The sequence below is a fragment of the Pollachius pollachius genome (genome assembly GCF_949987615.1).
Source record: "Pollachius pollachius genome assembly, chromosome: 7".
In the NCBI taxonomy this organism is placed as follows: Eukaryota; Metazoa; Chordata; class Actinopteri; order Gadiformes; family Gadidae; genus Pollachius; species Pollachius pollachius.
This window is the reverse complement of record NC_136940.1, coordinates 11,965,966-12,110,144: the sequence shown is the minus strand read 5'-3', so window position 1 is coordinate 12,110,144 and position 144,179 is coordinate 11,965,966. Positions and strand designations below refer to the sequence as shown.

Sequence of the window (144,179 nt, the reverse complement as noted above, 5' to 3'; positions counted from 1 at the left end):
GATTAAATAAGGTTCAGATTCTGTACCTCTTCATCTTTCTTCTTGATCTCTGCCTGCACCTCTTCCAGCTCCTCCTGGCCTTCATCCGGACTCATCTTCAGCCCCTCTCGGAGCATCCGTATGCCAAATATGGCAAACAGAGCTGTGGACACGTAGTATGTGTAGATCCTTGGGATGACGGTGGTAGCGTAGCCAAACAGCACTTTGAAAACCACAATATATCAACTGTTAATGAAAATGGTCAGAAAACACTGACATTTAATAATGCTTCTCACCTAGCACTCTTACCTGAGAGGCAGGTCATGACACCCAATGCCAGCATGGCCCCCACTAGCACAGTCAGCCGGTTATAACGCATGGCCATGATGGCTGCGATGAAGAATGTCTTGTCGCCCAGTTCAGACACGATGATGACAGAGAAGGATGCCACAAAGGCATGAATGAATCCCAGGTTGCCCTTGGTAGGATCATCTCCACTTACTGGAACTATAGGATGGGGACTTAGTGCTTTCTGCAGAATAAAGGAAGAAAAAAAACAAAGGAACACACACAGAAGTTGGTATTTGTGGAGGCTAAAATTGTTTAAGATAGACCTAGAAAAACGAGAACGTCTTAGAATATAGTATAGCCTCTTACGAAACATGACCCAGAACATAGCCCTGCATATGGAATCTTTGTACCGTCACCATGTCTACTTCATTTATATTTTGTCTGTACGATTCCCACGATTGGTTCCTGCATATAAATAAAATCATACACCGTATACAAATAAAATGTACGCGGAAATCTGTTTGGCATAGCCGTTTACCTAGCACTTCGTTAGCGGTCTAGCGCTAAGGAAACCGGACCTTCCGCTTTTAGACCACTCAAATAACTTAACGGTGAAATGCTTGAAGTACAGTGTGTACCTCTTGCTGAGACTGTTGGACTGGTTGCGGTTCCTCTGCGATGCCGTGGACCCCGAGCGACAACAACAACACGACAGCAGCGAGCCGCTGCACGAGGACCACATCAGCCGAGCCGTCTCTTCCGCCGACCGTCCGAGGCATTTCAACGAAGCAAAAAATCTATTTGTGGGTGTCCTACAGAAATGCAGCTAGTAGGTCAATTAAGATATGTTTCTCATGAATAACACGATGTACTTAGGAGGAAATTGGTTAACTTCATATTAGCTACCTAAACATGTATAGCGAAGAACCCCGTTTACAATCAGGGAGCACTTAAAGTAGAAAAAAACTTGCTGCTTCAAAAGCAAGCATTCCGCAACCCAGATTGGACGATAGAATGAAGGACGCGCCCACTGTCTGGTTCACGTAGCTTAAAGCTATTGGTTCCTCTGACTTTCAATACAACTCGTCATCGAGAAATAAATATGGCGAAGTATCAAAGTCACTAACTATCTTTATTTATAAAGTATCTGGTATACAATAGGACTACACACAATACGACTAAATAATATCAAATAGTCTTGCTCTTCAGCAGAAAATGGAAGGAATAGGAATTAAAATACGCTTGCAGATGTTGTTTATTAATAGCTAATTAGACTTATTTGATGGTTATTTACAAGATGTTTAACTTGTTTCCTCTCGGAGCACACTAATCTTCGTCGCACCACAGCGGGAACCATATCATTGATTTTTGGAAGCTATCAAAATTTCACTCATTTGATGGATTCACGTTATGAAAATAAAGTGCACTCATCCATTTATTTTAGGAATTGGTACAAATGTTTGATGATAACCATTGTACACATTTACATCAATGTTTTAATGCATTACATATATTAGTTCCTGTAAAGTTAATGTTGAGTGAGATAATTGTGGACCTATTGATATATTATCATGAGATTGTTTGTTATGGGGTGAGATTTTGACATAATTATTAATAGCAGTCAGCTGAACATGGGTCTTGCAAATGAACAATTTAATGAATGTGCAATGTTTCTTACAAATATTTATAAATTTCGGATACTGATACATTGAGAACATAACTTCTGTCTTTAAAGTTAAAAAACGAAGAACAAAAGCAACAAAAATGTGATGATGTGTCATAAGACAAACGGTAAGAATGCATAGCGATGCCTTGGGTAGCCTTCAAATTTCGTCATGTAAAACTCCTGGCAGAGCTGAGCAGCCAGAGCCTGGTTGAACAGGACATAGGAGACAACAGTCCACCAGGTTAGAGAGAGGCCTCCGAACACCAAGCCGAGTGATACGTAGATAAGCAGCTCTGCAAAGTAATGCGGACAGGACACCAGCTCGAACCAGCCTCCATGGGGAACGCCATGATCAAAGGTCTTCACTGTTCCTGAAATATAAAAATAAAATAAACATGAAGTAGACTGAAAGGCTAGTTCTCTCTAGCATTACTCTAGCATTTTGGTTTTCACATTATATAAAGTTAGAAATTAATCATCACATAAATTCCCATCCAACCCTTCTATGTTCAACTAATCTGCTGTTCTAGTGCTGTGTTGTGAGGACATCGTCTTTCATCAGATACACATTATCTTCTGATCAAATAATTGAGTGAATTATGCAAGTTAGTCGAGTTTAATTACGGACTCAGCCACTTACCTGAATTCCCAGTACGGAGCCTGGCCAACGTTACCAATGAGCTGTGTTGGAGCAGTGATGCACTAATGAAGAGAGCTGTTCCTGACAAATGGCCCAAATCCAGCTGGTGGAACAGAGAGCCAACACCTGGAAGGAGTAGGAGTTATATTTAGATCCCAATACAGGTTAGAATACTAAGCATTATTATGCACCGGTATACATTCTTTGTTGTATATTTACTGTTTTGGAAAAATGTATCCTAATAATAATCTACAATTATTTACAAAAATATATTACCTTGTTACTGTTTAATTTTAACTGAAAACTGTAGCCACAAAGTCTGATACTGAGAAAATGCAAATCTTCTGACTTATATTTTGTGTACATTGCTTTATTTGCATTGCATCCTTGCAGAAATGTCCACTTCCTCCAAATGTATTGCAAAATAACTTAATAATAATCCTTATATAATTCAATAATCCTCTCCATAATGGTCACTCCCCTCCTCTTGTTTTCTTTGTTGTCACTGGCCACAATGTGAAATTGTCCCTAATAAGAACCATGTACCCCCATTGTCTCAATTCAAATGCTGGGGTTAATGCTCCCAGTGTGTCATCCCATGATCATGTTCTAATATACAAAATAATAAGATGTCAATAAGTGTCCTCAAATCAATAATTCGTCATAATTTACAGAGATAACATTAAAAACATATATATAATCCATACCTTTTGCATCAAGGAAATTATTGGAACAAATGACTGTCAATCCAAGTATGATGTAATATCCAATGCCAAACATATATTGGGCAATATGTATGACCCCCTCCGAGTAAACACTAACAAATAGGCACTCTAGCAGTCTTCTGAGTGAATGGCTCCAGAGAAACAGTTGCACCAGCAAAGTAGATAATTGTGGAACTAGAAGACAGAACATTGGCATGAATATCAGACAGACAAGTGTCATATCTGTTGACTAAGTCTCATATAAAGCTAACGAATGTTGACTATTATAAGAAAACGCGTTGAGATGTACCTTGACTCTCATTCCATTGCATTCCACACAAAAAGCTCAATAAGTAAGTCAACCACTGCGGGTATGATTGGTTCTGAAGCTTCAGATGAAGGGACAGGACTAGAAGGAGGCCGTTCCAAACAACGGATACCGCATAGAAGTGCCAGAACCATCTGAAAATGGGAAAGTATTGGATTATCACTAACTTCAATTTTTCAATCCATCCACAAAACACTTGCATGTCAGTTGTCCTAATGACCTATATTGTATATATTTATTAGTTCAAATAACTAGCCACCGGTCACCTTTTTGGAACATCAAGTTTATGTAGCCAATAGTCCCGTTTACTTTGCTTTGTTTTGCCGTAACGGATGAGATCCTGGAAAAACAGAAATAGCGGATTTTGCTCATGTTTCGTCTGGAAACGAGGTGACAACTTGTGAATCAACAGAGCTAAAAGAAATCCTGATGCTAGGCATAACCATAACAAAACAATCACACACATCTATCATATATCTGGTACAACCTGGCGAGCCGTGTGCGCGTCACATAGTTGTGTGCAGCATGAAAAAGAGTCCGTTGAGAAACTAATGCTGCGTTCAAGCAAAGTTTTTATCAAACCAGCTCGAAAACAAACAACACAACATTACATTGTATTACACGCACAGCAAGACCGTGCAATGCATTTATTGGGGACAGGAATAAAGTAGAAATGTAATCAAGTGTGTAAAAGCATTTAGCAACGACATTAAAATAACCAACGGGGTAAAAATACAAAGAAAATAAATCTCTTCAAAGGGGCTGCCCGTTTGTTGAGAGCGTCATCACTGCTCTTGGTCTATTCTCAGAATTCCGAGAGATTAAAGATCCCATGTGTTGAGTGGATAAATGTATGAATGCATGTAGCTATATTTGTCCAGGAGGATGCGATGTTTCGCCAAATATGGCATGGAGTCACGTGTGACTGATGACGCCTTTTATAAGTGAGATGTTCCCCTTCTCGAGGCCCCCGGGAACAGTGCATACTTCAGCAATCCACCAGAGCTCAGCGGCGAAGCCTGGTATTGCAGCTGTTTAGCGGCCTGTGGACGGGTCCCTCAATTCACGGAGGTCCGGAAGTAGATATCGCCGTTCACTCCAATACAAGTGGGGAACAGGAATGTGTCTCCGCAAAAAATGTCTGGATATCAATCAAAGGCTCATAATTATCTTTATGACATGTACTAAAAAAAGTAAGTTTTCTCTTTTCAAAACGCGTTTTATTAGCCGTTGTCTTTATTTATTATGGGGTGGGCAGCCGAAAGGAGTCGTAGTGAAACTGATTTTGTTTCTTTAATAGGTCCATGTTTCGGCCCGGCATCCGAGAGGGCTCAGTGCCATGGACCTATTAAAGATTAAAGTTACCTATTAGCAGTGTGGGGCAAGTTACTTTAAATTAGTAACTTAGTTACAGTTACTTCTTTCAAAAGTAACTGTTACTTTAAGTTACTCGTTACTTTCAAAGTAACTAGTTACAAGGGAAAGTAACTTTTTTTTTTCTAAATGATCTTATTGTGTTAATGTGGCAAAGGACCTCCCTAACTGGATAGCTAGGGAGGCTGCCAGTCCTCTGGCTTGCTTACACGTAAGTCCTATCCTACCACAAGCGCAATGCGCCACATAGTGACCTGAACGTGCCATAGCAGTGTAGTAGTGTGAGTGCAAATAAATGAAATATTTCCATTGTTTCCAACTGTTTCCAACCCTCTACAAATACACACACATTATTTTGGGGTTGATGTGGCATAGTGTTCGAAAAAACAACTGTAAAATTTGATCATTGTACCCAGTATCACTACGATGAAGCAGTGGATCAACAAAACACAACATACAGTATGTTTTGAAACTTTTGATAGGCATATTTATCATAGCCATTGAAACACGTACAAAGTATAGTTTTGGCAGTGCAAAAATTAAACTGTGCCTCAGACCATTTAGCAACTGTAGGAATCAATAGTGCAAAACTGATACAATCGAAGTTTTCAATGTAAACACAGTGACGTTTATCCGTTCTTTGTAAGTTAACCTTAACTCAAAACAGCTGAACTCCACCAACTGGAGACCTCATCATCAATAATGATGGGCAAATTAAAAGTATTTTCAGCCTCACAAAGAGAAACTAAATAAATAAAAAGTACTTTCAGCCTCACAAACATAATTAATGTTTAACAAAAATATTTCCTCCACTCTGGCCGTTTAGATAAATAAAACTGATGAAATCAATAATGGTGGATAAAGTGCTTAAGTAGTCTATGTTAGTATGTCTATGTCTATTTCAGTCTTTGTCCATACATCTCCATCATTTGTTTAGCTGTGTCTGGCTTATAGACTGTGCAACAGGCTTTGTAAAATCAAGCTTTTGTTGTTTGGCTGGAGTGGCTTCTCCTTCAGCGTCGGCGGAGCTGACGTTAGCAGCAGCATCACCTGTGTTACCTTCAGGGTCTTTTTCAACTAGCTTGGTAGATGCCTGTTGTTTCTGAAGATGTTTCATCAGATTAGAATTGCTAGTTTTTGATGTGGCTAGAGTTTTCGAACCTCCGCAAAGATGACAGGTCACCAAAATATTCCTTATGTCTTTTACTGTCAGAAAGGAAAAATAATGTGCATATTTCCATGAGAAAAATACAACGCCTGGACCGTCGTCGACTGCCACCATTGTTTTAATTCATTTACTTGCGCGTCGCTGCGTCACGTGACTCACGTCCGCTTCACGTCCACCACGGAAACTGTAGTCCTAGGTTATGCACGTGAAGTAACGAGTAAAGAGCCTGTTTAAATCGCATTAACGATAACGCGTTACTGATTTTGACAAAGTAATTAGTTACAGTGCTCGTTACCGCAAAAGTAACGTAGTTACTGTAACGCGTTAGTCCCAACACTGCCTATTAGACCTGTTAACTTCTCGTGTCCGAGGTTGTTTTTTCCTTTTACTTAACATGAATGACGTTGATGTTTTTAAGGGAATGTGGTGACTTTTTTATCGCTTAAAGTCGCCGACGCCGAGGGATTTGTAGACTGGTTCAGCTCACGCTTGGACTCAATAACTCTGACCTCTGCTTGCGATCATTGCGATTCACCATTTATTGATCCATTCATTCAAAGGATCCAAAGACACAGACTGGCATATTCTATGTAATTCTTACTATTTTAGTCTGTTGTTGTTTTTATTGCTTGATTGTTGATTTGTATTTATCTTTGCCCTGTTTTGATGTTGTGCAAGTGTTTTAAATATTTTATTAATTATACATGTAAGGTGTCCTTAAGTGGTCTGAAAGGTGCCCATAAATAAAATGACTTTTATTATTATTATTAATTTAACATTATGGGTCCATCAAAAGCAATGTAGACCTGCCATTTACATCTTTAATCGTATTTACATACAGTAGGCCTGATTTCCTCTGTATTTTTTCAGTTTCAGTATTACTTGTTTTTTAAACCTGACACACCATCATATCTGTCTGATTTATGCAACCACACGTTCCAGAAACAGAAAAAATATATTAAAAAACGAGTGGTAATTATGATTTTTTATATATATACAAAAATGAAAATGTATATACAAGGTGTTTTTCTTTATTAGGTTAAAAATGGACAAACTAATCTGAAATAATAATATTTCAGATTAGTTTGGGGGGGGGGGTTAGTAACTTATACTTCCATGGTCGGTAAACAATGCTTCTGTGCTCGCTCAGACCATTAGACCTATCGCTTATGACGCTACAATGCTAACAATGCTAGAAAACAAGAATATTTCTACATCCGGCGGCACGTCATGCACTCTTCTTTAATAGGTCCATGCATGTACTAGGGCGTTGTTTCAGACCTCCATGATGCGTAAGCAAATCTCTCCTCGATGTTGCCCTGCGCCATTGAGCAGTTTTCATTGGAATGAATGGGCGGCCATTTTTTGGCCCGCTGTCCTTTCTTTAATATATCCATGCCTTTCTCTTCCCTTGGTACCAAGCAGTGCATACATCCAAAATACACAACAAAAATCTATTCTCATCTCTAAACAGTTGTATAGAGGAATGGAAAATGCTTTATTCAACAGACAGAGTAATAATTGGGGGGGATTTCAACCTGGTCCCTGATATTTGGTTAGACCACCTACCTTCAACGAGACAGTGCAACGCATTTGATGAAACAATTCTTGAACTGATGACAAAGGCCAATGTAGTAGATTACTGGAGAATGAAAAACCCAAGTAGAAAACAATTTACATGGTTCAATGCATCTAACAATGGTCAATGCTCAAGGCTGGATAACTGGTTAATCTCAAACAACCTGATAAATTATGTTTCATAATAGTCTTCTGGAAAATACTGACTTTTGCAAAGAAGTTAAAAATTTGGTTTTAGAAATTTCTGAAATGGAACTGTCACCTTTGAGCAAATGAGAGTGGTTTAATTTTAAAACTAAACAATCTACCATTAAAACAAGTAAGCATGTTTCTAAAATAAAAAGCCAAAACAACAGGAAATTATTAGTAAATAAACAAACTCTGTCAAATGGTGGATTTATCAGTAGCAGAACATGTCAAATTAAATAGCCTTCAAACTGAACTACATAATTTGTATTTGGAAAAAGCAAAAGGAACTTATATACACTCAAGAGCTCGCTGGTTGAAAGAAGGTGAAAATAATTCTTCCTATTTCTTTAATTTGGAGAAACAACGACAAAACAAGAAGAAAATTCAGAGTTGAAATGTTAATGGTGTTAATACAGACAGTCAAGATCAAATAAGTGAGGAAATAAGAGTTTTCTATAGTAACTTATACAAATCAAAGGAAGGAAGGAGGAAATCAAAGGAGGAAAACTGTTTTTTATTTTTGGGGAAAATTAAGGAATGTGTAAAAACGATGGATGAGGATTTCAAGCAGTTGATGGAGTATAAACTCAGAATTGAAGAATTGGATGGTGCAATAAGGCGGATGTCTAAGGGGAAGTCACCAGGACTGGACGGATTAACTGTTGAGTTTTACATATTTTTTTGGAAAGAAATCAGAATAATTATTTATAATGCCTTAACAAATTGTATTTCGACAGGGCACTTGTCTCCTACTATGAAACAAGGACTTATTACACTAATTCCGAAGCCTCACAAGGATAAACGTTCACTGGATAATTGGAGGCCGATAACCTTAGTATGTAATGATTATAAATTGTTGGCACAAGTCAAACCGATTGGAAGACGGTTTGCCAAAATTAGTTGATGAATGCCAATCAGCGTTTGTGAAGGGTAGAAGTATTCATAACCATATCAGGTTGATACTTGATATGTTAGATTATAAGGACTACATTAATACGGATGGCTATGTGCTATTTCTAGATTTTTACAAGGCCTTTGATTGTGTTGAACATCCTTTTTGTTGGAAGCATTACTCTTTCTGGGCTTCTGGGAAAAAGATTGGAATGTTATTAAGATGTTTTATACTGATATAAACAGTTCTGTTTCCCTCAACCCTGGATTTACCCCTAAGTAAATCAGGAGGCACTGTGAGGCATCCGACAGGGTTGCCCTATTTCCCCAAAGCTTTTTATATTGTCAACCCAACTGCTATCAGTTATTTTCAATCATACCACGTAAATAGCAGGTATTACTTTTTTCAATAGGGAATTTAAAATAAGTCAATTCGCAGATGATGCATCCATATTTTTAAAAGATAAATCAATGGTAGATAAATCCCTAAATACAATCTCTTTGTTTTCAAAAGCTTCAGGACTCTGACTTAATATAAAAAAAATGTGAACTTCTCCCCATTCATACAAGTGACGAGTCAGTCATTGCTTCAATTAGAGTTGAATCTGAGGTGAAATACTTAGGAATAACATTATCTAAAAACCTTATTAGAAGAGAAGACGTTAATGTTTTAAATCGTATAATAGATGTGAAAATATCCCTCAGTCACTGGCTAACAAGAAACCTTACAATTTTTGGAAGGATAATTTTATTTAAAGCAGAAGGTATCTCTAAATTAATCTATCCTTGTTATTCCTTGTTCGTTTCTAATAACCACATTAAAGAAACCAATTCACTTATTTTCCAGATCATATGGAGAAACGAAACCCATTATATCAAAAGATCTCAGTTGGTTAGAGAATATGAGAAGGGTGGTGTTAAAGCTCCTGACTTTGAAGCATTGGTTGGTACCTTTAGGATAAATTGGATTAAAACTTACTTGTCTCAGCCGAATTCAATGTGGTTTAATGTTCTAAGATCTTTGTGTAACAAATTGGGTGGCTTAGACTTTCTTTTAAAATGCGATTTTGAGGTTGGCAAAATTGCCATTAAGCTATCTAATTTCCACAGGCAAATTCTCTTATTCTGGAAGATGATGTTTACCCATAATTTTTCACCCCACTGCTCAACTCTTTGGAATAATAGAGTCATTCTCATTAATAGAAAATCGATATTTAAAAATGATTGGTTTGAGAGAGGCATTATGTTTGTAACTGACTTATTGGATTGTAATGGTAACTTTCTGGATTATCATACTTTCATACTTAAATATAACTTCCCTTGTTGTCAGCGATAATTCAAAAGGTTTTGTAAATCAATTCCATTACCTTTGATTATTCTGATTAAAAATATCTTATTGTACTCAAATGTTAAGGCAGTATTACCAAGTTTAGTTATCGGAAAATCAAATTTGTCTGATAGGAATTTTAATTCTGTCAATTGGCAGAGGCACTTATCAAGGTCCCAGATTCAGCAGTCTTATCTATTACACATAAAGCATTTTACAAATTTATTAAGTGGCCTGTCTCTCCTAAAGTTAAAGAAACTAATTTTAAGATTATTTATAATGTTTATCCAACAGCCGCATTTCTTCATAAAATGTTTAGTTTTAAAGTTGACCCCTGTCATTTTTGTGGTGAGTGTGAAGAAACTTTAGAACATATGTTTTTTTTATGCCCCTTGTCCCAAGCTTTTTGGTCTGACATAAGAAATTGGCTATTACTAAAAGTGACATGACATTCCAACCTTTGATATCTCACGTTTTCTTTTTTATGGATAATTTGAATGCATCTGTGTCTGACATGATTAATATTATTTTACTTTTGGGTAAACATCAGCTTCATTGCTGCAAGTGGAGAAAAAGGAAAACCCTCCTTTAACTGTTTTCTAAATGATTTTAGGCTGTTTTTCTTGTCCTTAAAAAAATACACTCTAGCAGGATTGCAAAGAAGATAAATGTAGATTTTTCTAACTTTTTATTTTGAAGATAAGTCATTTTTGGACCTTGACGTCCCTGCTCCATATGATAAAATTTGGTTGTCTTGTAATTTTGTTCATTTATACGATTATTTATTTGAAATTTGTCTTGCTGTGGATCCCCCTAGGCCTTCATAATTTTGTTGTTATTTTTGTATTTGTGTTTGCATCAGATTGTTTGTCCCCTACGAGAAGTTGTATTGCATAATTATTGTTTTGTCTTAAAATATTCAAAAAAAAAAAAAAAAAGCAGTGCATACTTCCGCAATCCACCAGTGCTCAGCGGCCAAGCCTGGTATTGCAGTCATTTTAGCGGGCTGTGGACGGGTCCCTCAATTCAAGGGGCCCAGAAGTAGATATCCTCGTTCACTCCAATACAAGTGGGGAGCAGGAATGTGTCTCCACAAAAAATGTCCAGATATCAATCAAAGGCTCATAATTATCTTTGTACCGTGTACTAAAAAAATGTAAGTTTTCTCTTTTCAAAACGCCACCTCAAGCGCTTTATTAGCCGGAGAAGGAGGGGTAGGCAACTCTCAGAAAGGAGTCGTAGTGAAACAAATGTTGTTTCGGCCTGGCATCCGAGAGGGCCTAGTTCACTGCTCCTTTAACTTCTCATTTTCGAGGTTTTTCCTTTCACTTAACATGAATGACGTTGATGGTTTTTAGGCACTGTGGTGACTTTTTTTTCACTAAAATTGTTTTAGTGATGAAGGGATTTTTAGACTGGTTCAGTTGCTGCTCAATATCTCTCACGTTCCTCTGCTTGCGATCATTGCGATTCACCATATATTGATCAATTTATTCAAAAGATCCAAAGACAAAGAACAGGTGCATTACGGTATCATTTTATATTATTGTTAATAGTCTAATAAATATTTCAGTTGTGTTGGTAATTATTTTTTTATTTGCTTGTTTAGCTATGTATGACATGTTGGTGTATTACAATTATTTATGTGGGTAGGCCACTCCAACTTCGTTGTTGGTTGATATGTTTCTAGGCCTACATACATTTAGTATGTTGTTGGTGTTATATGTTATATGGAGCAATCTCCCAGATCAATAAAGTTATATTGTATATGTGAGTCTTTGTTCTATGTTCCCTTCCCACTCTTGGCCTGCACCTTGACATGGTGAGTGGGCTTTAAATTAAGACAGGCCTTTTATATTTATGTTTGTTATTGATTGTTTGTCACAGTCTATAATATTAATGGTACAAAGCCTTAATTAAACACCTTCTCTTCTGTTTACAGAAACTGGAAACTTCAGAGTATATTTTATCTTAAGTTAGATAATCGTTTTTGTTTCCTCATCAGATCCCAGTCCATCATGCTCCTATACTTGTCTGCCGTGCCACCATCATGCCTCATGCATCCGCTCTCAGCGCCCTGCAGCTGCATCTTATTCCGTTACTCCAGCTCTTTCACAAAAGTGACAAACACGCTCCACCCAAGTGTTTTAAATCTTTTATTAATTATACATGTAAGGTGTGCTTAGGTCGCCTGAAAGTTGCCCATGAATAAAATGCATTTTATTATTATTATTATTATTATTATTTTTATTAATATAATATTATGGCTCCATCAAAAGCAATGTACACCTGCCATTAACAGTTATCATTTATACTATCCTAGACATCTTTAATCTTATTTACATACAGTAGGCCTGATTTCCTCTGAATGTTGAAATAAAAAAAATCCAACAATTGTCTGTCATTCCATCATACTCCTGTTGTTGTCTTCCTGCACACCTGACTGCCTCCTCCATCGATTACTGACACAGCCCTCTCCCTGTACAATATTTCATGTTAAATACATTTCAGGATCAACTTTGAGATCCAGTTTCAGTATTACTTGTTTTTGAAACCCGACGTGGGGCTGGCACCATCATATGTGTCTTATTTATTGCACCCACACATAATAGGTCCATGGTTCCATGTGGGTCATTTCAGACTCCTTTGCTTCCTAACATCTTGACTGAATCAGTGAGTTCCCTGGGTACACCAGCTGATGGGTCTGTTTATATATTGGACATTTGATTCTCATATCAGAAACAGAAAAATATATTAAAAAACGACTGGTAATTATGATATTTGATTTTTGTCTTATACTTCCATGGTCTGTAAACAATGTGACTGCGATCGCTCAGACCTCTCGCTTATGATGCTGCAATGCTAACAATGCTAGAAAACAAGAATATTTCTGCATCCGGTACGTCATGAACTAGGCCGTGTCTAGGCTCCCATGATGCGGAAGCATCATGGGACATTGAGCAGTTTTCATAGGAATGAATGGGCGCCATTTTCGAATCCCCTGTCCATTCTATATGGGTCCATGCTTGGTATCTGACTCTCACGGAGAGCAGCATGTTGTGCACAGTTTTTTCAATAAACGTCTGAACGTTCATTTCATTCCTTAGAATTATTATTCCACTGCGAAAGGTAGGTAGAAGAAAGAAGCCTACCTGCCAACAGGTTATGGGCCCAGCAACCGAGAATGATTCTAAAGTTTGACGGACACGTGCGTCGAAAGAGCTAGTTTAGCATCGGGAGTACCGGGAACCTAAAGCTAGGCTAAAACGGAGCAAAACTGAGCAACAAACACAAAAAAGCCATGGCAAACAGAAGCAAGAGTAAATGGCCCACGTTTGACAGAAGAGCAGAAGAGTATGAGCTCTGGGAAGAAAGGATGATGTGCTGCATGCACGGAGTGGGGCTGACGCAGACAATCCTCAAAGAGCCCTCAAAGGACCACTGACAGGGGGAGAAAAGGCTAACAATGACAAGCTGAATGCGAACTGAACACCTATTGTGCATTTGCGCCGCTACTTGACAATACAAGCTTGGGACTGATATTCAGAGACACGAAGGAGAAGGGCCGTGAGAGTCTCAAAGTGTTAAGAGAACACTACATCGGAAAAGGTAGGCCCCGGATTGTCTCCCTGTACATAACAATGACTGCGCTGAAGAAAGCTGGCAACGAGACTGTAACAGAATACGTTATCCGAGCTGAGCAGATCATTACGGCACTCAGGGGTGCAGATGAAGCACCGAGTGAGAGACTGATGATGGCGATGGTCATGAGGGGGTTACCGAAGAAGTACAAGCCGTTCACACTGATGGTGTGAACTGATGAGGCTTCAGAAGACCCAGTCACAGAAGAGGCGGGAGAAAGGGTGCTGAGGGCCCAAGCGGCGCCAAGGAAATAGACCAGGCCAGTGGAGATGGTGTGTTGGCGGCGTGGAGAAAAGGGCCACAGAAGGGATGACTGCGCAGAGAAAGTAGTTTTTGCAAAAGCAGGGGGCACATATACAAGGCGTGCACAAAGAAGGACCGTGAACGGAGTGCCCGGTGTGCGTGTGTCCATGATGGCGGCGGCGGTGGCCGTAGAGCAGGTCATGAACCAGGTGGCGCCCGGTGAGCCGCGGGAAGAAAGAACTACACCTTCGGGGCAGAGGCAGCGAGTGCCGGCCTCTCAGGGCGGCGGCTGCAGATCCAGGGAAAGGGACTGATCGTGGACACGGGTGCGACATCCCACATCATCAACGACCGGAGCAAGTTCAAGAACTTCGACAGCACCTTCAAGCCGGAGAGAGACAACATGGAGCTGACAGACGGGAAGCGTACCGTCGGGGTGGTGCAAGGCAAGCGGGACGCACAGGTATGCCTCATAAACAGCGAGAGGCGATGGTGTGCAGTGACTTTAAAGAACGCTCTCTACATCCCCTCATACCCCCAAGAACTCTTCTCAGGGAAGTCTGCTACCGCCCACGGTACCAAAGTGTTCTCCGATGAAGGTAAAGATGTCATAGGGGCACCGGATGGCAAAAGGTTTGATATTTATGTATGTAAGAGGGTGCACTACTTGCAAACTGTGTGATGTAGATGTGCGTCATGTCAGCTATGATAAGGTAAAGACACCACTTGAGCTGGTGAACACAGATCTAGCTGATCCAGTAAAAAATGAGTCCAGAGGTGGTTTCAAGCACATGCAGTCTTTCACAGATGTGTGTACGGGGGCAGTGTTTGTTTACTTCCTGAAAGTGATGCAGGTCAGGCCACTGAGAAGTATCTGGCAGATGTAGCGCCTTATGGCACTGAGAAATGCATTAGGTCAGATAACGGGATCAAGCTCACTAACAGCGAGTTTCAGACACTATTGAGAAAGACCAAAGTTAGAGACTTCCTGTTCTTACTCCCCGCATCAGAACGGGACAGCTGAAAGGGAAGAGCGCACTCTTTTCGAGATGGCCAGATGTAAGCTTATCGCCAGTGACTTACCTAAGAGTCTTTGGCACTATGCCATTCAGGAAGCAGTCTATACCAGGAACCGGTGCTTTAACAAGCATACAGGCACTACCCCATATACAGCACTGACAGGTAAAAAGTGTGATCTAGCCAGGATGCATGCAAGACGGAGGAAAACTAGATTCTAGGTGAGAGAGAGGACACTTTGTAGTACATGACATGGGCAGTCCAGGCTATCTAGTTTACTACTCCGGTAAAGGAAAGGTGCAGAAGCACACCCTGGTAAAGATTGTCACCAAGACAACCTGTGGAAACGAGACTCAGACACAGGAGCTAGGACTGGACCCAAAAGTAGATTGCGACGAGAGGCTAGAGACTCCACAGCCTAGTGTATTGAGCACAGATGTACAGACTGACGGTCCACAGTCAGCAACAGAGGATGATGGCGAGAAGCACCCTAGGGTGACGTCAAATACCTCAGACAGTGGGATATATCCCGCCAGAGAGCGTAAACCCCCGAGCTATCTGAGAGATTATACTCCGGGAGATACTGATGATGACAGTACACACCTTAATGTAGATTATTGCTAACAAGCAGTATGTGGTGTACCTCTGACCTTTAATGAGGCTATGACATCAACTGAGTCAGGAAAGCGGAAGAGATGAGGAGATGAAGTCCCTAGAGGACAACCAGACCTTTTCCCTGACTAAGTTACCAGAAGGCAGGAAGAAAGTGGGAGGTATAGATACTTATGTGTATAAGAAAACTGTCGATTATGAGGACAACCAGGGGACAATTGCGCTTGTTAGGAACCCAGTGTGTAGACAAAGATGTTAACATGCGGGCATTAAATATCATTAGGTCTACCATAAGGGAAGATAAGATGTCACTTGTTAAATGTCCCACAGACGACATGATTGCTGATGTTATGACAAAGCCCGGCTACAGACATAAGCTGAGGAAATCTGCAAGGGTCATGTTTGGTGTGTAACATTTTGACTTTTGACTATGCCATGTTTTTCTTTTATTTTGTTTATTTAGTTATGTAAAAGTTGTACATTATACATGTCATTCATAAGTGGGAGTGTTGAGAGTGGATAAATGTATGAATGCATGTAGCTGTATTTGTCCAGGAGGAGGCGCTGTTGCGCCAAATATGGCATGGAGTCACGTGTGACTGATGACACCTTCAGATGTTCAAGTCACCAAAACAAGTCAGATGTTCCCTTTCTCTTCCCCTGGTACCTGACTCTCACGGAGAGAAGCAAGTTGTGCAGTTTTTCCAATAAACTTCTGAACGTTCATTTCATCCCTTAGAATTATTATCCCGCTGTGAAATGTAGGCAGAAGAAATAAGCCTACCTGCCAACACCATGCCATTAAAATCCCATTTCTCCTATTGTTTGTTAAATAACATAGGTCAGAATAAGTTTGTGACCTTTGGTAAGTTTGAAATCTATGCAGTTTGACCGCTGTATGCAATAGCCAATGAAAGGAAAAAGGCAGAAAAAATGAGCCAATCTGGATAAGGTGACACTGCTACGTAGCGTTGTCAAATTATTATTCATGGACCTGCCCACTTGGTTGGTTCGTAACCACCCACAGAAATTCTGAAGGAGTCGAGATTGAGCTAGTGCTAATACGTGTACGTAGTTGCTGCTTAATAACAGGCTAGTTACAGAATTTTGAATGCAATGGCAGGACGGCATCGAACCTCTGTGTTATGCCAAAGCAAAACGTCTACATTGCATCTCCTGCCAAAGACAGAGCAATTAAGGGAGAAATGGTTGCAATTTGTTTTTGGAGAAATACCAAAAAACTTTGGAACCAGATTAGTGCTGTGTTCTGCGCATTTCAGAAACGATGACTTTGTCTCGTCTCTGGTATTTCCACAACAAGACTCTTAGTGGGGGTTATCTCAGCCATGGTAGAGAAGGAATTGGGGAAAAGGAACTTTGGCTTTGACTCCCTGAAGTACATGAACCACGACATGGAGGAGAAAGGGATTGAGAAAAAGTGCTAATGTCACAAGGAAGCAGGATCGAATACACAAGCTGCATTACCTCCACATAGCCACAAGGAAGCAGGATCAAACATATAAGCTGTAATTATTATACATAGCCACAAGGGAGCAGGACCAACATATAAGCTGCAATAACTACTCCAGCCACAGATGGCAGCACCTTTAGACAGGGGAGGAAGCCGGTGCCAATACGTCACATAGGCCACGCCTACTTCACATAGGCCACGCCTACTTGACACAAAGCGGGAGCGGTCAGAGACATATGGCAGACCCGTTGAGAGCCCCCGGGAAAGCCCCCCGGGGCTGTAAGATAGCTCTGCGGTATCTCTCTCCACGTGTGTGAAATACAATTCCCTCCTTTTGCTTCATACTTACCATACCGAAATACTTTAACAAATAAAGTGAGTTAAAAGCGACCCGCATTGAACTACTTTCTTCAAGAACATGACAATACAATTCCCCTCCTTTTGCTTCATAGTTACCATACCGAAATACTTTAACAAATAAAGTGAGTTAAAAGCGATCCGGATTGGACTACTTTCTTCAAGAACGCGACATGGTTCAGTCTACTCCAGATTGATGTGGACATGGAAGACCCAGAGATGTCGGAGAAACCGACTCAGTCGTTTGTGGTTCATATCATCTGGAGGCGCACACAGCTTTTGGCTGTGTTAATATGTATTATATGATATAGATATCTATGTATTGTATGATATCATTTAGATATAGAGCTCCTGGACTGTAACGCAAGTGTTGTACACTTCGTTGTTATTTGGATAACCGTTCTGCTGTTGGTGTTATGGCGCATAACACGTCGGACTCTCGTCTCTGGTATTTCCACAATGAGACTCGGAGTGGGGGTTATCTCAGCCATGAGACAACCCCCACACCCCACACTGAATTCGGGGAAAGGAACTTTGGCTTTGACTCCCTGAAGTACATAAACCACGACATGGAGGAGAAAGGGATTGTTGCCCGCGAATGTCTCCCGCTTGAGCCCCGCTTCCCCCTGCCCACTGCCGAGGGACTACCGCCTCAGCGCGGGAACAATCCCTTTCTCCTCCATGTCGTGGTTTAGCCTACTTAAGATTGATGTGGACGTGGAAGAACCAGAGACGTCGAAGAACCCGACGCAGATGTCTGAGATTCATAATATCGTCTGGAGGCTCACATAGCTTTTGGCCGTGATAATATATATTATATGATATATCTATGTATAATATGATATTATTTAGATATAGAGCTCCAGGACTCCCGCCGGAGCACCCGGAGTGTTCTAGAATATTTACAAAACAAGGCCAAAGGCTGTGTGCGCCTCGCCATTGCGATACATCCACTGTAAACAGAGTGCATGGTACCGTGGCCGCAAGCTGCTCAGGGCCACAACCCCATCCTCCCTCCTCCTCATTTGCATTAAAGCTACAAACACTGAAACGGCACATTTGGAGAAAGCTCAATGTGCGACTGGCTCGTAGTGGCTGTAATTCTGCATCACGGCTGAATTTCGGGAACGTCTTCAAATACTGTGTTTGGGGCCCACCAATATCTATATTATAGCATTCATGAAGTAGCATGCCATGGAACCTTTAAGACAAAAAGGGGGTGTGTGCCTCCGAGAAATGCCGCAAGAAAGCTGGGATTCCCGACTTCCAACTCGGAAGGCTCAGAGGAATCTGGAACACAGCATAAGGCCCAACCTGCATTGTAGAGAGGCCCTACATGTATTTGACGCAATGTAGTGCCGTTTAAACATCTAGATGTTTTTCACTTCAACATGTCTTTAGCCTTATTGCTATGAATTTCACACCATATTGTCCCACAGTCACCTAGTACATGTGTGCCACTGCTTGCAGTTTGCAGCTTTTTTTTTTAATTCCTGAACCTCAAAACCTTGTTATAGAGCCTCCTATGTGTTATTCTTGCCAATCTTTGGATTCCCTTACTCATTTAACGATTCCCTTTTTGAGCCAAATAGTCAGATTAAAAATAATAATAATAATAATACTAACGATTACACTAACGGTTCCTACATCATTCATAGGACCCCTAAAAATCTCTTTACAGGCACAGATATTTTTCTTGTAGAGTCGTAAGTTCAGCTTCACTGAACTCGGTATACTCTCAGAATCCTGAGTGGGACCAACCAAAAGGGGGCGTTCCTCTGTGAAATGCTGCAAGAAAGCTGAGAGATTTCCCACTTTGCAACTTGTGTGAGTGGTTTACGAGGCATCTGGATCACACCACAAATCAGCCTAGGCTACAAAGGAAGTCCTATCAAATAATTATGGACAGTGCAGTTAGCAGAATAAACGCATGTTTGTACGGCAACCACGACAATGATGTTGTATGCATGTTAAAAAGAGAGAGCAAACAATAAAACTATGTAAATTGCATTATATCAAGGATGTAATTAAAAGCACCCTGCAAACTTATCCATGAGCATATTTCCAGCACTTTAACACTTTAAATATCAGCACATACCGCTGTTCAAGTCCTCCTATCATGATGAATGAAAGTGAAGACAAAGACATGAAACGCAAGCGAAAGCACAACTTGTCCCAGGACCAATTGCTACTGTTGGCCCAGTTCGTGCTGGAGAGAAGGGGGATTATAAAGGGAAGATTTGGCTCTGGAATGACCAGCAAGAAGAAGCGGGAGGCATGGGAAGAAATATGCCTCAATATTAATGCCTCATTCCATTCGGTGTGTCGCTCAACTGATGACTGCGAGAAGAGATGGTATGCGCTGCAATCACTGTGTAGGTTCAAGATTGCAGACTTTAAATGAGCCGTCGTGGCTACATGTAAGTCAATTATGAACATTGCTTGTATTAATTTGTGAAATAAATGTACAATTAACATAGGCAACAAGAATATGAAACGTTGTGGATAAAACTGAAATTTAATTTGTTGGAGGAGGATCTGCACCAGTCCCCAGTTGCGTCAGGGGTGTACACGTGAGGATGGAAATGCAGATTTTAAAAAGACAAGAAAAGGACCTTAGAGAGGCTCCCTGAACTAAAGAATTGATATTACAGTCTAAAGACTAAAAAATGAAAGAAAACATCCAATAAATATTATCATCTAGACGAAATGTGTGTTGATTGATTTGTGCCCAAGTGTTTACGTAAAGTGTGTATTCACGTAGTGATCCCTAAATGCCAGTCCACTCTGTTCCACACGGCAGAATTCAGCATCATGGTCATCGCCATCTTCATCATCTTGGTCATCGTCAACCCTCATCCCCACACAGCAAAATCAGCAGTGTTAATTCAACACCAATATAATTAAATTCAACACTTTGAAGGTGTCTATATTGGTCCACACCAGATTGAGTTAAAATTACACTTTTAAAAGTGTTAAATACTAAACACTGTGACAGAGTTGCAGCAACTCTCTCAATAGTTGAAATTTAACACTGGTCAACATTTGCCAGGGTTAAATTTACACAACAGTACACTGTAAGCCCAAACAGTACAACTAGCATAAAAAGACGGAGGTCACTACAGTTAAAATCTATTGCTGAGTTAATCAACCTTTAAACTATTAATGTCTATGAACAAATATGTATTTCTATGTTTGTGTGCCTCAGCATTTCTGAGTAAACACCGCGGGTTCACTCACAAATTTTATGCGTACTGTCGATCACGTGATATGACGTCATGACGTCAAGCCGTGTGGCCCTAACCAACGTTACCTGAAAAATCTATCCAAGATGGCTACCCTTGCGAGCCACACGGTGTCGAGCATGAAACAACTCGTAAGTAAACCAAAACACTTCAAAACGACTTTGCTTGTTGTATCATTGTAAGGAAATCATATTAGACAAGGCTATTTTTTAACATATAAGTTGCAAGCGAGCCGAATTTATGCGCCGGAAGCGCCATTACCGTCAGTCCGCCTGCTAGTGACAGATAATATCCTGTGTACTGTTAAGGTGTGGCAATGCAATAATGTTAACGTTAGTCAATAACTCTTTTCAGCAAGCGATAGTCCCTTACCTGTTGGTAGGTAGGCTTATTTCTTCTGCCTACCTTTCACAGCGGGATAATAATTCATAGGACTGACTCTCCACAGAGGGCTGTTTTAATAGCCTCAAACGACACCTGGCATGGCTCCGACCACTGGGGCCCTCTTACGGGTGAGGTCGGTAAGGGGTTGGCCAGGTCCGAGAAGTGCGGCACGAACTTCCGGTAGTACCCTGCCAGCCCCAAGAACTGCCTCACCTCCTTCTTGGTTCTGGGCGGCCACCGCCGCGGTCTTAGCGACCTGTGGCTGGACCTTCCCCCCCCCCAGGTGGTACCCCAGATACTGGATCTCCCTCCGCCCGATCATGCACTTCTTCGGGTTAGCCGTGAGCCCCGCCCGTCTCAGCGACTGGACGTCTCAAGGACGGCCATCACCTGCCGCACATGCTGCTCCCACGTTCCACTATAGATGACAACGTCATCAATGTAGGCAGCAGCATATGCGGCATGCGGCCGTAACACCCGGTACATCAGTCGCTGAAACGTGGCCGGGGCCCCGAACAACCCGAACGGAAGCACCTTGAATTGGTATAGACCGAGCGGAGTGGAGAACGCCGTTTTTTCCCGGGCTGCTGGAGACAGCAGAATCTGCCAGTAGCCCTTCGTGCAGTCCAGAGTCGTGTAATAGGTGGCCATGCCAAGCCGGTCCACGAGCTCGTTGATCCGAGGCATTGGGTAGGCGTCGAACTTCGAGACCGCGTTCACCCTACGATAGTCCACGCAGAACCGGACAGACCCGTCCGGCTTCCCCACAAGCACGACGGGACTGCACCAGTCACTGTGGGACTCCTCGACCACGCCCAACTCTAACATGGTTGCTAATTCGCGCCGCACCACATCTTGTTTGTGGACGGGCAGCATGTAGGGGCGTGTCTGCACAGTTAACCCGGGCTGCGTCTCGATGTCTTGAGTAATTAACGGGGTGCGACCGGGCAGGGGCGAAAAGACGTCGGCGAACCGGAGTTGCAGGCCGGCAACGTCCCGCGCCTGACTCCGCGAGGGGTCCTCGCCCCGACCTACCGGAGGGGTGGGAGCTAGGCCCGGGACTTCCGGCCCGAGCTCTTCTCCCTCCGGCAGCGTCGACGCAAACACGACAGGGACCACGTCATTCCACCTCTTCAGGAGGTTGATGTGGTACACCTGTTTGTTTTCGCCCCTGTCCGAACGTGCTACCTCGTAATCCACGTCCCCGACTCGCCGCGTGACCATCGAAGGACCCTTGCCACTTTGCGAGTAATTTGGTGCTAGAGGTGGGCAGCAGTACCAGGACCTTGTCCCCCGGGGTGAGATCGCGTAATCTAGTCCCTCTGTCGTACAGGCGTCTCTGACTCTCCTGGGCTCGGTGCAAGTGCTCACGTGACAATAGTAGTGAGTGGAGCTTTGCACGCAGGTCCATGACGTACTGGATTTCATTTTTGCTGTCACTGGACCCCTCCTCCCAGTTTTCTTTTTTCTTTCCAGTTTTATCCCCGTGGAAGCCTGGGGCACTTCCCGCACTGCAAACAACAGAGGGTCTAGCCATCGATGCCAATTTCGAGCATCTTCATGTACGAACTTGCGGATCATGGACTTTAACTTCCGGTTAAACCTCTCACACAAGCCGTCCGTGGCTGGCTGATAGACGCTTGTGCGAACGGCCTTGACCTTCAACAACCCGTAAAGTTCTCTAATCGTGCGTGACATGAAATTGGTGCCCTGGTCAGTGAGAATCTCTTTCGGGATTCCCACCCGCGATATGACATGAAACAACGCCTGCGCAACACTCTTCGCGGAGATGTTGCGCAACGGAATTGCTTCCGGGTATCGGGTTGCGTAGTCGATCAGGACTAACACAAATCGATACCCGTGTGCGGAACATTCTAATGGCCCGATAATGTCCTTGCCAACGCGGTCGAAGGGGGTTTCCACCAGGGGAAAGGGCCGTAAGGGAGCCCTGAGGATGGCCGGGGGATTCACCAATTGGCATTCAGGGCAGGATACGCACCACCTGCGTAATTCCGCCTGAATCCCCGGCCAATAGAACCGGGCCATTATCCGGTTAAGTGTTTTATCGTACCCCAAATGGCCCGCCATTGGGTTATAATGCGCCGCCTGGAAAAACATTTCCTGGCGGCTCCTGGGTACCAGCAACTGGGTGATAACCTCCTCACTCTCACTCTACTCACCCGATACAGCCTATCCCTAACCACCATAAAGTGTGGGTATGTCAGCGCTGCGTCTGGCCGGACCCGACTCCCATCAATAACTATCACCTGGTCGTAGGCTTAGCTCAATGTTGCGTCACAAGACTGCTCGAGGGGGAAATCCTCCACCGGTGGGAATCTCGGCGCTGGGACCTCGGGTTGAGGACCCCCCCCCTCCCCGATCCCAGAGCAGCGTCGGACGCCCCCGCCTCGGCGCAGAACACAGCACACGACTTACATGTCCCTACCTGTCGTGTCCGCATCCCCGTAGTCCCCCTAACTGCCTGTGGAAACCCCGCCCAATCCAACCCAAGAATCAGGGGATGGGAGAGGCTCCAACTAACCGCCGCCTTGACCCTATATTTTCTACCCCCACAACGAATTTCGATGGGGACCAAAGGATACTCGTGCACATCCCCGTGTATACACCTCACCGAAATGCTCAATGCCTCCACCAATGCCTCGGACCACACCAGGCGCTGGTGGATCATGGTCTGCATGCAGCCCGAGTCCAACAGCACCTGGAGCGTACCCCGCTGTATCCTCACCGGGATACGGTACGCCTCGCCGGGACTGTGGGGAGGAGACGGGGCACCGGTGACGCGGACGACCTGACCCACCTCCATCATAGGGCACTCCCGCCGGAAGTGGCCAGGCCGCCCACACCGCCTACACCCCTCCCCTGCCGTCTGAGCGCCCATCTGTGGAATGGGGGGGGGAGGCGACTCATGTGCCCGCTCTGGACCGCCCCCCCCCCCCCCATCTCGCCCTCAGCGCCGTGGTTGGCCTATCCCGCCGTGAGGCAGCCGCCCCAGTACGTGGGCCCGGTGTCGGCGGTCGCTGGCTCGCTGGTGGTGGCTGCAGGTGGCTCTCCACCAGGACGACCACGGCAGCGAGACTCTCGGGCCGGTGGTACCAGACCCAGGTGGAGGTCCTAGCCGGCAGCCCGTCCACGAACCTCTCCAGGGCCACCTGCTCCACCACGTCCTCCACCGTGTTCCGGTCTGAGACCAGCCACCTCCTGGCCTGGTCCCTCAGCTGCTGGGCGAAGGCGAAGGGTCGATCCCCCTCGCTGAAGGCCAGCACCCGGAACCGCCGCCAATGTTCCTCCGGGTAGAGGCCCAGCCGGTCCCGGATGGCCCTGGTGATGGCGTCGTAGTCCCGCTGGGCCCCGGCCGGCAGACTGTGGGCTGCGAGCTGCGCCTCTCCGGTTAGGAGCGGCAAGAGACGGTGCGCCCACTCCGGGCGAGGCCACCCCGAGACCTCGGCCACCCCCTGGAAGGTCTCGAGGAAGGCTTCTGCGTCATCGGCCTCCCCCATCTTCGGGACGTATATGTGGGCGGCGGACCCCGGTCCTCGGAGTCCTTCGCCGCGTCCGCCGGAGGCGAGGAGCTCATGGGGCATGGCCCGATCGGCGGCCAAGGACTGGGCCAGCTCCGTGAGCACCTCATTCTGTGCCTGGTGGAGCTGGACTTGCCGCTTGGCCATCTGGGCCAGGTGCCCGAGTACATTTCCCAATGGGGACTGGTCCCTCTTCCTGTGCTCGCGCCGCGCGTTGGGCTCCACTGTAACGGGTCCACAGAAAGGCAAGCAGGCAGAGGTGTCGTCCCTCAGCGGGAGATCGCTTTTATTGTTTTTTAAACGAGAACACAAAAACTCTAAGGATAATGAAAAGGGGTCCGTTCCAACAATGTCTCTCTGGCTTCGGGTGGGTTTCCCTCGTTCGGGATCTCGGTGGTCCGTGCTCCGGGTTTTTCCTTTTTCTACTAGAACACAAAGCAGACACATAAGTACACCCTCCCTGATTGGCCTGAGTGCAGACACCTGCTCGCAATCAGGTCCAATCCCCCCAGCCAATCCCGTGCGCTCCCAACCTGCCCATACTCCCCCTGCAGGCCAGACGTCGCACGTCCCCCCACAGTATCACATTCAAATGGAACAGCAAATGCCACTATTCACTGTGGGTAAGAACTATCATTTTGCATGTGACCATGTTGCTCAACAATGTATTTTAACGGAACATGATGTGTTCTCTGTTGCAAATCTAGTATTAGTGTTATTATATAAATATTACTTTGTGTTTTTGGTTTTGTAGCTTTGTGCTGAGTTCCAACGCATCACAAACGTCAACCTACGGAACCAGTTTTATGCTGTGCTTGACCAACATACACCTGGACTGGTGGCCTTGTATAGGCAGAAGGCGGCACGAACCAGAAAGTTATCAGAGGCGCTGCGTGACATCTTAAAGATTTATGATCTCCAGGTGAGTTAAAGATGAACTTTGAGCTTCAGGTCCCACTGGACAGCAGGGCCTTAGGGTGTCATTGTCTGTCTAACACTTTGCACTCTGCCAAATGCCATGAAATTTGGTCAGCACATCCATACTGAAAGAAGAATGAAATATGTTATATTCATTTTTGCTTGTTCTTCCAGCAAGTGCGCGATGTCAATGTGAAGCGTACTGTAGCCCTTTGTGCCCTCCCGGTATACCTGTGTGAGGAGGACCCACAGTTCTTCAAGACTTGGAATGTAAGTATTCAGTATATTCACAGAACTATTAGTATCTCTAGCAGCCACTTAACTATATCTAGTTATCCCTTAGTAAACCTTGTGTGTAGGTGTCATTGTAATGGTAAATGGACTCTACTGGGCACATTGATATACAGTATTTGCATATAAGCATACATATATGTAAAAGCCCTAACCTCATGTAATCCCAAACCTTAATCTCTCACAAAGCCCTGGCCTAACTTTACCCAGACCTGGAGAAGGCTAATCATTTGATTGACCTTTTGGCTTAACCTCTAATGAAATAACACACACACATACACACACACACACACACACACACTCTCGCGCTGTAAAAATTACTTAAAAATACCTTTTATGAGATGCTGTACATTACATATCACAATACAGCACCCACTATCTAATACCTACCTTTATATTAATAGCCTGTTGAATACTAAGCTGTAAAATACCTACCTGGGTACACTTACCTATTAAATAACAACCTGTATGATATTAAAATGTAAAATACCTGCTGATACACTTGCTTCTTTTATGATGGGCTGTAGAATAGACAGCTGTAAAATACTTACCTGTATTCCTACCTGTGGGTTGGTGGCCTGTAGAATAGTTACTTGAGATATATCTACTATATACTGTACTTACCTGTTGAGTAATCACCTGTAATATACACTCACTGGCCTTTTCATTAAGTACACCTGTGCAATCTAATTCAATCAATTACAGCAGCTCTGATATAAATTCTACATCTATAAAGTTTATATATTTTCAGTTTTTGTTGACATTGTCAGAAAGCTGAAAATTCTACTATGTTTATTATTGAGGTCATAGTGGGTGAAAATGATGTATTAGGGTGCATTATATTGAATGGGTTTCCTAATATTTTGTCCACTGCATTAACATACAAGAAATGGGCAAAATATTAGGAACACCATTCAATATAATTCACCCCACTATGCCACCACCACGTAGGACAACCTCTGTAATAAATACAAAGTAGAATTATCACCTTTCTAACAATGTCTACAAAAACTGAAAATGTATAAAATTCATAAACGTAGAATTTGAAGGAGAGCTGTTTTATTGGATTGCATTGCACCTGATGCAGTGGCCAGTGAGTGTACATGCAGTTGTTGAGCTTCTTCAAGTTAACCTTACAGTTGCACCCTCTATGTGTCTTTCAGGTGGAGGAGTCAGTTGAGCCAGGCATCATTGACACTCCTGTTGCCCTTGTCACAGCAGTCACAGAGGACACTGCAGATCTAGTTCATTTCAGTCCTGCAAGCATTTCTATAGTTGTGGAAGACGGTGTTGTGATGAGTGAGATCCCTAACTTGGCTGATGCATTTGCATTGTGGTTTGGGTTGATGTATGCATTGCATTTGGACTATCCCAAGAAACTCATTCACACTTTTACATTCATTCAGAAAATCCTAATGGGTCTTGATGATGGTAAACCACTTAAACCCTGCCTACTGAGTGTCAAAAATGACCTATTAATGAAAGAGTAGGCTAACTTAAGAGTTGTGTTTACAAGAAAATCCACATGTATTTTCTTGACTGCATGTTGATGTGTTTTGGGGGTTCCCAGTATGGTAACTTTATAGTATGTTTCTGAACACCATGTTAGTCAAAGCATTTGAAACTGTTTACAGTTGGCGGATTATGTCTTGCCCACCAAATCTACTGTAGTTGCTGTTGTTTACACTTACCAGTTGTACACCAACTTGGTGCTCTGAATCCTAAAATGATGTGAAATGTGCCTTTTTATAGGTTTTTACAAACAGGATAGATTGATGTCTTGATTTTGTGTTTTGATAAGTTTATTTTTTATTTATATTTTTTTCATTTGATTTGAACTTTGATGGTCATGGCTGTTACTAATGCTGTTTTAAGAAATCAGGCCATACTTTTTATATTAAGCACTTTAAGATGCTCAGTTCCTGATTATCTTGTTCCTGTTTGATATGTAGATACATATGTTCGCACACAATCACAATCACAGTCAGATACAGCCACACACACACACAATTGCACAACCATACACAAATTGAGTTTAACAAGATGTTAGTTATATTTGTAGCTAGAGCAGAGGTGTTTAATTGTGCTGTGTCTATGTAGGTTTTTATTCAAACTAAATACTTCATCAGGTAATTTCACTGGTTAACACACTTACAGCTATTGGGTAGGTGGTGAAACTAGTGTGACTTGAGTCACTTAGCGCATGATTAGACACCTCTGAGCTAGAACAGGGTTTTAAAGAATGACTGCTGTTGATGGTCCGACATGTTTATATGAAACAATTTTAAGACTGAATAAAAGATTTTCTATTAAATAAAGTACCATTGAATCAAAATAATTAAGTATGGAGAAACTAAAAATGTGCATATGTTAAACAATATTTTTAAGCACGGTGCACTTAAAAAAAAATAATAATACATAGTATTATAACATAGTACTCAAAACAAAAGTTTTGAGTACTATGACCTTATTGGGGTTTACTGTTAAGTAACAGAACGCGGAGACCCAAGTGCTGGACACAGGGAGGCGGAGACAGGGCGAGGGCAACGGGATTTATTGGTACAAGCAAGGCGGGTAGTCAGGCAGGCGGGGGTCAGCGATGGACGGGTAGTCAGGCAGGCGAAGGTCCGATAACGGGTAGGCAGGCAGGCAGAAGGAGAACTAGAGAGGGGGAGAGGGGATTACAAAGGGAGCAAGGAATCGGGGCAAGACTGGAACAAGAGCTGGTAGGGCGATACAAACTTGTAGTAGTAAACGACGAACTGGCGCCGGCAGACTGGAAATCCCAGACTGAAGTAGGGTACGATGATTAGCATATTACCGGCAGGTGCGTCGAGGGGATGAGGACCAGAAGCCACCAGCGGCCACTAGATGGGGGTGTTGGACCGCGTAGCAGGACGTAGCGTAACACTATCCCCCAATTCCTTCTCAACCTTGGCTGAGATAACCCCAACTACAGTCTCGTTGTGGAAATACATGAGACGTCAATGAACCGACGTATTATGCGCCATAACATCAACAGCAAACACTGTGTGTAATCACACACACACACACACACGCACACACACACACACACACACACACACACACACACACACACACACACACACACACACACACACACACACACACACACACACACACACACACGGCGCTTGCACGGTCGTGTCTCATTGGCGGGCCAAATTCTCTGGGCGGGCCAGGGAGAGAAAGGGGAGGAATTTAGATAATTTATGACGACATTTGGGACCACATTCCAAATCAGCGCGCTTGAGCCTCCGTTTTTTCAAAGGCGAGTTTGAGCCACTGGGGGACGCAAGTTTTAGCCACTGGGGGACCATAGGCAGGCTAGGGGAACTCAAATTGATGTTAGAAAACCTCATAAAGTGAGATTTTCATGCCATGGGACCTTTAAGAAAGAAGGGGGGGGGGGGGGGAATGGGATAATCCAATGAATGGGATTCATTGGAATCCCATTCATTGGATTATCTGGTATCTTTATCAAATCTCCAGTTATCTTCATTAACTCTGTCTTAACTTCTTGAAATTGGAACAGAGATGCAAAGGCATAACTGATCTGAAACTGAACAATTAAAAGCATTCAAAAAGTGTCAAACTATAAATACTTGCATTTATAAATTGTCCATGTTAATCATCTTTTCATTTGATTCCCAAAGTGTCAAGCTACTGAAGCCATCAAGCAAAACGAACATTGCACTTGAACTTTACTGCATGGTTAATCAACAATAATGTAATTTCTACAAACTAAAGCCTTACTGGTAAGGGTTTTTCATTTATTCATCTTTGTCATGAAAAGCAGCTTGCCAGCTTGCAAGCTGGGTCGTTTGTTTTAAAACTGAAGCATCACAAGTGGGCGGGCAGTTGACTCGTGATCTGTAAACAGCAACTTAGTGCCCACTGCTCACACAGAATTAACGAGCGTCCCTAGAAGCTACAGAGATCGCAGACTTGCAGGGTATGAACTCAGTTCTAGCATGCTCGTTCATGCTCTTTTAATATGGTATTGGACCTTAGCGGTGCACTATTGAGTTCCCATAGACAAAAAACTATCGCATACAAGGTGTCTGTTAGTGCTGACACATTTGTTAACACCACCTTTAAGCGGGGAATGAGAGTGTGCTATGCACAACCAAATATCCAGGGTTCCTACACATTTTCATGGACAACGTTTCAAAACTTCTCCACGACTTTGTTAGGACCCATTATACAATTTCCAATTAGTATGAGGCGGTGACTCAGAATCAATACCAGAAATGATTACTACACTGGACAAATAGGATACACCTCTTTATATTGAATTGTATTGCTTTAGATAATAAAGATAAGCACATTAAATACAAGATGCACTGAAATCCAATATAAAAAGGCGTCTCCTATTTGTCTAGGGCAATTACAATTTATGGTCTTTATTTTGAGTCACTAGCCGCGTTTACATGGACACTTACATTTTACATATACATTTAGGGCATTTAGCAGACGCTTTTATCCAAAGCGACTTACAATAAGTGCATTTGTTACAATAAGTACATTTGTTATGAGAAGTGAAACAATATATCGCTGTCGGTACAGTAAAGATGTACACTTCTACACTTCTAACCGATTCGATTTCTAATCGGAATACATCTTTTCCCATCATGCGAACCGAATGTACTGTTTATATGGCATTTACAAAAGTGGTAATCGTATGTTCCTATGTCTCTCGCGCACACCTGACACATCTGGACCGGTGTTACACCGAATTCTGCGACCCACCGAAAAGTGTGACCCCATGGAGCGCTGTTGCACATTTTCTGCAACATGCACGTTGCATTATAACAAAAACATAAATAAAACATAAGATCTCTACGGAACCTACGGAACCCGGAAAGGGACATGGGGTAAAAAAGAAAAATTGTTAACGTGACGTAACGTTTCTCTTGAGCACGAGAAATTATCTTGCGCTCACGAGAAAGTATCTGGTGCGCACGCGAAAGTATCGAACGCATATCAGTGGCAGTGTGTGTGTGTGTGTGTGTGTGTGTGTGTGTGTGTGTGTGTGTGTGTGTGTGTGTGTGTGTGTGTGTGTGTGTGTGTGTGTGTGTGTGTGTGTGTTTGCTTGTGTGTATGTGTGTGTGTGTGTGCCAGTGACACTGCCAGTGATATGCTTAAGATACTTTCTCGTGCTCACGAGATACTTTCTCGTGCGCACGACATACTTTCTCGTGCGCACGACATACTTTCTCATGCTCACCAGATACTTTCTTGTGCACACCAGATACTTTCACGAGAAACGTTAATTTTAATTTTTAACGGAACCCGTAAAGGGACATGGGGGAAAAATTTTTTTTAACGTTTCTCGTTAGCACGAGAAAGTATGTCGTGCGCACGAGAAAGTATCTGGTACGCACGAGAAAGTATGTCGTGCGCACGAGAAAGTATGTCGTGCGCACGAGAAAGTAACTCGTGAGCACGAGAAAGTATCTCCAAACAGACAACAGCCTATTGCATAGGACCTGTATTTCGGTTTGTGTCTCGTAGGATGACAGTATGTCAGTAGAAGAGTTAGTAAAGCTATATTTTGACCTGGGACTTCATTACAAAGACACAGTTACCTTACTTGAAAGTCGTCGCCATTATGTTGTGTCTGAAAGACATTTAAAACGAATTTTGAATTATTGTGGTCTTTTTCGGCGCAAGGGATACACTACTTTGGATCACGTAGTTCAATTTATTGAGGAACAGTTAAACACATCTGGCCAGCTCTGTGGGTATAGGTGGATGTATAGAAAATGCAAGGAGAACGGATTGCACGTCAAGAAAGAAGAGATACGATTAATTCTTAAAGAACTTGACCCGAGGGGTGTTGAAATCCGAGGACTAAGACGTCTCCATCGCCGAAGGTATTTTGCAAAAGGGCCCAATTATATTTGGCACTTAGACTCATATGACAAACTGAAACAATTTGGTATCTGCATAAACGGCTGCATTGACGGATTTTCCCAAAAAATTATCTGGATGAATGCATTCACTACCAGCAGTGACCCAAAAATCATAGGAGGCTATTACATGGAAGCAGTCCAGAGATTAGGTGGCTGTCCAAGGATTGCCAGAGGCGACAAGGGCACAGAGAATGTTAAAGTCAGAGACTTTCAGCGTTTTCTCCGTCGGAACATTCACAACGGCTCTGCTATTGACAGCTACATCGACGGGGCAAGCACAGCAAATCAGCGAATAGAGAGTTGGTGGGGCTTCCTCAGGAGGGAATCAATGGAATTCTACATTTCACTGTTCACTGATCTGAAGGACCGTGGTTTGTTCGATGGTACATATTTGGACAAAAGTCTTATTCAGTTCTGCTTCATGGGTATAATTCAGGTAAGCAATACATGTGTCATATTGTGTTAACCGTCCGTAAGCCTATTCCATCATCTCAAACTCTCCAATGAGCGGGCACTGTTGCATGGTGGTGAAAAGGGCCTACTGTATGGCACTCGTGTGTCTCATCCATGGTGTTCTATAATTCATAATAAAAAGCGACGATGGCTCTAATAGCGTTTTTTAGCACGGTCTGCGGTGGTTTTCCACGTCAGCTGAGCTAAGAAGCTGTCCATGGTGCTGACATGGCAATTGCGGCCCAACCAACTCTGCTTTCCGATATTATGTTTATTTCCAATAGCCTAGGCCAGAGTCCTGCACGGGTCCATTTTTGGAGACCCGGTGCCGCCCGCACCCGCAAAGTTCAGCACCAGACTAGACTCCTCACCCCGTGATAATATCAAAATGAAATCCGCCCGGCCTGACCCGTTAATATTTGGCCCTTAACTGACCCATGCCCGCGATAAATCACAAGCTAAAATCATTCAAATGAATGTGATATATTTTTATCTCGCACTATTGGAGCTTGCAGCCCGACTCCAACTACGAGATGGTTAGTGTTACACCTTTCCCGCTGTCGGCTCCCAGACCGTAGTCGAGGAGCACAGGGGAGACGTTCTCTACAGGGCCGATGCTCTCTCACTTTGACCGGTAGTGGGTCTGCTATAGGTCGGAAGGAAGCGGCCACCGATTCTTGACAGGCTGGGTACTCTATTCTTACACACAACCGGACTCGTTACTTCACTAAACTGACACGCTACCGCACGCTCTCCTCGCTCGTCCACTCACTCGCTGACGTCGCACACACACACACACACACACACACACACACACACACACACACACACACACACACATTCTCGCGCACACACATACGCTACTCTCGTAACATTATGTTATTTAATGTCCCCCCATATTTGCGATGTGGTAATGGTAATTTAGACATAAATATTTCACATTTTTCAATTATGTCTTATTTGAACAAACTAAAATACTGTTTTGGTTCTCTGCTATCTGCCCGCAAGGAGTTCTTTACCTGCCTGTGAATTTTAGGGACGTCACAATCCACACGTTTTAGCAACTTTTATGCGGCTACCCGACCCGTTGCAGGACTCTGGCCTAGGCCTAATTAACTTCAACATATCAACATATTTAACATTTAACATGATTTGTTCCAAGTCATTTCATAACTTATGTATTTATTTTTCTAGGACGAATTAGATGAGACCACCAATGTGTGGGATTCACATGTCATCAGACCATCGAAGAATGCCTCGGTACCCAGTGGTCGACCCAAAATCATGTACATGTTCCCAGAACTTTACCGAAGTGAAGACTGCCTTTCCCCAGTGGACAGAACTGATGTACAGTTATGTCAGAATAACTGCACATTTCGACCAGCAGTGTCATGTGACACAGACATCTACAACATCTGCAACTTTCTGATGGTGGAGTCACAGCTGCATCTTCCAGCTGATGCTTATCAAGCAGTGGATTTGTACCTGCATTTGAAGAATGAGATAAGATCTGCTCTCTGAAGAACAAATTATCTTTATTGACATAACATTTTTATAACATCAAGAACATTTACAATAAGAAAATAAAACCAAAAACTGTGAAAACTGAAATTTGTTGGTTTTAAGTGTATACAACAGTCTGAGCATTAATCAGATACATCTCTTCTCCATACAATGTTTTCTTGGTTGTAATACACAAAGGAACAAAATAAGTGTTTAGATTATTATTTTTTTACAATGTATCTACAGTACATCATTAAGTACAGTGTAACAAACTGTACTAATACCATGTATTTACTTAAGGGTTAGTGGTTACATGCATGATATTACTGTTACAGTTTGTTACACTTAACTTCATGTTGTAGATACATTATATTGGGGACCCCATAAAATAAAATGTTAGTGACAAATGTCATAACAATGTCACTAGAAGAGGGACATAAGTTCCCTTACATTCACTACAGAATATCCATTGTAAAGCAGTCACCAGACTGCAGTCACCAGACACCAGACAACATTGTCAAACTCTTTACGAAACTCGGGGTATGAGCTGTAGGTGCATGGCAACTCAAGAACTGCTCCACATGTGTGTGCTACAGGCCTGCGACTTAAACCACACAATCTATTAAAGGTTACTTCGATTGTGTCTTTGCACAGCACAGTGGATCCTGTGCAGAAGCGTAAGAAGATCTCCAATTTTTTTTGATCAATGCTTCTAACATACCTTAGCAGGTGGTTAAGAGTGGTCTGCTCTTGTGCATTTAGACTTTCGGTTGATGGCTTTATCATCTGGGCCACTTTCTTGTTAGTTCGCCTCTTATATTCGTAAAGCTCCATTATTCTATCTTTGGTTATGAGTGTTGGCACAGCATTGTGAATACTGGAGTGGAAACAGTCAATTATGAACTTTGGCTCTTGAATCAGAGCTTTGTGTGCCAATCTTAAGATGGCAGCTCGTAATTTGTCTTTAGATGGCAGGAAGTGTGAGCCCATTCTTGAGAAGATCTCAAGTAAGTCCTCCTCAACAGTTTCATCAATGTTACCCTGTCGTGCTTTTTCAAGCGATGCACGCTCATTCCCTGAAAGAAATCTGGCAAATGACATAATCAAAAGTTCTTCATCCACCGAATTAATTCCTTGACAACAGGCAAGAACAAAAGCTGGTGACAGTCTGATTGGCATAATTTTGTGGTCTAGGTATCCTTTCAACCACACTCTTCCAAGAGCTTGCCATTTCTTCTCAGAATAGCCTGGTTGTAGTCTGGGTACGCGTTCATCTTCCCCCTCACACTGTTCCAAGAAATGTCCCCAGAACGCGGAGTATGCCTTTCTTGATACACCATCACCGTCCAAAGCTTTCTCATTTGTAAACTCCATTTTTAGATCAGCTTTCAGTATTTTTGGTTCCATGAAGACATCAAGGACATCATCAACTATGTTTACTCTCCTTACTTTCACAAGGAGAAATTCTTTTTCGAATGGATCTGGTGAAGCTTGAAGACTGCTTGATGATTCAGGTCTGTCATTCAGTGAGTGCTGCAAGATTTTTTAAAAAGGTAATTAGGTGTGATTATTGATTGATTACTCAAATAGTAAATATAAAATGAATAAACAACTTTGACAATCAATATAGGGCTGGGCGATATATCGAATATATGCGATGTATCGCGAGATGTTCTCCAGGCGATGTATAAAATGCCCCTGTCGCGAACATCGAATACAAATTGGCACGTAATGTTTCTTTTTGCCGCCGCCGGCATACTCGTTGTGTTCCCTTCTCTCGCTCTTCCCTGTGGCTCTCTGCCTCACAGGCTCATATGCATTAAACACACTCACTCCCCCGTGAGATTCTAGGATTCTACGCGCGTGTGTGACGGTCGCGTGTGTGACGTCACACACGCGACCGGTGAGTGAGAACAGCGACCGGTCACTCATCTCCTACCGTTGAGTGAGAACAGCGAGAGAGAGAGAAAAGATGATGGAAACGGAGGATTTGGTTTCAAAAAAGAATAGTACAGGATCCGTCGTCTGGCAGTGGTTTGGCTACCGAAAGGAAGATGTGGAACAAAAAACGGCTTTGAGCTCTGTTTTTGCTCGAAAATAATTAACGGTTTGAATAAATGCTGTGTTGGTAAATCTAACTTGCTGTGATTTTCCTTTTCTTATGTGCAAGTTCTAAATTCTTCCAATAGAAAGCACTAATGACTTTAAACAATATGTTGTTTCATGTAATCTACATGCAGATTTATGTTTCAGGAATACTCGAATTATTATAACATGTAGTAACATTATGCCAGACATGGTTGAATCGAACATTTATGATGTGCTCTAGAAGAGATTCAAAATATATCGAGATATATATTGTGTATCGAGATATAGTTAAAAAAATATCGAGATATTCATTTTGGCCCATATCGCCCAGCCCTAAATCAATATATTAATTAGCATGAAAAGGTGTGATTAGGTATAGTAGATATTATATAGATGTATTGCGTTGATGTTTTTGTATCACAATAAATGGAATAGCTTTTAATTTGGAATATTTGGATGAAAAAGCAATCTGAAGACATTGGCAATTTGTCACTGTACTTGTACATTTTAAAGACAATGTAATTGCTAGGAAAAACTGGATACCTGCATACTGTTGAAGTCATGTGGATTCCAGGGAAGGGTGGAGTCTTGATTATCCTCATCATCTCCAACAACGGGTCCAAACTGTACTTCAAATTCCTCAAGAGATGCTTTGATGGCACAGGCAAGATCTGCCTCTTCATTTAACGACTGGTTTGCATCTTGATGTGACTCAAACAATAAACAGTCTTCTTCAGATCCATGGCTGCTTGTTGATTGGCAAGTATTGGCAGATGCTGGATGCAGAATCTCTATGTTACTCATCACAGGAGTTGCTTGTCTTGATTGGCTGATGGCTCCTGTCTGTTGATATTTCAATTAAAAAAACGTACAAACATGGAATTATTACCATGTTAATTGCATCATCTGATCCAAGTGGTCATGTGTACAATAAAATTTTTGTACCTTTACCATAACCTGGTCTCACAGAAATCCGTGAAATTACCACGGGTGCTTAACTCAAAATCCATGGTGGCTTCATGGAATCACTTAAATATCGGTTATATGGCCATGGATTTTGCTCCGATGCAAATTAATGTAGGCGTATATATATATATATATATATAAAAATGAAATTCATATTGACGGTATGGCGCTATATCCCTATTCTCACCCACCCATCTTGAATTGAATAGACCATTTTCATTGCTTCGAGGAGGTCTGGTGGTCTCCGTATTTAATAAATAAAAATATATATATTTATAAATAGGTATGTATGTGTATATATATAGGCTATATATGCATATATATATATATATATATATATATATATATATATATATATATATATATATATATACACACACACACACACACACATATACAACATATTATATATATTTATTTATTCATTTATTTATTACATACGGAGACCACCAGACTCCACGAAGCAACAACCTTTTATTGTTTGCAACAAAATCACGATATCATCATCTTTCCGTCCCCATTTATAGTTTGAATATTATGGCACAAATTAATCTTCTTACAACACAAGTTCTATACGGTAAATCACAGACTGGGTCCACAATATGGGCCTTACGTTTTCATGGTTTTCCATCATTGAACCACTGGATGCAGCACCTTCATCGGCAGAGCTCTCTGGATGATCCACTTGGTGATAAGTTCCAGTCCTCCAGTGATGACTTCTCCTGCTTTTGTTCCTCAAGGATCGTCTCTGCCTTGCCATTTTCCTAGTCTATAAAGAAGTCAGACGATCAGCAAATTATAAGACACATATTTTTCTAACTTTTCAATTATTACTTTATTTTTGCTGACTTCTTGTTCCTTATGATGTGACATTTAATAACAATATAGGCTATTTATCCTAAAAAATCACTGAGGCTAAAAGTGAATGTAGAGTGCACTTTTAAGAAGACATATAGGCCTACAGTATATTCATATTATCAGTTAATTACTCCATTATTTTTATTTTAGAATCTGAAATACATGTTTGTCCACAATAAGGTAGCCTATCTTGATAACCACCCGCCCCAGATTTCACCATTAAATATATATATATATACGTGGCAAAACATTACCTTCATTGGACTCTCCTCCTGGGGCTCGAAGTCCGATAATGCATCAGAGACAGGTGTTACCTCTTTTGCCTTTGTGGTTGTGTAGACGCGCAACATCCGTAGTTTGGTCTGTTCGTACAGCTGGCCCACTGTGACTTCAGGGGGTACTGCTTTGTGACTATAATCACGAATATCAAAATTGAAGTTTGCCATCTGCCCTTTGGATGACTGTCCATTTGGAAAAAACAAGCCTTTGCCCGTCTCCAGCAGTTCTCCCATAGTAATTGATTTCTGGACCGAAAGGTGCCGTGTTCCACCTCCCTTTTTTGTTTTTACTTGGTGAAAAGTGCCGTCCTCAGAGTGGAGCCATCCTATCTCAACCCGCCAGATGCCTTTGACGGCGTTTTGATTTCCAATAGGGCCTTCTTCTCGGTTGGTAGGAGTTTTCCCATGTTGTTCCCCTAGCCTCTCTTTTACTTTCTGCATGAGTGAAGCCCTAACTGTCCCTTTCTCCACTCGACGTGACTTCAGTTTTTTGGCGACACATTGCACGGATTGCAAGTCGGTCCCCATATTGTTCTATGTACTCTCTTAGCTCCTCATCGGTCATAACACATATGACTTCAATGTCAATCTGAAAGGGAAACGTATAAAACCATGAACAGGTATCCCAGAAGAGACGCTTGATTTCCGACACGTAACAAAAATCTAAACACGAAATACGGGGCAATTTCGGCATTTGGACGTAAACCCCAGACTTTTGAGGCGTTTTTTAATCCATTCATTCAAAATGCAAAAAATTATCAGTGAAAGACGCACACGCAATGTTGCTAGACCGCATCCATAGTTGTGCGTCATTCACTGAAGCCTACACTAACAAGAAGAATTTGTATATTTTTACATTTGGATGAGTGATGTTAAAACGAGTCAAAAGTATGTTAGCCTATTGTTTTTCAGGGTCAGAATTTGTGCTAGCACCAGAAAACTATAGCAATATACCTACTCTATCACCCACATAGCCTATTATTTTGGCTTACTTTATGTGAGATAGTTAACATGTATCTTCACCTTATCATCCCTTTGCCTGTTGATTACCCGGTCAGGTATATCTCTTGATTTCATGAAAGAATATAAATCCTCTGCTGCTGCCATCTGACCTACCAGATGGATTTACCATGCGACTGGGCTACGATACTTTCTCGTGCGCACGCGCACAAAATACTTTCTCGTGCACACAAGATACTTTCTCGTGCGCACGAGATACTTTCTCGTGAGCACCAGATACTTTCTCGTGCTCACGAGAAACGTTTAACTTTTTTTTTTTTCCCCATGTCCCTTTACGGGTTCCGTAAAAATGTAATTGGATGGGGGGAAATTTTATGTTTTATTTATGTTTTTGTCGTGCCTGTCTACGCTTCAAACTCGTGCATATTGCAAAAAATATGCAACAACGCCCCCTGGGGGTCACACTTTTCGGTGGGTCACAGAATTCGGTGTAACACCGGCGGCGACATTTTTATGTAGCTGCTGATGCCATCTCTCCAAGTTAAAAAGTAGCCGCACACACCCCCTACTGGCACATTGCACAGAAGCGAACGTTATATTAATCGTACTTCCATGATATGACATTTTGATGATGTTATAAATGACTCTGAACGTTTTCCAGGACATACACACTAACACAGAGAAATCCCAGTAAACTAGAAAGAGTTATTATGCAGGAGGATGCGTGTGTACATATTAAACTGTTAAATTCTATTAAATAATGCAAACAACGCAGGGATTTTAGCATTAAATCTCCCGATTTACCTTGTTAGCAAGCTAACCATGTGGTGTCAAGAGTCGGATTATGGATTACGGATACAGATATGATTTGCGTTGTACGCGTATGAAAAACACGTTGAAATTCAAAACAAATATTTGAATTAATCGTAATTTTATGTTGAACTCGTACAATCAATCAAATAGGGCTGATAGTTGGGGAAAATGGATAAGTATGGAAAAACGTCAGCATTATCTAAGATCCCGACTTTTAGCAAGCTAACCATGCGGTGTCAAATTACATGGCTAATATGAATTGCCTTGTACGTGTATGAAAAACATGTTGAAATTCCAAACAAATATTTTAATAAGTCTTAATTGTATGTTGAATACTTACAATTCATCAAATGGCGCTGATAGTTGGGGACAATAAGTAGTAGAAACGAGATTGGATTGACGTTCAAGTTCGAAGCTCCTTTTCTTCTTTCTTACTGGACGCAGCTTGCACACTGCGGCGTCCGCCGGAAGACGTAGCTGACGGATGGGGGAGTAGTCTCGCGATCTGATTGGATGACGGATCCGTCAGCTTGGTTGACGGATGGGGGAGTAGTCTTTGCAGAGGCATTGTCACACCAAAATTGTACTGGGGGCGAAAATTGTACCGTTTACGTAATCCGCGTTCGAAAGTTCCAAACCTGCCTGGCAACCATGAACATATTATAGAATGGACAGCGGATTTCAAAATGTCACCCATTCATTTCTATGAAAACTGCTCGTCGCAGGGCAACATCTAGATTTGCTTCGAGATTTGCTTCCGCATCATGGGAGCATAGCCATGCCCTAGTTCATGACGTACCGGATGTAGAAATATTCATTGTTTTCTAGCATTGTTAGCATTGTAGCATCATAAGCAAGAGGTCTGAGCGATCGCAGTCGCATTGTTTACTGACCATGGAAGTATAAGTTTACTTCATAAATATGAAAGATTGCTCCATATAACACCAACAACATAGTAAATATATGTAGGAATAGAAAAAAATACAGTTCAATGTTATAGCTTAAGAAACAGATTCCTTCCAACTATTTGTCGTATATTCTATTTGAGGAATATTAATTCAGCGCGGACAACTGTGTCTTGACTTTACAGGCACTTTATTAAACTGCCATGAAGACGTACGAACCCAGCATCATGTGGCCACACACACATAATCCTATTGGTCTACTGTAACGTAACCTGCGTAATACATTAACCCTTAATGTACTGTATTCAGATACACCACATCTCCCTTTTTTACGAACATGTGAAACACATTTTTTTCAAAGTCCATCAAAACCTGTGAAAGAAAACAGGGTTAAACAAATCCTGGTAAACTGATACTCTTTCTAAACATAACATTTTCCAACTTATTTTCTGAAGTAAATATCTCCCCTGTAAAACTGGTACATTGGAAAAACATTTTCTGCTCAGCATGAACATATGACAAAATCTTTTTTTTTTTCACATTGAACATTTTTTTTTTCCTTTTCTCAGCCACTTATAAGTTCAGTCTAGTGGGCTGTATGATTGCTCTCCCAGACCTGGTTCTGGGAGTGGAAACCCCAGGAGAGGGAACAGGAGACCCCAAAGCAGGTGGAGTGTCACCCTGCTCTAGGACCGGCAGTGGCTCCTGTTGCTGCTGTCCAGCCTCGTCTCGTGACGGAGACTGGAGTGGTATAAGATGCAGGCGGTTGCGTCTTACCACCCCATGTGGCGCATCCACAAGGTAAGATCTCGGCGAGGTGTGACTCTGGATCACAGTCCCTGGTGTTTTTGTGTCAGTCACCCACACCTCCTGACCTGGAGACAGGCTGCTGAGTGGCTTTGCACGATGTCGCCTGTTGAAGTTTGCAGCATCTGACGTCCTCTTCTCCCTTTCTTTCTGGAACAGAGTGCTGCGGTCGGGCAGTGCAGGTTGCAGCTCAGAGGAATGTGTCGGCACTGTGGTGCGGAGACGTCGACCCATGAGCAACTGGGCCGGGCTGTACCCATTCTGAAGAGGTGTGGCTCTGTATGCAAGCAGAGCCATGTACGGATCAGTTGCCTTTTTCAGCAGACCCTTTATGGTCTGTACTGCTCGCTCAGCCTCGCCATTGCTTTGTGGGAATTTGGGGCTACTGGTAAGGTGTTTGAACCCATATGCAGAGGCGAAGGAAGCGAATGCCTGGCCGGAGAATTGAGGGCCGTTGTCAGACATGAGCACCTCCGGGATGCCGTGTCTGGCGAACATCGATTTCAGATGGTTAATTACATCATTGCATTTTGTGTGTGTCAGCAGGGCAAGTTCGACGTACCCGGAGAGGTAATCAACGACGAGCAGGTAAGTTTTTCCCCCCAGTTCAAAGAGATCGGCCCCCAGCTTTTGCCATGGGCGCTCGGGGCAGTCTGACGGCATGAGTGGCTCACTGTGATTGCAGCACTCTTGCAGACACGTTCTGCATTTCAGCACCATCTCCGTGATTTGATGTCCCAGCCCAGGCCACCACACAGTCTGACGGGCACGTGCTTTGCACTTCACGACCCCTTGATGGCCCTCGTGCAGTCTGTCCAGCACATCATTCCGCATTGCTGCTGGAATGACCAGACGTGTGTCTTTCAGCAACAGTCCATCTTGTACTGTGAGTGTAGCCTGCTCGGGCCAGAAGTGTTTCAGGAGTGGTTCCTGCTGTGCGTGATCTGGCCATCCGTCTGCACACATTTTCATGACACGAGAGCATACACTGTCAGCTTCCAGCTGTGCTTTGAGTGTGTCCATGAACGTGGGACTGACTGAGGTAAGTTGTTGACAATGCAGTCCACGTAAATGTTCGTGCTCTCCATCAGTTCAGTGTCATTTGCGGTCATTTGTTTCTGTACAGGTGAACGTGACAATGTGTCAGCAGTCCAGAGTGACTTTCCAGGAACGTGCACGATGTCATAGGAGTAGCGCATGAGCCGCATTCGAAAGCGCTGTATCCTTGGTGGCAACAGGTTGAGTGCTTGTGCGCCTAGTAAGGAGAGGAGCGGCTTATGGTCAGTCTCTAGGCAGAAGTGCTTTCCTAACAAAAAGTCCCGGAAGCGCTCACATGCCCAGGTTAGACCCAGGGCCTCCTTTTCTACTTGCGTGTAGCGTTGCTCAGTGGGTGAGAGTGAGCGGGATGCGTTAGCTACCGGCCTCCATTCGCTGTCCCATTTCTGGAGGAGCACGCCCCCCAGTCCATAAGATGAAGCGTCTGCCGATACTTTGGTGTCCCTGCTCGTGTCATACATGGCCAGGACCGGTGGAGAGATTAGTGCTTCCTTCAGCACCCTGAAAGCCGCCACCTGGTCGACACCCCACAGCCAGCAGTTCTTCTTTGAGAGAAGGTCACGGAGAGCTTTGTCTTTCTCTGATAGCTGGGGTATGAATTTTCCCACCTGGTTTACCATCCCCAGGAAACTCCTCAACTCGCTCACGTTTGTAGGCTCTTTCATGTCCCTGATGGCCTCTGTCTTTTCTGGATCGGGGCTAATGCCTGACGTGGTGATGACATGCCCAAGGAACACCACCTCACTCCTGGAGAGCTCGCACTTGTCTGCATTCAAAGTCACCCCTGCTTGTTCAAGCTTTTTCAACAAGGCATGGAGACGAGCGTCGTGCTGTTCTTGGTCTTTTCCCCACACCAGCAGGTCATCGATGTGGCAGACCACCCCGTCGAGTCCATCTATCACCTCCGCCATGACACGCTGGAAGTGCTCGGGCGCAGAGTTGATCCCAAACGGAAGACGCTGGAAGTGATACCGTCCGAAGGGTGTTATAAATGTTGTGTATTTGGCTGACTCCTCAGCTAAAGGAATCTGCCAGAATCCCATGTTCGCGTATAGTTTACTGAAGATTCTGGCTCCAGCTAGCATTCCTAGACTCTGGTCGACTGATGGCAGGACATACTTCTCTCGACACACATACTGGTTCAAGCCCGTGAAGTCCACACACAGGCGTAGTCGCTGGCTGTTCTTCTTTGGGACGACGATGATGCCAGCGCACCACTCCGTAGGCTCCTTTCCTATCAGAGGCAGGGGAATTTTCCGTGGAGTCTTTAAAGAGAATGGCACGGCCTCTGGCTTGAGCTGGATGTGGTATGGACGCCTGATGTCGCCTAGGCCCTTGCAGAGTTTTGGGTAGGTTGCCTTTAAAGAGTCCATGGTGACGCTGTCGACTCGAATGAGTAGACCCAGGGCAGTGATGGCCGGTAGCACGAGCAAAGGTGTGCTCAGGGTTTTGACCACATAGACCTTCTCCTCCGTCTGCTTGGCTTTGTAAGTCAGCTGCATTTTTGCATAGCCAGCTACCTCCAGCTGAATCTTTCCTGGACCCAGCAAGGGTTTCTCTGGCTTGTGGAGGACAGGCATTTGTGCCCCCGGGAACAAGTCTTTCAGGTCACTGTCCGAAATGGCGGTTACATCTGCGCCGGTGTCAAGTTTGAATTTCATCACTTTTCCTTTTATCTGCACATCAGCCGCCCACATGTTGTTTTCACATGACACAGAGCCCAAGAAGAAACTTTTCCCCTCTTCTTCCTCAATGCACGCTACCACAAACTTGATTTTGCAGACGGGCTGGTAATGGCCTTTTTTTCCGCAGCCCCGACAGGTTGCATCGTTGGCGGGACACTTGGCGGGCCACTCGTGAGAAGGCCCCCCACACTTGTAGCACTGGGCGCTGTGCTGCATGCCTTTGTCTCTGCCTTGCGTGTGTTGGTGGGAATGTGCGCCGCTGCTTTTCCAGTTGGTATATTGCTGTCCCTTTCTTATCAGTTTGTCTATGGAGCTCCCCTCCATCTGCATCACACTGCTAGCGTCACCCCTAAGTGTGCTCTGTTGCTTTATGACTTCTTCAGACTGTCTTGCCATATCAATGGCTTTTTGCAAAGTCAGTTTATCCTCCATCTGCAAGCGTTCAGAAAGTCTGGTGTTTGCAAGCCCCACTACGATCAGATCTCGTATGAGTTCATCATGCAAGACCCCATATTGACAGTGTTCTGCTAAAGCATGCAGGGCAGTGACGAATGCCTCGACAGTCTCATTTGGTTCTTATTTTCGCATATTGAAGCATGCACGTTCAAACACAATATTCTTTTTCACAACAAAGAAATCCCGGAATCCGTCTTTTACTTTGTCATAAATTTTCGTGTCAGCATCACTCAGTTTTAATCCTCTCAATACATCGTCGGCTTCATCCCCCATACAATGTATCAGAGTGTTAACCTGAGTTTCCTCGGAGTTCGTAGTCAAGTTGCTCGCTTGCCGAAACCTCTTGAACCTCCGGATCCATTTTGTCCAATCGAGCGGTTTGTTGAAATCGAAGGGCTCCGGTGGCTGGATGTTGAATGTAGCAGTTGGTGCACTAGCCGCCATGCTCGCTTGTTGCACGTTAACGTTTCCCTCACGTTGTTCGCTCTTAACATCCACCAATGTCTCTCCCTCTGTCTCTGTCGCCGTGGACCGTTGTGTCCTGTGCCTTTTCTTTCGGGTCATAGACACAGCACTTCTGACACCATGTCGTATATTCTATTTGAGGAATATTAATTCAGCGCGGACAACTGTGTCTTGACTTTACAGGCACTTTATTAAACTGCCATGAAGACGTACGAACCCAGCATCATGTGACCACACACACATAATCCTATTGGTCTACTGTAATGTAACCTGCGTAATACATTAACCCTTAATGTACTGTATTCAGATACACCACACTATTTATAAAAAATGCAATCAATAATTTATATACAAATAAATGGTTACATATCGATCAGCAACATGGTTGGAGTAGCCTACCCACATAAGTAATTGTAATACACCAACATTGATAACTGTCGCAGAACAAGCAAATGAACACAGCTAAACAAGCAAATGAAAAATGAAATACTAACGCAACTGAAATGTTTATTAGGCTATTAACAATATTCTGAAAATTATACCGTAATGCACCCGTTCTTTGTATTTGGATCTTTTGAATAAATGGATCAATACATGGTGAATCGCAATGATCGCAAGCAGAGGAACGTGAGAGTCATTGAGCAGCAGCTGAACCAGTCTAAAAATCCCTTTATCACTAAAACACTTTTAGTGATAAACAGTCACCACAGTGACTAAAAACCATCAACGTCATTCATGTTAAGTAAAAGGAAAAACCTTGGACACGAGAAGTTAACGGAGCCGTGCACTAGGCCCTCTCGAATGCCGGGCCGAAACAACATTTGTTTCACTACGACTCCTTTCAGCTGCCCACCCCTCCTTCTCCAGCAAAAAATAATAACATAAAACGGCTAATAAAACGCTTGAGGTGGTCACAAGACGAAATAACATTAAACAGATAACACTTATTTTACAAATGACATTTATTAGCATTGCTAACTTTATAATTGTATTATATTTAATTGTTTAATCGCATTTAGCTAATAAACTAGAAAAGCTAGAAAAGAGTGAAGCAGGAGCACCAGAGCATTTTTTTCACCAAAAACCGACTCAGAGGGCATTCATTGCTACTAGTGACCACCGCAAATTTATTGAAAAATGTAATGAATTCAATTTAATCCAAAAATATTTGTTACAATTACTTAAAGAGGAAGAACATGTTGCACTAACTTCACATAATTAAGTTATTAGAACTTTTTCTAAAACTTTGAGTATGCACTACTTAATCTATTTAATTACTTTGAACGTTCGGGTTTACAGTGCGCTGTCAAGGAAACAAAGGACTTTTTGCCGCTAATGACGTCTTTGGTATCACTCCGCAAGTAGTCCGGTAACTTGTCAAACCCAGTGCCTTGGGTTGCTAAGCGATGTCAACGTCTTTGGCGGACTATTTCTCTGCTGATCAACACTACGAATGATGGTTACAAATAAATAGTAAAAAGACACACAATGTAAAGTTTTTTTTCGTTTTGGCAAGTAGCCGTGTAATAAGCAGGATAATGTATAGAACGTCGCCGGTCATTATCGAAAATAAGCCCCTTCAGGGCGAAGCAAAACACCTTCGCTGCGCGTCGGTGTCCTGTTCGCCCTCTCTTGGCTTATTTTCCCGATAATGACCCCCACTCCGCAGTCCGGTAATTTATCAACCCCAGCGTATTCGGTTGCTAAGCGACGTCAATGACTTTGGCGAACTATTTCTCTGCTGATCAACGCTACAAATGATAACAAATATATTGGAAAAAGACACTGTGTGAAGTTATTTTTTCGTTTTGGCAAGTAGCCATTACTAATAATACCAATACTCTTTGGCTGGGATGATGAGGCATCAGACAATCAAGTCATTTTAGCCTGAATACATAGGTAAAAAGCACCAGAGCAGGTTGCCAGTACCATGGACAGTATGAGAACGATAACCTGTTGAACTAAATGGATGTGTAGGCTACACCACGGGATGCATCTGCAGACCACTGCCACATTAAAAAAGGTAAGACACGATATTTATTGCTTAAAGGGGACATATCATACCACCAGGTGTGAGTATGATTAGCCATTACAAGCCGTTTTCAAAATGTAAAGCATTGTGACATCACAGGTGGGTGTGTCCACCTAGATGTGTGACGGATAGATGAGCAGTGTTTGCTAGTCTACTGGGTAGGCTGGTAGACTGATCTATCCAGCACACATCTAGATGGACACGCCCACCTTTGATGTCACAATGCTGCACATTTTCAAACCTGCTTGTAATGGCTAATCACACTCGCACCTGGTGGTATGATATGTCCCCTTTAAGATTTGCTGGTGCTGTGGCGAGGTCTTTTGTGTTTTTTGTGTTACGCCACCTCCTGCTACACGGTTCAACACTTCCATCTAGTGGCCGCTTGGCGCCATTGGTACTCACCCTCTCAACACACCTGTCTGCAATCTGCAATCGCCGTTCCCTACTTCAGCCGGGGATCTCCAATCAGCCGGCGCCAGTTCGTCATTTACTACACCCCAGTCAGTATCGGTCCTACCAGCGTTAAACCAAGTCCAGCCCGTTTTCCCTGTCTTCCAGTAACCCTCTTCCCTCTTCCGTAGTTCTCCGTCCGTCACCCTGTTTACCCGTTGCCGACTCCTCGCCTGCCTGCCTAACTAACTACCCGCCTACCGCCGAGCCCCTGCCTGTCTGACTGCCCGTCTGTTACCGAACCCTCGCCTGCCTGACAACCGCTTGCCTAGCCCCGGCTTGTCGTTACCCCTTGTCCCAATAAACCCCATTTCCTTTCCACCCCGTCTCTGCCTCCCTGTGTCAAGCGTTTGGGTCCTCTCGTCCTGTCCCCATAACATTTTGCACTCAAGTGGTCGGCTGTTTTAATATTTTTCATATGTCCGATGCTTTTTGGAAACGTTTTCTTCATAAAACGTGCCAGACAGATTTTGTATACATTTTATTCGTTAGGCCCCGTTTACACGAGGACGCTTGCGGGTAAAAACGACAAAACATTTTATCGGAAGTGCCTTTCGTTTAGACGGTGACAGAGTTTTTGGGGTTTAAAAACGCAAAAATCTGAAACCACCCTCCGGAGTGGAAAACTTGAATACGCTCCGCCGTAGCGTTTCCGTCTATACTGCCAAGACGCAAAACTCTGCTCAGAGCCCTGTTTCAGGTAGCTGGTTTTGAGGCAACCCCGAGTTTGTTCGCTCTGAGTTAGTGGAAACTCTGGGTTTTCCATTTCAGGTAGCAGGTTCAGCGCAACCGAGAGTTAGTTGCTGCGGCAACATATGCCGTGGGTCTAACCTACTCGGGAGGTGGTTAGACCTACTCCGAGTTTGTTGTCTATGAGGCTGAAGGCAGCTCTCCGAAGGAAGTGTTCGAAATGGCATGCCCTTTTCTACGAGAGCCTGTGGACGTAGAGGCTGCGATCCTCAGAAGGAATCTCCGTGAGGAACGATTATTAAGACCCCGGTTGGATATACTTTCTTTTCCTGATAATTTTCTTCACGAGCGCTATCGTTTTTCAGCGCAATCTATCATTTATTTAGACCACCTTCTCAGCCCCCATATTAACTGTCAAACACACCGGGGGCATGCTTTAAGTTCAATACAAATGATTAGTGTGGCACTCCGTTTTTTTTGCACACGGCAGCTTTCTTTACAACGTCGGTGACGCCGAGCACATTTCAAAGGCAACCGTGTGTCCGTCTGTCAGAAATGTGACTTTGGCACTGAAACGTTTTCTTTACATGTTTGTGATGTTTCCAAGTCACCGACCCATACGAAAAAACAAGGAAGAGTTATACAGAATTGCAGGTAACAGAAGCAATAATGTAGCCTATTTGTTTTTTTGGAACGTTTTAATTTAATAAATAATGTGCACTATTTAATTAAATAAATTAATTTGTAATGTTGTAGGTTTTCCGGGTGTCATCGGGTGCATCGATGGAACTCCTATTCCTATTAAAGCTCCTTCAGTGAATGAAGGAGACTATGTTAATAGGAAGTCCTTCCACAGCATCAATGTGCAGGTACAGGTGTAGGCCTAGACCTTCAGCATTTTCAATTAAAGATACTTAACAAAACAGCCTCTGTATCTAATTATACTCCTCTGCAATTTGAAGGTCATATGTGATGCCAGAAATATCATCACCCAAGTGGAGGCAAAGTGGCCGGGGTCTGTGCATGACGCACGCATATTTCGGGAGTCTAATCGGAGCACTCGCTTTGCCTGTGGTGAGTTAAGCCTATATTTGAAGGATTTATAATCCATATTTGTTCAGATGATTAATATTTCACCTGTATCGTAGGAGAGTTCGACGGTCACGTTTTAGGTGACAGAGGGTACCCCTGCCAGCCTTGCCTTCTGACCCCGTATGCCGATCCCGTGCCAGGACCACAGCAGCGCTACAACCTGGCGCATATGAGGACGAAAACCAGGGTCGAAAACACGTTCGGGATCCTGAAGGCAAGATTCCAGTGCCTCCAAAAGCTGCGAGTCACACAAGAAAGGGCATGTGACATAATAATTGCATGTGTGGTTCTACACAACATTGCGATTTTGAGAGGCGAAAATTGCCCACCTCCAGTTGCAGATGAGCAGCACATCAACCCAAACCACGCCATGGATCCACAGGACGGAAGGGTGGTTAGAGAAAGTCAAAATCATTTTGGTTGAGTTTTCTATGTAGTTAAATGTACTTTATTATTTCCTAAATGTTTTCTTTGGCATTCTTTTCGCCTTCCTGTATGATAGTAAACTCGTGTGACAGATCCAGCCTCTGGTAGGGGGTGACACCTTGTACATTAGACTTATGCTAACAAGATGTAGCTCGCAGAAAAGACCCTGGTACTGCTTTTAACCAGATGCTGTTCTTCTCTACGTGCACATGCTCAGCATAATCGTCTGCATTGTTCAATGAAGTAAAACCCTTTGAGTAAACTGTTCAACAAAATAACTTGGCCCCACAGCCCGTGCTCTAATAAAGACAATCTACTTTTTCTGAGGATTTCTTTATTTCCTGAAAGCACACAAAAAAAAGTCATTCATATTGGGTATGTTTTTAGAGCAGGGAACAGTATCCCAGTTTGAACCTCACCCACCTTTAACTTATGTTCCAAAATTTGGATCTCCAAAGCATCCTTTTGCATCTTTTGCCTAAGGTGGTCCATTTCCAAGTCTGCTTTGTGTATTTGCTTTTCTAGATAGATTTTATATAGCTCTTTGACTGGAAGCTATAGGAATGCAAAAAATGACATTGGATTTCACAGTGCCAAGTACAGCGTTTCACTATAATTCCAGGGAGAATCTTACAGAGGTAAGCTGTGATTTAGAAGTGGATGGCCTCTCATTGAATTCGATTTCATCCTGTTTAAGAGAAAGAAGATGTCAGTTTTAAATTGTACAACGCTATCATCAACTTTCAGATGTTATTTTTAAAAGGTGTTAACCTCAATAGGCCTTTCCTCTTCCCTTTCAAATGCCGTAGACAATGTTTCTCCATCATCTTCCTGTAATGACATTAACAGTTGTGTTCAGCAATTACCAAGACATTATTAATAATCTGTGGAAGGTGAAGAATTGTTACAATTGCATGGAGGTTGGTGAGGGCATCTGGCTTAAGTAGGGCGATGACGCCATCAGTAACTGGAAGAAGATGATTAGACAGTGAAATTATTACTTGAGCCAGAATATTGCCCCATCTAATTTGCAACGCGCTGGGTTGCGTGTACATATTTAATTATTTTAAATAACCCACCTCTTATAAAGGCACTTCTATCCTGGGGGGTGGGGGGATCAGAGGAGCTCCCCCCAGGGATGCCTTCAGCCACAGGACCCATACTCTGTTGGCTGAGGGCCATCTCCTCAGCCTCTGTGAGGGCTGCAGGTGGTGGACCCCCTCCAGTCTTCCGGGCCTCTGCTTTTTTTCGATTTGCTAACATGGAGGAAAATGTTGTAGCCTAGGTGTAGCCTTCTAATATATCTAAATCCTATTAAATATTGGGGTGGCTGAGAAATGTACTACTTACATTTACTGCTTAAATATAGGCCCATCACATGTTGAATATATGTAGCTGTTAAATTAGGTAGAGCAGGCAAAACAGCACAATTGATTTGATTTCAATTAAACATTAGTTTACCTGTTTGAACTATATTTTTGTACTTCATCTTCATTTGCTGCCAAGTCCTCTTGGGGCAACTCGGGTTGTTCCTGCGTAAATTGACACACACACACACACACACACACACACACACACACACACAATTTACATATTGAATAAGTGGAAGATATTAAACTTTCCTCTTATTTTATTTTATTTTACTAATTTATTTTGCTCACGCATTGACTTGTTCATCTTCATCATTCATCTTCTAATGCCCTTATAGTGCCTACATAGTTGTAAAAATGCCCTCTAGAGTGGTGAATACGAGTGGTGAATACAAGAGAAAGTGCCTTATTGGCTACCCTTTTCAAAGTATTGGGTGCCCTCTATGGTGCCCCTTCATACAATTAATTATGATGATGTGCCCTCTAGAGCAAGAATATGGCAAACCGAAAAAACATGTTGTGGTAAGATGATGAGGTGCAGGCGTTCCACTCTTTGGTAGCTGACGAAAGGGGAATGAGAAAGAGGCGTTGCTTTCATGTGGCGTGCGTCGCTATGACGAACTGTAACATCGAGTGGTCCTGAAATCTGCATTGGATAACGAAGCAAAAAGAATATTAAGTGGGCGCCCTTAGCTCAGTTGGTAGGGCGTCCCCCCCATGGGGCTCGGCCAGCAGCGGACCCGGGTTCGATTCCAGCCCGCGGCCGTTCTCTGCATGTCACTCCCCTCTCTGCCCCATTTCAACTCTGTCTCTACACTATCAATAAAGCATAAAAATGCCAAAAAAATAATGGTAATATTAAGAGTATGCCCGTACCATGGCCCGTAGTGGAAAAGCACAATTAGATGCCAAGTTTGAAACACGATAAAGTAATCTCATATGCACTGTCCCTGTTTTTCCAATGCACCCTTTTGGCTAGATTATGTTACGTTAGTAAACGACAACACAAAGTACAATAAAATACTAATTTCCATTGTTAAAAAAGATATATTCCCTTCATTTACCTTTTCAGTTTTAGCCACACCCCATATAGAATGTTCAGGTCACAGAGGGGGCTTAATATCTATGCTGAATACAGACAGAGTTGCTACTCTCTGGCATCTTACAGTGTGTGAGGCAGGTGATACAGCAAGTTTTCTTTAAAGTTGTAAAGATTGATCTACACCAATGATTCATCACTAAATACTAATGTACACTGCAAGTGCTTTTATAGGATAGCTGTATACATTGCCTGGATACCTAGCAAAGGAACTAGCTAATTTAAGAGTGGGGTTAGCATTGGGCTACCCCTATTATTACAGAATGCCAAGGAGAGAAAGAAAGCTGAAAGACATAAAGAAGGAGTTGAAAAATGCTGCAAGAGGTAGCTCTTCTTTGAAAGGATGGATCCAGTCTGGATCCATCCTTTCAAAGCAGCTCTGAATCATCCAGAGCTGCAACAGCCAGGGAGGAGATAAGGAGAAAGGTATGCCAAGTCATCTCATTGCTAGCTATAGTGCATTCCGTTTTTGTATGGACTCAATTCAACACTAGAACCGCCCATGGCGGTTTTTAATTTGCCCATAACTATACTTTTTTGAAAATATTAAGCCCCCCCACTCTTTGACTTTTCCTAAAATTGTGTTGTGATGCTCTCCCTACAGTTAAATAAAGTCACAATTAATCTGGATTAAAAAAACAGGCATTTATACTAAATTGAATAATTTTGGAATTTATATTTCTCAGATTAGCAAAGGATCAATTACACACTACATATTAGAATGTCACTACCAATTCAGCACCAATTCATTTATATGCAAATCAGAGACCTTTTAAAACATGAATTTAATAAATGTTTCAATCGAGTCTGAAGTGAAGGGGTCTCACAACTTTAAGAAGACAATGCATGTAAAGGCTTGTCACACAGAGCCATATGTTGGATTATAACTGAGAGTCTGTTGCATATTTAAACTTATCTGTAACATTGTCAAGAACGCTAATTTTGCACAAAAAACATTTGACTTAAACATTTAAATTTACTAACCATTGAGTTTTTGCATGACACTGAGGGGGGTCAATTCCAATCAAGGCAAGAGGGCTAGTGGTAGTGCAGGCTGACTCTTTTGTTATACAATTCTAATATACAGTACATATAGTTCAATTATATTCAATTATTATAATACAAATATTGTTATTTGCTCCACTTTAGATAAAGAAAGCCCCGACAATGAAGACAGAGATATCAGAGAGGCAGGAGATGCAAGGCAGATAGATGATAATGAAGATGAAGATATAAGAGAGAGACATGATGAAGATGATGATTATGATGATGATGAAGATGATGAAGATATTAAGGACAGAGAGGATGCAGGTGACGCTAGGGAGAGAAATGAAGAAGATGATTATGATGGTGACAGCACAGACAGTAAAAACAGAGATATCAGAGAGCCAGGAGATGCAAGGCAGATAGAGGATCACGAAGATGAAGATATTAGTAAGGGAAATGATGAAGATGATACCAGGGAGAGAGATGATGACGACGAAAATGATGAAGAAGTTAAGCCAAGCAAGGATGAAAATGATGACAGGGAGGGAGATGATTCAATGGACACAGCATCAAATAACATGAATACTGCTCTTCTGTCGTCCTTACAATTTCCCACTGATCCAGCTCATGTTCAAAAGCACAGCATAGACCCCCACTCTGGGAGATTTGCTGAGTTCTGTTGCTCTATTGGACCTTGTCAACCAGCTGTAAATTACCCATAGACAGATGGCCGTTCATTTCACAGGGAGTGGTAACAAGATAATCCCTGGCTAGAATATTCTGTGGAAACTGATTCTATGTTTTGTTTTAGTTGCCGCCTTTTCTTGAAAGAGGAAAAGTATGAGAATAAAACAAACTGGAGAACTGTAGGAGTTAACAATTGGAAAAAAGGAACAGAAAAAATAAAGGAACATAAACAAACAGAAGCACATATGGTAAGCATGGTAAGGTGGAGCAACTTCAGACAAAGACCACTGGAAGAAGCTTTCAGGAGGGCAGACATAGAAGAAAAAGCCAAAAAAGAACAGGAGCGACAACGAAACAGGGAGTTAATGACAAGGCTGGTAGACATCACACTGTATTTTGCACGGCAAGCTGGGGCTTTCAGGGGTCATGATGAAAGTAGAACATCTTTGAACAAAGGAAATTTCCTTGAACTTGTTCAGCTACTTGCAAAATATGATTCCACCCTCAAAAGGCACCTTGATGACATAAACCATATCCAGTCTCAACAGAAAAAAACACAGATGTCGCTGTTGTCCTATAAGACACAGAATGACATTATCAAGGCCCTTGCCACCTATGTCAGAAGAGTAATTCTCAAAGAAATAGATGAGTCAAAGTTATTCTCCATTCTCTTGGATGAGACCACTGATGTTTCCCATGTCGAACAAGTGTCCTTCGTTGTTCGCTTTGTCCATCAGATGGAAATCAAGGAGAGATTCTTACAAGTTTGCGATGTGACAGGAACAACAGGAAAGGAATTGGAGAATGTTGTAATGACACTCCATGAAGAGAATGGACTGAAATTGGAAGATGTCAGGGGCCAAGGCTACGATGGAGCTGCAAATATGAGTGGAAGCTACAAGGGTCTGCAGTCGCGAATTCAGAGCCATAATGACAAAGCTTTATACGTGCACTGCCATGCCCACTGTCTGAACCTGGTCTTGGTTGAGAGTGCCAAATCAAACCAGCATTTTGTTCGGTTTTTCAACTTAGTGGAAAGTCTATACACATTTTTTGCCGGATCTACAAAACGCCATGCTACGCTTGTTAAAATGCAACAGTCCATGTACCCTGACCAAAGGGTCTGTGAATTGAAGAGGCTGTCTAACACAAGGTGGGCATGCAGAGAAGACGCTCTGAGGTCCCTGAAGAAGGTTCTTTCTGCCGTTGTTAAGCTGCTTCAGAACATGGCTGACAGTGATCCACCAGACGCTGCAGCAGGTGATGCCAGGATGCTCCTGCGTAGCATAGATTTTGAGTTCATTCTATGCATGGAGATTACCACACCCATTTTCAATGAGACTGCCATCGCATCTGCTTCACTGAAGAAGAAAGACCTTGACTTGACAACATCATACACCATTGTGGAGGGAGTTATACAGAGAGTAAAAGCAATGAGGAAGGATGAGGAGTTCAAGGTCCTTTTTTCAAAAGCAAAAGGGAACTCAGAGGCAGCAGGAATTGAGGTTCCAGATGAAATTCCTGGACAAGCCAGACGCAGAAAGGTACCCCAAAAGTACAAATACAGCACCAAATCTGCTACGGAGGACTACCAAGCCCAAGACCTGGAGGAGCACTACCGAGGAAAGGTTTTCTTTACCTTCCTTGATACACTCTCCCAGGAGCTACACCGGAGGTTTAAGGGGAAGGATGAGACACCAACTGGGTTAATTCTTTCAGGCCTTCACTGCCTTACCATCCCAAGTCACTGGAAAGGCATGACAAATGACAGAGTTGCTCGATCTGTCAAAGATGTATGCAGATTTTATGATGCGGAGGAAGAAAATGTTGTCACCGAGCTCAAGGTGTTCCACTCATCATATGCTCTTCCCCCCAGCAACGTGAAAGCTGTGTTAAAGTGCCTGAAAGACAATGATGTGCAATCAGTTTTCCCTGGTCTGACTTTGCTACTAAAAACATATGCAACAATCCCGGTGACAACTGCTTCAGTAGAGCGATCATTCTCTAAACTGAAGCTAATAAAAACCCAGCTCAGAAACCGATGTGGGGAAAGTAGGCTCTCGGATCTTCTGCTGCTTTCCATCGAAAGGGTGTTCCAATTGACTATAACAAGGTCATTGACATCTACAAACACATGGCCAAAAGAAGAATTCTCCTATGACTCCACCACCCACCATCTCAGTCCCCTGACAAATAAGCTCCCAAATCATAGCTTTCATTGTCATTATCACGTCTGTTTGTTGAATAAATATTGTAAATGTTTTATAGTTTCCTGTGTGGTTTTATCATAGAGGTGTGGTTATAATTGTAATTGTCAGTACCACATCATTAATTACTTTTATCTAGATCTCCTTATACTGTAATGCTTATCTTAATCAAGGATGAGGACTATTTCATCATACATGATGCATCATAGCTTTTGCACGCTGGTGGGGGCCCGTATTGGGCAGAATGTGCCCTTTAAATTTTTTCGCCCCTGACCTTCAAACAGTCTGAGTCCGCCACTGTTTACAGGACTTTTTCCACGAAACTTACAGGATATGTACAGATAGTATTACTGAACAGAGAAGGATCTGTAATTACGTTTTGGTTTTCGCGGCGCAGATAAGAGAAGAAGGAAGAATCTACGCATACGCTCAGACATGGCGGTGTTGTGTGATAGTGTATCACAGCACCACCTAGCCGCCTGACATGCATACCCAATCGAATTTCACACACTTTTGCGTCACCGTATGCACGCAGATTTCCTCCCGAAAACGCTCGTCTAAACACGGAATAAAAAGTGAAGACGCGACGCCACTTTTGCGTCTTCTGTCCAGACCGTCATCATGTAAACGTAGCCTTAGTAATTAGCTACATGGGTATGCCGTCTTTCAGAACCTTTCATTACCGGCACTAAAGAGAGAATAGAGTGCATCTTCCTCATTGTACCCAGCACTTCTGAAAATGCACTTCCGAATGCGTCTCTGTCCCCAGCACATTTCAAACCTGAACTGACGCCCATGACAATATAAAGAAAATTCATCGATCTCATTAAAGTACTGTTCCTCTCATAGGGTCACACAATATGGCAATGTGGCACAATGTATACTTTTTCATTCATCCCATTAGAAAACTGTTTATCATAGGGTCTATAATAAATCAACTTATCAACAGAAATAACAGAAAATTAATCATTCCCCTCCTGGATACAGTAGGCATTAAGGTGCTCATCAAAATAAAGAGTATAAACTGTGCCAGTCAAAATTAAAGCTTGATCGTCATTTATAATGATACTGTTGATCTTTCCAAAAACAGGCATTTCTATATTTGTTGAAATACAAACAAACATACCAGTTTGATACAAATGGGTGAAGAACTATGGAGTTCTTCACCCACTTGGTAGTTGACACATCATAGTATGCATTCAAGTTTAACATTGCAAGTAAAGTCACCTTCCAAATTATCAATTGTTTCCTTCCTTACTGGACCAAACTCAAACCTCTCCCAGTGACAAGCTAACTGTCTCTTGTGTTGGTTTACCAATGCTTTTGTGATAGTTTGGAAATTCTTGACAGATCTTCAAAAGCCTCAAACCTCATACACCATACATGAAGGAGTGGGCCTATTTTACGAATACTAATAATGTATGTAATGTATCATAAAATGATGCTTTGGAATAAGTCTTCTCTCAGGAAACAAAGATTTGAACAGCTTGTGATGATCATTAATTAAATTCTTCAGATAATGTCATATCATTAGTAACAACTGGTGAAAACACTACATCCACAATTTGAATCAAGAGGAGGAGCAAGTTCCAAAAAAAGTTATTTCTTTCAACTACATCACCAAAAATGAGAGGAGTGTTTCGCACAAGGCACCATGACTGAATACCATTCAAACCAAGATCTTTGCTACCTTCATCCATTGTCAACCCACTGGGCCTGTTTCTTCTCTCATTAAAACCATAGTGGAAACTTTGAATTCTCTGTGATAATGATTCCAAAGATAGATGTTTCTCCTTGACAAGTTATTGAAAGACAAGTTTTAGTTTGTACTGCACTTCACCTTCAAGCAAGTCGTGCATGGTGTCAACCTCATAGTTATCAGAGATGTGAAAAAACGCAATGTATTGAGCTCGCATGTCTTCTTGACACCAAATGTTGACGCCAACATAGGATCTTCCTGTAGAGCTGCACAATGTTCTGTATGGATTTCTTTCATATGAAAAATCAAGCCAGGGTGATCTTCGGAGAAGACAGATTGAAGCTCTTCCTTATTGGTTAAACAAAATCTACAACAATACGTTGCAGAGAATGACTTCACATAACCAAACAGCCCGTGTAAACCTATGTTATCACCTGTTACTTGAATAATGGACCCTAGCAATGGTGAGTCAGAGAAAGGCACTTCTATTCCTTAATTTTCTAGTTTTTTAACATCATCAATGAGAGGATTCAGTATTTCACTAAATCTATACTTTTTCGTCTATTCAACATGAATATTCATCAATACAGAATTGCATTTTCAGGGCAGGTTCCTAAATATAAAGAAAATACAACCAAGCTTGTGTATCCCCTTCTTGGCCCTAAGGGATTTGCGGTCTCGAAATTATCATAATACAGTTGAATCTGTAAAGCATATAAATCTTTAAAAATCACATATATCTTTAAAAATACCTTCTTCCTGTTGTATGTCCTGCATGAAACTTTTGCACAACTCACTGTTTGTGTCACATAGACTTCAAGGTTACTAAGATGGGTACATACACAAATGTATCCGTTACAGGGATCTGATTGTAAACTCCAGTTGTTCGATCTCTATGTACATCAAATCGCACCCCAAGAACATACTCAACAGGCTCAACTATTGCCCACTTTTCCTTAAAGAACTTCTGCCATTTGGCTGTTGTATTTAAGACTGTGAAAGGATTTGGTAGTTGTAAGGGATGGGCATGAGGCATGGGCATAATTTCCACTGGGGACGGGGGGGGCATGTCCCCTCCTCTTTTCAAAATCCCGTTTGTGTCCGCCCCACCTTTTTAACCGCAAAAATCGTACTTATTTACTGTTTGGCCAGCCGTCAGATTCTGTCTGAGAATGTGAATTGAGCTGCTGATTGTAAGGCCCTGATATATATAAAAAATAAAAATATTACAAATTGCCACAGACGAGTAGCGGACACGGACAGCCTGCCTACGCGGTTCTATAGTACACTTTGGCATCTGTGGACTCAGTCTCTGAAGTGTTCCACCACGCATGCACATTTTAAAAATTGCTCACTGAATGAAGAGGCTTCGCGGGGTTTTTCATAAAAATGAAACGCCAACAATTTGTTAAGTTTGTATTTGCAGGCTGTTATGTGATACTGAATCAACCAGATGGCATTACCATAGTAATGTTATAAGCAAAGGGGCAGAATAGAAATGTTTATTTTATTTAAAAGTTATTTTAGACTAACTCGATGCATTGGTATCCCACATTGTCCCACACAAGTCTTTGTCCCACATCTGGTGAATTGTGATCTGGTCACCCTATTCATATCAGAGATCAGGTGGAGGTGTGGCAGGTGCCTGTTCAGGGCCTGATAATATTAGATCACCTTTAAAGGAGGAAAATGATTATATTGTCGCGTTCTTGAAGAAAGTAGTCCAATCCGGATCGCTTTTAACTCACTTTATTTGTTAAAGTATTTCGGTATGGTAACTATGAAGCAAAAGGAGGGGAATTGTATGGACACGCGTGTGAGCGACAAACAGCAGACCTATCTTCTAGCCCCGGGGCTTCCCCCGGGGGCTCTCAACGGGGCTGCCTCATCTGACTCCCGCTCCCCGTTTGTATCAAGTAGGCGTGGCCTATGGGAAGTAGGCGTGGCCTATGTAACGTATTGGCTCCGGCTTCCTCACCTGTCTAAAAGTGCTGCCATCTGTGGCTGGAGTAGCATGCACACGCATGCCATGCCGTGTGCACAAATAATAAAGTGAGTTAAAAGCGATCCGGATTGAACTACTTTCTTCAAGAACACGGCAAGAGTACTACAAGTACTATGCGGCAACATATGCTTCTGAAACACAATGGTGAGTTCGGGAAAGCAGACGCGCAGCAACCAAGTGTGTCGGCTATTTTCACCGCCGCAAGGCGCAGCTGTAATCCCGCCCGTGGAGAGAAGATCACAACGCTGAGTATTTTTTTAAATTAATTTGCTGCCGTTTTATTTGCAGCTTTAAATTATTTGCAATGATTAGGCTACTTGTTTCATTGTTTTTTTAAAACCGTTACAGGCCTTTGTTCGACGTGATTTAAATTGTGAGACGCATATTTATTTTTGTAGGTAAAATGTGTTTTGAACGTTTGAAAAAATAAATAATGAACACTGATAACTCTGACTGTTTTGATTGAGAATAAGCATTACATGTTTGGTTGGTAATATTGCCGTTCATCATTAGGCCTATTCCTGCTGCAGATGCATTGCATTCTAAAAATAGATTAGATTAAAGCGTACTCGGTTGATCCTCGAGGAATTCATTGGATCACTCGAGTTTGGAATTTACTACTCGTGCCCATCCCTAGTAGTTGTTCAAAACAACTTTCCATCTTCTTTTCAAAATCTGTGCCTTGCATTTCTGAAGCAGTACAGTGGAGAAATGCATATCTTGCTTGCCTGTGAATGTCATTTACAAGCTCTTCCATTGACCCTACCATTGCTTGGACAGTGCTCTCAGCAACACCCGATGATTGCAACTGTGCTATAACAGAACAACACATGTTTAACAAATTATGCTTGTCAACAGAGACCTAGGTGGTTACTGGATTTACTGTACAGAATGAATGAGAAGTTGAAGGCACATCATCTTCTATGTGCATGTCAATATTGTCAGAAGTATTTGTTGAAACAGTGTCCCGGTGCAAACGAATAAGGCGTTTCTTGAACCCTGAATAAGTGCAAAATAATGAAGAACATCCCGGCTGGCCACATTTCAAACGCTACCTCTTTCCTGGATATAATCCATGGTGAAATCTCAAATGCTGACAAAGCAATGCAGAACTTCTGTGGTTTACCTTACAGATAAAACAAATCAACGTATTTGCACCCAAGGATGTGTATCACCTCAAATCTGTGTATTCAGCAGTCTTGCTCTGAGCTCCTTCACACGGGGAGTTTCCTTGGTACTTCCCAAATAAATGTTGAACACAGTGGTTTGGATGAAGGCATAGAAGCTGTTGAGGGATTCATGGTAGTTAACGCTGAAGATTAAGTGTACCTTGAAGAGTTCATCGAAAGCTGCCAGGGATGTCTGCGCCTTGCATGGGATGGCCTTGTGGTCCACAATGACATAGAATCTTTGGATGTTGTTCTTCTGTTCACCGACACACAGGAGGAAAGGCTGTCCTGGTTCCAAACTCCCAAGGAAGGTCTCAACACTGACTCTAATCTGCAGCAAAAACAAAATGGAACAAGGAAACATTTAAATGGCCTACTACACTACTAAAAACATAGGCAGCCCATGCACAAGTGGCACAGAAGAACTTAAACATTGCTTACTGTCAGATATCTCACAAGATGTTTGACAGCTTGATATGAGCTTATTCTAGGACCCTTCTTGTGTCCTTTTGCAGTGGGGGGGAAGTAGGTGAAACAGCAGTAGTATGCTTGACAGGTCACTCTCCCAGCTTAGGGGGAAAGCAGAAGAAAGTAGAAGATTGTCAGAAAGATTTACATCTGAAAACGACCTTAAATAAGACTAGATTATGCAACAGGGATGGAAATTAACACCCGCCACACGCCATTTGCGGGTGGATTTGTATGGTCGCGGGTGAATTGTGTCACTTCACAGGCCACTGTGTCGGGTAATACTTTCCAGTCAGGTCCGTTCAAATTTGCATATTTAATACATTCGTCATACGGCGCTGCACAGTTCCACAACCATTACTGTCAACATCCGGCCCCCTACTTCTTCTACGCCTCTTTAGCTGAACTGCGACTGTCAACATCCGGGATAATATACCGGTAACCATAGAGATAATATGCCGGTATCAACATTCGGTATATTTTTAATAAGAGATGGCGAACATCGGACAGTGGGCAACACCGTGACCGGCTGGTGTTCGACGGGACGAGCCAGACAATGTTCTGTGGTCTCTGTCGTAAACATGCTTCGGATGGCCACAGGTCCAATAGTTTTGTGAGTGGGACACCAAACCTAAAATTGGAAGCCGTGAAGGACCACAAGTCCTCAAAAAGTCACCTTCACGTTTGGAAAATTGCCAAGGGGAAATCAGCGCCCGAAACCACGACAGCGATGAGGACGCTCGTTAGCCTCAAAACAGCCCAGCTTGATAGATGGCTCTACTATTTCGAAATGCACACGCAATTTCTAAAAAGGGAAGGCCATTTCAAGACTTCGAATGGCACTGCACGTAAGTTAATTTTTTATTTTCTATTAGGCCTAATGCAATAGTTTGTTGCTGTAGAAAAACTAGCATGTTGGGTAACCTTAGAGCTCTGCTCACTTGTTTGGCAAACAGCTGCTTTCTGTCAGTCTGGTCAAAACAGATTTCAAGTGTGTTTGCTAAGACGTAGGGCTGTCCCGAATACCATTTTACAGACTTAGAATACTCGTTGGATATTCCGAGCGAGTATTCCAATACTCGTTCAAAAACAACATTAATAATTAAACAGTAAAAAAGTCGGGGTTCCATACTTTGCTGTTGTTCCGTTCCAAATCAGCTGTCAACTGTCCCATCGTAGTACTTACAGGAGCTTATCAATTTATCCCGTAACGTGCATATAAATCCATACAAAGATCCAATGTTTAGTCGTTTGTGTCCATATTAAATCCATCATTGACCGGGTATTCCTTTGACAAAAGCCAGTCTGTGAATGCGCAATAGCAGGGCTGCATAGCGAACGTACACAAACAGATACGCTAACGAGTTCATATATATATATATATATATATATATATATATATATATATATATATATATATATATATATATATATATATATATATATATAAAATTTAATGTATTCTGATGTTTTTCAACGTGTCTGGCACTTATTAAGTCATTGTTTCTTGTTCTTGTTTCTTCATGGCCTGTTTTCAAATGTTTAATTTCGAATGCATAGGCAGAGTATGAGTCTTCCTATACCGAGAGGATACATCTGTTGCATTATAGGGGCAGATTTCATTATACATCTGGTTGAATTGAAGAAATTAAAAGGCCAGTGCACTGAAAAAACATGTTCCTATTGACTTATGATGGTGTAGCCATGTTGTTTTATTGTTAATATGTCAATTTGTTTTTATTGAAAATACTTTGTCATCAAAATACTTTGATGAATTATCCCCAAACTTGTCATCGTAACACCTTTGAAATAAACATGACTTAACATGGCAGATACCTGTGTATTGTTTATCATATGCGGCAAGAGTGTAACATTTTCAACTCAGTTCCTTGGTAGCACCTACTAACAGTAAAAATCACTTCTGATGGATAAAGGATGTGTATGAAAAACACTTTTCTTATCTGTTGTTACTATTATATTGTTTAAAATGTCTGCATATATTAAAAAAATATATATAGCGTATAAAAAACGGCTGGTAAAAAAGATGAGTGGCTGGTAGATTTTTAAATCTACCTGCCACAGTGGCTGGTGGGCAAAAAAGTTAATTTCCATCTCTGTTATGCAACATACAATATTTGGAGCATTCAGGTAAGTAATTAAATGTTTTCAAAGAGATAATGGGCCATGCTTACCAGATCCATCGGAGCGTTGATTTCCAGACAAGAGGTCTTCGACGAACTCATTACAATTCTTGGAGTCTGCCAGGATCCTAGGTTTGAAGTAGGTGGGCCATTTTGCCAAATATCTGCCAGAAGCATCCTCTCCATACATCATGGTGAAGTCTGGGTCAATCTACAGAAGAAACACTTTAAGTCCTTGCAACCTCTCATAGACATAGAAAACCATCCACAAACTAAATTTCAGTATTTTTTGAAGATTGAAACGTTGCCCTCATCTTCTCTTTGACAATTGTTGCATCAGTCGTGTGCTTCAATAAAGAGGTCGCCTCGCGGCATTCCTCGCCAAACAGTTGCTTGTTAGTTAGGAGAAAATCCCTCTTGCTCTTTTGACGATCTTGATATGTAGCGCTGGTTGAGCATCTCCCGGACTTAACTGCAGAGTTGCGTTGGACTGTCTTTATCCTCCATGCCAAATAGCCAGACCCACTGTCTGCATCATAGTAGTGTTCCTGTAAAATCCCAAAAGAACGAAGATAAACATAACTAATGGGTCACAGCATTACAGGCCAAATACAGAATAACCTCTGTATATCAATTTATCATGAGCCATTAATTTACAAACTTACATATCCATTTTTTTAGTAAGGATCCTCAAGGTAGGGAAATAGAGTAATGATGCCAAGAGCATATTTAGTTCACACATAGGTTGGTGGGATCCTCCTTTAAAAGAAGAAAATATATTATTTTTCAAGCTTTAAATTAGTATTAAAGTATTGATTCACTTTTAGTGTCGTAATTAATCAAAGTATCTTAAATGTCAAACTGAAATAAGAATATGAGAGAACAAAGCACACTAAAGCAGAGGTTGAATTCAAAAGTAAACTTTAAATGCAAACAAATGACGTGTGTAATCATGTCAACTGTTAGTCCTGTGCTCATTTCTTTTTTGATGCTATGTCCTTTTGTTTACAGCTCCCTTTTGTTACGATCTCACTGATCATATTTTCGCCCGTCTGTCCTGTGATAGTACTACGAGCTATTCACAACCTCTAACAAGCAGTTTTTTTTCAGGGATGTGTTCCCATTGAATAAGTTTTTCTGTTGAGATTACTTTTTCACCCTCTATTTCTTTTGCTTGTTCTATTTTCTCTCACAATTTTTTTGTTTGTTTGATTATTCTGACAGAGATTTGTTTTGCATAGAAAAGACAATTTTATTATATAACTGAAATAGGAGACCACAATAATTAAATAACTTTTAACTATGGAACAAGGTTCTTTTGAGGAAAACACACCTTATTTCTTATTGTTTCTAAAATGGACACCTACATCCTCTAAACATGTATTATTTGTAGAGACATGATGAGCACTAGAGAGAACATGACATGCTTACCCATGAACTTCAACCATGTCAGCCACCAGTAGATTTACCATCTGTCGCCGTGTACCATCCGTCAATGTCTTTGTTTTGTCATATTCATGCAACACCTTTTCTCCCCCTGGCTTGGACTGAAATATATCTCTCACCATCTTAAGACAAAGAAGAAAATAAGTTTTAATTGTAACCTCCCCTGCAACAAGACCACAGCACAATGTCTATGTTTAGGATTAATAACTAACTTAATACATTAAAAAAGTTAATTTATATACCGCCCCTGCTGATTCTCGATCGGCGTGGGTCCTTTTCAATCCACTATCTTTCTCAAGAATGATTGTTGCATCAGATGAATCTGAAGTCACAGAGGATGAGGTGTCTGACACAAGCGACTCCAATGAAACATATAATAGATCTTGATAAAGCACAACTGCAAGACAGTTAAAACAAATACACACACGATTGAATAAAAATATGGTTTGAGGCCCCCTAACAAATTCTTTGGCTTGTCAGCCAAACTCTCTATAACTAAAAAGTCCCAACAGGTTAGCTGACTGAAACAAACATACTGTGGCGAGCAGCACGGGAAGGACGAGACGGAAACCCAGGTTAAGCGGTTACGCAACTGTCGTGCCCCATACATCGCACGACTCCGAGAGTTGCCTTTATTGAACGCCACCGAACATAACAGAACCACGACACACCTGACCAACTCACACAACACTCTCACTAATGGTCCCGATCACACTACACATCACACAACAATGGAACAACACACAATTAACACACAACCAATAAAAACCCCAAACCCATTAACCCCACTCAACCTATCAACAAAACAAGTTGACAAAAGCCCCTTTTGTCAACTGACCACCCCAATTCCCAGGATCCCCTGCGCGACCCCGGAGGAGTCGCCACAATACCTTCACAATACATACTATTACAGTACATCTGGTTAATGATCCTTACTTTTCCCTAAGAAAACTAAGGGCCCTATCTTGCATCCAGCGCAATTGACTTTCTACACTGACGCATGTGTCATTGCTAGTTTGCTACTGGCGCAGAGCGTTCTTTTCCTTCCACCGCCACGCGTCGGTAAATTAGGGAATGATCTTGCGCCCCAAGGGGCGGTTCGGCGAAAGGAGGAGTCGTGTTCTGGCGCAAACGTTCCCTTTTGCTATTTTGCAGTTTCAGAAAACAATTACGCCACAAACCACGAAATACCTGGTTTAAAGTCAGTGGCGCGTTGTTCAGATGCTATTTTAAAGGCGCATGCATAATGTTGCTTGTGCACCTCACGCAAACACATTGCTTCTCTCATCTACCTATAGCCACACATTCTTGGTAAAATGTTTGTGAAAGAACAGCTGATACAGCGGTAATAAGTTGTACTTTTAAATCAATGCATCTGCAAACACTGTACAGCAAACACATATTTTCTTGACACAGACATTGTGTACAAGCCGATATCTTTTAGGATCGATGAGTATTTGATCGTGAGAAAACATTGTTTTACCGCAAGGGAGTGTTAAAAAGAATGGATGAATGCGGGCGCGCGTAAAAGAATGAATGAATGCGGGCGCGCGTAAAAGAATGAATGAATGCGGGCGTGCGTCCATCTGTTTAAACGCACGCAAACTAAACACGTCACGCATAATACAGTCCATGGCAAAGTATATTAACGGGGGGACACATGCATATTAGGAACACAAGTAGATAACGATAATGCATACAATACTGGTAAGAAACGATGTTTGTTAATGTATTACGTATATCATTAAATAGTACCACAGTTACCGCATATCATATGTGTGTTAAGTTTTCTTTGCCGAAATTTATTTGAGGACTCAGTTGTGGAAGAAAACGCTATTCCATGTGTGAATTAGCCCATATTATTTGGCCATAAACTGAGCCATTTGAAGTTTGAAATTCATGTGGTCATGCATCTGTCTCATCGGAGACTGTAAACGTGCTGTCAAAATATCAACTCGTGGTAAGGTCCCCTGCTTGTAAAAGGTCCTCAAATACATCTGCATCCATCTCTGTCCCTAATTCATCTGTCAAGTGTAACTCAGTCTGTAGTGGAAGACCTAACTTTCCTATTACTAAGAATATCAGATTTAGAAAAATGGTCCTTTGTATGCTTCTTTTATTGACACTTTTATTATAAATTTTTACAATGAGAAAATTCTGAGCAGTGGGAGACCACAATAATTAAATGGCTTTTAACTATGGAACAAGGGTCTGTGACAAGAACACATCTTATTCCTTGTTTCTAAAATGGACACCTACATTCTCAAAAAAATATATTTGTAGAGACATGAGGTTTTTCTTATTCTACATTTTAGATAGTATACCAATTGCATTTTACCTTTTTCATAAGACATGATTACAATTGGTCAACATAATAAACAACAATTAATGGATGGGGCAATGTAACCATGTTAAAATCAAATCACATTATAGCATGAACTAACATTTTAGCAACTTATTGGTTTACTCCAACAATCAGGGCTGTGTAAAAAAAAGTCATACCAACCTTTCTGAAGAAACAAACTGTAGGCTTCATAGCCTTCTTCAGTCTCTGCCACCTTAACATACTTTTGACTGCCACCAAATCTCACCTTGACCAACATTATGTCCTTTAAAGCAAAGTACATTCATGAATAGTCCACACCTTTTTCAGTCAAATTTTCTTTTTTTTGTTGCCTTTATTATGCCACTGGGTGGCAACAGTCAATGTCGTTTTTCTAGCTTAGCTGGTAACCCTTCCTTTTACAGTCCCCTAATTACTAGGTATTTACCTTGTAAATATATGGTAAATTTTTGTGTATTACTGGGTAATTACCACTGGTAATAAGAAGGTAAATACAGAGGAATTGCCCGGTAAATATATGGTAAATCATAGTGTACTACTGGGTAATTACCACTAGTAATAAGAAGGTAAATACAGAGGAATTACCCGGTAAATATATGGTAAATCCTAGGGTATTACTGGGTAATTACCTCTGGTAATAAGAAGGTAAATACAGAGGAATTACAGCTGAAGTACTAAGTAAAACCTCCGCTATTACCCATCGACTCAACTAAGTACAGTGTAGTTGTAACTGTTTTTGGTTGGTAATAACTCAGATATTATTGTGTACTTCCTAGGAATTTAGGCAACCAATTCTTAGAAACACCTATCAATTCAAGTTACACTTGTAGTTATTCAAGGTTTATGTTGGTAACAGCACAAGTTTAATGATGTACTATCTAGAAATTAGCAAAGCACTTTCCAATAAATTACTTTTTCTTACATAGTTATTATTAATAGCTACACCCATTTAGAAAGGGTTTATTAGATTCACCTTTATCCCAACAAAAGCAAAAGTAAGGACAGTTCCTCTGTGTCTGTCTCGTAGATCGCACCATCTTTCAACGTCTGTGTTTAATACGACTGCATCACCTTCTCTCACATGATCAGCAGCTCACGGATTTCACTTTCTCTAAAGTTAGTACTGCTCATGATCATATCGCTGCCTTGTCTCTGTGGAGACAGCGCAGCAACACCTCTACCCAATCCCCCCTCCCTGGAACCGCAGACCAGTCGCATTTACAACAGAATGAAACCCAATAAACCACCAAAATGTGCAGGGTCCGGGAGGGTAAATTGGGGTTCTAGATTAAGCAGGCAATTGACCTCGGGGAGTGTGAACGCACGAACCGTGCCGCGAAAAAGGCATGCATAAAACGGCATATTTGGCAGTGTAAAAACACTCAGTGAGAGACGGCTGTATCTGAGTAGAACAGCTCCAAATAAGCAACAAAGTCAGTAAAGTGTCAATTGTGTTGTCTCCATCGTTGTTCTACTAAGCAGCAGCGCTTGGTGATGACATATTACGACGTGATGAGGTATGTACAAGAGGCAACCGTACTCATGGTACGTTCACATTGCTGGAAATGATGGGGAAAAGATTATTTAGCGACGTCGGAATGTTCGAGTGAACGACACTGTTGTGGATTGACAGTTTAAGTTTGTCCCTCCTGGGACGCGGTCACTCCCTCTGTTATTCTATGTGCTGACGTTGTTGTACGTGCCTTCTCTTAGTTCAATACTAAAGCAGTGCATATGAAATGCTCACGGTGTCGTGTCCTTATTAGTTGTTGTACTAAGTAGATGATATCCACGTATACAACAAAACTGGCGACAAGGTAATGTGTTCTCACCCTGTGTTATTCTCTGAGGAAAGTTCGAGGTAGGACGTCTTTTGTTCAGGGGATATATGGCGCGAACAGGTGGCTAGCTGTGTAAAGGCTACTAGCTGGCTACTGCAGGGTGAACGGAAACAGGACTGAGGTGCAGCGGGGAATAAGGAATCTCCGTAACAACAAGACCGGCAGTGAAGAGACACAGGAAGGAAAGAAAAAAAAAGAAAGAAGAAAGAAAGAAGAATGGTGGCTCTGATTGGACATATCGGACCATTTGAGGAAAACACTCAACCATGGAATTCATACAGAAAGGTTTGAATATTTTGTGCTTGCTAACAAGATTGTAGATGATGTTGTGGTGCCCACATTTTTTAGTGTTATGGGATACAAAACATTCAACTTGCTGCGCTGTCTAGTACAACCTGCCAAGCCAGGGGATTTGTCCTATGATGAAACAGTGACAATATTAAGAAATCACTACTCCCCTAAGCCACTGGTGATCGCAGAGAGGTTCAGATTCCACAAAATAAACCAAGAAGAGGGGGAATCAGTTTCACAGTTTGTAGCTCTACTGAAACGATTATCAGAACATTGTGATTTTGGAGTTTCACTCAATGACGCCTTACGTGACAGATTGGTGTGTGGTCTATGAAGTGAGGCTATCCAAGAAAGACCTGTTGTCGGAGGCTAAGCTGACGCTGGATAGGGCTATAGAGATAAGTACATCAATGGAGATGGCTGCCCGAGAAGCACAGCAGCTGGGGGCGTCCTCCCATGTGCATAGGTTGTCTTTTGAGTCTAAGAACATGACTGCAACAGGCAAGCCCTGCTACCGCTGTGGGAAAACAGCACACCAGACAACAGAGTGTTGGTGTAAAGACTTAGATTGCCAAAACTTTGGTAAGAAAGGCCATATTGAACGTGCCTGTATAATGAAAAAGACCCAGACACACAGACAGAACACAGAGACAAAGAGAAGTGGGTTCCAAAGAAACAAGAAAAAACAAGTGAATAAGATGGAGCATGAACAGGATGAGCAGAGTTACTCAGATTCTGATGATGAAGATACAGTGCATGTTTTAGCTGTTACAGACAGCAATGATGGATACTGGGTCACACCACTGTTGGAAAACAAAACAGTACGGATGCAAGTGGACACTGATACCCGGGTTTCTATGGTATCGGATGCTGTTTACAAGGAGAAGCTACAGCGCCTTACTATTAGGGAGACAAAGTTGAAACTAAGGACCTACACTGGTGAGCCTGTCCCCATGTTAGGAGTTGTGGATGTAACAGTGGGACATAGCGCACAGAAAAAGACTCTTCTATCATTCAAGGAAACCGTCCAGCGCTACTAGGCGCAGGTGTTTGGAAAAGCTCAGACTTATCTGGCAAGAAGTGTTTCAGGTCAATGATGGAGACACAAGTCACTTAAAAGAGATCTTGGAAAAACACTGCAAAGTTTTTGATGAAGAACTCGGCAGCATGAAAGACATTACGGTTAAGCTCACAGTTAAACCAGGGACCACACCAAGGTGTCTCAAAGCTAGACCTGTCCCATATGCCATCAAACCAAAAGTAGAAAAATAACTAGACAGATTAGTCAAAAGTGGGGTCATGGAACCAGTGAGCGCAAGTGAATGGGCTACACCAATTGTTCCAGTTATAGCTTGAAGGAATATGGTCTGAGGGTCAGGAAAACAAGTGTGAGTTTTTCCAACCTTCCGTCGAGTACCTGGGGCATGTAATCGATAGCACAGGACTTCACAATGCACCATCAAAGGTGAAGGCTATTGTGGAGGCTCCATCCCCAAAGAATGTGAGCCAGTTGAGATCATTTCTTGGCCTGCTGACATACTATGCAAAGTTTGTGCCTAACCTTTCAAATAGACTGAAGCCATTACATATGCTCCTAAACAAAACCAAGACATGGAAGTGGACAGACAAATGTGAGGCAGCTTTCAACGATGTGAAAACAACCCTCTCTCAATCAGAGGCCCTCACTCACTTTGACCCCACATTACCACTTCAACTAGCATGTGATGCCTCACCCCATGGTGTTGGTGCAGTGGTGTCACACATCATGCCATCAGGAGAAGAGAGACAGATTGCCTTTGCATCAAGGACACTGAGCATGCAGCATCCAATTATGCACAGATGGAGCGGGAAGCATTATCTATAATGTTTGGAGTGAACAAATTCCATCAGTATCTTTTTGGGAGAAAATTTACTCTACTAACGGACCACAGGCCTCTCACCTCTATATTTGGTCCTCACACTTGCCTCCCGTCACTGGCAGCTAGCCGTAAACAGCAATGGGCCCTACTACTGTCGGCTCACCAGTATGGAATTCGGACCTGCACGGCAATGCTGAAGGACTCTCGAGGCTTCCGCTACCGGTCGCGCATGCTGAGCCAAGGCAAGCGGAGATGTACTTCAAAGATGTGACTGCTGCTCCAGTAACCTCAGCTCATGTGAAGAAACACACGCACACTGACCCGGTCATGTCTGAGGTTCTGGATATGGTCACTTGTGGGAGGGGAGGAGAGATGTCACCAAGGTTAAAGCCTTACCTGGTGAGGAAAAACGGGCTGTCAGTCCAGTCTGGATGCCTGTTGTGGGGCTATCGGGTCATCATTCCGCCGCCATTGAGAGAGAAAGTGCTCGACGAGCTCCATTCAGGACACTGTGGTGTGGTGCGACTGAAAGAAATTGCACGCAGTTATTTCTGGTGGCCAGGCCTGGATGCAACTATAGAGGAAAAAGAAAAGTCATGCTGTGCTTTCCAGAAAGTGAGAAACCTCCCGCAGCTGGATCCCTTACATCCATGGGACTGGCCTGAAGAACCATGGCAAAGAGTCCACATAGACTTTGCGGGACCACTAGAGAATCACATGTTTTTAGTGGTAGTCGACGCTCACAACAAATGGCCTGAGGTGGCTGTCAGGAAGAGCACCTCCTCATAGAACCAACGAAGAGCTAAGGTCTATCTTCAGTCGCTTTGGACTACCACAACAGCTCGTAAGTGATAATGGCCCTCAGCTAGTGTCTGAAGAGTTCAGGATATTTATGGAAGAGAATGGTATTCAACATATCAAGTCTGTGCCTTATCACCCTGCTACAAACGGGCTTTGTACAGACAATGAAGCAGGCTCTAAGGTCCTCTCAAATTACCCAGTCCCTCAACCGGCGCCTCAGTGCGTTCCTGTTGTCATACCAGAACACACCTCAAGCTAAGACAAAAGTGTCCCCTGCCTCAGCTATGTTCAAGAGACAACTCCGCACCCGACTCGACCTACTGAGACCTCAAAAGACAAAAGAGGTTGTACACCTTAGAGCTCAAGTGGAGTGACGAGGCAAAGCAAAGCTTCAGTTTTACACCCGGAGACAGGGTTCTCGCCCGGAACTACACCAAAGGTGTGAAGTGGATACCGGTGACAGTTGTTGCACACAGGCCCTGTGTCATATACGGTGGAAACAACTTGTTTGGAAAAGACACCTCGATCAACTGCTCCACACTACTGGTCGCCTTGACGACTCACCTGAGCCCATTGTTCCGAAGCTGGAGGCCTGCCCTGAACCGTTTCCATCAACCGAAGAACCCCTGCAACAACCTTCAGAGATGAACACTGTTCTAGACAGATCTACTCTAGTGCTGACCCCAGACAATCTGTCCCCAAAACCTGGGCCCATGGCGTCCTCACCTCAAGAAAATGTGATAGACTTACCTACAGGTCATACTTACCCCAAAAGAAACAGACGACCTCCTGATAGACGGTCATTGTAGTTTAGAGACTAACCCTCAACATTGGGGCAGAATAATCCTCAGGGTTCAGTCTGGGAATTGAGATTGTCTACCCTCTTTCCCTAGTTCAGGCTTTGGTTCCATAATAATAATAATAATAATAATAATAATAATAATAATAATAATAATAATAATAATAATAATAATAATATATTATAATAATTTGTTACACGAACATTGCTGAACATGAGCGTTTTACACAATATAAAAGAATCAACCATCAGATCACATTCTTTTTACTCAATGCGTTTACATGACACTCAAGAAAGTCGAATTATTGGCTTAGTCCGACTATGATTGGATTATTAAAATGCATGTATACTCCTTAGTCGGACTAAAGTCGAATCGAATCGAGTTACTCATAGTCGAATTAAGACCCCTAGATTATTCGATTGCTAGTCGAATTGAGCGTGCATTTACATGGTCATTCAGATTGGAATCAGATTACGCGTTCTGCTCGTGCTCAAGATTTTTCCAGGGGGCCGTTAGCCGGAAGAATAAGGAGACCGGTGAGGAAGCCGGAAAGAGGAAGCCGGTGTCGTACCCCCTATAAGAAGTGTATCATCATTAACATGCATTCAGTACACACTACGCTTCTGTAACGAGAGTAGCGTATTTGTGTGTGCGAGAATGGCAGTGTGTTTGAGTGTCTTCAGCGCACGAGTGGACGAGCGAGGAGAGCGGGTGGTTGCGCACGTCAGTTTAGTGAATGAACGAGTCCGGTTGTGTCTGTGCAAAGTGTACTGTTAAGTCAATGGAACTACGAATAAAGTACCCAGCCTGTAAATAATTGGTGACCGCTTCATCCCGACCTATAAGCAGACCCACTGCCGGTCAAAGTGAAGGGTGTTACCCCCAAAGAGAATATCAGCCCTGGAGGGAACGTCTCGTCCTTCCCGTGCTGCTCGCCACAATATTTACAATGGGGCCAAATGTTAAACACTTGATATTACCTGGCTTTCCTTGGTCAACAAATACTTGCATTCTGAGGGACATTTACATGTGTTCCTCATTGACGTGTTACAAAAGTTGTGCCCCCTCAATGAAGTGGCTCAAAGACGGCTGGCTCATGTCATGGTGAGAGGAAATGCCCTCCCATGGTTTCTCGTCTGGTTTTAAAATGTATACTCTGTAGGCTCCAAGTTAGAGTTTAGATAACTGATCCATACCCTGGTTAAAATCAGACACTACCAGCTTTAGAATTATGACTGTATATGCCACAGACAAATAAAGTGGCATTGTTAACTATTACAAATGCATATTTTACTGTTTAAATTAATATTGCTTTCACAGGGCTCATCTCTTAAACCAAAGTGGTAAGTCATGGTGATTTAAGATCAGGTTAATAAACAAGGCGATGAATGGATTTTAATGAAAGACCTCGCTTCATATAACGAATGTATAATATGTAACTTCATGTAACTAATGTTTAATATGTAAACCTTTCGTACGTAATGCTTGTATTACTATATGAAATGTATCTTGGATATCATGGGCGTGAACGTCCGAGTTTAGAGCATTGTGATTGGCCAAGGACATCTTAGGAGAGGTCACACAATTAGGATATAACGCAGAGCTCCGAGATTGTTCGTGAATTCTTTTGCAAACCAACTCAGGTAATGTTGTTACTCTCTTTGGTGACAATAAAGCCTTGATTATTCAAACCTAGTCCTTCTCGACCTCTTGTAATTTGGTGAGTATTGAGTATTAGACCGTGGGTTTTATCCATGACACCGCCTGAGTTTGTTGTTGCTAGTGACGTAAAGAGGTAAACCGTTGGCTCTATAACCACTAGTTGAAATTGGCACAGCGCCACCTATCGTACCGTGGTATGAAATGCTTCAGCCAATGAATCGATTCTCTCACCGCCATGTATACTCGGACAATTGCAGTTGTCCAATTGAGGAGCATAGTCGAACAATGGCTTTAATCGGATTAAGCTGTGCATGTAAACGTACTGCATCGGTACGTTTACGCTTAATCCGATTAAAGCCATAGTTCTTGGCATCGACTTTGCTCAGTTGTAAACGTTAAGCTTTCTTAACGTTAAACGTTAAGAAAGAAGAAAGAAAGAAGAATGGTGGCTCTGATTGGACATATCGGACCATTTGAGGAAAACACTCAACCATGGAATTCATACAGAAAGGTTTGAATATTTTGTGCTTGCTAACAAGATTGTAGATGATGTTGTGGTGCCCACATTTTTTAGTGTTATGGGATACAAAACATTCAACTTGCTGCGCTGTCTAGTACAACCTGCCAAGCCAGGGGATTTGTCCTATGATGAAACAGTGACAATATTAAGAAATCACTACTCCCCTAAGCCACTGGTGATCGCAGAGAGGTTCAGATTCCACAAAATAAACCAAGAAGAGGGGGAATCAGTTTCACAGTTTGTAGCTCTACTGAAACGATTATCAGAACATTGTGATTTTGGAGTTTCACTCAATGACGCCTTACGTGACAGATTGGTGTGTGGTCTATGAAGTGAGGCTATCCAAGAAAGACCTGTTGTCGGAGGCTAAGCTGACGCTGGATAGGGCTATAGAGATAAGTACATCAATGGAGATGGCTGCCCGAGAAGCACAGCAGCTGGGGGCGTCCTCCCATGTGCATAGGTTGTCTTTTGAGTCTAAGAACATGACTGCAACAGGCAAGCCCTGCTACCGCTGTGGGAAAACAGCACACCAGACAACAGAGTGTTGGTGTAAAGACTTAGATTGCCAAAACTTTGGTAAGAAAGGCCATATTGAACGTGCCTGTATAATGAAAAAGACCCAGACACACAGACAGAACACAGAGACAAAGAGAAGTGGGTTCCAAAGAAACAAGAAAAAACAAGTGAATAAGATGGAGCATGAACAGGATGAGCAGAGTTACTCAGATTCTGATGATGAAGATACAGTGCATGTTTTAGCTGTTACAGACAGCAATGATGGATACTGGGTCACACCACTGTTGGAAAACAAAACAGTACGGATGCAAGTGGACACTGATACCCGGGTTTCTATGGTATCGGATGCTGTTTACAAGGAGAAGCTACAGCGCCTTACTATTAGGGAGACAAAGTTGAAACTAAGGACCTACACTGGTGAGCCTGTCCCCATGTTAGGAGTTGTGGATGTAACAGTGGGACATAGCGCACAGAAAAAGACTCTTCTATCATTCAAGGAAACCGTCCAGCGCTACTAGGCGCAGGTGTTTGGAAAAGCTCAGACTTATCTGGCAAGAAGTGTTTCAGGTCAATGATGGAGACACAAGTCACTTAAAAGAGATCTTGGAAAAACACTGCAAAGTTTTTGATGAAGAACTCGGCAGCATGAAAGACATTACGGTTAAGCTCACAGTTAAACCAGGGACCACACCAAGGTGTCTCAAAGCTAGACCTGTCCCATATGCCATCAAACCAAAAGTAGAAAAATAACTAGACAGATTAGTCAAAAGTGGGGTCATGGAACCAGTGAGCGCAAGTGAATGGGCTACACCAATTGTTCCAGTTATAGCTTGAAGGAATATGGTCTGAGGGTCAGGAAAACAAGTGTGAGTTTTTCCAACCTTCCGTCGAGTACCTGGGGCATGTAATCGATAGCACAGGACTTCACAATGCACCATCAAAGGTGAAGGCTATTGTGGAGGCTCCATCCCCAAAGAATGTGAGCCAGTTGAGATCATTTCTTGGCCTGCTGACATACTATGCAAAGTTTGTGCCTAACCTTTCAAATAGACTGAAGCCATTACATATGCTCCTAAACAAAACCAAGACATGGAAGTGGACAGACAAATGTGAGGCAGCTTTCAACGATGTGAAAACAACCCTCTCTCAATCAGAGGCCCTCACTCACTTTGACCCCACATTACCACTTCAACTAGCATGTGATGCCTCACCCCATGGTGTTGGTGCAGTGGTGTCACACATCATGCCATCAGGAGAAGAGAGACAGATTGCCTTTGCATCAAGGACACTGAGCATGCAGCATCCAATTATGCACAGATGGAGCGGGAAGCATTATCTATAATGTTTGGAGTGAACAAATTCCATCAGTATCTTTTTGGGAGAAAATTTACTCTACTAACGGACCACAGGCCTCTCACCTCTATATTTGGTCCTCACACTTGCCTCCCGTCACTGGCAGCTAGCCGTAAACAGCAATGGGCCCTACTACTGTCGGCTCACCAGTATGGAATTCGGACCTGCACGGCAATGCTGAAGGACTCTCGAGGCTTCCGCTACCGGTCGCGCATGCTGAGCCAAGGCAAGCGGAGATGTACTTCAAAGATGTGACTGCTGCTCCAGTAACCTCAGCTCATGTGAAGAAACACACGCACACTGACCCGGTCATGTCTGAGGTTCTGGATATGGTCACTTGTGGGAGGGGAGGAGAGATGTCACCAAGGTTAAAGCCTTACCTGGTGAGGAAAAACGGGCTGTCAGTCCAGTCTGGATGCCTGTTGTGGGGCTATCGGGTCATCATTCCGCCGCCATTGAGAGAGAAAGTGCTCGACGAGCTCCATTCAGGACACTGTGGTGTGGTGCGACTGAAAGAAATTGCACGCAGTTATTTCTGGTGGCCAGGCCTGGATGCAACTATAGAGGAAAAAGAAAAGTCATGCTGTGCTTTCCAGAAAGTGAGAAACCTCCCGCAGCTGGATCCCTTACATCCATGGGACTGGCCTGAAGAACCATGGCAAAGAGTCCACATAGACTTTGCGGGACCACTAGAGAATCACATGTTTTTAGTGGTAGTCGACGCTCACAACAAATGGCCTGAGGTGGCTGTCAGGAAGAGCACCTCCTCATAGAACCAACGAAGAGCTAAGGTCTATCTTCAGTCGCTTTGGACTACCACAACAGCTCGTAAGTGATAATGGCCCTCAGCTAGTGTCTGAAGAGTTCAGGATATTTATGGAAGAGAATGGTATTCAACATATCAAGTCTGTGCCTTATCACCCTGCTACAAACGGGCTTTGTACAGACAATGAAGCAGGCTCTAAGGTCCTCTCAAATTACCCAGTCCCTCAACCGGCGCCTCAGTGCGTTCCTGTTGTCATACCAGAACACACCTCAAGCTAAGACAAAAGTGTCCCCTGCCTCAGCTATGTTCAAGAGACAACTCCGCACCCGACTCGACCTACTGAGACCTCAAAAGACAAAAGAGGTTGTACACCTTAGAGCTCAAGTGGAGTGACGAGGCAAAGCAAAGCTTCAGTTTTACACCCGGAGACAGGGTTCTCGCCCGGAACTACACCAAAGGTGTGAAGTGGATACCGGTGACAGTTGTTGCACACAGGCCCTGTGTCATATACGGTGGAAACAACTTGTTTGGAAAAGACACCTCGATCAACTGCTCCACACTACTGGTCGCCTTGACGACTCACCTGAGCCCATTGTTCCGAAGCTGGAGGCCTGCCCTGAACCGTTTCCATCAACCGAAGAACCCCTGCAACAACCTTCAGAGATGAACACTGTTCTAGACAGATCTACTCTAGTGCTGACCCCAGACAATCTGTCCCCAAAACCTGGGCCCATGGCGTCCTCACCTCAAGAAAATGTGATAGACTTACCTACAGGTCATACTTACCCCAAAAGAAACAGACGACCTCCTGATAGACGGTCATTGTAGTTTAGAGACTAACCCTCAACATTGGGGCAGAATAATCCTCAGGGTTCAGTCTGGGAATTGAGATTGTCTACCCTCTTTCCCTAGTTCAGGCTTTGGTTCCATAATAATAATAATAATAATAATAATAATAATAATAATAATAATAATAATAATAATAATAATAATATATTATAATAATTTGTTACACGAACATTGCTGAACATGAGCGTTTTACACAATATAAAAGAATCAACCATCAGATCACATTCTTTTTACTCAATGCGTTTACATGACACTCAAGAAAGTCGAATTATTGGCTTAGTCCGACTATGATTGGATTATTAAAATGCATGTATACTCCTTAGTCGGACTAAAGTCGAATCGAATCGAGTTACTCATAGTCGAATTAAGACCCCTAGATTATTCGATTGCTAGTCGAATTGAGCGTGCATTTACATGGTCATTCAGATTGGAATCAGATTACGCGTTCTGCTCGTGCTCAAGATTTTTCCAGGGGGCCGTTAGCCGGAAGAATAAGGAGACCGGTGAGGAAGCCGGAAAGAGGAAGCCGGTGTCGTACCCCCTATAAGAAGTGTATCATCATTAACATGCATTCAGTACACACTACGCTTCTGTAACGAGAGTAGCGTATTTGTGTGTGCGAGAATGGCAGTGTGTTTGAGTGTCTTCAGCGCACGAGTGGACGAGCGAGGAGAGCGGGTGGTTGCGCACGTCAGTTTAGTGAATGAACGAGTCCGGTTGTGTCTGTGCAAAGTGTACTGTTAAGTCAATGGAACTACGAATAAAGTACCCAGCCTGTAAATAATTGGTGACCGCTTCATCCCGACCTATAAGCAGACCCACTGCCGGTCAAAGTGAAGGGTGTTACCCCCAAAGAGAATATCAGCCCTGGAGGGAACGTCTCGTCCTTCCCGTGCTGCTCGCCACAATATTTACAATGGGGCCAAATGTTAAACACTTGATATTACCTGGCTTTCCTTGGTCAACAAATACTTGCATTCTGAGGGACATTTACATGTGTTCCTCATTGACGTGTTACAAAAGTTGTGCCCCCTCAATGAAGTGGCTCAAAGACGGCTGGCTCATGTCATGGTGAGAGGAAATGCCCTCCCATGGTTTCTCGTCTGGTTTTAAAATGTATACTCTGTAGGCTCCAAGTTAGAGTTTAGATAACTGATCCATACCCTGGTTAAAATCAGACACTACCAGCTTTAGAATTATGACTGTATATGCCACAGACAAATAAAGTGGCATTGTTAACTATTACAAATGCATATTTTACTGTTTAAATTAATATTGCTTTCACAGGGCTCATCTCTTAAACCAAAGTGGTAAGTCATGGTGATTTAAGATCAGGTTAATAAACAAGGCGATGAATGGATTTTAATGAAAGACCTCGCTTCATATAACGAATGTATAATATGTAACTTCATGTAACTAATGTTTAATATGTAAACCTTTCGTACGTAATGCTTGTATTACTATATGAAATGTATCTTGGATATCATGGGCGTGAACGTCCGAGTTTAGAGCATTGTGATTGGCCAAGGACATCTTAGGAGAGGTCACACAATTAGGATATAACGCAGAGCTCCGAGATTGTTCGTGAATTCTTTTGCAAACCAACTCAGGTAATGTTGTTACTCTCTTTGGTGACAATAAAGCCTTGATTATTCAAACCTAGTCCTTCTCGACCTCTTGTAATTTGGTGAGTATTGAGTATTAGACCGTGGGTTTTATCCATGACACCGCCTGAGTTTGTTGTTGCTAGTGACGTAAAGAGGTAAACCGTTGGCTCTATAACCACTAGTTGAAATTGGCACAGCGCCACCTATCGTACCGTGGTATGAAATGCTTCAGCCAATGAATCGATTCTCTCACCGCCATGTATACTCGGACAATTGCAGTTGTCCAATTGAGGAGCATAGTCGAACAATGGCTTTAATCGGATTAAGCTGTGCATGTAAACGTACTGCATCGGTACGTTTACGCTTAATCCGATTAAAGCCATAGTTCTTGGCATCGACTTTGCTCAGTTGTAAACGTTGTGTACTTTTAAACCAGCTCTAGATAAGGGCAGGTGTTGGTTTCCATACAGTGGCAATACTGTAAGTGCTTCTCATAAATAGAAGCAAAAGGAAAGTAGGTGATAGGCATCAAGGAAATAAAGGCATGCAAACTTGAAACTGATCCTACTAAGTTCTGTTAAGTTCTAACTGGTTTTTATCTGATAAAAAACCCTGTTGTGAAGAACTTTTAGATTCCCAACGCAGTGCACATGAACGGTCATGGTCACCTCAACACACTACTACAGCTTGTGTGTTGACAGAATATACACAACATTTATATATTTATAATGTGTTTATTTATTTATATAATCGTAGTCTTATATAAGGCAACTGCATACATGATTAGCTTTGGTAGCCCAAGTGAGAATCAAACCCCTACACTGGCAGTGGTAATGCCTTGCTTTACCAGTGGGAATCAAACCCCTAACCCTGACAGTGGTTCTACCAGTTGAGCTGAGCAGAACCCCTTCATTGCATAAGATATATATGTTCCACAATTTGAGCTGAGCAGGACCCCTTCAAAGTCCATGTTCTTGCAAAACAGCAATGTGTTGATAAGGTAATAAAGAGTGTTTTCAGGTTAAACACTGTAATGTCTTTGAGACGATGGATCCCCGGTCTCAGTCCAGTATCCTGTGTGAGGAAGTGAGTGTGTACTGTTTCCTTTCACCCTCCCCGCCTACGCTGATCCTCTCCCTGTTATTGTGCCAAAAGTTGGAGCCCCAATTAGGCCCCTTGCCCATAGCAGGAAGAAGCAGCACCACTTACAGTTCCTCGTCATATATTGGTAATTTACATTCAATAATACATTATTGAATGAAATATTATAAGTTATCTTTTATCAACTTATCTCTTGTCATTGTTTATCAAGTGCTGTGTGCGTGTATGTTTTTCTGTCTGTCTGTCTGTCTGTCTGTCTGTCTGTCTGTCTGTCTGTCTGTCTGTCTACATTTCTGGTGACACCAGAGGTGTTCTCATTTACGTTGTATCAATGGTTTGCAGTGATAGGGCAGGATAAAGTGGACCAGGAATCCTAGGCATCCAAATGTGTATCACACAGACCACTGTGACTTTGTTTTTGATGGATGTCTGAGCTCTTATACACTGGGTGGTCAACTTTCAAAATTGAAAAACCGGTGCGCGACATATCCACCTGTTTCTGTTTCATCACATTTGTATTATCATTTATGGTTTGTATTATATATATATATATTTTTTTTTTTAAATAAATCTTTTTATTGAAAAACCAAGAGTAGATACAATGACTTATCAGCAAGGTTACAAAACATTTTTCTTTTTTCTTTTTTTTTGTACACACAAAACACCCCCCACCCAACCATCCCCCCATCCCGACTGGACCAAAATAATAATAAAAAAATATCCTCCTAATAAACAAAAAGAAAAGGCTTAGTTACGATGTCTTTAAATAGAAATACTTAAATACAATTAAAACACTAATAAATAAGTAGGGTTTCAATGAGGTACAACATGACTTCAGAGCTCTGTATGACCGGCCAAGGGTGCGTTACTGTGTGCCCAAGCCGCAGGACTCTATCGACTCCGGAATTCTTCTAATTTAGTCCTCCAATGTGTTGGGAAGTTCTTGAAGATTACTGAAGTATGACAAAAGAGGTTCCCAAACTGACTGATCTGTCTGAGCATTTTATTGCAAATTGAATCTTCTCCAAATGCAAAAATAACACTACATCTTTCAGCCATTGTGCTGCAGTAGGTGGCATATTCGATTACCAATGAAGTAAAAGTTTGCTGGCCTTTGTGCTAGCAAAGAAACAAATACTATAAAGTTGAGTTGCTTCTTGGTAATGCTTGTTTCCTCATTTGGTACACCAAACAATGCTATCATTGCACAAGGTTGTAAAATAACACCAAGGACATTAGACAGTACATCAAATATGTCAGACCAGTAGCCTACCCTGTTAGCAAATGGCAAGACCAAAACATGTGTGTCAAATCGGCCACATTAACATGACATCTGATACAACTGCCATCAACATTTGGATAAAAGGAAGCAATTTTCGCTCTACTCCAATGCAAGCGATGTACCACCTTAAACTGAATAACACTCAGTCTTAGGTAGGCCTACTATTATTCACTCTTTTCAAAGCTTCAGTCCAAATATCTTCTGAGATTTCAATTCCAAGTTCTTTCTCCCATTTAATTTTTATCCTGTCCAGCTTGGCATTGTCCATTGACATGATCATTGTGTAAGAGTGTGCAGTAAAACCCCGCAGCCAGGATGGAACTTTCAAAATTGAATCAGCGAGTGACTTACTAGGAAGGATAGAAAACTGCCGGCTATGGCTCCTAGAAAATTGACGGGTTTGAAAGTAGCGAAATAGGTCCTTTTGTTGGAGGTCATATTTGGAACGTAAATCATTGAAACTAGCAAAGGTTTAATCTACATATCACTGAACCTGCCATGCCTTTTTCCTTTTCCTTTTCTATGCCATGCTACAAAGGTGTGATCCAATTTGTCTGGGAAGAAGTTGTGATATATATATTTTATATTCCAATAAAGCCTGCCTCTACTAAAACCACTAACATTTAATATTCTGTCTATGCTGTGTTCTAGCTTTATTTAATCTGAGCCAGTAAAATTCACGTTTACTCTTTCACTTGCACAACATCCCATAGGTGTTATCTTTTTTTTCTAACAACATGTTAAAGATCCCATGGTTAGGTCAGAATAAGTTTGTGACCTGTGGTAAGTTTGAAATCTATGCAGTATGTCTGCTGTATGCAATAGCCAATGAAAGGAAAAAGGCAGAAAAAATGAGCCAATCTGGATAAGGTGACACTGCTACGTAGCGTTGTCAAATTATTATTCATGGACCTGCCCACTTGGTTGGTTCGTAACCACCCACATAAATTCTGAAGGAGTCGAGATTGACCTAGTGCTGCTTAATAACAGGCTAGTTACAGAATTTTGAATGCAATGGCAGAACGACATCGAACCTGTGTGTCATGCCAAAGCAAAACGTCCACATTGCATCTCCTGCCAATGACAGACGAATTATGGGAGAAATGGTTGCAATTTATTTTTTGGAGAAATACCAAAAAAATATGGAACCAGATTAGTGTTGTGTTCGGCACATTTCAGAGACAATGACTTAGTTTTGTCTCTGGTATTTCCACAACGAGACTCTTAGTGGGGGTTATCTCAGCCATGCAGGAGAAGGAATTGGGGGGAAAGGAACTTTGGCTTTGACTCCCTGAAGTACATGAACCACGACATGGAGGAGAAAAGGATTGTTGCCCGCGAATGTCTCCCGCTTGGGCCCCGCTTCCCACTGCCCGCTGCCGAGGAACCACCGCCTAGGCGCTGCCTGCTGCAGGAGGCGGTGGTGCCTAAGCGCTGACCGCTGCCGAGGCGGCTAGGCTCCGGCAGGGCAACAATCCCTTTCTTCTCCATGTCGTGGTTCAGTCTACTTCAGATTGATGTGGATGTGGAAGAACCAGAGACGAGAACCCGACGCAGTCGTTTGAGATTCATACCATCTGGAGGCACACACAGCTTTTGGCCGTGATAATATTTATTATATTATATAGATATCTATGTATTATATGATATCATTTAGATATAGAGCTCCTGGACTGTAACACAAGTGTTGTACACTTCTTTGTTATTTGTATAACCGTTCTGCTGTTGATGTTATGGCGCATAACACGTCAGACTCTCGTCTCTGGTATTTCCACAACGAGACTCGTAGTGGGGGTTAACTGAGCCATGGGGGAGAAGGAATTGGGGGAAAGGAACTTTGGCTTTGACTCCCTGAAGTACATGAACCACGACATGGAGGAGAAAGGGATTGTTGGCCGCGAATGACTCCCGCTTGAGCCCCGCTTCCCGCTGCCCGCTGCCGAGGGACCACCGCCTCTTCGCTGCCTGCTGCAGGAGGTGGTGGTGCCTAAGCGCTGACCTCTGCCGAGGCGGTGATCCCTCGGCAGCGATCCCTCGGCAGCGAGGCTCCGGCGGGAGACAACTGCGGTCACCAATCGCGGGCAACAATCCCTTTCTCCTCCATGTCGTGGTTCAGTCTACTTCAGATTGATGTGGACGTGGAAGAACCAGAGACTTCGAAGAACCCGACGCAGTCGTTTGAGATTCATAATATCGTCTGGAGGCTCACACAGCTTTTGGCCGTGATAATATATTATATGATATATATATCTATGTATAATATGATATTATTTAGATATAGAGCTTCAGGACTCCCGCCAGAGCATGCGGAGTGTTCCAGAATATTTACAGAACACGGCCAAAGGCTGTGTGCGCCTCGCCATTGCGATACATCCACTGTAAACAGAGCGCATGGTACCGTGGCCGCAAGATGCTCTGGGCCACACCCCCACCCTCCTCCTTGACCCGCCTCCCTCCTCCTCATTTGCATTAAGGCTACAGACACCGAAACGGTGAAATTGGGGAAAGCTCAATGTGCGACTGGCTCGTAGTGCCTGTAATTCTGCGCCAGGGCTGGATTTCGGGAACGTCTTCAAATACTGTGTTTGGAGCCCACTAATATCTATATTAAAGCATCCATAAAGTAGCATGCCATGCGACCTTTAAAGCCCTTGTAGTTGTGGAGATATACTCTATTCACCTTGGGAAGGTTGTTTTCGGCAAATTATTATTTCTTCATATAATGTTTTTTACTGTTATCTCTAAAATAACCTTGCGTATTTCACTTGAGTATATTTGTATAGCAATTTAATAACGGAAATTACAATTTAGATTATGTCAATGTAATTAACCCTCAAACATTTAATCATTTTTTACCGATTGGCCTTAAATTACTCAGCGGTCCAAGAAGGCAGTTTGCAGTCGTGACGCTCCTCCCTTTGAGGTTCCGCGTATTCTCCGCCCTGCGTTTCCACCGCGCTGCGCGTGCCTCCCTTTAATCAGCAGCACCTCGAGTTCCATGGGGACTGGAGTGGAAAGTCAGACCGGTGTCATCGCTGTTAAACTTGCGAAACGTTATCTCAATGATGCACCCATGATTTCTCGATTAGGTTTACATTCATGGACTTTTAACTAAAGGCAATTTTGCGTCACCGATTTGCTACTTACAAATGATGTACGCGTAAAGATCCCATAGCCGTGAAGTTATTGATTGGTACGGTGTTATTTCTTTTTTCGGATGATGGCTCAGACGCTCTCCATTATCTCATTCCTTGGCATTATTTTGGAGATTACCGTTGCCATTGGTAAGTGATTCAAACAGATTGTATGAAATTACAGTCAAAACAATGAAGATAGAAAACGTATGTTAATAGACTTTTGAATTTAGATGTAATTGACCTAGCAGTATGCTATAATATATAGGCTATTGTCTGTAATGATAGTATGTGAAATGCATGTATATTTTCTGGCTATATTCACATATAGCCCTTTTAATGTTAACAGTACATTAGTCATTGTTTTTTTAATTTAGAAGGCTTAATAAACCTTAATAATCTAAAGTAAATGATTGCGAAAACACGATGCATTATTGTGTGTTGGAGTTAATGAAGTTATAACCATTAATAAAACAGGATGAGGTCGGTCACTCACTTGAAAAAGCATTGTCCATTGTTTTGTCAATCAACAGTTATGATGTAATATTGGACTTATAGAAATAAATTAAGTATATAGTCTCACAATGGTTACATTTCTGTATTCACTAAGAAATATCCATCAAGGGTTCACAATTTAGGCAATGGTACAAATTAATATTATTGACTTGATTGATCAACATGGCAATAACTATGTTCCAAAGATGGAATATCCTCTGAAGCTTTCCATGGGGAAAGGGTGGAGTGGGAGGGTTCTGGGCTTGTATCCTCTGGAACAGGAACCCCACCTATTCTCCATAGTGCTGGACTATTCAGCAGCTTGACCCTTCCCATCTCACACGGCTTCCTGTTTTGACACAGCTCCGCCATTTGCTGCGGCAGTGGAACAAAAAAAATGGACCACCATTTAAATAACACCCAGCCCAGAGCAGCATTTCTTTTCCGAACCATATCCTCCCATCTTTGGATCATGCCGTGATAGACCTTGAATTGTCTTTTTGATGCACACGTAGGGAGATTGTTACATTACAGTGAAATGCCATCAGTCAGCACTGCGTGCCTGTTTGAAAAACAAAAGCTCATTAGATCTTTGGACCAGAAAAAAACAATAAATTGATTGGCTTGTGGATGAGCTTTTTTTATTTCTGGGAAACTTTGTAGTTTGTTTGTGTGATAAATAGCAGCAGCAGTGATAAAGGGAAGGTCAAAGGGCTTTGTATTTCCATGGGAATGTTGAATGAATAACAGGAGTTCGATCATTATGTTAATTCTGCTACATTCTAATCGATTCTTTCAGCTTTAGAACTGCGCTTCATGCCCGAGCCCCCAATACTGAGCACCACTGGGATCCAAAAGATTAACAAATCTGACCATCTGGAGCTCACCTGCAGGTATAGGTCAAAATATTTTTGAAAACATCTAATTGCAATACTTTACTACAATTCCATCATCAATCATCCATTATCGATCATCCATGACTTAATGTGTGTATGTGTGTGTGTGTGTGTGTGTGTGTGTGTGTGTGTGTGTGTGTGTGCCTTGGTAAATGCGTGCCTGCATGTTTATTTATAATGCCCCACACATTATAAATAAACAATTTGGCCACGTTGCCAATTAAGTAGCAAGCATACTCAATTATGCCCTCAAATCATAGCTAAGCTTCAAGGTCCTTCGAGTATCTTCAAGGTCCTTGAAGAATAACTTTTAATTTATATTTTTTCTATATAATAAAGACCTTTGTGATAAATTTCGCTGAAGGAACTGAGTATCAAAAATACGAACTGATTTGAAATAAACCACTAACATACATTTTACAAATACAAACTTGTTTTTGTAGCAGACAGTATTTGTAATAATAGGAAACACTTTAACCCAAAGGCTTGCTAAATAAATTCTGCTAGTGCTGTGAATCGTGTGCTGTGAAACAGTGAGGTGGAATGTTCAGAAAATACTGTTCCTGAGACTCATTACTTTTGCATTGGCTTTCATTCCATTAAGGTCAAGGAACAGCCTACTTCAAATGTACATTCAAGTTCCTTGCAATAGGTCAGATTCAGAGCATATATTATGCCCATCAGCAAAGCACAGCACATTGGGATATTCCAACCAAGAATTTGGTTCCTTGACCAAGGTGTTTGCCATCTTGTTGTCAGAAACTCGGGTAGACCGGTCAGCGCTGATTGCAATCTTCATCACTTGCCTTCAAGGCCTGCATTAATCTCCTCTGTTTCCTTGTAAAGCAAAATAAAATAAATAATGAATTGGTTGGTTACTGAAGACTTAAGTGAATTCAGTTAGGCCATTTTTTATTTATTTTTTATTTTTAATACACAGACATACTAAATAGGTTTCAGCAATAAGAATGAGATAACATATGATCATTATATTAATGTAACATACACGCAAAAATAGTAAGATTGCATTATTTTTCTTTTATCGCACAACTTAAAAAGCATGTTCTATGACTACTAAAATCGAAACAGAAAAAAGTATTTTTTTAATAAACTCCCGGTACGCTTACTAAACTGTTGATGCTTCGTTTTATGTGCAGGGACCCTAAGTCATGTCAACTCGCTCCACTAAACTTGCGCCCTGAGAGGCGTGTCGGCGAAAAGCAGAGGCGTTTTCCGGTGCAAATGATACATGGTGCTATCTTACAGATCGATAAAGCAGTTGCGCAACTGACCGAAAAATACAGACCGAAGTGCGCTAGCGGATAGCGCAGTTGATGTTGCTATTTTGACGTACCATGGCATGTCGGAACTGCAACATAAGCTTACACACCAGTAGACTATACCAATGGCGGAGCCAAAGGGGTTGCCGGGGTGGCACTGGACACCCCTGAAATCTGACTGGCCACCCCGGGTGCCACCCTAAAATTTCATTCACTACCGGCGGCACCTTTTTCAAATCGGCGAGGAAGAGAGAATATTTCCCACAGCTCACGAGTCATGCGAGAGACTGCGGCGATTGGCGAAAGCACCATATTGAAGTAAGTTTTAAGGTTTAGCATGGGGTTTGGGATTCCTGAACAACTTTTACGAAAGTTGAGTCGCTGTGTAGATGCATATGAGCAAATTGGCTCCATTACAGACAGCTAATCAGATAAGAGAGACCGGCTCCCAATTTAAGTCGTAAGTTACAGTGTTTAGCGTGTTTAGCTAATGTGGGGTAACTAGTACAGATGTCAGTGGAGGACAATTCCGGTATTTTGAATATTAAGCCCCCTTTCTGGTTTGTCTAGGATGAAATAGAGTGGTTGACAGACACCGACATTTTTACTATTGGTCCTATCTCGGGTATTTGGGTAATTTCGAATTGCTCCTGCCTGCTTCACAATGGCTGGCTAATGGCATTCACAAACCTGTCCTTAAAACAACCCTAAACGTTTGTTTTCAGAAATGTGCAACTCACCGAGTGGTTAGTGGTGTTTGGTGATGTTCCAAATCAAGTATCGTAGCGAAATACAGTTTCTGTCGTGTTTTATTTGGCATTTTGTAAATCCATTGATTTCGGTTGGAAGACTCATTGCTCTGTGACCGGAAACGAAAAGGGGGGCTGGTTGTAGTGTTTTCGCTTGGTTCTCTGTCTCAAAAAATAGGGCTAGAATGAAGCGAAAAGACTACAACCAGCCTCCCTTACCGTTTCCGGAAAACTAGAAAGGGGGCTCAATGTTCAAAATACCGCGATTGTCCTCAGATAGATTTTCGTACTTGAACTCAAAACAATTATTTTTTAACATTACTCAAAAGACTACCACAATTTGCAGATCTGTTTGCTATAGTAAAGTTGTAAGAAATTATAGCTACTTACTGCAGATTAGGGCTAACCATGATGAGTAACTTAGGTTTGAGGTTGATTTTAAGGTACAGTTATGATAATGGAGATTTGTAATTAAGATTGAGATTGGACTAAAATGTCAGTAACAGGGGGCTTAGATGTAACCATAGACTTCTTATTTTTACATAGGGTCAATTAAACAATCATGAAAATGAAGGGAAAGATATCAGACTTATTTTTAAAGAAGAATAAACAGGCAGCTCAGGTGCAAACAGACCCCAGCCCTTGCATCACCACCGGACCCCAGAGCAGCTCCCTACCTGAGGCTTGTCAGAGTCAGTGTGGTCAGACTTCACAAGGACCCAGTCTACAACCACCAGTTCAGAGTATCTACCAGGCAGTCAGTCACATGCCCAGTTCAGAATTTAAGTTTAGCTTCAGCTATTTACAATAGATGATTTTGTCAGATTAAGCCTCACTTTAAAATGTTGGTTGTTGATTCATGTGTGTTCTTGTTTTGATGGCTGTGGCATTTTTATTGTGATTATACACTAATGGTTCTTGTGTTGTCTTAATTTAATAGATTCATCAAAGGATGACACAGATACATCTGGCTCTGAGCAAGACATTGAGCCAGAGCTGCCAGGAGATGTCATCAAGCCCCTCCCAACTGCCTCAAGCACCAGATACGCTGTTCCAAAAGGACCTAATGGTAGCCCTATATTTTAAATTTACACAATTATTTAGCAGCTGTCAGTATCTAAGCTTGTGGATCCCTTAATTATACATTCCCATAGAGATATGACACATTATTTACCGTGTTTCCCAGACACTTCAAGATTCAGAGAAGAGGGTCCTGTACAGCCGTGTTTGAAAACATTTCCCAGAACTCAGCATGGTACTGGGAAAAGGGCTTTTAACAGCTCCTGGTATAAGGACAATTCATGGCTTGAATATTCTGTAACTCAAGATTCGACTTATTGTTTCGCCTGTAGGCATTTTTCTCTGCCCAATACACCTGAATCTGCCTTCACATCCCACCCGGCTTGTGTAACTGGAAAAAGGCGCTATTTAAAGATTCTGGGTTTAAGCTCCATTCGAAGACAAAGAATCATATGAATGCTATGTATGCTTGGAATCAGCATAAAAAAGCTATTGACAGCAACTTATCAATTTTAGATGTCATAAATGAGCACCGGAAAAAGAAAGTGGAGGAAAACTGTACTTACATTAAAACAATTGCAGATGTGCTCCTATTAACAGCCACTCAAAATATAGTGCAGAGAGGTCATCCAGAGTCTGATGACTCTCTGAAGAAATAGCAAAGCATGACCCTCTCATAGAGAAAAGTACACAAGCCACCAAATCCAGAACGAAGTTCTTGAGGGCTTATCTGAGATGGTATGAAGTGAAATAATAAGAAAAGTAGAAAAGTTTTTAGTGTAATTGCAGATTAAACCAAAGATTTAAAGAAAAAAGAACAAATGTCTGCAGTTGTGAGTTACTATTACAACGGGGCCATCCACGAAAGCTTTTTACACTTTCAGTCAGCTGAAAGCTTAGCAAGTCTCACAAAAATGATAATTAATTGCCTTAAAAAACATGGTCTGGACTACAAAAATAATCTTGTGGGGCAAGGCTATGACGGTGCATCCGTCATGAGCGGAAAGTATTCTGGTGTGTCTGCGCGGACTAAAAACAGTGCAAGATTTGCATTTTATGTGCAATGTAATGCACATTGTTTGAATTTGGTTCTTGTCGATGCTGTAAAATCAGTGCCTGAGGCAGTTAACTTTTTTGCTCTCCTGCAGAAGCTTTATAACTTTGTATCTGGCTCGTAAGTTCATCTCAAGTGGCTTGCAGTTCAGAAAGAGCTGTATCCACAGCAGCAGCCCAGGGAACTACATTTACATTTAGGGCATTTAGCAGACGCTTTTATCCAAAGCGACTTACATTTGTCATAAGAAGTTAAACAATATATCGCTGTCAGTACAGTAATGATGTTTATAGAGCCAAGTGCAAGTACTAACAATCACTAGGCTAACCCATTCACTGTGTACAGCAATGCTAGCAGCTACTGCAGATGTTACACAATTAAGTACTATGAATAAGTGCAATGTAGATTAAGTGTGTACAATAAGTGTGTACATTAATTGCCAGGACGTACAACATACAATGGTGGCCGGAAGGGGATGGGTAGCTATGCAGAGTCGAGGTGAACTCTGAACAGGTGAGTTTTGAGTCTTTTGCGGAAGCTGGTGAGCGACTCTGCGATCCTGACATCGGGAAGGAGCTTGTTCCACCACTGAGGTCCCAAAACAGGGAAAAGTTGTGACTTTGTTGCTGGACCTTTGCTTGCTCTTAGCGATGGCGGTACCAGACGTCTAGCTGAGGTAGTTGAGCGGAGGGATCGAGCTGGGGTGTGTGACTTTACCAATGCTTGGAGGTAGGCAGGGGCAGTTCCATCAACTGCCTTGTATGCCAGTACCATCATCTTGAATCTGATGCGAGCTACTACAGGGAGCCAGTGGAGGTCCCGGAAGAGGGGGGTCACATGGGAGAACTTCGGTAGGTTGTACACGAGGCGCGGTGCCGCATTCTGGATGCGCTGCAAAGGTTTAATCACAGCGGCAGGGAGTCCAGCCAGGAGCGAGTTGCAGTAGTCGAGACGGGAGATGACCAGTGATTGGACTAGAAGCTGAGCTGCTTCCCTTGTGAGGAAAGGCCGGATCCTGCGAAGTGCAAATCTGCAGGATCGGGCCACCGCAGTGATGTTTGTGGTGCAGCATAACTGATTGTCCAGTACCACACCGAGGTTTCTGGCAGTTGGAGAAGGCGACACAGTGATGTTCTCAAGTGACCAGTAAGTCCATGTGTGGGAAATCTTTCCCTAGCATTAGGAGGAGCTCAGTCTTGTTAAGGTTAAGCCTCAGGTGATGGGCAGTTGTCCAAGTGCTGACGTCTGCCAGACATTCAGATATGCGTGTTGCTATCAGGGCTTTGTCAGATGAGGGGAAAGAGAGAAATAGCTGAGTGTCGTCAGCATAGCAGTGATAGGAAAGGCCGTGTGATGTAATTACAGAGCCCAGGGATCTGGTATAGAGGGAGAACAGAAGAGGCCACAGTACCGAGCATTCAGGGACACCAGTTTCAAGCGTGCAAGGTTTGGACAAGGAGCCATTCCATGTTACCTGATAAGTTCGATTCGTCAGGTAGGATGTGAACCAGGAAAGGGCAGATTCAGCAATGCCAAGTCCAGCGAGAGTGGCAAGGAGGTGGTTCACTGTGTCAAATGCTGCGGACAGGTTGAGGAGAATGAGAACCGATGAGAGGGACGAGGCTCTGGCAGCATGGAGGGACTCAGTCACCGCGAGGAGAGTCGTCTCACTGGAGTGTGACTTCTTGAAGCCTGACTGGTGACGGTCAAGGAGGTTGTTAGATGAGAGATAGGAGGACAGTTGGTTAGCGATGGCACGCTCCAGTGGTTTAGAGAGGAATGAAAGAAGAGAAACCGGTCTGTAGTTCTGGATGTCGGTGGTATCAAGGGTCGGTTTTTTGAGGAGAGGCTTTATTCTGGCAGTCTTGAAAGACGCTGGAACAATGCCTGAAGTGAGGGAGGAGTTGAAAAGTGCGGTGAGAAATGGCAGGATGTCGCTTGAGACAGCCTGGAGGAGAGAGGAATGGATAGTGTCAAGGGGGCAGGTGGTGGCATGGTTAGATGTTGTTATTCTGTTGACCTCGTCGGAGGTGAGAGGGATAAATTGGGTAAAGACAGAGGTGGGGATGGGAGGAGGGTGGATGGAGGCAGGGATAAAAGAGGAGCTAATGTCCTTTACCTTCTGGGTAAAGTAGGTAACGAAGTCGTCAGCAGTGAGGCAGGAAGGAGGTGGAGGGGAGGGAGGGTTGAGGAGAACAAGGAAAACAGTTTCCTTGGTTTTGAGGCGGAGGAGTTGATTTTTGTGCGGTAGAAGGCAGATTTGGCTGTTGACACAGTGGAGGTGAAATCAGAGAGAAGGAAAAGATAGTGAGATAGATCATTAGGACAGTCTGATCTCTTCCATTTCCTCTCAGCTGCCCGCAACTCTGCTCTATAAGTCTGCAGAGATTCGGACAGCCAAGGAGGAGGGGGTGAGGATCGCGCAGGTCTGGAGTGGAAGGGACAGAGAGAGCAGAGGTGCCGCAGGACCTTGTGAATATCGGGTCAAGTTGGTTCCCGGCCCTGTGTGTGGGGGGAGAAGGGGAGAGTGAACAACTTCTCTGCCAGGATGTTGAAGTTGCCAAGGATAACGAGTGGTGTGCCATTTTCAGGAAAGCAGCTGAGAAGGGCATCCATCTTGTCGTAGAAGTCACAAAGGGGACCTGGAGGACGGTAGATCACCACAATGGAGAGCTTGATAGGAAGGGTGACAGTGACAGCGTGGAGTTCAAAAGCAGATCTGGCCAAGTGTTCTAGTGGAAGGACCTGGTAGGACCACATCGGCGAGACCGGTCCCTCCTCCTCGCCCTTATGGTCTTGGGGTGTTTGAGAATGAGTAGACGGTGGAGAGGGCAGCAGGAGTAGCAGAGTTCTCTGGAGTGATCCAAGTCTTTGTCAGGCCAGGAAGTGGAGGGTCATGTGGGACGCATAGGCCGAAATGGAGTCTGCCTTCTTGACCGCTGATTGGCAGTTCCAGAGTCCTCCCATCACTTCAAGGTCAGTGTAGGCAAGGGTCGGTAGATGGCACAGATTGGATGGGTTGCTGCGCAGAGCAGAGAACCTATGGTGGCGTTGTCTATGAGAGGAAGTTCTGACGATGATTGAAGTACGACACAGCTACAATAGGGTTACAATAGTGGCTTCCCTGGTCTTCCTTGAGGAACTCCCACAGAGAGACTCCCTTAGTCTTTGTTTCACGGGTCTTCCACAGAGAGACTCCCTTAGTGTTTGTTTCCCGGGTCTTCCACAGAGAGACTCCCTTAGTCTTTGTTTCCCAGGTCTTCCACACAGAGACTCCCTTAGTCTTTGTTTCCTGGGTCTTCGTTTGCAGGGTCCTGACGCTAATAATAGCTAGCCTTTAAATGCACAAGGTAGCTCAGGCAGCCGTAGCTCCGCCCACCAATCAAGCCTATTGTTGTCACCTTGTGACTGAAACTAGTCTCAACGACCTATTACTAAAAAACAACGACGGCAGCCGAAACACAGCGGCAATGGGGTTAAAGTTAGTACAACCAATTGTAATGCTAAACACTAGAGTACTTAGTTTCAAGACTCACCTACAGCCAGATATGAGACAACCTTCTTAAAGACAACTATAAATGTAACTGAACTACAGAGACTTACGGAAGTAAGGTGGGCATGCAGATACATGGCATGCCGTAATCTGAGGGACAGGCTTCCAGCAGTTCTGAGACTGCTACAGGATATCGCACTTGAAAATAGTGGTGATAGGTCAGTGGAGGCAAAGGGCCTTCTTTCTCAGATGGATTCATAGGGCTTTTGGTTACCTTTTGTAAAGTGCCTAGTGATGCCAAATGTCTTTCTGACATGCTCCAATCCAGCTCTCTTGACCTAGCAAGGGCTGTGGATCTAGTAGGTGCCCTTACAGACACATTACAGGACTACAGAAGTGAGGGTTCCTTTGGAAGATATGGAAAGAGGTTGAAGAGGTTGAAGAGGTTGAAGAGATTGCAGAGCACTGCAAAATAAGTGTACAATGTGTAAAAGACTAAAAGTCTAAAACAAGCTCAAGATTTCATGACTCATTGATGATGAGCATTGTAGGACGGAGAAATCAAACCAAGCGGTTTCTTGATAGTGGAGAGAAAAGTGGAATGGACAGACCGTCTACTCAACTTGACTTTGTTGTGTTTCTAGAACCTTATAAAGAAGTCTTGCATGAGCTATTTCAACTTTGTAAGATTTCTGTTGTTACACAAGTCAGCAGTGCTTCTTGCGAGAGAAGCTTCTCAACTTTAAAACTGATTAAAACCCACCTTAGGACAACAATGGCTGATGACAGGTTAAGTCACCTTGGAATTCTCAGTGTTGAGTCAAGGAAGGCACGCTCCCTCAACATGGATGAGTTTGTGAAACATTTTGCCAGTTCTCACCAGAACCGCAGAACTATGCGGTTTATATCAGAATTATATCAGAGATATAATTCAGAGAGGTCTGTACAAGTTGGTCATACCTGTATGTTTTCAGTGTTTTTTTGTACATTTACTTCCATAAATAAACTATGCAAAGTATGTCACACACAAATGCTATCTTATCTCCTTTGATGCTTTTTGATTTTTTCCTTAGGGGCTGCTTGAATGAACACTGTAGGCTATCCCATAATCATATTATTATTATTATTATTATTATTATAATAATAATAATAATAATAATAATAATAATAATAATATTTAAATAAATAACAATAATAATAACAATAAATTAAAGCAAAGTAGGCTATATCCCAGCCTTCCAAAACAAAATCTCGTTTTGGGGTAAATTATAACGTTTAAATTATTTGGGAAAGAACAGCTGATAAGGCGGTAAGAAGTTGTAGGCTACTATTAAAACAATGCATCTGCACACACCGTACAGCAAACACACGTTTTCTTGCCACATACGTCGTTTACAAGCCTATAACTTTTAGGATTGATGAGAATTTGATCGTGAGAAAACATAGTTTTACTGCGAGTGAGTGTTTAAAAGAATGAATGAATGCGGGTGATGCTTGGCTCGTGTGTGCACCCATCTGTTTAAACACACGCAAACTAAACCCGTAACGCATAAAAGTCCATGGCAATGTAGTAATGGGGGGACACATGCATAATATGAACACATGTTGATAACAATAATGTAATCAACACTGGTAAGAAACGATGTTTGTTAATATATTGCCACATATCAGTAAATAGACACACCGTTACGGCCACAGGACCGCATATCATATGTGTGTTAAGTTTCCTTGCCGAAATTTACATGACGACTCAGTGTTTCTGAAGTTGAAGAAAACACTATTCCATGTGTGAATTAAGCCATATTATTGGCCATAAACTGTGCCATTTGAAGTTTGAAAATTCATGTGCATGCATCTGTCTTATCGGAGACAAACGCGCTGTCAAAATATCAAATCGTCAGGTTCAAATGCGCTCATGGATCTTAAAGGTGATGGGAAATGGCATCTCATTGGTTTATTGCATGTTACGCCCAAAACACACCTACGGTTATTCAGACCAACCCATTTTAGATTTGCGTCGGGCGCAAGAGTCATTTATCCACCGGTGTAATAGCAACAGTGCCAGAGATCCGCCCATAAAGCTATATGCGTTTCGTGCTTCTCACTTGCGTTTCAGGCCGTTTAAATAGGGCCCCATGTTTGTAGGCCTACCTGCATTACCATACAATGGCTGCTTTTGAAAACAGATCAAAAATCAAAAAATTATACATAGGACTTAATGTTTACTGTGATGTATTAACTATCAATTATGTTAAACTAACCGAAAGCTGATTTTAATACGACAATTCACCATGACGTCACAACAATAATATACATTCTTCCGGGCGGCAAAAGCCGAAGTGTTCTCCGATGGCACCACTAGTAAACAAACCCTTCCATGTCATTTGACCCGAGGGGCATTGGGAAAAATAGTCTGCCTAGTTACTTGAACAGATAAACTGAGACGGAGAGGAGATAAAATTGTCGGCACGAGGGCCTCGGATTTATTTAGTAAGGTGAAAAAGGTTATACTGAGCTATAGAGCGTAAGAGATCGATCGAGCGAAAATGTCTAAGTCCCTAACAGCGCTGAGGTCGTCCGGAGCTTCGCCTCTGTAGAGGTTCTGCTTCAAATGAGCGTAATGTCCTTCTGGGTATATCAGTCTTATGTGTTTTCTTCTAGCGAATTGTGTGTTGCGAGTTGTGTGTGTCAAGGCTGGTGTGGGGGTTTCTCGAGAGCACCTGCATGGCATTGAGCACCCCGGACTGTGGCCGAATGTTATCAGCAGATAGATTCGAATGAGTGTGTGCATTGTGTGAGCATCTGACGGCCCCTATCGTTGGGACATGTGGTCTTCACCATGGGCCTTAACGTGTGCCTATATCTGTACTGTATATGTGGTGTGTTTGTCAGGTTATTTTGGCCATCAGGGGTATTTCATCAACCAAGCTAAAGGCAAAGCCGGGCTTATTTCGCTTAGCCTCACTACTTTCAGCTAGAGTTGTGTTCCATTAACGTGGCTTAAGGGAATCTCCGCTAAGTAACCATGGCAACTTATCTGACCAAACTAACCTGGTCGGTAGCTGGCTAACTGTCAGGCTCGTGGACCTATTAAAGAAAGGACAGTGGATAAAAAAATGGCGCCCATTCATTCCTATGAAAACTGCTCAATGGTGCAGGGCAACATCAAGGAAAGATTTGCTTCCGCATCATGGGAGCCTAGCCACGCCCTAGTGCATAACGTTCCGGATGTAGAAACGTTCTCAAGCATTGTTAGCATTGTAGCATCATAAGCGAGAGGTCTGAGCGAGCACAGTAGTGTTGTTTACCGACCATGGAAGTATAAGTTACTAACACCCCCGATGATTCTCTATATGTGATCTTTAAATTACACTTCTCCCGCCATTTAGGCAACAATTATTTAACATTTTTTGTTTTATAGATTATAATTTTAGATTATTTTGTCACTTTTTGACCTGATAAAGAAAAAAAACATGTATTTAAATTTTTAATTTTTGGATTTTAAAACAAAAATCATAATTACCACTCGTTTTTTTAATATATTTTTCTGTTTCTGAAACGGGAATCAAATGACCAAATATATACACATAAATGGTGAATCGCAATGATCGCAAGCAAAGGAACGTGAGTTATTGAGTGCACGCTCCAACAGCTGAAACAGTCTACAAATCCCTTTTATCACTTTTAGTGATAAAAAGTCACCACAGTGCCTAAAAACCATCAACGTCATTCATGTTAAGTAAAAGGAAAAACCTTGGACACGAGAAGTTAACCGAGCCGTGCACTGAGCCCTCTCGGATGCTGGGCCGAAACAACATGTGTTTCACTATCCCTATATGGAACAAGTTTTGTGGCTATAGTCAGAAATGGTGACGCTATTGAAAATTTTGGCCAATAAAAATTCCTCAAAAATAAGAAGGGAAAGATTTTTCAAAACTAAAGGTTGTAGTAAGACCATATAGAGGCCATGCCTATATGGAACGAGATTTGGGGCTCTAGAGTTAATAATGGCGACGCTAGGCCTATTGAACTTGTTGCTAAATAAAAAATCCTTAAAAGTAAGTAGAGATATATTTTTCAAAAATAAAGGTTGTAGTAAGACAATATAGAGGCCATGACGGAGCAAGTTGTGGGGCTCTAGAGTCAATAATGATGAAATGTGACAATTCACCGTTCGCTACAGACGGCTTGTTCGGATGAAAACAAGGTTGTAGCTTGTTCTCTAGGTTACTAAATTTAGCTAGAGATGTCATTTGTGTCACAACAATGTTTCACTGATGATCTATTGAACCGCAAACTCAGAATCTGCCAATTTCTTTCCATTTTTATGGAAGTACCGACCAACAATCAACTGAACAACATATGGTGAAAGACTAGGCTATGGGATTCTGATGTCGTAATAACGATCTCGTAATTATGACATAAAGATCTCGTAATTATGAGATAATTATTTTGTAATTATGAGAAAGATAAAGATCTCGTCATTATGAGATAATTATCTCGTAATTATGACATAAAGATCTCGTAATTTTGTGTTATTTTCTCATGATTATGAGATCTTTATGTCATAATTACGGGAAAACCTGATTTTTTTTTTTGTGATGTAAATGCAATGCGCCACCGTAATTATGTCACCACAACTCATCAGAGTCATGTTTGCAACTGACTTACATTTTAGAGTGTACGTTTGTAAGTAAGTGTTTGGTTGTGTGTGTGTGTGTGTGTGTGTGTGTGTGTGTGTGTGTGAGTTTGTGTGCATTTGTGTGCATTTGTATTTACGCCATATGATTATCTGTTCTTGCCTCACAGAGGTCACCAGAACCTAAAGTGGACCACCCCTTTAACAAGCAGTCAAATCTCCGTTGTGGACTGTAGTGGATCAGGGCTATTCTGCTCCACACTGGTGATTACTAATGCAACAGCCAACGAGACCGGACTGTACCGATGCTTCTTCAAAGACCTGAAGGTGGAGGACGATAAAACCTCAGCATCTGTTTATGTCTTCGTTCATGGTACGACTTCTTTCAACCAGCAAATGGGGATTAGGGGTAACTACCACTAAATGTTTTCAACACTGTTTCTGCTATAAATTGTAATACATGTTTCTGCGTTGTTTGGTTCTAGATTACAAAGTGCCCTTTGTGCTGTCTGAGAAGGAGTATGAAGTAGTGTTAATCCGCGAGGGACAGCCGGTGGTCATCCCGTGCCGTGGTTCAGTGGAGGATCTTAACGTAACGCTCCATACTGTAAGAGACAATGACTTTTGAATAACCTGCTTATATTTATGTATATATATAAAGTGTCTCATTTTATGAGTCAATTATAGCATTTGGTGAGGTCTTATTTGAGATACATCAGTGCAACTAATGAACCGGACATGACAAGTGATGGAGATATCATTGTAGGATGCTTATGTGTGTTTCTTAAACCGTTCATCAGAATTTTCCACCAAAGGAGTATAATTCCAATGGGAAGGATACTGTGTGGGAGGCCCGGACTGGCTTCACCATCCCGAGTCAACTGATCAGATTCGCTGGAGTGGTGTTCTGTCAAACTAAGCTTGCCAACCAGACATTTAAGTCGCCATACTACATCGTAGCTGTCGTTGGTAAGATAACAAAGGAAACCATGGACTGATCATGTATTTTCTAGGAGAATTCATAGAGATGCAAAGTTGCGGAGCTCTATGTGAGGTGAGGGTATTAGTGCAAGATGTAAAACCCCTCATTGAGACCCTCACGTGACGAGTTTATTCCTAAAACTGACATATATGCCATCCTTGATTCATCTTTACTACAAGCATTTGTAAACTACCATGAACAAATCCTGGTTTCTCAAAAAAAGGCCATGGTGCAAGACTTTGTACATAATCCTGAGCTGAGAATACCAGGGAACCAGGTAACTCCTGAGCTCTCTCTGTATTGTATTGTACGTAAACCACACAGCCATACACAAACAACCAGCTCAAGGTTTTCAACAAAACCTAATATATACACAGTAATGGTGAAATATTTCCCTCCAAGTAAGTGATCTGAAGTATGTAGTTATACAGAACATAGGATCCAATGTAGCCATCAGGCAAGTCTAGAACTCGTACTAATCTACTACTGCACTAAATATATAACATATTATATATTATTTCTGCACATATACAACAAACGTTTAAAAAAAGAAATCAAGGTTACTGTTATTTGTATTAATGAATACAAATACTTTTATATATTTCTTTACATTGATATATTTGTGTTTTATGTTCTGCTGCCTTCACGACCACGTCTATGCCTATAACCCCAAACTGCTGTCACTTGCTGTCCCTTATTACTAGTTCATTAATCACTAATAACTTAAAATACCATTCAGTTTTAGTTAATCTCAGGCAGTAAGTACAACTTTGGTGACCAAAGATATGACACCTCATGAATGAATAAAGTTTGGCTAAGCAATGAGGAATATAATCATCATATGAGGTGGGAAGAAGAGGCCATCACCTCCAAACAATACTGCCAGCCATGCCCGTCCACTCAGCTCTCCCTCCCTTTCCCCAGGATACAAGATCCATGAGCTCATGCTGACCCCTGCGCATGTTCGTCTGTCTGCCGGGGAGCGGCTGGTACTCAGCTGTACGGCCAGTACTGAGCACAATGTGGGCATTGACTTTAACTGGACTCACTCGGGCCAGCTCCTGGTCAGTAGTACCTTCTTAACACTTGAACTCTACACACATAGCCAAGACCCTTTTACCTTTTTGTACCAGGGCACGGTTAGTACACTATACTAGTGAGGATAGGTCTACTATTCTGTGTTCTCGTATACAGGAGCAGACCCATAATTAGAGAGCGACACCTGTGATTTTTCCTACTGTGACACCTTTGTGAAAAGTGTCTGTTGCCTTCGATAAGCCTTCTTATGTAAGATAAGATAAACATACCAGAGATGTGACATACCTCTTCCGTTTCATTCCTCGCTTGCAGCGTATTCTTCCTTAGGTTTATTTTGAAGCATGTCTATACATAAGACCAAATTTCAAAGTCAACCAGACTCTCTGTGGGAACAGAGGATCTATCCAGTTATTTTTTGTAAATGATGAATGATTTGTTCTTCATGGTATCTCAGTCATCTCTCTCACCCCCCTCAGACCACAAAAAATGGCTCAGAGGATTTTCACAAAAAGGCCAATAAGGTGAGGCTGTGGAACTCTCTGGAACTGTCCAACACGCTCACAGTTGACAACGTGACGGTCGACCACACGGGGGAGTACACCTGCACAGCATCAAGCGGTCAGATGGAAAAGAGTGCCTCAGCCTTCCTCAAGGTTTACGGTAGGCCCTGTGCTAATCTAATGCCCAGACCAAGGGTATCCTGGAAAAACACATATGCTATGAAATACTTTGCAATCCTTTACTCAATGTGATCATACCAAAGGTGAATAATTTGTTTGTTTATAATGCCAATGAAATCCTCATGGGTTTTACTTTCTTGTGGTTTTCTGTGTCCTTAATTCTTGAAGGTCAATCTGTTCAGATACAATATTCCTGGTGTTTTGTTATGGTCTAATCTAACAGGGCCCTTAATTTACTTTTTTGTTGACCAAAGGCTTGTTCTCTTATTTTTCCAGAATTACTTGTTAAAATGTACACAGATTGTATATGCGGTTGGGTGAATACATATTGTACTAAACACTTTTGTATGTGGTGCAGGTGACCGAGTGCTCTGTTGGTCTGTATTGTAGAAAAACCGTTCATTGAGTTGAAGGACCCTCGTGCAAATGTGATAGAGCTGACCGTTGGCGACCACACCACAGAGCCCCTCGTTCCCTTCAAGTACGACGCCTACCCTGAGCCCTCCATCCAGTGGTACGGTGACCGCTGCATCAGAGCACAACAAATACATTAAACAAACAAATATACATCCCGAAAAACATTGAAAATATAATTAAACAGACTGAAATGACAATATTTAGTGATTTTTTGCTTATCCAGTAAGGCAAAAAAGTAATAGCACTTTAGAAAGATCCAGATACTTTTCATACAAGAGACAGACTCAAAGTGCTTCACATATAAACATTGTCATACAATAAAATTAAATAATTGATGAGTAAAAGAAAACATAGGCAAAGGTAAAAACATAATAAAATAGATAGAAAATGAAGGCAAAGCATTTTTTGCAATTCATTGCACTTTTAGAAAGTGCAATGTATTTAAGATCAGGTCATGTATCTCTCTGGTATCAGATCAACAGTCTCTCTGGTATCAGATTATGTTTCTCTCGTATCAGAACAACAGTCTCTCTGGTATCAGATACTTACATTCGCAGCGTTTATTCAGTGATTTAGCAGAAAGCTAAAGCAAACATAAAAGTCTTCAGTCTTGTTTTAAAAGTGGTAAGGGTTGGGGCAAGTCTTAAATCCTCAGGGAGTTTATTCCAGCTATTTGTTGCATGTTAACTAAATCCTGCTTTCGCATTTTTTGTGTTTACTCTTGGGATAATTAACATATTGGCCTCAGAAGATCTTAGTGATCTAGAAGGCATATATATTGGAAGCATATCAGTTACATATTTTGGCCCTAAACCATGCAGGGATTTATAGGTTAGCAGCATGATTTTAAAATCAATTCTCTGACATACAGGGAGCCAGCCCGGCACTGACCAATTTGGCGCCCTAGGCAAGATTTTTGCTGGCGCCCCCTACCCCTTTGGATCGCACAGTAAACTTGACTACCAATGTTCATACACTCAAAGAAGCTGCAAAGCTTTGTCTCTGAGACTCTTTTATTTTAGATAGAAAATTAAACACAAAAAACGTATTGCAAACCAAGTAACAAGCAGTGAATCATAAATACAATATAAATAAGGTATGCACAAAATATTGCAGATGTTAGAACTTTTAATAATTAAACACTTTGCAGTAAAATAAAGTCTTGCAAAACAAGTGACAATGAATCACTTATACAATAAGGTATGCACAAAATACTGCAAAGAAATGCATGATGTTTACTAAAGGCATTCATAAGCAAAATAATAGATATGAGTTCAGATTCAAATTATTGTAAATACAATTAAATGTAGTATGGTTTATCTAGTTTGGTTCTAACCAGAGATTAAACGAGCGCTCAAGTGTGTAAAAAAAAATACAATAATATATTATTATATCAAAGATATGGGAAATGTCAGATATGCAAACCACAAACTATCATCCAAAATCAGCTTGAAAATAAACACTGCTCCGACAATGGTAACTACGATGCATTGGATAATTTAAGGATAATACCCCCATTTTACTGTGGGTTACAAACTGTTATGGACCTATGTACATAGCTGACATGTTTTGATTTTCATGGAAGCGTGGGGGTTTGGATTGAGCAGCGGACCAGCTGGGTTAAGAGCTGCTGTTCCTTTTCTTTTTGAAAAAACAAACACTGCATGACTAGTTAACTCCGGTTAAGTTGTTTACACGTTGCTTGGCAACGCGCTACGCCTTGACAACAGGTGGCGGACTATTTGTATTTACTAAATAATAAAACCACATTTAAAGCCACATATTGCTTCGATAAGTGAATAAATTAAATCAATAGCCATGTATTAAGCGGAGTTATGCATAGGGAACAGAGCTCCAGAGAAATAAAGATAGAAAGGTGAACAAGAGCCCGACAAAGTGACCAGTTGGCTATATAGCCAGCCAGGCCTACATTAAAGATAAACAAATTAAAGTTACTGTACCTCTGTCTTTTCCCGTTTTTCCTCCTCTTCTTTCTTTCTTTTTCTCCCCTGGGCGCCAGAGTGTTTAGGTTTCTTTGACATTGTGATGTGCAAATAGATAGCTTTCTCCTCTCCGGTCAGAATGATGTATCAAGTGGGTAATTAAAGGTGACATATCATACCACCAGGTGTGAGTGTGATTGGCCATTACAAGCAGGTTTGAAAATGTGCAGCATTATGACATCACAGGTTGGCGTGTCCATCTATCCGTCACACATCTAGATGGACACGCCCACCTGTGATGTCACATTGCTGCATATTTTGAAAACGGCTTGTAATGGCTAATCACACTCACACCTGGTGGTATGATATGTCCCCTTTAAGGTAACTCGCCCCTCCCAACGTCCCGATTCAGGTAGAGTTTATGGGGGGAGGGGACGGGGACGGGGACGGGGGGGGGGACTAGGGCGCTCTTTTATTTTACATGTTATGTTATGTTGTCTAATATTTATTTCGACATAACTACTGGTACTAAGTAATATAAACATTGAAGGTTAAGTTAGATGAATACAGTATGCAAAAAAAACATATTTTTGGCGCCCCCTGCGGATGGATGCGCCCGTAGCATTCGCCTATACTGCCTATGCCCAGGGCCAGGCCTGCAGGGAGCCAATGTAATGATTTAAGGATTGGTGTCATATGTTGGTCTTTGTTAGAACTCTAGCACCAGCATTCTGAACAAGCTGTATTTGCCTTAGAGTTTTTTTTGGGAGACCTGTAAGGAGACCATTGCAGTAATCAAGCTTACTAGTGATAAAGGCATGGACAAGTTTTTAGTCTTAGTCTTCGGTGGACATGAGCCCTTTTAGTCTTGCTACGTTTTAAGGTGATAATGTGCAGATTTTGTAACTGATTTGATGTGACTGTTGAAATGTAAATCTGAATCCATGATTACCCCTAGATTTCTGGCTTTGATTGAGGTTTTCAGGGACAGAGAGTGAAAGTGTTGGGTTACTTCAAGCCTTTCCATTTTAGCAGCAAATACAATTATCTTGGTTTTGTCCTCATTTACTTGAAGGAAATTTCGGCACATCCAGTCTTTGACTTGCTCAATTCACTGGCACAACAGATCTATGGCCCGATAGTCATTTGGTGAAAGCGATACATAGATATGCATGTCATCAGCATAGCAATGATGGTCAATATTGTTATTTTTTATAATTTGCCCTAGTGAGAGCATGATGTTGAATAAAGAGGGACCTAAGATTGAACCTTGTGGGAATCCACATGTCACGTTGAATAAAATAGTAACTTAGTTACTTTACTGATTACTTGATTTTAAAAGTAACTAAGTTCGATTACAAGTTACTTTATTAGTTCCATTTAGCTGCGACAACACTCCCTGCCACCTCAAAATGAAGAATTAAAACCGGTTTTGCCAATACTTACTTAACTGGAAGTGCAATGTCAACAATGTATCTCCTGACAATTAGGTTGAACTTAAAAACAATTTCCTGAAAAAAAAGATGTTTTTATAAAAAATAAAATAAATAATATAAATAAAAAGCGACAACAAAAACAGAGCTAACGGTGGTAGCAACTTCAGCCGACCCGCCGAGCAGGGCCGAAAAAAAATAAAAAAGCTTTCACTTCTGACACCAATGTAATGACCTTGCCGGTGACAAATCAATGTCCAGTCATAAGTACTTGTACACACTTTATTGTTACAAACCTGGTCACTGTAACTCGCAACCGACGGCAAAAATCCACAACCACCAGTTACCCAGCAAAACTCGCCGCCGAACCCGGTCCCTTCAACGTGCAAGCCCCCCACCCTCCTGTTCTCCCAAGCCCCTCCCCCAGCTGACCTGGTGATTCGCCCCCACACTGATTGACAAGTAGAACATTCCAATGCATGCACATAGAACAACTGGCATAAACGACAACGAAATACAATGCAACACATAATACACAAACTCTTTAAATTTGACGCAGTGTTCTTGAAGCTAGATAGCACTTTGCTGCCGCCAGCACAGAGTGTACATCGAACCTTAATAATGTCACCTTTAGCTGACACAAACTGAAAATAGTGACGTATTTCCAGCTAGAAAACGCGTATCTCTCTCCCATTGTCTCTCTTCCCTCCATTGTTGTTTTGCGTTTGAGTCGCTGTGTAGTGCGTACATGTGAGTTGTCGCCGTGAGTTGTCGCATGCCTGACACGTGACACAGTGATACTGGTTGTCACTCACCACCGTCTGATAGGCAAGAAGAAAGCAAAAATAGATAGTTTTACTAAGGAAAATGAAAAAAAGAAAAATAACGCACAGTGACTTTGATGAGTAAATTTAATCTGATTACTGGTTGGGGAATAGTAACGTGTTAGATTACTCGTTACTGAAAAAAGTGGTCCGAAGCCAGTAACTTGTTACTAAATAATGCGTTACTGGCATCACTGGTCGCCAATGGAAACAAAGTAGTTCTTATTTTGTAGGTAGGACCTAAACCAATTTAAGACTGTGCCTGAAAGCCCCACCCAGTTTGCTAATCTGTCCTAAAGTATTGTATGGTCTACATTGTTGAATGCAGCACTGAGGTCTAGTAGCATTAGTATTGAGATTTTGCCCGAGTCTGTGTTAAGGCGGATGTCCTTTACAACTTTAATAAGGGCGGTCTCGGTGCTGTGAAGGTGTCAAAACCCTGAATGGAAGGTGTCATAGCAACCAGTTGATGACAGGAATTGATTAAGTTGCTGGAGGACAACTTTCTCAATGATTTTACTTATGAAGGGTAGAATTGATATTGGTCTGTAGTTGTTAATATTAGAGGAACTGCAGTTTTCAAGGCTTTAGGGAAATTGCCTGATTAGAGAGAGTTGTTAACTATTTGCAATATGTCTATTGCTAGGCAGTCAAAAACATTCTTAAAGAGATGTGAAGTATGTTAAGTATCAAGGCAAAAGGAGATTGGCTTTAGTTGTGTTACTGTTTCCACAAGAGTAAAGGAAATTAAATATTAGATAATTAGATGGCCCAAATTGCACAGAGTTTCTCGTGTTGAACCACACCCCACGCCTCTTTCTGTCTGTTCAGGTATAAGAATGGCCTGCCACTCTGTAAGGACGATTACAGGGTCAAGCCGAGGATCGGGAGCCTGGTGATCCACGGGGTCGTGGAGGAGGATGCAGGGAACTACACGGTGGTGCTGACCAACAAGCTCACCAATGACAAAGAGAGCCACACATTTCAGCTCATTGTCAATGGCATGTACTCTACTACTAATCAAGTCGAATTGACTCTTTTCATAGAGGCAGGGGTCAATCATCATGAGCGACAGCGATATGGCTGAAAGACATATCACGATATAACTTGATCATATTGGTCGATATTGATAAGCGTTGATAATTGTAATTACCTAAAAAGACTCGGAATTACCATGCTTGATATAAACACTTCTGTTTAACACTTAATATGACCTTCAACTGTTCTTCATTGATAAATACTCCAATTTCGATAAATGAAAAACCCTCAAATATTGTAAATAAGTAGGAAACCGTGTTTGTGTAACAAACCCACTTGTTAGATTCGGTGGTCCAGTCTCTTATCGATATATAAACATGTTTTATATTGTTATTGATCAAAAGTCTGCTATGATACGATGATGTATTGTTTTATTGCCCAGGCCTAGCGACACCTGTGTTTATCCTATGGTGATTCCTGTTTTTAAATGGTTTTTGATGAGCATGACTCAGCTCAATGGCATTAGATAAAGTCTGTTGCTATAGAATAGGCTCGAAAGGAGACAGAACAATTTCGAAAGGCTTTTCATATGGATCTTTCTAGACCGGCCAAACATTCCAGTCTTTATCTGTGAACTTTGCCCAGCATGGTAATGGTCCTCGCCTTGTTGTACAGTGCCACCACACATCATCGAGAAGGAGGTTGCGGTGGACACAGACGTGTATACATTCGGCAGCAGAGCCACCCTCAGGTGCACCGCCCGGGGATTCCCCATCCCCTCACACATCCAGTGGGAGTGGATGTCCCAGGAAGACTGCCCACAGGCCTTTCAGTGAGCCACACACACACACACACACACACACACACACACACACACACACACACACACACACACACACACACACACACACACACACACACACACACACACACACACCATCACACACACACACACACACACACACACACACACACAGAGAGGAGAGACCCCTTCACCCTCCATTGTCAACACAGTGTTATTTTAGACCTGGAACAGCAGATTTTGTGATGGTGATAGAAACGACAGGGAGGGAGACAATGAGAGTGAACTGTGACCAATGAAGATTGACGGATTTGATTAATGTTTCTCACAATGGGCCCTTTTGAAAAACCTCCTTTATTCAGACTTGTTGAAACCGAAACATATATTTAGTAAACGCATTCTCCCTTATAATCACAATTGCCGTCTTTCTATCGTCTTGCTGTTTTGAGTTAGAGACAGTGACGATAACCGTTAGCTGTTAGCAAGGGGGGGGGGGGGGGGGTAAACATTAATTACATAAAGGTTTCCTCCCAGGTAAAGTGCTGCGAGAAGAAGCTTTGTTGATGGAAGCAGGCAGGACATTGTAGCGACTCCAGACCAGAAAGGAGCTTATCTTAAGCATGCACATCACTTCCTACACCTTAACACTGTGCTTCCTGTTGATCCTCTGGTGCTCTCATATCAAACCAGGCTTCTTCCTGTCAAGTTCACTTCTCTGCTCCGTGATTTCCTCTCCTCCCTTCTTATCAAATGCTCTTGTTTCACATATTTTCTCTGTAGTGCATTTTAGAATTCGCTCCATCAGGCTTCTTCTCCTATATTTGGTAGCAGATCTTATCACAGACTCTATATTCATTGTTTAAAAGAGTTGACAAATAATAAAAAATATATACAGAATACACAGTGTATTATGCCTCCTATAAAACCGTTGTTACAGGAGATGTTTCATCTTTGATTAAATATAACATCTAAATGGTTAAACTTAAAAAAATGGGGTAAAGAAAACATCTTTACTCCAAGTCTTTAAAGGGGACATATTATGAAAACAGCACTTTTCCTGGGATTTGGGGTGTTGTTGTGGGTATATGGTGCTCCCACACGCATACAAACTTTGAAAAAAGTCTGTGCATGATTTTTTGAGTGAGATACGCATTTCTGGAAGCAGCCTGCCCCCAGCTACCAAACGAGCGAGTCCGTTTCGGCGCCCCCTCCTTCTTAGGAAGGGGGCATTTGAATATTACCTCCCATTTCCCCACTCCCCTCCAATCGGAGCATCGCTTAGATTTTGTGGACCAGTGGACGAGCAGCTCCGGCGGGGGGAACTCGGCGCTAGCCCTGCAGCTAAGCTCCGGGAGTACAATCCCTTTCTCTGGCGCCGATCTCACCCCGTCGGAGCTGCCGCCGAAGCTTCGGCGGAAGTCGGGAGGAGGAGACATGGAGTAGAAAGGGATTGTACTCCCGGAGCTGAGCTGCCGGACTGCCGCTGAGTTCCCCCAGCCGGAGCTGCTCGTCCGCCGGAGCTGCTAGTCCGCTGGAGCTGCCACCTAGCTTTGGCGCCAGTTCAGCTCCCGGAGTACACCGCCGGACTGCGGCCGGACGGCTTCGACGGCGGCCGGAGTGCAGTCCGGCAGCTCCGGTGCGGGGAGCTCGGAGGCAGTCCGGCAGCTCAGCTCCCGGAGTACAATCCCTTTCTTCTCCATGTCGTGGTTCATTGACTTCAGAGAGTCAATGCCAAAGTTCCTTCCCCCCAATTCTCCTCAACCATGGCTGAGATATTCCCCACTACGAGTCTTTACTTGTGGAAGTACCAGAGACGTCAGACAGTCTTTATTATTCATAATATCATCCGAGGCGCACATAGCTTTTGGCCGTGATATTAGATATATTATATAAATACCCGTATATAATATTATTATTATGTTATATTATATTATATAGATTTAGAGCTCCAGGAGTCAGCAAACGGCAACAATCCCTTCTCCATGCTGTGGTTCAGTCTGACAGCTCATTGGTCAATGGGTAGCAGCTCATTTGCATCAAAGTTACAGACACCAGAAACATCGCATTCTGAACGGACTGAAACAGGGGAATAGCGGTAGACAATATTTTTTTTCCTAAAAGCTATTTCCAGCAAACGGCTTCAAAAACATGTTTTCTGGAACTCAAATGCTATGTTTACTTGTTGGGAAAACACCATAATATGTCTCCTTTAAAGAAAATATTGTGATTGGAGTTGCATTAGATCCTTTCTGGGTCCTTTTACAATAGGTCAGGGTTGGCCGTATCAGAGGTCAACCTAGATGAGTGCACCAGCTGGAGGCATATCAGCAACGGCACTGAACACAACCCTATGGATGGAATCACCATCGACCCTGAACGTGATCCCAAGGTACACCCCTATTAATTTCACCTGCAAGACACTACTGCCAGGCCACCATCTATTCCTAATTAATCAGTCGCCTAAACATTGGTTAGGGTCAAAGTTGTTGCTGTATTTCTCATTCAAATGACCTGGCACTTAATGAGTTTGCATCTGTTCATGAAGAAAATCGTGAGTTCTTTGAAGATCAACAAAGCTGAGGTCCACGCTCTGTACAGATGCCTGGCTGCCAATAAAAAAGGACAAGATTCACGCATAATATTCTTCCATGTGACCCGTAAGAAGCCTTTTTCATGTTTCAAGTTTCATGTTGCTGTCTGGCAACAAAATTGCCAAGCAGCCAAACCAAAGCATTTTTCTGTTTAAATGGATGCATGCACAGCTAGAGAATCAAAGGAACCCATTTAACACAGAAGAGTATGGAACATTTAAAAAATGGTTCCAGGAAACTCTTTCCATCAAACACTACCTTAGTTTGGTGTGATCCATCAACGCTACTGTTGACTACATCTTATTCCTCCACAGGTGGCCTCGAGCTAACCATGTCTCCATCCAGTGAGCCCATAGAGGAGGAGCCGGTGGTTCTGAGGTGCAAGGCGGACAAGCACCTCTACAGGAACCTGGCCTGGTTCCGCTTGTCCGGCGCTTTTGACTCGGAGCGCATCACGTCGGTCCAGCCGTGCCGCTCGCTGACCCTGGCCCAGCTTCCCCTCTCCCAGGCCGCTCTGTCACGCCTGCAGGGCGCCAAGCTCAGCCTGGAGCTGCCACTGGCCAGCGCGTCGCGGCATGACGAGGGCATTTATGTCTGCCAGGTGGAGAACATCAAAACACGGGAGAAGATCTGCCTGCTGCGCAGCCTGACTCTCAGAGGTACATGCTCGCCGCTCGTTCTGCTTACTCTTTATTTATTTATTTTACTGGCTAAACGTCAAATACAGATTTTAAACTCACATATTCTTTGCTTCTTAAGGTTTAGTCCTCATGTTCCTTTATAATGTTAGGAGTGTAATCTGTGAGGAATGCCATAATCATCCATCATCAGTGAGTGAAATATCTGATTTAAGTTAACTGCGCTTTGCACTGTGTGAGCCATTCGATTTAAGAGCACCCCTGGCTTGTATCTGACCCCTAAGGGCACCTCTTTCCTCATCTGTTCAGGCAATAATTAAGCCTGTTAAGCACAGGTGCGTGAACCTACAGCACCTTAAACAAAGCATACTTGAGGGAAGAAACAAAGCTAATGTGCATTGGAAAAAGTGTGAAGTGTCAAGCCAAGAAATGCTTGACGTGAATTTGCATCTGCAACCTTGACTCTAGCTCTGGAGCCTGCAAGGATTCTGAATAACATGACTGACCAGAAGGTAAACATGAGCAGCACGATGGTGTTCACGTGCGACGTCACGGGCACCCCTCACCCCAGCGTGGTTTGGACCAAGAACAACCACACCGTTCTGGAAGGTTCCGGTAAGAGCAGGACCAACTGGCTACATCACAACCAATCAGCATTCATCTGCACCGTTCCCTCCGAATCCAGGCTAACATGATGTTGCAAACTGTTTCCAGGGGTTATTCTGAGCGAACGGAACCAACGGTTGACCATCCAGCGTGTGAAGGAGGAGGACAGTGGTCTGTACACATGCACTGCGTGTAACAAGCGTTTCTGTGACTCCTCCCAGGCCTTCCTGACCACAGAAGGTAAACATTGCCTACATTACCCTCATCGTTACTACGCAGGGCGTACCGTTAAATGCTCTGCAGAAATGTCTAGCATTTCCTGCTGGGTAGTTTGGAAACAACAACATAGTCCTTTATTTTAACCTTCGACCCTTACGCTCTCTTCACATTGTCTCAAGGTTTTCCCCCTTTTTGCCCAGGAGGGAGGAGCATTTTTAAATATCAAAGTCTGTGTGTAAGAATAACTTCACTTGTTCCGGTAGGGGAAGTTGACCCCCATTAAAGAAATCCTTCAGGCAGTTTAGGAAAAAAAACAAAACAATGAAGAGATTTCAGGACAATGGGAGAGGTCCCCTCCCCCCCCCCCCACTCCCTCTATACTGAACCCATGCAGGGAAAAACAACAAATGGTCTCACTCCAACCAAGGTCTACGTGACCATTCTCCTGCCACTAGCCCGGTCAGTACACACATCCCCTCCTGGGCCAGTGACAGAATAATAAGCATAAAAAGAGCATAAGAAAAAAACAGGGAATGATTTGGATGAGTGAAAATGAGAAGGGTTAGAGAACATGGTGGGCCCTGAAAGTTGTTAGGACTAGATACACTTCCAGCCTAGACTTCTTCCTTCAGCCATGGTCACGTGCACTCACATGCACACGCACATGCACACACACAGCAATTACAACCAACCTCTCCTCACATCATTATTGTCAACAAATGCCAAAAGTATGGGAGTCATGTTAATGTTTTAACACTGTCCACTTTTGTTTCTAAAGTCTTAGTAGAATAGTCCATGGCTATGCAACCCAATACTGTGATGGCTTTGTTAATAAAGAGCGTACTTTCCCCATGGCTGTTGTTTTTAGGGGCGGAGGAGAAGACCAACGTGGAGCTGATTGTGCCTATTGGCTGTGTGGTCATTGCCATGTTTTTCTGGCTGCTGATAGTCTTCGTCATCCGAGGAAGAAAGAGGGTACAACTAATTGAGCAGAACAGCACATTTGTACATTCACATACTTTAAGCTCTCTTTCTCTCACACACAGCCACAAATGCAAGCATGTACAGATGCATGCACACACACACACACACACACACACACACACACACACACACACACACACACACACACACACACACACACACACACACACACACACACACAATCCCTTTACTAGCACAACACTCAAGCAAGCAGACAAGACACAAAGCCACAAGGACACATTCAGGCAATCAACAACATAGACACACTTACCACAACAAAGACCACTGTAACCGGTTGATTAAAACTAACGAGGCTGGCTTATGACGGCTCCTCTGCTATTGTGTCCCTAAAACAACAGTCTGATGTCTCCTCCCACACACAGCCTTTCTAAACCTAACCCTTAGAAGAGGGTCAGGGTCATTAGCAAACAAATTACCAGAAATGACCAGTGATGACCTCTTGGGTTTGTGAATGTCCACTCTGTCAGCAACACACCAACTCATTCACTCACTGTCTCTCTCTCTCACTCACTGTCTGTCTGTCTGTCTGTCTGTCTGTCTGTCTGTCTGTCTGTCTGTCTGTCTGTCTGTCTGTCTGTCTGTCTGTCTGTCTGTCTGTCTGTCTGTCTGTCTGTCTGTCTGTCTGTCTGTGTCTGACTGACTCAATGACACTCTCACCCTCCCTCTCTCTGTCTCTCTGTCAGCCTACCGGTGAGGACGTGAAGACAGGCTACCTGTCCATGATCTTGGACTCTGAGGACATGCCAGTGGATGAGCAGTGTGAGCGGCTCACGTACGATGCCAACAAGTGGGAGTTTCCCCGAGACAGGCTGAAACTAGGTGACCCACAATCAAGACCATGTCAGGCATAACCACTGTTAAGCATAGAGGCAGGATAATGGATCAAACCTCAATGTTCGCAGTCCAGCAACCTTACCTGAACCTTACCTTCTCATTGATGATATCTCGTAGAAAGAGATCACTGGAATACCATATGAAAAAATGGGTTGTGTAAATGACATTTCATCCATACATTTATGTTTGCTATGCATTTAATCGCTTCATCCATTGGGAGTTACCATTAACCCTGATCCATTCACGCTGTTGCAAAAAAGCTAAGCCAAGCTATTTTGAATGACTGCATATTATTTGTTACAAAGGCGATCCTTTGGGACGAGGTGCATTTGGTCAGGTGGTGGAGGCCGCTGCTTTTGGCATCGAGAAAAACACCACGTGTACAACTGTTGCTGTCAAAATGCTGAAAGGTACAAATAAACAGGGTAGAGAGAAACCCTAACTGTTTCATTGAAAACAAAGTGGCAATGAAAAATGTAGAGGCGATAATGGAAAATACTACTGGGTGTGCTACAGAGGGCGCCACATCGAGTGAGTACCGGGCGTTGATGTCCGAGCTGAAGATCCTCATCCACATCGGTCACCATCTAAATGTGGTCAACCTTCTGGGAGCCTGCACCAAGCCGGGGGGTGAGTCCTCATAGCAACCGTACTACTAGAAAACATTGCCTCCTCCAAGTATCTTCATTGTGACATTCTTCTGGTGTGCACCAATGAGGAAGGACATCATACGGCCCCTTTATTAGAACTGCTACTTGATTATCATGGTTATTATGATTGGTTATTATCTGCTTGTCGTCAAATTAGACATATATTTTAAACACATGAGAAATAATATATATGTCTAGCTCTTTATGGTTGGTCTCCCCACAAAATGTCACATTAACTTTTTCTGAATATTCTCTTTTCTCTCCCCTTCTCTTCTCAGGACCATTGATGGTGATTGTAGAGTATTGTAAAAACGGCAACCTGTCCAGCTACTTAAAGAGCAAGCGTGGAGAGTACAGTCCCTTCAAGGTAACCCAGCTGATGTCACCATGCATGCAACACTATGACTAAACACACACTCAAGAATTACGCTCCAGTTACAACACAGCAGAACAATTTGGTGATGTTTCACAGAATTTCACAGAAAAAAACAATTCTTTATAAACTATATATATATATATATATATATATATATATATATATATATATATATATATATATATATATATATATATATATATCTATATCTCTATCAGTGGGGGCTTCTCCACTGAGGAGAGAGATCACCAAAAAGTAATGGCAACGTCAGTGTTGTGAGTGCTACATGGTTTGCTGGAATCATTACTAGCAATCGACTGTATTGCTGGCCCTTTTTGCTCTTGAATAATGGCAAATCTCCAACATGGGCTTGTTCATGGTTTCACTGATGTGAAAAATCTTGATAGGGCAACCAAACGCCACGACAAGTGTCAAGATCACGTTGGTGCTGCTATCCGACTTTCCTTGCTAGGCACCATGCTTATAGATCAGGTTGTTTGAAATAATGGTCTTGTTCTTTTACTAGTTTGTTACTCTGACCGTTCTGTTTGGTATTGTGGAAAGGGTGTGGAAAGGGTGAATGATTCAGAGCATGATGCATTTTAAATGGCATCACTTTTGATCTTGAGTCTTTTCTTAAAACAATTGTAACTGAAAATAAACATAGCTAAATATCAACCAATAACTTCATTCATCGTCATTGAGGTCAAAAATAGGCCCAATGATAGGCCCAGATTTTTGTATTTACTTTTACAAATCAAGAATAGGCCTGATTTGACTAAAGGGCTTTGCATCCTTTCCTTCTGCCCTTACAGTCCATTTCAAAGACATGCTGCCCACCAGCCTTCCAATTACAGTGATGCCACTGGTGGCTTTGTATCAATTTTATTCACATAACTATCCCTCCCTACTATTTTGTAGTTCACCAAAACACCCTGAAAGAACTTGAGTCTCACATTCTTATGCCACCAGACACCAACAGTGCAAGCAGGCCAATGGCAACCAAGCGCGCAGTCCTTCCTCCCTCACTTTAAAAATCACCAGCCGCCATATATATATATATATATATATATATATATATATATATATATATATATATATCGTTTATCAAGAATTGCCTTCATGTTTTTTAGATTTTCTAACTATCCTGTCAAAGGGTTTCTGGGGTGTTTACAGTCACACGCCCGTTGAATTTAGTGAAGCTGTGAAGCTTTGTCTGACTCACTCACTGTTATGACAAATTTACGTTGACCTGAAATGAGATGATTGCTCTGTCATAATGTTAACAGAGACAGAGGGTGGAAAATGCGAGGTTGGCACGTCCAGGGGAAGACGTGGATGAAGTGGACCTGGGTTTGGGGACTACCGCCCAGTTGGACATCTGTGCCGGCACGGCTATCTGCACCCGATACGACGCCTCACCCATCGAAACGGAACTGAGAGGAGGTCAGTCGCTCGTTTAAAAACGTTCCTGTGGGTTAAAGCACAGAGTGGCGGCCCAGATGTTATTTAAAGGTCCCATGGCATGCTACTTTATGGATGCTTTAATATAGATATTAGTAGGCCCCAAACACAGTATTTGAAGACGTTCCCGAAATTCAGCCGTGGTGCAGAATTACAGCCACTACGAGCCAGTCGCACATTGAAAATTCCCCAAATACGCCGTTTCGGTGTCTGTAATTTTAATGCAAATAAGGAGGAGAGAGGTGGGTCAAGGAGGACGGTGGGGGTGTGGCCCTGAGCAGCTTGCAACCACCGTACCATGCGCTCTGTTTACAGTGGGTGTGTATCTTTAGCCGTGTTCTGTAAATATTCTAGAACATTGTTTTTCAAACTGTGAGGAGCGCCTCCCCTGGGGGGCGCCAGAGTTCTTCTGGGGGGCGCGACGTGAGAAAAAAAGAAACCAGAAAAAGTAACAGAAAAAACAGACACAGTGCGTCTTCACAGCGAAGATGCGCTGTGTTCGAAATCGTTCCCTATTCACTCACTCACTATTCCCTATATACAGTGGGGCAAAAAAGTATTTAGTCAGCTACCAATTGTGCAAGTTCTCCCACTTTAAAAGACGAGAGAGGACTGTAATTTTCATCATAGGTAAACCTCAGCTATGAGAGACAAAATGAAAAAAAAAAATCCAGAAAATCACATTGTCTGATTTTTTAAGAATTTATTTGCAAATTATGGTGGAAAATAAGTATTTGGTCACCTACAAACCAGCAAGATTTCTGGCTGTCACAGACCTGTAACTTCTTCTTTAAGAGGCTCCTCTGTCCTCCACTCGTTACCTGTATTAATGGCACCTGTTTGAACTCCTTATCAGTATAAAAGACACCTGTCCACAACCTCAAACAGTCACACTCCAAACTCTACTATGGCCAAGACCAAAGAGCTGTCAAAGGACACCAGAAACACAATTGTAGACCTGCACCAGGCTGGGAAGTCTGAATCTGCAATAGGTAAGCAGTTTGGTGTGAAGAAATCAACTGTGGGAGCCATTATTAGGAAATGGAATATATACAAGACCACTGATAATCTCCCTCGATCTGGGGCTCCACGCAAGATCTCACCCTGTGGGGTCAGAATGATCACAAGAACGGTGAACAAAAATCCCAGAACCACACGGGGGGACCTAGTGAATGACCTCCAGAGAGCTGGGACCAAAGTAACAAAGGCTACCATCACTAACACACCACGCCACCAGGGACTCAAATCCTGCAGTGCCAGACGTGTCCCCCTGCTAAAGCCAGTGCATGTCCGGGCCCGTTTGAAGTTTGCTAGAGAGCATTTGGATGATCCAGAACAGGATTGGGAGAATGTCATATGGTCAGATGAAACCAAAATAGAACTTTTTGGTAAAAACTCAACTCGTCGTGTTTGGAGGAGAAAGAATGCTGAGTTGCATCCAAAGAACACCATACCTACAGTGAAGCATGGGGGTGGAAACACCATGCTTTGGGGCTGTTTTTCTGCCAAGGGACCAGGACGTCTGATCCATGTGACGGAAAGAATGAATGGGGCCATGTATCGTGAGATTTTGAGTGAAAACCTCCTTCCATCAGCAAGGGCACTGAAGATGAAACGTGGCTGGGTCTTTCAGCATGACAATGACCCCAAACACACCGCCCGGGCAACGAAGGAGTGGCTTCGTAAGAAGCATTTCAAGGTCCTGGAGTGGCCTAGCCAGTCTCCAGATCTCAACCCCATAGAAAATCTTTGGAGGGAGTTGAAAGTCTGTGTTGCCCAGCGAAGACCCCAAAACATCACTGCTCTAGAGGAGATCTGCATGGAGGAATGGGCCAAAATACCAGCAGCAGTGTGTGAAAACCTTGTAAAGACTTACAGAAAACGTTTGACCTCTGTCATTGCCAACAAAGGGCATGTAACAAAGTATTGAGATTAGGGTTGGGCATCGTTTGGATTTTAACGATTCTGATTCCGATTCCGATTCTCAATATCGATTCCTGTTCTAAACGATTCTCGATTCCGATTCTTTGAGGTGCAGGAGAAAAAAAAGACAAGAATTTTTTCATTTGAAAAAGCCTTTACACAGGCCATTATATTTATTCACATTGCCGAGGGTCCCTAACTGTAACTATAACTGAATTCTGCTGAAGTGACACAAGTTGGCAGCAGTCTAAAAAGCAAAGAGCTGCAGCCCAGGTGGATGTATATGTAACAAAATAAAACAAACTCAAACCCTGGCGCAGTTGTGACAAATCATTAACAACAGTTCTTGTTTAGGAAGATTATCATGTCTGCCTTCTCAGGCAGTAAGCGCGACCGTTCCGCACAGATTGTGTTTCCTGCAGTAGAAAACACCCGTTCACTAGGTGTTGAGGAGGCCTGGACACATAAATATGAGAAGGCCAGACATGACAGTAAAGGATAAGTTTGTGTCTGGGTCCAGAACCAGGCTGCAGGGTCAGACGATGTGATGATTGGTGGCGTTTCCAGGTACGTCTGGATCTCCCTTTCAGCACGACTTTCCATGGACATCAACCCCTCTTGTGAGGTCCTCTTCATGGCATCCTCCTCAGCAAAAAGCTCCTCCAGTGGAGACTTTTTCGATTGTTTGGAAGGAGGAGGCTGCTAAACAAACACAGGACAGAACAGTTAAAAAAAACATTAAAAACATATTTCATGACTGAGAAGAACATACCAAATATAATTTCAGTAATCTACTTACATTCTCCTCTTCCTCCTCGCTCTCAGTCTTCACACCTTCCTGGTTTCCCTCGCCCTGCATCACACCAACCTCTTCTGAATGGTCATGATTGACTGCCACCGACTACAGAGAACATAATATGGAGAGGGACAGGTGGATAGAAAAGATGGATAGAAAGATGGATAGAATATAAGAATAAAATGAAACAGCAGTGAACTGTCTCAGCCACCAGTACAGAGAGTTGTCACAGTCTATAATAGAATATGTGCTAATAAAGGCATGCACTTAACTGATTAACAGTAGATATGTTGTGGTAAGGTGATTAAAACATTATAAACAGTACAGTGTTAATGATTACTGCATGGATGTAAAATGCAAATTAAATATAAAATGTTAAGGAGTGAGGGAGACAGTATATATGTTTGTGTATGAATGACATTTCACCTCTTCAGAGTTTGCCAGCAACTTCCCCTTGATCCGTTCCCAGACTGCGGTGTTGTTGTCCATCTTATTCTTGAAGCGGGGATCTAAGGCAGTGGCTTCTTCCAAGAAGAACCTGATGTCGTCATTCTTCAAAACAATAAAAACAAAACTACTATTGCATCAAGCCACAGGAACAGAAGTATTTAATGCATTTTAATCTTCATTCGTTTGATATCCTCAGTCATTACCTTGTACCGGGTAGACATGTTTCCCCAGACCCTTTTCTTCAAGTCAGCTACAAATGCTGTGTCTCCATTTACAGCAGCGAAGTGTTTCTCCAGCTTTTGGATGATCGGCAGGATCTGTCCGGCTGTTGGGTTTTTTTCAGTGGAAACACAGAGCGTGCAGGTGTACAGAACCTGCATCAGCTTGATGAAGTCTTCTGCCTTGGTGAAATCACCATCTGTCAGCCGATCAAGCCTGTGTACAGTTCAAAATATAGATTTTTTTTTTTGTCTCTTTAAACAAAAGCAGTGCTATTTGACAAGTGAGTTTAAATTAATTCCACTGCATAATACAGCAAACCAGTGTGCTAACTTCTTCCTTAGTACCTTATGCACGTTCTTACGCCTAATTTCATTCTTATATCCTATATAACATCTTCCTATCTCTACCTGTCCCTCTCCATATTCTTTCTCAGGCATTGGTCCAAGCTGGCTGCTTGTATTGCAGGGTATTGTTCAAGGAATCTCTCCATCATTAGGTAGAGAGAATTCCACCTTGTTCTCACATCGAGAATCAGTGAATGTTGAGGGAGGTCTGACATGAACAAGAAAATCACAAATATGACATGCAACTTTGATATTGTGTAATCAGACAGATTTATGTAATGTTGCATTGTTTTACCAATGTTAATACCAGCTAAATGTACATTGTGTGCAGTGCACTACTAAAAGTACTTTAATTTGATCCTTGTGGTATCCAATTAAACTCAAGACATTGATTCTTACTTAGGACATCCTGCTTTTCCCGTAGAACCACCTTTGCCATGGACGACCTCTTCATCCAGACGATGATGGCACGAATCTTTGCAGTCCACTGAGCCACTGAGCTGCTGGAGTACAGACTTTGTGCTGCTAGGTTTAGTGAATGAGCGAAGCAGCCGAGCATCACAAACTGCAGCCGTTTGATGGCTACGTCCATATTGGCCGCATTATCCACAGTAACGGCTACTACTTTATCAAACACGCCAAATTCTTTCGGGATGTCGCCGATTTCCTCTGCCACGACAATTCCTGTCTGGGCTCTGTACACAGCTTTTGTTGCGAGAACTTTCTGCCTCATGTTGCTTTCCACTAAATAGTGCACTGTGACAGTTAGGTAGTGGTCTTGGGTTAGGCTAGTCCAGCCATCACAAGTGAGAGCTATGTGACTGACCTCACTCAGCTCTGAGATCAGATTAGATTTTTCTATCTGGTACCATGCCGGGATCAATCTATTAGTTAAACACTCCCTTGTAGGGGGGGTGTACTTCGGGTTTATTGAATGGATCATATCCCTGCAAACACAAAAACAAACATAAGATATCTTAAAAGCATTTAACTTTTAAACAGAGCATAAAAGCAATTTGCAATAAATACACACAAACACTTCAGCACATGTCCATATGTTGTGATGTTTATAAATCAAACCAGCACTGTGCCAAAGACAAATCTGTCAATAAAGTTAAACCTCAACTGTTACTGTAACTTAGGTCAGGGGTAGATAAAGTAGCTACAAGCTAAGTTAGTTTAACGTTATTCTTATTTATTTACCTAAATGTGGGCGACTCGACGTCGCAAAAGGGATGCAGCCTTTTTACCACATACGCCGTTACTTTTCTGTGGCACTCAGCAATTTGCTCCGCTGACAGCTTTCCCCTTGCTGCCATGCTGAAAGGAGTTTGTTGTATCTTTGCTGGCTGGGGTCTCGGGCCGGTTAACGTAGCAGCAGCAGCCGCAGCAGCAGCAGGCTCAGACTGGCTAACGTTAACGTTAGCATCACTCTGCGAGCGTTCAACAACTATGAACAGATTTGACACAGTTTTAGCAACTGGTAGTCTATAACTTAAGCTAGTCTGTTAAGAATAAGACAATCATAATTTGTATGTACCAACCTGATTCCGTTTCCAATGAGGAGTTACTAGCTGATGGTTGACTGTCCAAAGTGGAGGAAGCGACGGGAGCACGAGACCGACGCAACGCGTCAAACACACTACACTCGTTAATTGTTATACCATGCAGCAGGCGAAGGTGTTTTATCATGTTTGTTGTGCACCCTCCTTTGGCAGTAATAAGTTTATTGCAGGTGTTGCACTGTGCGAAGCCGTCCTTTTTTAAATTAAAATGAAGCCAGACTTTTGAGCGGCGTTTGCGGTCCATGTTCGAACTTCAGACAACTGATGTTTAGCGGAGCACGCGGCGGAGTAATACAAACCCCGCCCCGGAAACATGCGCGCGCATTTAGGAACCGATAAAAAGAATCGAAATACAAACATCGTCTTAACAGTTCCAGAACCGGACGTTAGGAACCGGTTCCTTTTGAAACCGGTTCTCGGTGCCCAACCCTAATTGAGATGACCTTTTGTTATTGACCAAATACTTATTTTCCACCATAATTTGCAATTTTCTCTCATCTTTTTAAGTGGGAGAACTTGCACAATTGGTGGCTGACTAAATACTTTTTTGCCCCACTGTAAATGGAGCCAGTATCCTGCTATAATTCAAACCTGAAAAAAAAAGTTTCAAAGGCTTGTAAGTCTGGGTTTGAAAACTCAACACCTTGTAAAAAAGGTTTTGCAACACTGAAAAAAGAGATTATTGCCTGAAAAAAAAATTAAAACATCTGCAAACATGATTTTGTGTTCTATTTTATTTTTTCAAAAATGTCACCAGCGCATTTGCAGAGTTTCAAATCTGGCACTGTTCTAACAGTGTATTTCATTGTTTCCCGGTTTTGAAACCTTTTAAATAGGATTCTGCAAACAGGTGTTCATACATTGAGAAATAAGTTTTGAAAGGTTGAATATTTATTTTTAAAAACTTGTAAAGGTGTAAATTTACACCATTGCAATGTATTTAGCACTGACTTTTCAGAGATTTGACCACACAGGCGCAAGCTTTGAGTCACGTGATGATTTGCAGTGTTCTGTCGCGCATTCGTTTTGAAACTCCCTGACAGTCAAAGGTCTGAAATCGTTGATCTGCAAAAAGGAAAAAAAAAACGTTCCTGGGGGCGGGACCATTTGGCTCTAAACCTATTGGTTGCTCTCTGCTGACGTACATTCCAATCACGTGTGCCGTTGACCGGGCTGTGCGTGATTGACAGTGCTCTGCTGATGACAAGAATAACAAGCGACCTGCGTGGTTGAGTTTGTTTTCAATTTTCGGTAACCATGGCTGGGTACGGAAACCGTAAAGGGACATCGGGGAAAATAAATAAAAAATTAACGTTTCTCGTGAGCACGAGAAAGTAATTGGTGAGCACGAGAAAGTATCTCATGAGCACGGGGAACTATCGTGCGCATATCACTGGCAGTGTGTGCGTGTGTGTGTGTGGGGTGGACGAGCGAGCGATAGCGTGTGTGTCAGTTTAGTGAAGTAATGAGTCCTGTTGTGTGTAAGAATCAAGTACCCAGCCTGTCAAGAATTGGTGGCCGCTTCATTCCAACCATATTCCGACCTATAAGCAGACCCACTTTCTCGTGCTCACCAGTTTTAGAGCCAAATGGTCCCGCCCCCAGGAACGTTTTTTTTTTCCTTTTTGCAGATCAACGATTTCAGACCTTTGACTGTCAGGGAGTTTCAAAACGAATGCGCGACAGAACACTGCCAATAATCACGTGACTCAAAGCTTGCGCCTGTGTGGTCAAATCTCTGAAAAGTCAGTGCTAAATACATTGCAATGGTGTAAATTTACACCTTTACAAGTTTTTAAAAATAAATATTCAACCTTTCAAAACTTATTTCTCAATGTATGAACACCTGTTTGCAGAATCCCATTTACAAGGTTTCAAAACCGGGAAACAATGAAATACACTGTTAGAACAGTGCCAGATTGGAAACTCCGCAAATGCGCTGGTGACATTTTTGAAACTTTGAAAATGTGTTGGTGAAAATGATGAAGATAAAATAGAACACAAAATCATGTTTGCAGATGTTTTAATTTTTTTTCAGGCTATAATCTCTTTTTTCAGTGTTGCAAAACCTTTTTTACAAGGTGTTGAGTTTTCAAACCCAGACTTACAAGCCTTTGAAACTTTTTTTTTCAGGTTTGAATTATGGCAGGATACTGGCTCCATATATATAGTGTTTATGATATAGTGCACTATATAGGGAATGAACAAACGAGAATTCGGAAACTACGCCGGGTATTTGTGACGCAGACAGATGCGCCCACATCATGTAAACAAACCGGGCACCCACGAGGAAAGCTGGAGGTTGTATTGATGTTGAATGTTGCATTTCCTTGATCAAGTTTTTTAATTAATTTTGAATGTTATATTTTCTATGTTAAATCCCAAATAAATTGTTGACATTTCTAACCAAAAGCCGGAGACATCATTAAATGTATACGTTTTCGTTATTATTCAGCTTCTTCTCCTCCGGAAAAACACGACTATATTGCACTGTGGTATACGGGAGTAACACGTAGGGAACATCGTATGTTCACTCAAATTTGGGGTATTTTAAGTCTACTTTATAGTGTGTGAAATTTACCACTGAGAATTCGAACACCACTACAAAATGGTGAGCACCCTATATAGTGCACTATATCCGTGATAGGGAACGATTTCGAACACAGCTCCGCAAACTCATTGCTCCCACTAAAGTTGAGGTGAGCTAAAAAAGGAGGCTAAACTGGCAGTTTACAGATTTAAGATGTTCAAATGTATTTCAAAAACGTTAAGCAAAAACATGCTTAGATAAAGATGTTAAAATGTGTTTAAAACGCACAAAGATGTTTAGAATGTTTCAAAAATGTTTAAAATGTTTCAAAAAAATATGATCAGAGATGTTTAAAATGTGTAAAATATGATCAGAGATGTTTAAAATATGATCAGACGTTTAAAATGTGTTAAATAATTAAAAGATCTTTCAAAACACTGGGATTTAGAAAAAAATCTTTGGGGGCGGGGCTCAGCTGAAATTTGTTCTCTGAGGGGGGGCTCACTCTCTCATACTTTGAAAACCCCTGTTCTAGAACACACAGGAGTCCTGAAGCTCTATATCTAAATAATATCATATTATACATATCTATATCATATAATATATATTATCACGGCCAAAAGCTGTGTGAGCCTCCAGACGATATTATGAATCTCAAACAACCGAGCCGAGTTCTCCGACGTCTCTGGTTCTTCCACGTCCACATCAATCTGAAGTAGACTGAACCACGACATGGAGGAGAAAGGGATTGTTGCCCGCGATTATCAGTCCCACCTGAAAAACGCGGCGTTTTTTTGTGATTGTTGCGGCCAAAAATCCTTGATTATGCGGCATGTTTTCTTAAAAAATGCGATGAAATATGCGGCATGTTTTCTTAAAAAATGTGATGAAATATGCGGCATATTTATGCAATTTTATGCAATGATATTGCGGGAACTTGCAAAAATTGCGGGAACTTGCGAAAAAATGCGGGAATTTGCGGAAAATGCAGCTTTTCGATGACGTTCACATCGCGTAATTACGTCACTTCATAACGTTCCCATGGGGGAAATGGCTGCTCTTGTGTGAAGTAAACGCAACATTTTTCAACTTTCTGCTAAGATATATGTAACTTCTTTGCAACGGAAATGCAGGGATTATGAAATCATTCAAGCCCCGCATATTTTGCGCGGAAATCTGCAATTTATGCGGCGAAAGTGCGGCATATTTGAAAAAATGCGACCCCTGCATGAATATGCAGACTTTGGCTGATTATGCGTTGAATTATGCGATCGCATAATCGCGTTTTTCTGGAGGGACTGGATTATTGACCGTGGTTGTTTCCCGCTGGAGGCTCGCTGCTGAGTGACCACCGCCTCGGCAGCGGTCAGCGCTTAGGCACCACCGCCTCCTGCACCTCGGCGGTGGTCCCTCGGCAGCAGGAAGTGGGGCTCAAGCGGGAGTCATTCGCGGCCAACAATCCCTTTCTCCTCCATGTCCCGGTTCATGTACTTCAGGGAGTCAAAGCCAAAGTTCGTTTTCCCCCCAATTCATTCTCAACCATGCCTGAGATAACCCCCACTACGAGTCTCGTTGTGGAAATACTAGAGACGAGAGTCCGACATGTTATGCGCCATAACACCAACAGCAGAACGGTTATCCAAATAACAAGGAAGTGTACAACACTTGCGTTACAATCCTGGAGCTCTATATCCAAATAATATCATATAATGCATAGATATCTATATCATATAATACATATTATCATTGCCAAAAGCTGTGTGCGCCTCCAGACGATATTATGAATCACAAACGACTTTGTCAGGTTCTCCGACGTCTATGGTTCTTCCACTTCCACATCAATCTGAAGTAGACTGAACCGCGCGCTGCCTGCTGCCGGCTGCCGGCTGCCGGGTGGTGGTGCCTCGCAGCAACCGGCTGCATGTTGCAGTTCATACTTCAGGGAGTCAAAGCCAAAGTTCCTTTCCCCCAATTCCTTCTCAACCATGGCTGAGATAACCCCAACTACAGTCTCGTTGTGGAAATACAAGAGACGTCAAAGAACCGACGTGTTATGCGCCGTAACACCAACAGCAAATACTTGCGTTACAGTGTGTGTAATCTCTCACACACACACACACACACACACACACACACACACACACACACACACACACACACGTGGTGCTCGCACGGTCGTGTCTCATTGGCGGGCCAAATTCTGTGGGTGGGCAAGGCAGAGAAAGGGGATGAGCTTAGATCCTTTATGACGACATATGGGACCACATTCCAAATCAGAGCACTTGAGCCTCCGTTTTTTCAAAGGCGAGCAGAACACCTAGTGCTCGTTTTACACCGAATGCAAGTTTTAGCCACTGGGGGACCATAGGAAGGCTAGGGGATATCCTATTTATGTTAGAAAACCTCATAAAGTGAGATTTTCATGCCATGGGACCTTTGAAGGAAAACCAAACCCTTCAACAAATTATTCTAGATGAAAAGGGATGAAGTGGTTAATGGTGATATGGATTGAATGTAGAATAAGAAATATGGACTCTAAGTCAAATCAAATGTGTTTATAGACCACATTTAAAAACAGAAAAAGTGCTGTAGTAATTGAAGTAGAAAGCGGCAAAAAGAAATAAAAAAACAAAAGAAAATATTGAATCTGAAGAGGTTGAGGCACAACATACAGACACAGGCAGATCAGTGAATATTTTTCAGCAAATTCAAATAATGGTGAATAGCCATTGACGTCAAAGAACAAATGACACCAATATATTGTGATATATTGGGGATTTAGGAATGAGAAGGAATTTTGGTTGAGGAATGGTTTGCACATAGAATACTCAATGCTATTGTGTACATTAGTGCATGTGTTGAATGAGAATGTTGTTGTTATCACAGAGAGCTCGGACTATGATCACTTGACCATGGAGGACCTGATCAGCTACAGCTTCCAGGTGTCCAAGGGCATGGAGTTCCTGTCTTCTCGGAAGGTCAGCTCTACACAACAATCCTGGTAGAAGTACTTAAAAAAATGCTGAAGCAACTGAAACCCATACTTGGAACATCCGTTTTGTCTATAGTGAATGACAAATGTCAATGATCTACTACATGACATTTTTAAAGTGTTTGTGTGTGTATGTGTGTTGTGTGTTTTGTGGGTGTGTGTGGGTGTGTGTGTGTGGGTGTGTGTGTGTGGGTGTGTGTGCGTTTGTGTGCTCCATAGTGTATCCACAGAGACCTAGCGGCTAGGAACATCTTGCTCTCCGAGCACAACGTGGTGAAGATCTGTGACTTCGGTCTGGCCAGAGATGTCTACAAAGACCCCGACTATGTCCGCAAGGGAGATGTGAGTGAGAAATTAGCAGCAGACAGACCGTAGACTATCAGTAAAGCTCTATCCAACTCTCCAACCATCTTTAAGATGATGATGATGGTGAGGATGACTGTGTTGTATTTGAGCTTGAATGTAAACCGTGGCTGGTCTCCCCAGGCCCGCCTGCCCCTGAAGTGGATGGCTCCGGAGACCATCTTTGACCGGGTGTATACCACGCAGAGCGACGTCTGGTCCTTCGGGGTCCTACTCTGGGAGATATTTTCACTGGGTGAGCCTGTGGTAAAAGGCTGCCACTAACATGCTAACCTTGTTTAAACATAGTTAAAATTGTCATAAAAGGACCTTATATTCGCATAGAAGCATTTATGACTATGCTTTATTGAAATTTGTTTCCACAGCGTTATTTAACATGCATATTTGTTTTTTTCCCTGTTCTCTCTCTACTCTGCTGTACCCTACTTTGCACAACTCTAATCTACTCTACTCCTCCCTGCTCTGCTCTTCTTCTCTGCCCTACTCTACTATACTTTCCTTTCCATTCCTCTGCTCTCCTCTCCTCTGCTCTCTTCTAAACTAACCCTGTGCCTTGGCCTACAGGAGCATCTCCATATCCAGGCGTTTGCATTGATGAGTCCTTCTGCAGGAGGCTGAAGGAGGGGACCCGGATGAGAGCTCCAGACTATGCCACAACTGAGATGTGAGCCCAGATTTCATATGAATCATATGGTGATTAGATATGGGCTAGATACATGTTAAAATGTATTTTTTCAATTGTTATCCTCTAAGATACCAGACCATGTTGGACTGTTGGCTCAATTGTCCCACAGACAGACCAACTTTCTCTGAACTGGTGGAACATCTGGGAAACCTGCTACAGACCAGCGCTCAACAGGTTAGTGTCACACTCGTACAGAATTGGTTAAAACAATAGGATCCATGAAATATATATCCATGGAAGTGTGCTTGTGCTTGATGAATGTGTGTGTGTTCATGTGTGTGCGTGTGTGTGTGTGTGCATGCGCATCCATGCACGTGTGTGTGTGTGTGTGTGTGTGTGTGTGTGTGTGTGTGTGTGTGTGTGTGTGTGTGTGTGGGTGCTTGTGGGTGTGCAGGATGGGAAAGACTACATTCCCTTGACGGCAGATGAGGTGCAGGGATGTCCGGTGACTTCCAGCCCCAGGGGCCCCCAAGCCTTCCCTCTGAGTGGGGAGCGTTTGGAGCCCCAGCCCAATTATGACAATGCACCCCAGATCTGGTAAGAACCACCCTCACACTGAAGATAAAAGAACATAAACCATCTCTTTGTTTTCCTTTGTCAATGAAATGTCTACTTTTTAATGTAATTTTATTTTGGATAAATCCAGAATAAGATGTTGCGATGTTTCAATGTCAAAATGACAAATTGCATAATCGATATCCCTGTATGTGTGGGTGCATGTGTGTGTGTGTGTCATCACTTGGTTGTTCGATGTGGAAACTGGATCTACCTTCATGTAGGAGCCAACAGAATGACAGGTGCAGCCGCCCTCTCAGTGTAAAAACCTTTGAGGATATCCCAGTGGAAAACAACAATGTCATGGTGAGTGTATCCCCCATCCTCCTACCCCCACCCTACACCGACACACACAAACACCGACACACACCGACACACACACAAATGCACACATGCAGATTCAAAAGTTGGCCCTGAGATGTTAGGCCCTGTGTGTTTGGCTCTTCCTCCAGTTGGGGTGTCCAGTCAGGGGCTTCACTCCAGATGAGATCAAGAGTCTGGATCACCAGCTGCCCAGAACACCCAATCTCAGGTAAGTACCGACACCCACCACATTTGCTTAAAGCTGCTGTAGGTAAGATTTGTGAGAGTTGTGAGAGCTCCCTCCATTCATCTCTCCACCATTGAGAAGTATTAATCATGGTAGAGATGCCCTGAGTAGTCAGAAATAGAGATCTGTTATCTCAATTGCTCATACAGAGGCAAGCTCAGCGAACTATAGTGATATTCTAACAGAGCATTTCAATCCTGATGATGGATGGCTAATTAATTTCTACCAAATTACCCTCAATAATAGCTCTTAAAGGACACATATTATACCACCAGGTGTGAGTGTGATTAGCCTTACAAGCCGTTTCGAAAATCTACCCCATATGACATCACCAGGCTAATCACACTCACACCTGGTGGTATAATATGTCTCCTTTAATTGTTACCTACAACCCCTTTTAATGTTTCACTTCCATTCATCCATCTATCGTTCCATCTGTCCGCCATGCATCTACCATCCATCCAGGGATACACATTTGTTTGATTCTGCAGCTAGTTTATGAATACACTGTTACAGTCTTTCATGAGTTGATGAATTGTCCTCTCGTCCGCCTTGTTTTTTTTCTCAGCCAACTGCTGCGCTGTAAAAGCAAGGAGTCGGTGGCCTCAGAAGCATCCAATCAGACGAGTGGATACCAGTCAGGCTACCACTCCGACGACACGGACACGCCCATATATGCCAACGAGGATGTGATCATGAAGCACAGCATGCTGAAGAATCCTCCGTTGCCGTCGAAAGCAGACAAGTTCAACGTTGAAGTGCGCTATAGCACACCGCCGGTGTGACCGCAAATATTTACCGCCGTCTACCCAGTCCCTGCCCCAATTCTGCTGCCCTCCCAATGGCAAACCTATTTTGGAAAATATGGCAACATCACAGGCAATGGCCCTGATAGCAGTGATTATATGGAAGCAAATAACTGCCATAATGTTTTGAATTTTAAAAGCCATTGGAAATGTACACACTGATTGAATTGTTAAAATTTTAATATTATACTTTGAAAACAAGGTCACCTGATTTATTTGTTTTGAATTCACCTCTTTGAAATTCAAACTTGGCATTTTAAGCAAACCATTTAAAAAAACACGATGTCAAATAACAAAAAATCTAGCAGCAGATATTCTAAACAGCATATTCAAGTTGTCAGTACACGGACAAGAAAATTCAAGCCATAAGAATTTGAACTGCAGCAGCAGGGCAAATGCCTTATTTGAATTTCAAAGAGGTGAAATCAAAACAGATATTATCAGATTACCTTGTTTTCATCTTATAATATTTCAATGCCATGAATTAAATAGTGTTTACATGTCAATATTTACAAAATGTAAAATTCTGACAATTATCGCAGTGATTTGCTTCCACATGATTTCATTTTACTTTCAACAAACAATTGAGGTATATCGATAATGTTGAGCCCATTTATTTGAACCACCATTAAAAAGGTTATCATGTTTACTCAGCCAAGCCTTGGCATTTGGGTACGCCCATTTCCTGACCTACAATCCACCCACACTCCCTCAATTGCAGGAAATAGCAACTTGATTCTTTTGGGGGGGGGGGGGGGGGGAAGGGGGCTGGCAGAAGTTATAATTATATTTTTTGGTCAGTTGTGAGTCTGTAGACTGAATCTTTAAAATTCACATTTTGTAACCTAATTCTTTTTTAACCTAATTTTCATTGTACAGCTCACTTTTAGCTATGAATTGCCATATTTTGCATTGACCTGTAATAAATATTACTAGTTTTTATCAAATAAACACTCTTTTAGATTAGGCATCTTCTGGTCTTATCTGTTACTCTGCATTGCTACATACCAATAGGAGTATGCTCATGTATCCAATATCTAGCTGAAAAAGGATTGAAACAAAAACACTGCAGAAAAGGGGCAGAAACTTGGAATGTGAATAGCATGCACACAGGACGATAATAATTAGTAACTAGAATTGCAATCCCTGAAGGTATTGCGGTGTGAATGCAGACGCTGAAATGCTCCGCTACACTGCTGAAGCTGAAAGTAGAATAATCATTACACTGAATCTATGAAAGCTGCTGAACATTTTTTATGTAGAATGAAGTATGAATGAGTTGAAGGGTTTTGAAGTCATACTGCTAACGTCTGCTGACGCTGAAATGCTCCGCTACACTGCTGAAGCTGAACGTTGAATCATTAGACTGAATCTAGAAAATCTGCTGAACATTTTGAAGGTAGAATAAAGTCTGTAGGTTGAAGTATGAATGAGTTGAATAGAGGCGCCCTAGGCAAGATTTTTGCTCGTACCCCTTTGGATCGCACAGTAAACTTGACTACCAATGTTCATACACTCAGAGAAGCTGCAAAGCTTTGTCTTTGAGACTCTTTTATTTTAGATAGAAAATTAAACACAAAAAACGTATTGCAAACCAAGTAACAAGCAATGAATCATAAATACAATATAAATAAGGTATGCAAAAAATATTGCAGATGTTAGAACTTTTAATAATTAAACACTTTGCAGTAAAATAAAGTCTTGAAAAACAAGTGACAATGAATCACTTATACAATAAGGTATGCACAAAATACTGCAAAGAAATGCATGATATTTACTAAAGGCATTCATAAGCAAAATAATAGATATGAGTTCAGATTCAAATTATTGTAAATACAATTAAATGTAGTATGGTTTATCTAGTTTGGTTCTAACCAGAGATTAAACGAGCACTCAAGTGTGTAAAAAAAATACAATAATATATTATTATATCAAAGATATGGGAAATGTAAGATATGCAAACCACAAACTATCATCCAAAATCAGCTTGAAAATAAACACTGCTCCAACAATGGTAACTACGATGCATTGGATAATTTAAGGATAATACCCCCATTTTACTGTGGGTTACAAACTGTTATGGACCTATGTACATAGCTGACATGTTTTGATTTTCATGGACGCGTGGGGGTTTGGATTGAGCAGCGGACCAGCTGGGTTAAGAGCTGCCGTTTCTTTTCTTTTTAAAAAACAAACACTGCATGACTAGTTAACTCCGGTTAAGTTGTTTACACGTTGCTTGGCAACGTGCTACGCCCTGACAACAGGTGGCGGACTATTTGTATTTACTAAATAATAAAAACACATTTAAAGCCACATATTGCTTCGATAAGTGAATAAATTAAATCAATAGCCATGTATTAAGCGGAGTTATGCATAGGGAACAGAGCTCCAGAGGAATAAAGATAGAAAGGTGAACAAGAGCCCGACAAAGTGACCAGTTGGCTATATAGCCAGCCAGGCCTACATTAAAGATAAACAAATTAAAGTTACTGTACCTCTGTCTTTTCCCGTTTTTCCTCCTCTTCTTTCTTTCTTTTTCTCCCCTGGGCGCCAGAGTGTTTAGGTTTCTTTGACATTGTGATGTGCAAATAGATAGCTTTCTCCTCTCCGGTCAGAATGATGTATCAAGTGGGTAATTAAAGGTGACATATCATACCACCAGGTGTGAGTGTGATTAGCCATTACAAGCAGGTTTGAAAATGTGCAGCATTGTGACATCACAGGTTGGCGTGTCCATCTATCCGTCACACATCTAGATGGACACGCCCACCTGTGATGTCACAATGCTGCATTTTTGAAAACGGCTTGTAATGGCTAATCACACTCACACCTGGTGGTATGATATGTCCCCTTTAAGGTAACTCGCCCCTCCCAACGTCCCGATTCAGGTAGAGTTTATGGGGGGAGGGGACGGGGACGGGGGGGGGGACTAGGGCGCTCTTTTATTTTACATGTTATGTTATGTTGTCTAATATTTATTTCGACATAACTACTGGTACTAAGTAATTTAAACATTGAAGGTTAAGTTAGATGAATACAGTATGCAAAAAAAACATATCTTTGGCGCCCCCTGCGGATGGATGCGCCCGTAACATTCGCCTATACTGCCTATGCCCAGGGCCAGGCCTGATGAGGAGTACAAGCATATAGTAAATCAAAAAGGGAACACCATAACTAAAAACAGGGCGGCTGCCTGGCAAAAAGCTTGACAATCTGTTGAATGCCTAAGTAGTATTAAGCATAACATATTCTAATTGAATATTGACCATGGTTTTGTAATCAGGGAGATAGTCTCGAGCTAACGTGTCAGACTTGTACCCGGGTTCAATCCCCACGCAATTAGTGATTTAGGAAGGATTACTGGAGAAATCAGAGAACTTTTCATGCCATTTATTTTCCATTTAATTTAAGGGATAGGCCTAGTAAATGCAGCCAGAAAAATATATTCTAAATTGACTAACCATAGTATTCATCTCAACAGAAGGGTCTCAGCTGCCTGCCGAGAAACTTACCTGAATGGAATTTATGTGGCTGACAATTTCCCATGCAGCAGTGTCTTTGTCATTGTGACAAAGAGTTCACTAACAGTAACATTTATATTAACATTAACTTTACCATGGGTTTTTGAAAGTTATATTTGGGCTCTGGGGAAATTGTAAGACATATTTACTATATAAAAAGTCAATAGCTAAGCCTTCTTTCTCTGACATAAGGGAATTAAAAATAAGCCAATACCAAGAATTCTATGACATACTCGGGACGCAAACTCGGGCCGCCTACACTACAGTGCCATCGCGCCACCGCTATACCATTCACCCAACTCTGGTAAACGGAGTATATGGATATGTTGAGAAAATATCCATAATGATTAGATAGCAATTCATTTAATTATTCTTTTTTGCATCATTCTTGGACCCTTAGGGAAAATATACGCTGTTTGTACTTCATATATGTCAATTTGTGGTAAAATCTTGAGGACTAGGCTTGGCGGAACCTTCTGATGGTACACTTGTTTCCTACAGATGGACTTCTCTGAAACACCGATCAAGTAAGCCTGACAGTTAACCTGCTGCTACCGACCAGGTTAGTTTGGCCGGATAAATTGCCGTGGTTACTTAGCGTGCCTTTAGCTTGGTTGATGGAATACCCCTCTGATGTAAATATTACGTTTCAAGCCTACCTTTTTTGAACAAATAAATTTCAACTTAGTACTTAAATTACGACGCGTACTTGAGCAGATACATAAATGTACGATTGCTGCGCAAATAGTTCATGCTATCGTTATGCATTATGTTGTCCAACACTCTTACAATGATCGTTCTGTTCAACAACCAAAGATAAAACAATTCTAATCTAGGATATAACATCTCCCCGTGAACTTTATAAAAAGGACGGGTTTATGTTTATTGTAACACAACAGAAAAATACACTATTTCAAAATGTATAACAGTGTCTACTCTTTATGAACTCCTACCTCGGACATGGCTCAACACATTCGCCGGCTTCTTTGGAAACAAATGCATATGGTTACCGTAGGAATGGGTGCGGGAGGGTCCTCAACGAGTTGTTACGAAAGTGTTGTAAAATATCTACTCCGAAGCTGTAGGGGGAGCTCTGTAGAGAAAAAAAAAAATCTGGCGCAAACCGAGAAAACAGCAAAGGAATGGCAGATCCTGCATAGTTAAAGAAAAAACACATTAAAGGAGTGTGCGAGACGGACATCACTGTTGACGTTGTATATTATCGTGTTCCCGCACAGATTAAAACTCTTGTGGCAAAGCAGCAATTGCCTCCCCACTCATTGAAAAATATACAATGCAGAATTAGCTGATGCTAGATGAGGCCGGCTACAGGGGTGCCGTGACCCGGCTCCATGCCGCTGCAGACTGCGTTATCCTCCTTGGAGCTGTGGATCAACACCAGCTTGGTCACTGGAGGTTGCTTTTGATACACACACTGTGAAAATATATTTTATAATATTATATTTGGTCGAAAAGAAAAAAGCTTTTCTTTTGGGAGAGGGAGGTTTCTTGATGAGTGGAGTAAAATGAGTATGCCTACCCCAGGCAGAGGTGCAGATAATCTAGCTTCCCCAGTTTTCTGCTCCACTCTTATTCCTGGCCATGCAGCTTCCAGTTCAGGTCCAGGAAATTACATCTTCTGGTCTCCCTGCCACAACTGATACAGCTTTAAATAGTTTGATAACTCATATTTCTGAACAAGTGGGACAAACTATAAAAGATAAATTATGAAGTGAGCATGAAGAAAGGGTTATTAATGACACATAAGCTCAGAGCAGTGTAGATAACAGTAACTAGTTCAAAGTTCAGTTCACAAATTTTAAAATGAACTAGTTCAGTTAAACGTTCATAATTCAAAATTTGTAACTAAGTTCACAGTTCCAAAAAATGAACTAGTTCATAGTTCTTTTTTTCAATATGTTGCTGTGAGAAATTATTTTTTTCCGGTATTTTGAACATTGTGGTTTGTCTAGGATGAAATAGAATGGTTGAATCAAGTATCGTAGCGAAATACAGTTTATATCGTGTTTTATTGCACATTTAGCGCATTTTGTAAATCCCATTGATTTCTGTTGGAAGACTCATTGCTCGTTGGCCGGAAACGGAAAGGGGGGGTGTTCACGTCTTTTCTAGACCTACTGTTGAGACGGAGACCCGAGCGAAAAGACTACAACCAAACCAGCCCCCCTTTCCGTTTCCGGGCAACAAGCAATGATTCTAGGAGGTATTCTAGTTCGCTGAGCTAAGAGCCAGAGAGCTAACCTTATGGATTGTACATATTTATAATTCGAAATTCTTCTCAGCCTTTATACCACAGATACTCTTGGGTCTATAGCATTGTCTGATTACAGTTTAGTTCATTTTTCATAATTTAACAGCTCTCGTTTTGAAGAATAATCACCGTGCCATTCGTTTCAATGGGAATCGCGACGGTCTATAATTTCAACATAAAGTGTACACATTTATACTTTGAAATTCATCCCTTTTATACTACATATACTATAGGGTCTATAGCATATACCAGATAACCATGGCAACAGTCAAACAACACAGCGTTTTGCGCGCACATCCACCGTGTTGATAAACAAATAACCCCCCTATTGAACGAAGTTAAACCGAGTGAGCGTGCCGTTCACAGACACCAGAATGAACAAGTTCACAGTAACGTCCATCAGGCAGTAATACAGTACGTTCAGTTTACGAGTTCATGAACTATCGTTCAATGAATGCGTTCAGGCACAACACTGCAGTGAACCCTCTTACCTTAATTTGAATGGTGCAAAGTTGGTCCTACAGTCAGATGTCAAGGAGCCCCCAGTCTTCAGAGGGGATGGAATATGGAAGTAAATGGATTGGTACTACAAGAAGCGAGCTATACCTCTGAAAGAGCAGTATTCTGATATAATATCTAAACTTATTGGCAAAGTTAAAGCTATTTTAAGGATATCTCTGAGAAGCAGTCCATCCGCAAAGCCCCAGGATGATCCTAAAATCGTCTATGACATCCTTCGTCAACATTTTAGTGATGTGCAATATTCATGCATGCCCATAGCTGATTTTTACAGCACAGTCCCAGTATTGGGTGAGAACCCCGTTGAATACTGGCTTTGTTAAATAAGGCAGTTGACGCAGCAGAAGAGGGCTTGAAAAGGCTTGGCTGCCACCTCGAAGATCCTTGTCAAGAGGTAGCTATGATGTTTGTCAAACATTGACCAGACCACTCCCTAGCTTCTGTTTTAAAGTTTAAAGACCCTGGTAAATGGACGGCCAGTGAGATTCAAGAATACATTGATCGCTACCAGATAGAGACAAAAGAGCGAGTGTTCTCCAAATCAAGACGCCCTCAGTCAGTGATGGTTCATGCTCAGTCATGCTCAGGCTCCCAATCCAGAAACATGTCATCCGAATAGGCCACCTGTGCAGTGTGAGAACAGTTTAGCTCCCAGCCCCCCTTGTAATGATGACAGCTTGAAAGTCTTGGTCAGCTTTTTTAATCAAGCATTGTTGCAGAACAGATCTAAGAAATACAATCCAAAGACTCCAGACTTTGGACAGTTTCAGCATAAATCCTAAATCAGACACTTTCAGCATAAATCTTGCACAGCCTGCAATTCTCTGGCGCACTCGATTCTTGCGCATCGCCTGTGTCTAGGTTGCTTTATGCCCAACCACATCAAGAGGGACTGCCATAACCGGTATCTTGAGCCAGTACAGCACGTCTCCCCACCACAGAACACTCAGCCTTTAAACTAGTTGGCCCATATCCGGAGAGGGGATGTGTGGGTATAGGTAAAGAAACCCTCCACAGTGGTAAGATGTAGCAGCATTATAGTTAAGCGTGTGCTGCTGCACCAGCTGGTGCTTAGGTGATTGCTCAGAACACACAGAGGGTTGGCCCCATTGATGAACTGTTTTATGCCCCTGTCATCATTAACACATTTGAAGGTCAGGGGATGCTTGACTCTGGTTCCATGGCCTGAACACCAGTTCAGAGAGCTGAACTGGAGATGCTCAGTAAAAGTTAATCACAGAGCCAATTCCATTCACTCAAGATGTCGTGCTAGTTGATAGATGTTGGATCATTGAGCAAACCCAAGTGCATGTATGAGGTGTAAATGAAACTGTAAACCCGGACAGCGTGACCATTTAATCATAGGCACGAATGTCCTTAGATTCATAATGCACCAGCAGAAAGTGAGAGGTGACGAACTCCCAGACAAGATCGGGACTGTTAAACTCCAACACTCAGTCACTCTGTTGGCAAGGCAAGAACACTTGGTCCTCGGTAAATTGCCTAAACATGCTTCAATGTCACCTTGCAGCACAGTACTTGCTGAGCCCACCTCAAGTAAGTCGATACCACGCAACTTCATGGTTGGTCGCATTATAACGCCATTGTAAGGTGATAGATGGGTCCCAATGAAAATTACCAAACAAACCTGTCCAATGAACCCGTCACCTTAAAGAGAAACTGCAAGCTGGCGGATGTGTCTTGCTGTTGAAAATATAGATGCTTTCCAGAACACTAGCCAACATGAAAATGGGAAAGAAAGTGGAAATACCACGAGCTTTCAGATCTCAAACAGCGCCTCAAGCAGGTTGGTCTTGCTGAGATCGATATCGATCAGTGCCACACTGAATACGATAAAGTTGGTTGAGCTTCTTGAAAAATACGATGTCTTCTACAAACATGCACTAGACAGCGGTGAGAAAAGACTGTTCTGCCTCCCCTATCAGCGAGTTCAACCAGCCTAAAGAAATCCATCAGTGAGTATGCCTCCCCGCTAGTGCTTGTGTGGAAAAGGGATGGGAATTTGAGACTCAGTACCAACTTCAGATGGCTCAACGCCAAAGCATTCAAGGATGCCCATACCTTCCCACACCAGTCAGACTGCCTGGCCAATCTGGGTGGAAACACCTACTTCAACACAATGGACCTGACTTCAGGCTTTTTCAACTGAAAAAAAGTTGCTGAAGAGGACAAGTTAAACTGCCTGCACAACTCCAATAGGATTGTATGAGTATAACGATGCCACAGGGTCTCTGCAACAGTCCCGCATCCTTTATGCGTATGATACTCAGCATGTTCGATGACTTGAATTTCAGTAGTCTATTGTGCTACCATGACAACCTGCTTGTGTTTGCCACAACTGAAGAGGAAGCTCTGGCGAGGTTGGAAACTGTCTTACAGCGACTCTGACTCCACAATCTTATACTGAGCCCCAAAAAGTATCTCAAAAATGTCAAAGGAGGATCTTATGGAGGATAATGGCTGCACACCATCAGTGAAGGGGATAAAGTCATTCTTGGCAATGTTATATTACCAACACTGCTCCTCCATAGCCAAGCCCCTCTTTGCCTTGACAGGTGGACAAAAAATGTGTGGAAAGATCAAAGTAAAATCCAACATGGTTTCCTACTGGAAGCTCCACCCTTCCAGAGCCTGAAACACATACCTGGCACTAAAAACACCGTTGCCGATGCTCTCAGCAGAGACCCTTTTGACACCACAGTCAGTTGCAGGCTCATCACAAAGCAGTACAGCCATCTCCTTGATAAAGCTGAGGATATCAGTCACAATGGCATCCAAGACACCTTCAGACTGAAAGTCCAATGTTACAGAGTTACAAAGTCAAAGGCTAAAAGTGTAAATATTCAATCTGGTACTTTAAAACATCCTTGTGACACAGTTACTGTTCAGGCTCTTCTTAATGCTACTATTCAGTGGGAGGTACAGAGACCAAGGCTGTCGAGCTGCTACAGTGAATGCAAGACCTCTTGCCACCAGGGAAAGATTCACTCCCTGTGTTTACGTTAGAGGAACAGCAGCGTAGTCAGGAGCTCGATCCCAACATTTCAGTCATCATGCCATTTATCATACGCAAGAGGCGCCCCTTAAGGCTTGAAAGAGCAGGGTTTGATGTTAAAGCTATGTTACTTTTAAAGCAATGGGATAGGCTCAAAGCTTAAAATGGTGGGCCGCTTAAAACTCTATCAGTAAGCAAAAGAGGTACCAGTTCTTCCTGACTGAAAGCCTAAAAGAAAAAGCATTACAGGGCATACATGATGTTGCTGGGCATCAAGGACAGGCAAGGACCCTGCATCTAGCAAGACAGCGTTTCTTTTGGCCAGGGATGGAGCCTGATGTGAAGCAGTATGTCAAGTGCTGTCATACATGTATATGCATTCTGGCCAAAACACCAGATCCCTCTGCTCGGGCGCCATTGGAGAGCATCAGAACATCCACTCCCATTGGTCTGTATTGACTTCTGGCGCGCAGAAGACAGTAAGCAGCGCTCAGTTGACGTCCTGGTCATCCCAGACCATTTTACTAAGTTAGCGCACGCATTCCCATGCCCAAATCAGATTGCGAAACAGGTGGCCAAGGAAGTTATGGGATCAAGTTTTTTGTGTGTATGGGTTTCCTGCATGTGTCCATTCTGATCAGGGAGCTAACTTTGAGAGCGAGCTCATAGCATAGCTGATGAGATTCTCTGGAGTTGAAAAATCATACACCACAGCCTATCACCCTATGGGAAATGGTGGGACTGAAAGATTCAATCGAACACTTGGCAACATGCTGCGGTCTCTTCCTCTCCGAGAGAGACAGAAGTGGCCTCAACAGTTACAAACCTTGACATTTGCGTACAATGCAACAGTGCATGAAACAAAAGGATATGCACCCTTCCATCTCATGTTCGGCAGAATCCCAAGGCTCCCTGTGGATGTGATGTTTAAAGAAGTGCTGCATGACCCAGTGGTTGTCGACCATAAACGTTATGTGAAGACCCTCACGTCCCATCCCCATGAAGCAGTCAGGGTTGCCCAAACCCATGCTGTTAAATAACTAGGCAAACAAGCAAGAGGTTACAACAGAAAAGTAAAAGGCACTTACCTCAATATTGGTGACCAAGTACTCATTGCCAATAAAGGTGAGAGAGGAAAGAAAAAGCTGGCTTATAAGAGGAATGCGACAGTCTACACAGTCAAAGACGGGAATGAGCGGACTCATACGTACAGAGTGGAGAGCAATACAGGTGACACGAAGGTGGTCCACTGTAATCTCGTTCTAGACATCAGCTTTCTGCCTGTGGTGACAACCAACAATGAGCTGTGTGACGATGACTCTGAGGGAGATATGAGTTCTACCGACTCTTTCGAGGGGAGGGCTTGATGGAGAAAACCGACAGGGGGATCATGAGTGGTTCAGAGGACTCTCAGAGTCAGGAGGATGAGGACCAATCTGTACATGAACAAAGTCACTGCTCTTCTAGTGACAAAAGTGATTTTAGCAGAGCCAGTGATTTGGCCAATTTAGTTGTTGAAACTGGTCCAGACCCTTTACTCGTGTCTGATGTACAGTCAGAGCCTTATTACACTCAGCTATCTCCAGCAGATAAAGCCTGCAGCACAGAGACACTGTCAAGGGCCAGCAAAACCAGTTAATGTGACAGATGCTCATGTTCAATCGACATGAAAGAAAATCGACTCATTGAGTCGATGATCCAAACGCCAATAATTGCCAGGGATCTGGCAAGTTGATTTAGAAGGAAGTCTCACTTACTCGTTACACTGTTTTCTTTCTAGCATGTTTGGGCTCTGATATGTGCGTAACATTTGTTGGTATATGTGGGACATTGTGACAGCCGTAGGGTTTCTCATGTGTTATGTGCATGTGGTAATGGCAAGGAGTTGTTGTGTATAAGGCATCATATTGTACTTAGAGGGACTAAGGCCTGATCACCCTTACGTTTTCTCTGAACCTATCTTGTAGGTAGCTTTGTAGCTGTTATTGAAAGTTTTTGCATTTTGGTTTGTTGAGCCCTGTGTCCCAGTGCTGACACTCAGAATTTGGGCGAAATTTAGGAGGGATGAATGTAACGGGTATATTAGTTATGTTATATTTCACCCAAAAATATTTTTTATGACTTTATGACTAATTTATTATCTTACTTTTATGTCCTTTATGCATAAATTAGTGCTTTCAAGCGATTAAAATAATTAATCGCATTAATGTCATAGTTAACTCGGATTTCTTTTTATTCTAAATATCCCTTGATTTCGTGCTGCTAGCCTTTTAGTGAGATCAGAGAGTGTTGAGAAGGACAGTGATAAAATATATTTGGTAAGATGGATATAAGAAGAGAGACCCGCAGTGAATTCAACCCGGTCCACTTGACATCGGGTAGGTGGTTGACAGTGGTAGGCCTACCGTAAATCTTCAATAGCCCAGGCTTTTATTTGTTTCAATCACTGAACTTTGGAACAAAACTCTTGCTCAGCAAAGATGGGAAATACTATAACATTTATTATTTAAACCAGTATGAATATTCCTACCGTACGTAGGCCTATACACATTACCAGGCTATCGAATAACGCCCCCCCCCCCCCCCCCCCCCCCCCCCCCCCCCCCCCCCCACACACACACACACACACACACACACACACGGTGGCGGAATGGTAATCGGGAGTCGGGAGAATCCTGGTGGGCCGTTAACGTTTCGGGGCTGTCAGGCTGATTACTGCGGGATAACAATATTGCGTTTATAAAAGTTCCTTGCAGCGCCGTCCGGAAGCCTGAGCTGTGCGCCCGCAACCTCTCACTCACTCCAACAGCTGCAACACTCACAAACTGTCAACGTCGCAACCAAGTCGATTTTATCTATAGGGGAGTAACTGAGCGGCCCCTCCCGAAGTGGTACAGCCCAGGTGGGCCTTGAACTGCGATTGGTCAGAAAGACGTAACAGCTAATGACAACATTGAACTCTCGTGCAGACTCGAACAGAGTGACACACAAACACACATACTTTTAAGAGTTTTTCACCCGCTCAGTATTCTTGCTTTCCCCAACAAGTTCGTGCGGCGTGCTTGTTTTTTTTTTCCAGTGTAGCTAGATCCGGTATGGTGTTGTAGTTTTTCTAACGTGACTATTTGTTGCTAAACAGCAGGTGAAAAAACGTTTGCCAAGCCAAAAGAGCGTTAATCGCGCAATAAAAAATGGACCCCGTTAAAATTGGTTTGTTAATAACGCGTTAAACTGACTGTCTAGCACTAATATAAATGTATATTTGTTTTGAGAACTTTTATTTCAATACATTGGGTTGTGTGAAGTCACTTCCTGGTTACTTCGCACTATCCTCTCCATTCTGAGAATTGCCCTACTGGAGAGAGGTAGGAATGTAGAATGCTCCTGGTTTTTTAAGCGTTCTAACATGCTTGCGAGTCTGAGAATTGCCCTGCTGGAGAGAGGAGTGTGTGAGACGGACAGCACTGTTGACGTTCGTATATTATGGTGTTCCCGCATAGATTAAAAACTCTCGTAGCAAAGCAGCAGTTGTCTCCCGACTCATTAAAAACTACACAACACAGAATTAGCAGACGCAAGATTAGGCCGGCTACATACATACATTTACTCACAGTACTGTTGGGATTCTGGATCGACAGCTGTCCCTTATGACGCTCTAAAGAGTCCCTAATGAGGTCCTCATAACCAATGGGACGGGTGCTCCTGTTTTCCTGTGCTGTGACACTGTGCTGGGACCTTACACTGTGCTGTGACCTTACAATATGCTGGGACCTTACACTGTGCTGGGACCTTACACTGGGCTGGGACCTTACAATGTGCTGTCACCTTATACTATGCTTGGACCTTACATTGTGATGTGACCTTACACTGTGCTGGGACCTTACACTTTGCTGGGACCCTATGCCACATTTCCACCGGCGGGAACGCCTCGGCCCAGCACACCTCAGCCCAGTAGTGAAGGTGCGGTATAGCCCAGCTCAGTTACGGCTTGTGTTTCCACCGCCGACAGTACCCTTCGACAGTACCCTTCAATAAACAAAGCTTTCGCCTTGTCCAGAAATACATTGCGGGTACTGTGTTTGTTTGTTATTATCCCCCTGTCGCACGGAAGTTATGATTCTGTCGACCAATAAACGGATGGCGTGTGTAGCTCAAACTTGTTGGGACCCATTCAG

The 144,179-nt window shown here is 42.5% G+C and overlaps 3 protein-coding genes across 5 annotated transcripts in view; 1 reads left to right on the top strand and 2 right to left on the bottom strand.

The window, feature by feature from the left end:
* The window catches only part of tmem165 (transmembrane protein 165), a 3,979-nt gene extending 2,748 nt beyond the window's left edge, over nucleotides 1–1,231 (bottom strand). Inside the window, exons 1-3 of the mRNA XM_079740473.1 lie at nucleotides 909–1,231; nucleotides 289–511; nucleotides 27–202 (exon numbers count right to left, since the gene is read on the bottom strand). Coding sequence (XP_079596599.1) covers nucleotides 27–202; nucleotides 289–511; nucleotides 909–1,049 — 540 coding nt within the window. The 5' untranslated portion in view covers nucleotides 1,050–1,231. The remainder of the gene's footprint in view (nucleotides 1–26; nucleotides 203–288; nucleotides 512–908) is intronic.
* Nucleotides 1,232–1,585: 354 nt separating this feature from the next.
* On the bottom strand, nucleotides 1,586–4,108 carry srd5a3 (steroid 5 alpha-reductase 3). 2 transcript variants are annotated; one of them, XM_079739123.1, is made up of 5 exons: nucleotides 3,875–4,108; nucleotides 3,591–3,742; nucleotides 3,284–3,475; nucleotides 2,577–2,702; nucleotides 1,595–2,307 (listed from the first exon to the last, which is right to left on the bottom strand). In XM_079739123.1, the coding sequence occupies exons 1-5, from the start codon at nucleotides 4,072–4,074 to the stop codon at nucleotides 2,048–2,050; spliced, it is 930 nt and encodes a 309-aa protein (XP_079595249.1). In that variant the 5' UTR covers nucleotides 4,075–4,108; the 3' UTR covers nucleotides 1,595–2,047. The 2 variants fall into 2 exon arrangements, with proteins under 2 accessions (XP_079595250.1, XP_079595249.1); XM_079739124.1 differs by lacking the exon at nucleotides 3,284–3,475 and having other exon boundaries at nucleotides 1,586–2,307.
* An 81,539-nt stretch (nucleotides 4,109–85,647) lies between these two features.
* Nucleotides 85,648–131,398, top strand: kdr (kinase insert domain receptor (a type III receptor tyrosine kinase)). 2 transcript variants are annotated; one of them, XM_079740132.1, is made up of 30 exons: nucleotides 85,648–85,936; nucleotides 87,081–87,174; nucleotides 99,583–99,785; nucleotides 99,898–100,019; nucleotides 100,213–100,381; nucleotides 101,319–101,458; nucleotides 101,909–102,092; nucleotides 102,503–102,626; nucleotides 107,561–107,730; nucleotides 108,383–108,539; nucleotides 110,778–110,898; nucleotides 111,055–111,166; nucleotides 111,415–111,759; nucleotides 112,207–112,353; nucleotides 112,453–112,584; nucleotides 113,432–113,538; nucleotides 114,252–114,387; nucleotides 114,708–114,812; nucleotides 114,919–115,032; nucleotides 115,331–115,419; nucleotides 116,718–116,874; nucleotides 127,609–127,700; nucleotides 127,934–128,056; nucleotides 128,201–128,312; nucleotides 128,642–128,741; nucleotides 128,831–128,936; nucleotides 129,157–129,299; nucleotides 129,542–129,623; nucleotides 129,770–129,849; nucleotides 130,436–131,398. In XM_079740132.1, the coding sequence occupies exons 1-30, from the start codon at nucleotides 85,870–85,872 to the stop codon at nucleotides 130,650–130,652; spliced, it is 4,050 nt and encodes a 1,349-aa protein (XP_079596258.1). In that variant the 5' UTR covers nucleotides 85,648–85,869; the 3' UTR covers nucleotides 130,653–131,398. The 2 variants fall into 2 exon arrangements, with proteins under 2 accessions (XP_079596258.1, XP_079596259.1); XM_079740133.1 differs by lacking the exons at nucleotides 129,542–129,623; nucleotides 129,770–129,849; nucleotides 130,436–131,398 and having other exon boundaries at nucleotides 128,872–128,936; nucleotides 129,157–129,291.
* The last annotated feature ends 12,781 nt before the right edge of the window (nucleotides 131,399–144,179 follow it).

Coding starts and splice junctions, on each gene's coding strand:
- kdr (XM_079740132.1), top strand. CDS start 85,870: ATGATGGCTCAGACGCTCTCCATTATCTCATTCCTTGGCATTATTTTG. Junction 112,585..113,431: donor GGCCTTCCTGACCACAGAAG/GTAAACATTGCC, acceptor TGTTGTTTTTAG/GGGCGGAGGAGAAGACCAAC. Junction 114,813..114,918: donor TGCTGTCAAAATGCTGAAAG/GTACAAATAAAC, acceptor GGTGTGCTACAG/AGGGCGCCACATCGAGTGAG.
- srd5a3 (XM_079739123.1), bottom strand. CDS start 4,074: ATGTGTGTGATTGTTTTGTTATGGTTATGCCTAGCATCAGGATTTCTT. Junction 3,743..3,874: donor AAACTTGATGTTCCAAAAAG/GTGACCGGTGGC, acceptor TCCCATTTTCAG/ATGGTTCTGGCACTTCTATG. Junction 3,476..3,590: donor GCAATGGAATGAGAGTCAAG/GTACATCTCAAC, acceptor TCTGTCTTCTAG/TTCCACAATTATCTACTTTG.